This window comes from Somniosus microcephalus, chromosome 7, assembly GCF_052327205.1.
Source record: "Somniosus microcephalus isolate GS21.2 chromosome 7, FLI_Smic_1.0, whole genome shotgun sequence".
Taxonomy (NCBI): domain Eukaryota; kingdom Metazoa; phylum Chordata; class Chondrichthyes; order Squaliformes; family Somniosidae; genus Somniosus; species Somniosus microcephalus.
This window is the reverse complement of record NC_140993.1, coordinates 133391928-133496776: the sequence shown is the minus strand read 5'-3', so window position 1 is coordinate 133496776 and position 104849 is coordinate 133391928. Positions and strand designations below refer to the sequence as shown.

The 104849-nt window shown below is 43.1% G+C and overlaps 2 protein-coding genes across 4 annotated transcripts; one reads left to right on the top strand and one right to left on the bottom strand.

The window, feature by feature from the left end:
• Positions 1-35007: 35007 nt before the first annotated feature.
• chchd7 (coiled-coil-helix-coiled-coil-helix domain containing 7) lies at positions 35008-44271 on the bottom strand. 2 transcript variants are annotated; one of them, XM_085992974.1, is made up of 5 exons: positions 44183-44207; positions 37267-37311; positions 35838-35914; positions 35649-35747; positions 35008-35209 (listed from the first exon to the last, which is right to left on the bottom strand). In XM_085992974.1, the coding sequence occupies exons 3-5, from the start codon at positions 35889-35891 to the stop codon at positions 35105-35107; spliced, it is 258 nt and encodes an 85-aa protein (XP_085849100.1). In that variant the 5' UTR covers positions 35892-35914; positions 37267-37311; positions 44183-44207; the 3' UTR covers positions 35008-35104. The 2 variants fall into 2 exon arrangements, with proteins under 2 accessions (XP_085849100.1, XP_085849099.1); XM_085992973.1 differs by lacking the exon at positions 37267-37311 and having other exon boundaries at positions 44183-44271.
• A 12-nt stretch (positions 44272-44283) lies between these two features.
• Positions 44284-103753, top strand: LOC147114900 (zinc finger protein PLAG1-like). Of its 2 annotated transcripts, XM_085992972.1 has the most exons (5): positions 44284-44570; positions 81708-81839; positions 85033-85165; positions 88517-88879; positions 100047-103753. In XM_085992972.1, exons 4-5 carry the CDS (start codon positions 88638-88640, stop codon positions 101308-101310), a joined length of 1506 nt encoding a protein of 501 aa, XP_085849098.1. In that variant the 5' UTR covers positions 44284-44570; positions 81708-81839; positions 85033-85165; positions 88517-88637; the 3' UTR covers positions 101311-103753. The 2 variants fall into 2 exon arrangements, with proteins under 2 accessions (XP_085849098.1, XP_085849097.1); XM_085992971.1 differs by lacking the exon at positions 81708-81839.
• Positions 103754-104849: the final 1096 nt, after the last annotated feature.

Genomic DNA, 104849 nt, shown 5'->3' with positions numbered 1-104849 from the left:
GATATTCATTTTCAAACCTGAACTCAAGTTTACATAATCTACATTTTGATTTCTGAATCTGAATCAGAAGGTCAAATGGAAATTAGGTTATCTGGGCTATCCTTCCTGGCACAGCACTGATGTCTTTGTAAGGTTCAGGTCCTGTTAATTGTTTATTTTGTTTTAATATTTAAATATTTCAGAAGCTTTCTCTATGGCAGTACACCCTATGTTCTTGTTCATTTGGCAAATAAATGGTGATTTGGAGTCAGAATATGATCTCAAAAATGTATATGAGACTATTGCATGAGATGCTGAAACATGGATCATAAAAATAAAAATAATGCAGTCAATGAGAGGAAAGAGTCAGTAATTTTTGCGTGTAGTTTACTGAATATATGATATATTAGGAACCATGGTTTTAATGTCTCTTGCTATGTACTTGGAGAACTACAGTAATGTATACTGTAAGAAAATGAAAGCTTAAAGGCAGGTAACCCTAATTTAGAAAAATAGTGGCAGCCCTCATCAAAGGAAAACGAAAGGAAGTTAATGATAACTTTTTACCTTTCATTTCTAAAATGAATAATAATGATATATACTTTTCATGCTTAAGTTAACTAAAATTCTGACATTAGTATTAAAATTTTTATTTGTTTTATGGGATGTGGGTGTCGCTGGCAAGGCCAGCATTTATTGACAATCCCTAATTGCTCTTGAGAAGGTGGTGGTGAGCCGCCTTCTTGAACCGCTGCAGTCCGTGTGGTGAAGGTACTCCCACAGTGCAGTTAGGGATGGAGTTCCAGGATTTTGACCCAGCGACGATGAAGGATCGGCGATATACTTCTAAGTCAGGATGGTGTGTGACTTGGAGGGGAACTTGGAGGTGATGGTGTTCCCATGCGCCTGCTGCCCTTGTCCTTCTAGGTGGTAGAGTTTGCAGTTTTGCGGGGAGCTGCCGAAGAAGCCTTGGTGAGTTCCTGCAGTGCATCTTGTAGATGGTACACACTGCAGCCACGGTACGCTGGTGGTGAAGGGAGTGAATGTTTAAGGTGGTGGATGGAGTGCCAATCAAGTGGGCTGCTTTGTCCTGGATAGTGTCGAGCTTCTTGAGTGTTGTTGGAGCTGCACTCATCCAGGTAAGTGGAGAGAATTCCATCACACTCCTTGTTATAAATCTCATCATTCATCAAGAAACTACTCATGAAATAACGCTGGATGGCCAGCTGGTGGCGCCGTCCAAGGCGTATAAATACTCGAGCGTCGGCCCCAGCTTGCCAGGGACATTTTGTAAGACAAGGAACTAGTGAAGTACAACTAGACCTCCAACTAGACTTCTGAAACAAGTTGATTAAAGCCTTGCTTTATGCTCAAACCAAGTGCGTAGTGAGTTTTATTACGTCAATTTAATCAACTTGATATCGGACTCCACGCTTTGGGTGATTCGGGAACAGCCAGCTATGACTCGAACCATAGAAGGGAACTCGATCCATCATGGAGAAACTACTCAGACCCGCCCATCTCGACCTGGACCTGAATTCACTTACAGCCGCTAAGGTATGGAAACACTGGTATCGTACCTTTAGCAACTTCCTTGAGGAGTGTGGTGAGAATGTTCCTAACAAGTTACGAATGCTTGCTAATTATGTATCCCCTCATGTGTTTGATTATATCGAAGACTGTGTAGATTATGACGCCGCTATCCAAATACTACAGCAGCTATATGTCAAGTCCCCAAATGAAATTTTTGCTCGGCATCTACTGGCCACAATTCGACAACAACCCAGGGAATCACTTGATGAATTCCTTCAGAAACTTCGCAGGCTCAGCAAGGATTGTAATTTTAAAGCTGTTACAGCTGAGCAGTACCAAGAGGAGTTAATTTGTGATTTCTTTATTAATGGATTGCGTCTCCCTTCATACGTCAGCGTCTGTTGGAGAATAAAACACTCAAGTTACAGGCTGCCTATGACCAGGCATGTTCTCTGAACTTAGCAAAGAGGAATGCAGACACCTATCTTTTACCACGTGCACGGGCTGCTGCTATCACTTTTAGTGACTCTTTCGATAGGCCTCGGGCGGAAGCCCTCACGGATGATGACTCCAACCCAGCTGATGACAACCCTACCCTAGAAACCTACACTGATGATGACCCCACCCTAGCGGCATTTTGGCAATCTGGAAGGAAGTGTTTCTTCTGTGGAGGTGCGTTCCATTATAGGAAATTTTGTCCTGCTCGTAATGCGACCTGCAATCATTGCAGCAAGAAAGGTCACTTTTCTAAGGTATGCCAATCAAGAGCCGCTGTTAGTAAGAAAGGCCACCTTTCTAAGGTATACCAGTCGAGAGCTCCAGTTAGTTTTGCAGCTGCAATCTATAAAGCTGCTCCTCCCCCAAGAACCACTACTAAGGTTACAGCTGTCAGGGGTAAAACTGCCCCTCCTCCCATCACAGCTGTTTTTCCCCAAAGTCTGTCCCATGCAGCCACGAAGGTTTCGGTAAATGGACACATTTTGAGTGCACTAATCGAATCATGCAACTCTGACAGCTTCATTAGTGAGCGGGCGTCAGTAAGTTAAAACTGCGTATTTACCCCTCGGACAGGGAAATTGCAATGGCTCTGACGACACTGACCACCAATTCTTCCGGCTTTTGTCTTGTCGACCTTATTCTCAATGGCCGCACTTATTTCTCCACCTGGCTCGGGGTGTTCAAGAACCTATGCAGTGATGTGCTCCTGGGACAGGATTTCCAGAAACAACACAAAAGACTCACTTTCGAGTTTGGAGGGTCAAAGCCAGAGCTTACTATTTCCAAAGTGCCATTTTGTGCGCTTTCGGCGGCTTCACTCGACAAGCCCTCCTAGTTTGCCAATCTTTCCCCCCGATGTAAGCCCATTGTCACTAAATCACGACGTTTCAGCCAAGATGATCAATCCTTTATCGAGATAGAAATCTCTCGCCTTCTAGCTGATGGTATCATTGAGCCATGTTCATCTTCCTGGTGGGCTCAAGTCGTCGTTGTTAAAAATCCACTGAAGCAACACAAGAAACGTCTTTGCATCGATTACTCGCAAACTATTAACCAGTATACCAACCTGGATGCCTACCCACTTCCATGCATCGATGACATGGTCAATAACCTTGCCAACTACAAGGTATTTTCAACTTTTGATTTAAAGAGCGCATATCATCAAGTGCCATTAAAGGACTCTGACAAGAAGTATACAGCCTTTGAGGCCAATGGTCGGCTTTACCAGTTTTGTCGCCTTCCATTGGGGTCACCAATGGGGTGGCCCTCTTTCAACAGGCAATGGATAGCCTAGTCAAACAGGAGAACTTAACGGACACTTTTCCATATCTGGATAATATCACCATTGCTGGTCATGACCAGAAGGAGCATGATGCCAACCTCCAGAAATTTTTTGACATTCTCTGTCGTCGCAACGTAACCATAAATGAGTCCAAATCTGTGAAATCAGTACCATCAGTCAACATCCTTGGCTACTGGGTGGGCAACGGTGTCATCAAACCGGATCCGGAGCGACTTCATCCACTTCAGGAGCTCCCTCCCCCTACGAATCTCAGCTCTCTTCGTCGGGCACTCGGCATGTTCGCCTATTATGCGAAATGGATACCCCACTTCTCTGACAAGACCCAGCCCCTGCTTCACGCAAAGTCATTTCCATTGGAGGCAACGGCTATTTCAGCTTTCAACCTCCTCAAGCGACAACTGGAAAAAGCCACGCTTCGTTCCATTGATGAAAATCTTCCTTTCGTGGTCGAGTGCGATGCATCGGATGTGGCGATCTCTGCTACGTTAAATCAAGGTGGTCGACCCGTTGCATTTCTGTCCAGAACTTTGCAGGGTAGCGAGCTCCATTATCTTCCTGTCGAGAAGGAGGCTACAGCCATCATCGAAGTGGTACGTAAATGGAGTCATTTTCTCACTCGTCGCCATTTCACACTTATAACCGATCAGCGCTCCGTGGCCTTTATGCTGGATAACCAGAAATGCACTAAGATCAAGAATAACAAAATACAACTCTGGAAGATGGAATTGGCCGCCTTTGGATACACCATACATTATCGACCCGGCAAAGAGAATGTGGCCCCGGATACCCTCACGTGGGCATTCTGCTCTTCTATGTCAACTTCGACTCTGGCGGATCTTCATACTGACTTATGCCATCCTGGCGTTACCAGTACGTTGCACTTTGTGCGATCTAAAAATTTCCCATTTTCTACGGAAGATGTGAAAAGAATATGCTCCTCCTGTAGAATTTGTGCGGAATTAAAACCACAATTCTTCCGTCCATTGGATGGCTCGCTCATACACACTATGCAGCCTATGCAGTGACTCAGCATTGACTTTAAAGGGCTATTGCACTCCTCAACGCGAAACACCTACTTACTGACTATGGTGGACGAATATTCACGCTTTCCCTTTGCTTTCCCCTGTCCCAATATGCTTACTTCCACAGTGATCAAATGCCTTGATCAAGACTTTTCTCTTTGCGGTACGGCCAATTTAATCCACTCTGATCGGGGTTCCTCCTTCATGTCAAGCGAACTCAAAAGTTATCTCTCCCAACGGGGAATCGCTGCAAGTAAAACGACACCGTACCATCCCATCGGTAACGGACAGGTTGAGAGATACAACGCTATCATTTGGAACGCTGTTCATCTTCCGCTGAGGTCACGCAATCTACCAGACCAGCAGTGGGAAACTATGCTCCCTGATGTGTTGCATTCCATCAGGTCTCTCCTTTCTACGTCTACCAATGTCACACTTCACGAGCGATTCTTCAGCTTCCAGCATTGCTCCACCCACGGGACGTCTCCACCGTCATGCTTGGCAGCTCCCAGCCCCATGCTGCTCCGAAGATTCATCCGATCATCTAAAACCGATCCTCTCGTCGACGAGGTAGAACTCACGGATGTCAACCCCAGGTACGCGCACGTGCGGTACCCTGAAGGCCGGGAGTCCACCGTTTCGCTCTGGGACCTGGCTGCCTGTCCAGCCAGTTCCACGGACTCAACCGATAGAGGGACCCACGGGGATGATGCTGACACTCTGCACTCCCCCGAAGATGACGCCCTACCTGGGGCATTGAGAGATCTGCCAACTGCCCCACCGGATCCACTCGGGGAGCCGAGCGCTCCTCGTGGGATGGCCACCCGAGGCCAGGACGCCGGTCAATCCCTGGCTATCCAACAGGATGAAGCCAGTTCTGCGCCTTTTGGGACCCGCACCCAGAGTCACGATCTCCCCAGCCTCCCTCGGGTCGATCAGAGCAACACGGGCCCTGTCGATCCACCAGTACGGATCAAGCGGCCCAGGGACCAAGACACAGGGAAATGTGCCTTCTGGCCATAAACAAAAATCTAAAAGACTGCGGCTATTCGTGGTCCACCTGATCCGCTAAGAGGAAGTCGTCGGACTTCCAAATCTTTTAGGCAGGAAGAATGTTATAAATCTCATCATTCATCAAGAAACTACTCGTGAAATAACATTGGACAGCCAGCTGGTGGCGCCGTCCAAGGAGTATAAATACTCAGGCGTCGGCCCCAGCTTGCCGGGAAATTTTGTAAGACAAGGAACTAGTGAAGTACAACTAGACCTCCATGTTCTGAAACAAGTTGATTAAAGCTTGCTTTATGCTCAAACCAAGTGCATAGTGAGTTTTATTACATCACTCCTTGTGCCTTGTAAATGGTGAAATGGCTTTGGGAGTCAGGAGGTGAGACACTCACCACAGAATACCCAGCCTCTGACCTTTATTAAATACCAATGGTGAAATTCAGCTCTGAAAATAAAAATGATAGTTTCATTTAAAAGCTGGAAGCCCTTGGCCTCAGTAAAATGTTGATAACATTGTATATAAACTCTCCTGAGTTATTTAATTCCAAAATTAGTCAAACCACAGATTAACTCAATTGCTACAAAATACAATGGCCGGAATTTTCCCTACCTGGGCATGTCCAGTGCGGGCGGTTGCCATGGCGGGTCGTGACCCCGTTGCTGGCTCCATCCCATTGCACAAAATGACTTTGTGTCAATAGGGCCTATTAAGCCCACGCTGCGCATTACCCGGCCCAATTAAATGGTGCCAGTCTGCTGACATCATCCATGACGCATTTTCAGCTGGGATATTTAAAGGGGTCACGGCCACATTACATTTGAAGGTTAATCTAAAATAGTGCAGTCAGTGCACTACAGCATTGGCGTGCTGCAAACACTGACAATCACTGCACAGAGGCAGAGGGATGCACCCAGATTCTCCGATGACTCCCTCCATATGCTTGTGGAGGGAGTCAGAGCATGCAGGGAGGTCCTCTTCCCTTCCAATGGGCAGAAGAGACCTCCCCAGGAGCCCGAAACAGCCTGGTTGGTGATTGCAGAGGAGGTCAGCAGCGGGAATGTGTTCAGGAGGACCTGGGTGCAGTGCCACAAACGTTTCAATGATTTCATTAGATCGGGAAACATGAGTGCAAAGCCACACTCACCTTCATCCTGCTGTGCCTCTCATCATATCCCCATCAGTCTGCCTTCCCAACCTGCTCCTGCACAGCCTTACTCACACCAACATAACTTGCATGTCCACCCATCTCTCTCTCTCCATCTACATTATCACATCCCCATCTGACTAACCACCCCTCACACTCACCCTCATCCTAGTGCAATCATACTAACTAACAACACACAAGAAGGCCACTTGGCTTTGGCACCCCACTCCATCATAGTCTCCCTCTAAAGATCTAACCCATCCATTCCTTGCACTCATTCCATCACTCTCACTCAACCTTCTCTTCTTTCCCTCCTTGCAGGAAGAGAGAGCCCACAATAAGAGGGTGAGAACTGGTGGTGGCCCTCCATCATTTGCAAACCTTACAACTGCAGAGGAGGCTGCGTTAGAAATATCTGGAGTCACTGAGCGGCTGGAGGTGGGAAACTGAGAGAATTGGACATCTCAGCAACCTGGTGACAAAATTATATATCATACAGCTACAAGGTATACGTCAGCCACTCATATGGGGACTGATGTCAGACTAATGGTCATCGTGTACATAATGGTATCTGTACCCATTCTTCATATGGCATATCTAACTCATCTCTTTACTCTCCCACAGGTCCATCAAGAGCCCCGCCCTCCCCCCCCCACCCACTGTCCAGGAGGAAGAGGAAGATGTCTCCTCAGAGGAGCCTCCAGTGTCTGAGGGCACACCAACACCAGACCTAAATGAACCCAACACCAGCGCAGATATGCACACCTGGGTGGGTCCCACGTGACATATAGTGTTGTTACCTGGTGTCTCACAAGTCACAAGTGAAAAAGAGCATATGGTGAAGACAGGGACAGCAGTGGAGAGTCCTCGCCGGAGGGTGCAGAACACTTCCAGCTCTGCTCAGGTGCATGCAGACGCTGAGCCTCAGGGGCCATCCAGAAAGAGGGCGATCCAGGAGGTGCAGGAAGAAGTGCTGAGTCATAGCCATAGAGTCATAATGGCACAGAAGGAGGCCATGTGGCCCATCGAGTCCATGCCAGCTCTCTGTAGAGCAATCCAGTCAGTCCCATTTCCCTGCTCTATCCCCATTGCCCTGCAAGTTTATTTCCCTCAAGTGCCTATCCAGTCTCCCCTTGAAAAAATTGAGTGTTTCCGCTTCCACCACTTCCGTCGGCAGCGAGTTCCAGATCTCACACTCGCTGTGTAAAATTTTTTTCCTCACATCCCCCCTGTATCCCTGGCCCAAAACCTTAAATCTGTGTCCCCTAGTCCTTGTACCATCAACTAGTGGGAACAACCTTTCCCTGTCTAGCCGTCTTTATTTTCAACACTTTATGGTCTTGGACAGTTCGTGTGCACCTTTGGAAGTGGCTTAGTGAGTTGCAGTGAATGGTGAGACATAATGATACCTCCAGCAATGGTGGTGAGTGTGAAAGGAATGGCTTGGTCATTGTAGGGATGTTTTATGCTGTTGATGTGGGATGGTGCCAACTTGGCGCATCATCTGGCAACCATATGGGTGTACAGTGTAAAGTTAAGTAAATCTGGCCATGATGAGGCCATCCCTGGCCTCCCGGGCAGCAATGTGCTCGGGTGCTGATGCCCTCTGTTCTGTGCAGCATCAGATGATTGCGGGGAAGATTAGTGTTGTTGTTGGTGCTGCAGGTGTTGGGCTCATCGTGGTCAGATTCTGAGGACTAAGGTGAGACAGTATAAAAGGCACTCATGTTGATGGAATACATGGCAGGTGAAGTAGAGATGACAGAAGCAATCTGTCAATGGTGAGAGAGGTTCTTCCCATGAGGTGACACTGGATGGAGACTTTGCTGGAAAGACTTGCAGCCTGCAGAAAGCTCAATCTGTGCTGGCAATGCAGTGAGCAACAGCTTCTGCCTGTGGAAAGTGGTCAACTGTCAGGTGGGAGCTTTTATACAACATTTGATGCTGTAATCTAATCAGCTGGCCATTCAACTCCCACCTCAGGTTGACAGACATGGCCCCCGAGCAGCGTGAGTCCCGTGGGCATCCAGTGAAATTGGAAAGGTAAGGTTAAAAACTCTTAAGGGTCTGACAACAAGCTAATAATCCTTTAAATTGGATTGCCTGCCTCTGCCAGTTGGGTCACCACCGCACTGATAGACGCGCCCGAGGGAAAGGCACGTGGGGGTGGGATGACGGTGGGTTCACAATCCACCGCAAGAAATTTCAACTCTCCTACCCAACCCGCCTTCGATCGCGCCCGCATGGACCCATGGAAAATTCCAGCCAATTTGTTCAATAGCTCTTTTCACTTAACACAGTGCAACACATTTTATTTTGATTATGTATTTGTTTCACTTGAGACATACTCATTTTGAATTGTATTGGGTTTTCTAATTGAACTACTTCAAGTTCCATGGCATTGCTCATGGGTCGAAAGAATAGGACTACATAACCACACATGTATGAAAGGTGGTAAAGATGCATAATTGGGCTGAATTTCAACAGAAGTATTAGAAAAGTCAGAAATTTCTATGGAAAAGGGAAAGTATGGCAAAAGAATAGAGAAAGAAAGCAAGAAAAAAAGTCATAGTACACTTTGAAATGCTAGAAAATGCACCAACATATGTCAAGAAATCAAAATATCGTGGGGACAGGTCTCCTGACCACCCAAACCACCAACAGCCCCCCACCCCCCGCCCTATAAAATTAATGTAGTACCATCTGGACTATTCTTGTTTCAAAATCTTCTAAATCCAACACAGAAATTAGTTTTTTTTCCCATAATACAACTGATGGAATATTGAGTATAGCTGCAACTTTGGTCACTACAAGCTCATGTCCCACTGCACTGTCATTGTAACTATTACTTTTGGTATGTCATATGTGAAGCCATTGGGTTTCAGTTATCACAGGCAAATGAACTCAATTGCAGAATATGATTCCAAAACACCAGTAAGAATCCTGAAATACAATATAAATGCCCAGAATTTGTGGTCGGGATGACAGCGAACTGGCAGCGTTTGCTGTCATTCCGCCTTTGAAACTGTGCACCCGCCCCCTCCGCTCCACCCCCCCCCCCACAGCAATCAGAGAAATGACGAAAATGCATTTGTTTCACTTGAGACGTATGCTGTTAAATTCCCCACTAAAAGTTAGACCCAAAGGGATTAGGTGCAACTAGGTTTTAACAGTGTCATCATTGCTAAGCAAATGTTAAGGGCCTGGAAAACTAATTTTAATTTTGTGCAGTGTGAAATTTGTCCATTTTAATAAAAATTAAGATTTTTAAGAAACTTTTCTTTAAATGTAATTTTTTTTACATTTGTCCATCTTTATTTCAGGTTTGCCTTTTCCCCATGTGAGAGCCCCCATCTTAGTTTTGCTCTCTCTAACATTTTTAAAAAGTTAAAATTTTAAGAGCTTACTCGCTTTCTTCTTCACTATCTATGAGAAGTCTACGCTTTGATTGGCTGCTTAGGCAGAATGTTGACGTCACAGCAGTTCACACAAGGGAATCTCCACTAAACTCCATTGATTTGAATTAAAGGTCGGAAAACCCTAAGTTCTCGACACAGAGCCCGCAAGATCCTTGTGCAAAGAGTACTTCGAGACCAGCGGCATACGCCTTTGCTTCGCCACTGACTGCAAATTCCGGGCAAATTAAAAGAAATTTAACTTACTTAGTCATAGAAACATAGAAGATAGGAGCAGGAGTAGGCCATTCAGCCCCTCGAGCCTGTTCCACCATGTAAGGGGTTTTCTCTCCGAGGTCGCAGAGGTTTCTCTCGCCAGAGGCCTCTCTCTCTCTTTTGCACAGTAAAACCTTGAGTGGTTCGACCCACTCACCCCTTAGATTCTCGACACTGGACTTAGGTGCAGGAACTACAATGCAGAGAAGACTCTTGTAGACCAAGTTTAATGAATCAAAAATGGAATTTTATTGCATAAGGAAAAACAAATCAAATGCAAGCAAATAAGAGGATACATGGGAGGGAAAAACAAATCATAACAATGCAATACTAGCTAAAATAGATACAGGCATAATATACTTTACAAAAGTCATCATGAAATGGGGAAACACACCGAACATCGAGGGACAACAACTCATGTTAATTATACCCAAAATGACCACCCCCTTTTACCTATCTAGATCCGATTATGAAGGGCCAGAAACATGCTCACCAATCCAATGGGAAGAGTATAGAGTTTTGAAACAGGTCTGCGTTTTGATCCTTTCAGGCGTCCTGTCTCCACGTGGTTAGTGGAGCCCCAGCGAGCTGCGCCACACCTCTCTCCTGAGGTGGGGGTCGGGGATGGCTGGACACCGGCTGGCCTGGATGTCGGCGGAGTTGGGGATCGTCTGCTCAACCCCGGTTGGAAGCCCCTAGCCGGTTTTCATATAGGTTTCTTCAGTATTTCTTTTATTACCTCCCGTTTCGTCAACAGCCCGGGGTTGGTCGATGATCTCCCGATGTTTTACCCCGGGGCGGGATGCCGGCTCGAACCAACTTCTTCTTCCTCTTCAAGCGATGGTGCCACCCATACGGTGGTAGCACCACGATGACTGTCCTTTCTGCTACCCCCGGGGTCCCCAGATATACTTCTCATCAGAAGCCCTTATCTCGCGCCAAATCAGGTTAGTCTTTTGTTTTAATTTTGGCGGGCTGGGAGCACAACGGGGTAGTTATTATATTTTAAAATACTTTGGGATGGCCGGTTAAGGGCCATCTCTGGTCTGGAATGACCTTCATTGTTTTTAATGTCCTGGTGATGTCCTTACCGGGTCCTTGATGCTCTTCTCATGAATATGAAACTGTTCCCTTTTGTCTGGGTAAACATTTAGATGGCCTTTATCTACAGGCCGATCTTGACTGGATCTGCATCCAATCTCTATATGTATAAGTTAAAGTCTGGTTTCGTTTTCTCGGAAACGGCTTCCAGAACCTACTGTGGGTTGAATCCACAAAGCTGTCTGAGGACTGCAGGAACCATTTTAAAGTGTCCCAATAAGTTGGTCACGGGGTCTGGTGGCCATTTTGAATGCCCCTTTTTCCTGGGCTTCTTTTAAAACAGTCTTTAAAATCATGGCCTCTTCTGCCATTCTACTCTTATTAATACAATATCAATTTTGTGAATCTTACAGTCCCCCCTGATGATACTATAACTTGCTTGAAGTATCATAATTCTGGGTGAGCAAAATTTTCTGACCTTCCACAATTAAACCATCCCCTGTAATTACCTGTCTATGACCCCACGATACATGTATTTCCCATTTCAGAAAACCTACAGTGTGCATAAAGCATCTGTAGATGGTAATACATTGGGTTTAAAATCTTGAAACACATTCTTCCAGGTGTGGAGGGGGGCCTAATACCCCTACACCACCTGGTTCATACACATTATCTTTTATTAATACCAACTCACTTAAGAAACTTCAATAGTAAAAATAAAGTACACTCAAAAATCACACATGATCAAACATTAAACAAAAAGGAGGGAGAATAGCAGCAAAAATCTAAACAGGTGTCTCTTCTTCTACCCGCACATAATGCTCTCCCCATTCTCCCCTGTTCTCATACTTCTGTGAATGTTTTAGCTTTTTACAGTGTACAGACAGTAAATAAATCACAATAAAAACCTGACACACTACAAGGATGTGGGAGGCTATCCTAATCCAAGAAGGGACTTCTACATTAGTGAACAGGTCCCACCACGGTGGGGTTACTATATCCAATATGTTTGCCCCTATCTCTAAAGTCTTCTGCTCCAGTGTGTAAAAATGTTTCTGTGAAACGACAACGGCTTTTAATATCTTGGTGAGGTGTTCAGGGAGAGGGGGAATGATATATCCAAAATGTGCAACGAATCGTTGCAGATCGGTGAAATTCTCTTTAACAGTGATGTGAACAGTGGAAGGTTCAGGAATGGGGACAATTCGCTCTTGGGCCACTTGAACTTCTGCCTTGGGCTTGAAACAGAAACTGCTATCACTCACCGGACACCAGCCGTGCTGTCCATGTTAGTAGTGGGGCACTGCAGTAGTGACACAGTATGTCCCACCTCCTATATATGCTACCTGCGGGGGCACATGGCCTTGTGCCATTGCCTCCATGGTGCAATTTATAGGCTTTGCGCCAGCAGTTCTGAACCCGCACTGTGGTTTCGAATAGGCATTCAAGTGCTGGGGACACAGGATGGTGTGTGCTCCCCGGCTCCAGCACCCTGAGAGGTCAGTACCCGTCATTGCATGCTCCCATCGAATGACGTAAGGTGGGACCGCTGTATAGCGAATGTGTGCACCCCCCTGAATGACTCCAATGTTCTCCACCCTGTATACCGGGGCGGGTTCAGCTGTCTTTCCCATCACCGGCATTCTTACCACTATACCCATAATGGTGTGATTAGACCGTCCACAGTCCACTGGGACTGGGTAGGCTTCTGAAGCTAGTCTGAGCTGGCACGGACTTAATGCATTTTCAAAAGGGTGGAGGGCTGCGAGGTGCTTGTTGCTGATCCAGGAGGGGACTAAACCTTGTTTTAAATCCTCCAGATTACTGCGGCCCTCGCCCAGTAACCACGCCCCGTATAGCACGCAAGCTTCATTCTGCGCAGCCTAATCGGACGCATTCCGATCTTCCCTGATGAGAGCATTGACCATTTTAGCGTGTTTCTCCAGCTCAGCAATAATTTCTTTTAAGTGTAGTGTCATGGCCTGGTCCTCATATAACTCAGAACCCACTACCTTGTTCTCGTCAGTCAGTATCTTTCGTAACTGTGTTTTCAAACCTTTAATCTGGGTCTGCAGCTCCACGTCATCCAGAGTGTTGATGACGGAAGTCCCTGTGTTAAAAGCTGTAAAAATATCATTTACTGTACCCCTTCGTTGTCTCCCTACCCTGTCCAAGACCTCATGTGGTGTGGTGTACAATTCGGTTCTGTCTACATCGGCAAAGTGGAATTCATAAAACTGTCTGAACATGTTTGTTAACAGGACCTGGTACAATTGCTCCATTTCCTTGGGGCACCACTCTGGCAATCGCACCTCGGTGAGGTTTAAAATCACCGAGGCCACCACATAGTGCACCCCTTGGTACAGCACCTGACCTGTGGGTACGAATACCAATCCATTCCCGGGTCCCTTGGTAGTGGTGGGGCACCCTTCCTTGCGGGCTTTGGCTACCAGAATCGTGGGCAGGGGCTTGCGGGGGCGGGTGATGAGCTCAGTGGCGTTTACTGGGATCTGAGAGTATGGGACTCTGCACGCCCGTGTGCTGACGTCCCATCTCATTCCTTTCCCAGCATCCTGCCACTGCCTTTGGAAAAAGATAGAGACGCCTGTGGGGCAGGCGCGTTCTGAACCCCACATACAGATGTAAATCCCCTCATCTGGTTCCCACCATTTGTCCCAACAGACACTCAACCCCCCTTGAGTCCCCGTAATAGTCCGATGGGTATTGTTACCCAGTCTTTCCCACTCGACCATGGAGTTCTGCATGGTTCTGCTCAACTTGCGCAGCCACCACCATCGGTCCAAAGGAACATGTCCAAAACACACAAGGCAAATCTTCTTCCCGACGGTAACACTGACTTTGGGTGCTATGACCCTCACTCGGGGGCACATCAAGGAAGTCTCTCGGTACGCAAACCCGGACTCGCTGGAGTATTCCGTAGAGTTCGACCCCAGCCATCCTGGCCACCTCCCTTCGTGGAAATAGATGGCTGGCTCCTCAACGTCCCGGGTGCCCGTCCCATCAGTCGCGATGGGGGCTGTGCTCCCTGAGCACCCGTAGATCGTGGAGTCCTTGGTGCGGCCCCGATAGGCCCAGCTCCACCCAATCACCGCGAACGCGACGAGAATCCCTCTCATCTCTCTGGGTCCTGTAACAAAATTAAACGATATAGCCAGGCTCCCGAGAGATTCTGGCTTAGGTGAAGGCATGATCGGGTCTTTCGGCCTCGATCTAAAACAACACACATACTGAGCAGATTCCAAAACTACTTAACACTAATAACTTAAACTTAACTTATGTACAGCGCCGCCCGTCCCCGGGCGGCTTGCCTAATCCCTGATTGGACTGCAGCTTGCCGCTCCTTGTGGCGGGGCTGCAGTGACCTGTGGCTTGGGTTCCCCGCAGCCTTTTGCTGTCAATCGGGGACTGCGTTTTGTCAGGGATTTCCCAAGTCGGCGTTTACTGAGAACGGGGGAATCGGGCCAAGGTTTTACCGGCTGAGGCATTCGAGTCGACCTGCGAAGAGGTACTTTGGGCGTGGCTCCCTTAGTGAGCGTACCCTCAGTTGGGACTTTAGCCCTCACAGCCCGTGGCCCTTCCACGGCTGCTGGCTTTGGCTCTCTTCCTTCAGGCTCCGCCCCTTTGGGATTTGGGCAGGCTCCACTAGCGAGTGGACCTTCGGGTGGGACTTCAGCGTTCACAGCCCGTGGCTCTTCCACGACTGTGGGCTTCGGCTCCCTCCCCTCAGGCTCCGCCCCTTTGGGATTTGGGTTTGTGGCAGACGGCTCCTCCTCACCTGTCCCTACAGGTGGAGAATCTCCGCCCCCAATTTCTACCTCCCCCACGCTTGAGTAGAGGGCGGGACCTCCGTCCTCCGACTCCACCTCCTCCAGAATCGTGTCGAGGACGGGGCCTAGCTGTTCGGGCTCCTCCTCGCCCGAGTCCCAGGCCAGTGGGGAAATCTCCCAGGTGGGCGGGACAGCTTCTCCCTCCAGGCAGGCTACAGTTCCAGCCTGTGGGGTCTGTGGCTTTTTGCACGCCTCAGGCTGAAGATTTTCACCCTCAGACCTTGCTTCAGTTGCTGGCTCTTTTGCACCCGGCTTAAACAGTTTGCACCGCTTGAAGTGAAACCACTTATTGCGTCGGGGTACCTTCACTACGCGACTGGCGGGGACCGGTGGATCTTGCACCGATTCCGGTTTATCCTGGTCTGTGTCTCTCTCGCCAGCGCGGAGGGTCAGACCCAAGAATTTTACTTTCCGCCGGCCGACCTGTGCTTTCGTTGGGTTGGCCTTGACATCCTCTATCCCTTTCATGCTCGCACCCGCTCCCCAGAGACAGTGATTTCTCAGGTCCACGAGGATCCCGTGGGCTACCAAGAAATCAGACCCAAGGACTCCCGTTCCACCCCCCACCTCCCACTTCATTAGTGTACACTTCCACGTGGTGCGGAGTGGTCCTGAATGAATGGAGAGGGGAATGGAATGTGCGCTAGCCTGTTCTTCACCCGTGAAGCCCGACAGAAGGTATGGGACCCCGGTGGACAGAGGCGAGGCGGTGGGGTTATCTGCATGGATCACGGTGCACGATGCCCCCGTATCCAACAAATAGATCCCTTTTACCTCCTCCACCTCCATCTCCACGAGGGGTCGCCTCCATACATCATATCGCAGCGCACACAGGTAGACGGGCTGCGCCGGCTCTAGTCATTTTGGCACAGGAGTCGGGGTTTCGGGAACGACAAGACCAGTGGTGACAGCTATCTTCCCCTGCGCGATCATAAGAGACCGCATTGTCTCTAAAATTGATTCTCTCGCAGCGGGATCCATAGCCGCACCGGCCCCCTTTGCTGGGACAGGAGCTGTGGCTTGTGTTTGGGCTGGTGCTGGGGCAGCGGTCTGGGCTTGGGTTTGGGCTGCGGGAAATTTTCCCTTACTATCCTTCCACGGATTTCTACAGTCCTTGCGCCAATGTCCATCCTTCCCACACCCGTAGCAATTGAGCTTGGCTTGGGCAGGGCGATTCCCCTCCTGACGCCACTCCTTCTTGCTTGGGGCTGCGGGTTTTGCCTCATGCACTTTTCCCTTAGAGGGAGGTGTCTCCTGACCTCTACAATTCTTGTATGCCACGGTGAGCTGGCGGAGCACCGCTTCCTCCGTGATACCAGGACCTTGGGGGTCAAACCAAGACCTGGCTAGGGCCTGTATCTGTGGCAAGCTGTTAGCAACCAAGCAACGGAGCCAATGAACCCGCTGATCGGTGCTCATTCCAACCCGTTCAGGCATGCCCGGACAACTGCGTCGATACACTGGCCACAGCCTTTCTGCAAAAACCCGCGGGGGTTCTCCAGCTAGCTGCACAGTCCCTTCCACCCATTGGAACGGATTACCATCGTCCACTCCCATAACTTCCAAGACCTCATCCCTGAGATCCGTATACCCTTTCCGTCCCCTCTTACTCTCATCTGAGAGGCACTGAAGGATTGTGCTATCCAGGGAGAAGAGCAGCATCTTTGCCTGTTCAAGATCATCACAATTATTGATGGCGGCTGTCTCCTCTATCTCCCTGAAATGAACTGACGGATCTCCCTTTACTGTGAGTCTTGGGAGGTGGCTCACCATGGATCTTAGTTGTGGGGCACCGTAGGGCACCACGAGCTGGTTCATGTGGGGTCCGGGATCCCCATTGTCCTCGTTGGGACCGAACCTCTGGTGCCGAGCAGGACACATTGGTGCCGGCTCCGGCTTTGCTACCAGGGGCTGTTTCTCCTCCTGTACCATCTCGGCTACCCTTTCTTCCACCACCCCCTTTTCGGGCCAAGCCTCACTATAGCTTGGCGGGGCTGAGGGTTCAGTGACTGGTGCCACAACTACTTCGCAAGGAACCGGATGTTTGGACTCCTGCAAAAAGTCAATCTGACTTGCTTTTGGGCTTACGAGGCATACCATGCCTTTTGCCTTAACCAGGGCCGTTCTCAGGTCCTCTATGGTCTTATGGCAGGGGTTATGGTCTGCACTCTCAAACCCATGTTCAAGGGATAGCTTGTAAGCTGCCTTGACTTCCACTACTCTCTCCTCCTGCGCTCTTAGCTGTTGTGCGAGGCGGGCGTTTTTCTCCCGTATTCTCGCTTCATGGATCTTTGCCTCAGTAACCTGGCATTCCAGATACTCTATTCTAGCCTGATGTTGGCTGGCTACAACTTGGCGTTCTTGATTCACCGCGTGAAGCGCTGTGATGAGTTTTTCCCCACCCATGGCCTTTTCCTCTATTTCTGCTGCCTGGGCAGTGATTTTGGCTGCCTATGCTGCAACGATCTGGTCCAAAATCTGGACCTGTTTCTTGTACCACGTCAGCCACACTGCCTTTTCCACTGACTTCTTATGCTCTTTGCTGTCTGTCCACCTGATGGCTGCGTCCACCGGATGCCCATCCAGTAAGAGATTGGAAATCCACTGCTTAGTGAGATTTACCTTACCAAAGACATAATCTGCTATCCTCTCATCCATTGCATTTCGACCATTCAAACTTGGGTCTAATACATTGCAATCCTGCTGCCAGTGTCCTGCCGCGGTCGCCATTTTCTGTAAGGGGTTTTCTTTCCGAGGTCGCATAGGTTTCTCTCGCCAGAGGCCTCTCTCTCTCTTTTGCACAGTAAAACCTTGAGTGGTTCGACCCACTCACCCCTTAGATTCTCGACACTGGACTTAGGTGCAGGAACTACAATGCAGAGAAGACTCTTGTAGACCAAGTTTAATGAATCAAAAATGGAATTTTATTGCATAAGGAAAAACAAATCAAATGCAAGCAAATAAGAGGATACATGGGAGGGAAAAACAAATCCAATACTAGCTAAAATAGATACAGGCATAATATACTTTACAAAAGTCATCATGAAATGGGGAAACACACCGAACATCGAGGGACAACAACTCATGTTAATTATACCCAAAATGACCACCCCCTTTTACCCTTTTACCTATCTAGATCCGATTATGAAGGGCCAGAAACATGCTCACCAATCCAATGGGAAGAGTATAGAGTTTTGAAACAAGTCTGCATTTTGATCCTTTCAGGCGTCCTGTCTCCACGTGGTTAGTGGAGCCCCAGCGAGCTGCGCCACACCTCTCTCCTGAGGTGGGGGTCGGGGATGGCTGGACACCGACTGGCCTGGATGTCGGCGGAGTTGGGGATCGTCTGCTCGACCCCGGTTGGAAGCCCCTAGCCGGCTTTCATATAGGTTTCTTCAGTATTTCTTTTATTACCTCCTGTTTCATCAACGGCCCGGGGTTGGGCGATGATCTCCCGATGTTTTACCCCGGGGCGGGACGCCGGCTCGAACCACCTTCTTCTTTTTCTTCAAGCGATGGTGCCACCCATACGATGGTAGCACCACGATGACTGCCATTTCTGCTACCCCTGGGGTCCCGAGATATACTTCTCATCAGAAGCCCTTATCTCGCGCCAAATCAGGTTAGTCTTTTGTTTTAATTTTGGCGGGTGGGAGCACAACAGGGTAGTTATTATATTTTAAAATACTTTGGGATGGCCGGTAAAGGGCCATCTCTGGTCTGGAATGACCCTCATTGTTTTTAATGTCCTGGTGATGTCCGTAACGGGTCCTTGATGCTCTTCTAATGAATATGACACTGTTCCCTTGTGTCTGGGTAAACATTTCGATGGCCTTTATCTACAGGCTGATCTTGACTGGATCTGCATCCAATCTATATGTATAAGTTAAAGTCTGGTTTCGTTTGCTCAGAAACGGCTTCCAGAACCTACTATGGGTTGAATCCACAAAGCTGTCTGAGGACTGCAGGAACCATTTTAAAGTGTCCCAATAAGTTGGTCACGGGGTCTGGTGGCCATTTTGAATGCCCCTTTTTCCTGGGCTTCTTTTAAAACAGTCTTTAAAATCATGGCCTCTTCTGCCATTCGACCCTTATTAATACAATATCAATTTTGCGAATCCTACAGCCAGTCAATGAGATCATGGTTGATCATCCAAATTCAGTACCCTATCCCTGCCTTCTCCCCATATCCCTTGATCCCTTTAGCCTTAAGAAATATATCTAACTCCTTCTTGAATATATTTAATGAATTGGCCTCAACTGCCTTCTGTGGTAGAGAATTCCATAGGTTCACCACTCTCTGGGTGAAGAAATTCCTCCTCATCTCCGTCCTAAATGGCTTACCCTTTATCCTTAGACTGTGACCCCTGGTTCTGGAATCGGGAACATCTTTCCTGCATTTAGTCTGTCTGCTCCTGATAGAATTTTAAAAGTTTCAATGAGATCCCCTCTCATTCTTCTAAACTCCAGCAAGTATAAGCCCAATCGACCCAATCTCTCCTCATACATCATTCCTTCCATCCCAGGTATCAGTCTGGTGAATCTTCGCTGCACTCCCTTCATGGCAAGAACATCCTTCCTCAGATAAGGCAACCAAAACTACACACAATACTCAAGATGTGGTCTCACCAAGGCCCTGTATAACTGCAGCAAGACATCCTTGTTCCTGTACTCGAGCCCTCTCGCTACGAAGGCCAACAGACCATTTGCCTTCTTAACCACCTGCTGCACCTGCATGCTTACCTTCAGCGACTGGTGCGCAAGGACACCCAGGTCTCGTTGCACTTCCCCTTCTCCCAATCTATTGCCGTTCAGATAATAATCTGCCTTCCTGTTTTTGCCACCAAAGTGGATAACCTCGCATTTATCCACATTATAATGCATCTGCCCAATCACCCAATCTGTCCAAATCATATTGGAGTTTCTCGGCATCCTCCTCACAGCACACACGCCCACCCAGCTTTGTGTCGTCTGCAAACTTGGAGATATTACATCTAGTTCCCTCGTCCAGATCATTAATATATATTGTGAATAGCTGGGGTCCTTTCACCGATCCGTGCGGTACCCCAATAGTTACTGCCTGCCACTCGGAAAAAGACCCATTTATTCCAACTCTTTGCTTTCTGTCTGCCAACCAGTTCTCTATCCAAGTCAGTACCTTGCCCCCAATCCCATGTGCCTTAACTTTACACGCTAATCTCTTATGCGGGACTTTATCGAAAGCCTACTGAAAGTCCAAATACACCACATCCACTGGTTCTCCTTTATCTATTTTACCAGTTACATCTTCAAAAAATTCCAGTAGATTAGTCAAGCATGATTTACCTTTTGTAAATCCATGTTGACTTTGACCGATCCGGTCACTGTTTTCCAAGTGCTCTGCTATTACAACTTTTATAATGGACTCTAGCATTTTCCCCACTACCGATGTCAGGCTTACCGGTCTATAATTCCCCGTTTTCCCTCTACCACCTTTTTTGAATAGTGGGGTAACATTAGCTACCCTCCAATCCATGGGAACTGTTCCAGAGTCTATAGAATTTTGGAAGATGACCAGCAATGCATCTACTATTTCTAGGGCCACTTCCTTAAGTACCCTGGGATGTAGATTATCAGGCCCTGGGGATTTATCGGCCTTCAATCCCATCAATTTCCCTATCACCATTTCCCTACAAATACTGATTTCTTTCAGTTCCTCCCTCTCATTCGACCCTATGTTCCCCGACATCTCTGGGAGGTTATTTGTGTCCTCCTTTGTGAAGACAGAACCAAAGTATGTATTTAATTGGTCTGCCATTTCTTTGTTCCCCATTATAAATTCCCCTGATTCTGACTGCAAGGGACCTAACACTTGACTTCACCAATCTTTTTCTCTTCACGTAGCTATAGAAGCTTTTACATTCAGTTTTTATGTTCCCCGCAAGCTTACTCTCATACTCTATTTTCCCCCTCTTAATTAATCCCTTTGTCCTCCGTTGTTGTATCCTAAACTGCTTCCAATCCTCAGGTTTACTGCTTTTTCTGGCCAATTTATATGTCCTCTCCTTGGATCTTATGCTATCCCTAATTTCCCTTGTTAGCCACGGTTGATTCACCTTTTTTGTTTTATTTTTATGCCAAACAGGGATGGACAAATTCTGTAGTTCATCCATGCGATCTTTAAATGTTTGCCATTGCTTAGCCACCATCAACCCTTTGAGTAACATTCCCCAATCAATCCTACCCAACTCGCACCTCATACCATCGTAGTTTCCTTTATTTAAATTCAGGACCCTAATCTCTGAGTCAAATACTTCACTCTCCATCTTAATGAGGAATTCTATCATATTATGATCGCTCCGCCCCAAGGAGCCTCGCACAAGATTGCTAATTAATCCTTTCTCATTAAATAATACCCAGTCTAAGAAGATGGCCTGATCTCTAGTTGGTTCCTCGACATATTGGTCCAGCAAACCATCCCGTATACACTCCAGGAATTCCTCCTCCACAGTATTGTTACTAATTTGGTTAGCCCAATCTATATGTAGATTAAAGTCGCCCATGATAACTGCTGTGCCCCTATTGCACGCATCTCTAATTTCCCATTTAATGCTATCCTCAACCTCCGCATTACTGTTTGGGGGTCTGTATACAACTCACACTAACGTTTTCTGTCCCTTGGTATTTCTCAGCTCTACCCATACAGATTCTACATCATCAGAGCTAATATCCTTCCTTACAATTGTGTTAATCTCCTCCTTAACCAGCAATGCTAGCCCACCTCCTTTTCCTTTTTGCCTGTCTTTCCTGAATATTGAATACCCCTGGATGTTGAGTTCCCAGTCCTGGTAACCCTGGAGCCATGTTTCCGTAATCCCAATCATATCATATCCGTTTACATCTATTTGCGCAGCTAATTCATCCACCTTATTACGAATGCTCCTCGCATTAAGACACAAAGCCTTCAGGCTTGTTTTTTTAACACTCTTAGACCTTTTAGAATTATTATTTACTGTGGCCATGTTAGATTTAAACCCTTGATTACTCTGACTGCCACTTTTGCTTTTCTCCTTCCTGTCTTTTGCTTCTATCCTTGTTTCCCTTTCCTCTGTCTCCCTGCACAGGTTCCCAACCCCCTGCCATTTTAGTTTAAACCCTCCCCACAGCACTAGCAAACACTCCCCCTAGGACATCGGTCCCAGTCCTGCCCAGGTGCAAACCATCAGTTTTGTACTGGTCCCACCTCCCCCAGAACCGATTCCAATGTCCCAGGAATTTGAATCCCTCCCCCTTGCACCATTCCTCTAGCCACGTATTCATCTGAAATATCCTTCCATTTCTACCCTGACTAGCACATGGCACTGGTAGCAATCCTGAAATTACTACCTTTGAGGTCCTATTTTTTAATTTACCTCCTAACTCCCTATATTCAGCTTTTAGGACCTCAACCCGGTTTTTACCTATATTGCTGGTACCTATATGCACCATGACAACTGGCTGTTCACCCTCCCCTTCCAAAATGCTCTGTAGCTGCCCCGAGACATCCTTGACCCTTGCACCAGGGGGGCAACATACCATCCTGGAGTCTTGTTTGCGGCCGCAGAAATGCCTATCTATTCCCCTTACAATAGAATCCCCTATCACTACAGCTCTCCCACTCTTTTTCCTCCCGTCCTGTGCAGCAGAACCATCCATGGTGCCAGGAAGTTGGCTGCTGCTGCCTTCCCTGATAAGCCATCTCCTCACCAATATCCAAAGCGGTATATCTGTTTGAGAGGTGTATGGTCACAGGGGACCCCTGCACTTCCTGCCTGCGCCTGCTACTCTGCCTGGTGGTCACCCATTCTCTTCCTGCCTGTGCAGCCTTTACCTGCGGTGTGACCAACTCCCTAAATGTGCTATCCACGACATCCTCAGCATCGCGAATTCTCCAGTATGTATCCACTCGCAGCTCCAGCGCCGCAATGCGGTCTGTCAGTAGCTGCAGCTGGATACACTTCCTGCACACATGGTTGTCAGGGACACAGGAAGTGTCCCTGATTTCCCACATAGTGTCATCTTAAACCAGTGGTCTTGGCCATAGGACTTTATTTTAGATTTCCACATTTCCTTTCATTTGTGTAAGCCTTTTCTTTTAGCTTGATATTGTAGCTTAACTCATTTGTTACCATACAAGTGGAGCATTTACCTTTTAGGGGTAATGTACTGGTTTTGTATTGTACCAAATAATTCCTTGAATACTTCCCATTGTTTGTTTGCAGATTTACCCAGTTCAGCACAGTTTACTGCAGACAATATATTTCTCATCCCTTCGATGTTTGTCTTACTTAAATTTAAAACCTTGCTTTGTGACTCTCCCTTCTTTCTCTCAAATCTAATATCACATTCAATCATATTATGGTCACTAATTGCAAAATGCTCCCTTACCGTCAGATTGTTAACTAATTCTGTCGTTACACATTACAAATGTAGCATGGCCTGTTCCCTTGTCGGTTCCAAAGCATATTGTCCTAGAAAACTGTCCCGAATACAATCTAGAAATTTGTTGCCTTTACTACTTGTTCTTCTTCTCCCAGTCAATGTGAAAATTAAAATCTCCCATTATAACCAAATTGTTTTTGCTACATGCTTCCCTGATCTCTGTATTTTTACATCCCCCACAAAATCAGTACTATCAGAAAATCTGTAGACAACTCCTACAAGAGTCTTGCAATCTTTGCAGTTTCTTAACTCTACCCATAATGTTTCCACTGCCCAAGCACACTGACTGGAATCCCTGCTTTCTACTCGGCAATTGTGTCTTTTATCAATATTGCCACTGCCGCTCCTTTCCCAATTTCCCTGTCCTTCCAAAATGTTCCTCTTTTTGTCATTACTTGGAATAGTTCTCTGTTATGCAAATGGTACAAGCTTACAAGATAACTAAAAAAATACAGAAAACAGAAGATGGTACTTAAAGCAAGATGCAGGTGTGCTCATAACTGATGATGAGCATAGGATACTAAATATTCTGAAAGGTTACTTCCTCAAAGTATTCATATGGGAAAACATTAACAACATGTCATCCCCACAAAAAGAGCACCAAGACAAATTTCAGGATTTCAATATAAATGAGATGGAAATCTAGACAAGCTGAAATGACTTAGAATAAAATACAAGTGTGAGATGATATTTATCCCAGAATTTTGACATCCGGCATTGCCTCAATTTAAAAATTCTCCTCCTTTTCAAATTCCTCCATGGCCTCATCATTCCCTGTCTCTGTAACCTCCTCCAGCCCTACAACCCTCCGTAATCTATAAGCTCCTCCAATTCTGGCCTCTTGCATATCCCCGATTTTCTTCACTCTGCCACTGGCAGCTGTGCCTTCAGCTACCTAAGCCCAAAGCTCTGGAATTCACTCCCAAAACCTCTCCGCCTCTCTATCCTTTTTCAAAAATTCATTCCTGGGATGTGGACGTTGCTGGCAAGGCCAGCATTTATTGCCCATCCCTAATTGCCCTTGAGAAGGTGGTGGTGAGCTACCTTCTTGAACCACTGCAGTCCCTATGGTGAAGGTACTCCCATAGTGCTGTTAGGGAGGGAGTTCCAGGATTTTGACCCAGCGACGATGAAGGAACAGCATTATTTCCAAGTCAGGATGGGTGTGTGACTTGGATGAGAACTTGCAGGTGATGGTGTTCCCATGTGCCTGCTGCCCTTGTCCTTCTAGGTGGAAGAGGTTGCGGGGTTGGGGGGAGCTGTCGAAGAAGCCTTGGCGAGTTGCTGCAGTGCATCTTGTAGATGGTACACATTGCAGCCACGGTACGCTGGTGGTGGAGGGAGTGAATGTTTAAGGTGGTGGATGGGATCTTCTCTTCTTCTTAGGCAGTCCCTCAGAACCGAGGATGACTTGCTTCCACATTAAAAATGAGTTCGCAGGTGACTGATGAGTCCAATGCAGGACCTATAGTCTCTGTCACAGGTGGGGCAGACGGTGGTTGAAGGGGTGGGTGGGTGGGGTGCTTGGGTTGATGTGCGCTCCTTGCGCTGCCTGCGCTTGGCTTCCGCTTGCTCCCGGCGAAGAGACTTGAGCTGTTCGGCGCCTTCCCGGATGCTTCTCCTCCACTTTGTGCGGTCTTGGGCCAGGGATTCCCAGGTGTCGGTGGGGATGTTACACTTTTTCAAGCAGGCTTTGAGGGTGTCCTTGAAGCGTTTCCTCTGCCCACCTGGGGCTCTCTTGCTGTGCTGGAGCTCCGAGTAGAGCGCTTGTTTTGGGAGTCTCGTATCGGGCATGCGGACAATGTGACCCATCCATCGGAGCTGATTGAGCGTGGTCAGAGCTTCGATGCTGGGGATGTTGGCCTGAGCAAGAACACTGATGTTGGTGCGCCTATCCTGCCAATGGATTTGCAGGATCTTGCGGAGGCAGCGTTGGTGGTACCTCTCCAGTGCTTTGAGGTGCCTGCTGTACATGGTCCATGTCTCTGAGGCATACAGCAGGGCAGGTATCACTGCTGCCCTGTAGACCATGAGCTTAGTGCTGGGTTTGAGGTCCTGGTCTTCAAACACTCTCTTCCTCAGGCGACCGAAGGCTGCACTGGCACACTGAAGGCGGTGTTGGACTTCGTCATCGACATCTGCCCTTGTTGACAGTAGGCTCCCGAGGTATGGAAAGTGGTCCACGTTGTCCAAGGCCTTGTCGTGGATTTTGATAATCGGGGGGCAGCACTGTGTGGTGGGGGCAGGTTGGTAGAGGACCTTTGTCTTACAGATGTTTAGTGGAAGGCCTATGCTCTCATATGCTTCGGTGAAGGTGTTCACGATGGTTTGGAGTTCGACCTCTGAGTGAGCGGAGACGCAAGCATCGTCTGCATACTGTAATTCGATGACAGAGGATGGGACGACCTTGGATCTGGACTGGAGGCGACGGAGGTTGAACAATTTCCCATTTGTTCTGTAAATTAGCTCCACTCCAGTGGGGAGCTTACTGAGGATGAGATGGAGCATTGCAGCAAGGAAGATTGAGAAGAGCGTTGGTGCAATGACACAGCCTTGCTTGACCCCAGTTCGTATGTGAATTGGGTCTGTGGTGGAACAGTTGGTCAGGATCACGGCTTGCATGTCGTCGTGAAGCAGGCGGAGGATAGTGACAAACTTTTGAGGGAAGCCGAATTTGAGGAGGACACTCCATAATCCCTCACGGTTGACAGTGTCGAAGGCCTTTGTGAGATCAAAGAAGGCCATGTACAGTGGTTGGTGCTGTTCCCTGCATTTCTCTTGTAATTGACGTGCGGTGAAGATCATGTCCATTGTGCCCCTTAGTGGGCGGAATCCACATTGCGACTCTGGGAGGAGCTCTTCGGCTACTGGGAGAAGGCGATTGAGGAGGATTCTTGCGATGACTTTCCATGTGGCAGATAGCAGGGAAACTCCTCTGTAATTACCGCAATCGGACTTGTCACCTTTCTTGAAGATGGTTACAATTACGGCGTCTCTGAGATCCCCTGGCATGCTCTCCTCCTTCCCAATAAGAGAAACGAGTTCATGAATTCGCGCCAGTAGTGCTTCTCTGCCATGCTTTAGTGCCTCGGCGGGGATTCCATCTGCTCCTGAGGCCTTGTTGTTCTTCAGTTGTCGGATGGCCTTTTCAACCTCATGCCGGGCTGGGGTTGTGCTGAGATGGTGGTGGGTAGCATGCTGTGGGATGGAGTTGAGGACACTCGTGTCGAAGGATGGGATGCCAATCAAGTGGGCTACTTTGTCCTGGATGGTGTCAAGCTTCTTGAGTGTTGTTGGAGCTGCACTCATCCTGGCAAGTGGAGAGGATTCCATCACACTCACCACAGAATACACAGCCTCTGACCTGCTCTTGTAGCCACAGTATTTATGTGGCTGGTCCAGTTTAGTTTCTGGGCAATGGTGACCCCAGGATGTTGATGGTGGGGATTCGGTGATGGTAATGCCGTTGAATGTCAACGGGCTGTGGTTAGACTCTCACTTGTTGGAGATTGTCATTGCCTGGCATTTGCTCCTTTAAGATGCTCCTTAAAACCTACCTCTTTGACCAAGCTTTTGGTCACCTGTCCTTATGTGGCTCAGTATCAAATTTGCTTGATAATCGCTCCTGTGAAGCACGTGAAATGTTTTACTACACTAAAGATGTTAGATAAATATGAGTTGCTGTTGAGACCAGTGTGGAGATTTGTGAGGCATTGGCAATTATGAGGAGGAAGTCAATGGACAGTGGGGAGGTACCAGTAGATTGGAAACAGGGTAATGTGGTACGCATTTTCAAAAATTATAACAAAACAGGGACAGGCAACTGCAGACTCATTAGTCTTACTTCAATTTGGTGCAAAATAATGGAATCAATTATCAGGAGTAAACTTGAGGACTATCTGTACAAAAACTAAGTAAACAGCAGTCAACACAGCTTTAGTTGGTTGTTGCAAACTGTATGATCTTGTGTGTTTATACTTCCAAAGGGCATTTGGTAAAAATTTTGTTCCCCGCCACATCACCCACTTCCATCCTTTATTCTATCCCTCTGAAACCTCAATCCATGCATTTATTATCGCATAGTTGTTCTTTTCCAACACGTTTTACTGGCTTCCATACTTTTACTATTTATAAACAAATCAGCCAGAATGTCACAGCCCATGTCCTCACTCGCACTAAGGTCCACATTTCCATCCCCATACCCTCGCCATGTTCCATTGGCTTCCTCTGTTCAATAGAATCAACTTTTAAAATTCTTATCCTCACCTCCAAATCCCTTCACAGCCTCATTCTTTGCTACTTCTATGAGCTCCTCCAGCCCTACGTCCCTGTATGCACCATTTGGTCCTCCAACACCAGCCTACTTCTCATTTTCCGTTCTATCATTGATGACCTGCCTTCCTCACCTCAGCCCAACTCTCTGGAACTCCTTCGCCCAGAAGTTCCATCTTCCTATCTCGCTCCCTGCCTTCCCAAACATTCCTACAGAAATGCAAGTTGTTGTTAAAATTAATTGCACAAAACTTCAGATTACTGATCTAACCGTTTAGCCTCTTTTATCCAGCCCTGGCCAGTAACTTTTCTCATATCACATTCCTATGATGCTCCATGGAGTATTCCATCATCTACATGAATTGTCACAATCTTCAGTCCTTTTCCTAACAATAATTTGTGTTTCTTTTAAAAGGTAAGTTTTTGGGGACGATTTTCCCACTGGAGGCGAGATGGAGGCGGATTTCAGTTTGGGTGGGTTTGAAACTTGCCTCCACTGATGGGAAAATTGCAAAATTTTGAAACCTATGATTGTCCACTTGATTTCAGAGGTGTGGGATACCCTTGCTCAATTAGTGTTTTGGGACTGAAACTCGCATCTGTTGGCAGCACTTTTCCAGTCTGATTTTATGGCTTCTTGCTCCCTTGGCTCACTCCACAGCATTGCTGCTTCTCCTGCACCACCTCCAACATCTTTTGAGAAACCTATGTCCAATTCCAAGGCAAGGGCCTACCCGAGGTTCTCAGATGAGGCGCTGCAAATGTTGTGTGAGGGAATGAGAGCTAGCATGGAGGTGCTCTTCCACTCATCTCGGAGGAAGAGGCCTGCCAAAGAAACCAAGGCTGTGAGGGTACAGCTGGCAAGGGATATAACCTCCAGATCTGTGTGCAGATTGGGAGACTGCTTCTGTGTATTGATGAAATGCCATCCCTGTTGGAAAGCATTAAAATGATTTGAAGCCAAAACATTGGCGTTATGCCATCTGTTCTTTCGCCTTAGGAAGCTCCACATTGCGGACACCGCCACACTTGCGTTGTCTGGTTGGTGGCTTGAGTGAAAGGAGGCCAGAGAGTCATGTCCATTGTCAATGAAGTCCTAGGATGAAGCCAAGGACATGTGCCAACTTGGGCAACCTATGCAAATCTGGCCATGATAAGTTCATCCCTGGCAGCCATGTGCTCGCATGCTGCCACTGCCGCTGGTCGATACACCAGCGCTCTGACCTCCTCCTGCTCCTCCTCCAGATCCTCCTCCTCCTCTTCATCTGAGGAGGGCTGGAACTGAGCCGCTTACTCATCAGGAAGCTGCAAGCCACGATGCTGTGCGATGTTGTGCAGTGCACAGCAGACCATGACCATTCTGGAGACCCTGTACGGTTATACTGCAGGGCTCCACCTGATCGGTCAAGGCAACGGAAGCGCATCTTCAACAACCCAATGGTCTGCTCTATGATGGACCTGGTCGAAGTGTGGCTGGCGTTGTAGCGCTCTTGAGCCTCGTTAGCTGGCCTCCTGATCTGCATCATTAGCCACTTCTTCAAGGGATTGCCTTTGTCACCAAGGAGCCATCCATTAATTTGGTTTGCTGGATTGAAAAGCGGAGGAACATTAGAGTGCCGCAGGATGAAAGAGCCATGGCAACTTCCACAGAACTTGGCGCAAACATGCAAGAACTCCTCCTTGTGGTTACACACCAGCTGAACGTTGAGGGAGTGGAAGCCCTTTCGGTTGACAAAGATAGCTGGGTTGTGATGGGGTGCCCTAAGGGCCACATGTGTGCAGTCTATGATGCCCTGCACCATTGGCATGCCTGCCATATTTGCGAATCCAACCGAACGGGCAGTTATACTTGCTTCATCCCTTGTGAACTGGATGTAATTGTGGGCCTTAGCAAAAAGGGCATCGGTAACCTGGGTGATGCAACTGTGGGCGGTTGACTGGGAGATGCCGCTGATGTCTGCTGATGATCCCTGGAAGGAGCCTGAGGCAAAAAAGTGAGTGTGGTGGTGACTTTGACAGCCACTGGTAAGGGGTGTCCACCCGTTCCTCTGGGCACCAGGTCTTGCTGCAGCAGGCCACAGATCTCTCGGACCTCTCGCAAAAGTCTCAGCCTCCTTTGGCACTGCTGCTCACTCATGTTGAGTCGCCCTTTGTCTGTAAACCCTCTGTGGGGGGTATCTCCTGCGGTGAGGTGCCTCGATGCGCTGGTGCCTTCTGCCCTGTGCAGCATCAGGTGGCTGAGCAGGAGGTTGGGGCTCCTGCTGATGTTGCTGCTGCCCTGGATGGTCCTCATCCTCATCTGAGGTTCATGGTGAAAGAAAATGAATGGTTCCCATGCTGCTTGTAGATGCCTCCTTTGGGGAAGCGCTCATTGCAAGCGGGGAGAGGGTCTTCCAAGGAGGTCCCACAGTTGATGGAGTCAAGCTGCAGCACCTCCGACTTTTGAAGGCCTTCTAAAAGTGCTGAGACCTTTTAAAGCCAAGGTCTGGCACCTGCAAGTAATCCTTGCTGCAATAAACAATGTCTTGTTAGGCCTGCAGCAGTGAAGAGGCCACTCACGAGTCAACCCGCCAGGTTTACCTGGCATGGTTCAGGAGTTGCGTGGAGCACGCCGAAAGGCTGGGAAATTCACGAGAGCCTCTCAAAATAGGCTTAGAGAGGCCCTCAACAAGTATTTAAGGAAGTTAATTAGCGCAATGGCCAGCTGGAGGTGGGAGCGTTTCCCGACCTCCAAAACCGGCAAAATCCCACAGAAGCGGGTTCCGAACCCGACCTCTTTGAATCTAATTTTCCTGCCTTTCCCACCTCCAAATCCGCCTCCTCCAACCTCATTGCTTGCAGTCTGTTCCACCTTGTCACATTTTTGGGGGTTTTTTTGGGCTAGATATTGTCTCAGGTTCAGTGTCACCAGCCCCCCTGCATAAGCGGACATTGTTATTCCTACAATCCGAGTATATTTTATTCATCCAATATCTAGATAAACGATAGGGAAACCCCGGGATTGGCTGTACACCAGCTAATGCAAAGTATCATGTGCTGCCACGTGATTTTCTTCAAAAGACGGACTGAATATACACCATCTGCCAAAGGCTCAGCTTCTAAACCAACAGATGGTTTTATTTTGTTTGATAACGCTCCCATGAAGCATCTTGGGATGTTTTACTATGTTAAAGGCGCTATATAAATGCAAGTTGTTTTTAAAAAAAATAAAACCGGTAAATAAACAGTATACAGTTTAAAACAGTGAATCATGCATTTCATAATTGTCATCCATACATAAAATAGAGACCTCTTACACTCTATATATAATTTTAAAACAGGAAATTTTTTACACTGAAAAACATGCTGCAGCTTCAATAACTAGTTTCTCTACTGACTGACACAATTGGAAATATACAACTCTTCTCCTGGCTGGAAAGCTGAAACTGACTCATGGGTAAAATAGGCATCCAATAGGAATACAATCTAAACACCTTTGAAGTTATGCTGGAACAAAAGGCTGCATTTCTCCAATCAATATTAAATGTATAGCCAATTTTTGACAATAGCATGCTGCAATGAAATTTGCAGCCATTTAATACACATCGCACCTTAAATTTGCTCTTGTGACACCTACCACAGCTAGCCTGTCTCATCTCTCGAGTTCATGGCTTTTTCTTTGAGAAATGCCTCATCTGACCTTGGGTTTTAATCCCTCACATATTGTTTACAGCAAGGAAGAATCCAAATCAAAAAAAGTGAATGCAGATGTAACATATATTTTTGCTCCACACATATATCAAGTGGATTGTCTAGGGTCCATAAATTGAACTATATTGTCTGAAAGGGATGAATGCCTTTTCTCATTCTACATTTTTATACTCATCGATCACATTAATTCAACAACTTGCATTTATAATAGCACCTTTAGAGTAGAAAATGTTTCACTGTGTAGGTGTAGGGAAACAGACATCCAGCCAAGAGCGATTAGGAGTGATCAAAAGCTCAGTCAGAGGTGGGTTTCAAGAAGGGTCTTACAGGAAGAGGGAGGTGCAAGAAATTTTGAAAAGTGGGATCAAGGTAGCTGAAATTACAATTTTACTTATATTTTTTTCTACCCCTTTGTTTTGGGTCTTCCCTTCCCCCCCCCCTTTCCTTTTTTTCCCCTCTCTCCCACATGGCAGCTGTGTCTCATCCTGCCAGTACACTTCACACCTAATCCTAGCCGTCTTTTGTCTCCACTTGTCCTATTACCATCTCGTCTGGTTTTGAATACCTCTTAATGTCTCTGTTACTTCTTTTGTTCGATCACAGCCCTGCCTTCGATCTATTTTATTTCCTTTCCAGTTTTGAAAAAGGGTTTCGACCCGAAACGTCAACTCTAATTTCTCTCCACGGATGTTGCCTGGCCTGCTGAGTTTTTCCAGCATTTTCTGTTGTTATTTCGGATTACCAGCATCTGCAGTATTTTGCTATCGTAGCTGAAAGCTTAGCTGCCAAAAGTGGTGTAAAGGGAGAGGGAACAGAGAGTTTGTAAAAGTTTATAGAGATAGAAAGGGATGAGACAAGAATTTTAAATATGAGGTGTTGGGAGGACTGGAAGCTGAAAATGGTCAGTGAGGAACATAGAACCAGGAGTAAGTACTTCAGCCCCTCAAGCCTGTTCTGCCATTCAATTAGATTATGGCTGATCTGTACAACTTCATTTACCCACCTTTGATCTACATCCTTTGATACTCTTAGCCAATAAAAATCTATCAATCCCACTTTTGAAAATGTCAATTGACCCAGCATCCACAACATTTGGGGGGGAAAGAGTTCCAGATTTCCACTATATTTTGTGTGAAAAATGTTTCCTGATTCCAATCCTAAATGGCTTCGCTCTAATTTTATGATTCTGGCCCATTGTTCTAGATTCCAGCACCAGAGGAAATAGTTTCCCTGTACTTACATTATTATCGCATCCCTTTATCATTTAAAGACCTCGATTACATCATCCCTCAACCTTTTAAACTCAAGGGAATACAAACCAAGTTTATGCAACCTGTCATAATTTAAGACAGGGATGGGGTTTGATAGGCGAGCTGAATATAAGCAGCAGAGTTTGGATGAGCTGTAGTTTATGGAGGGGGCGAGGTTAGACTGTGACAAAAAGATGCATTAAGGTTTCAGTGACAGTGAGCAGAGGCAGGCAATTTTCCCAAGGTGGAAATGGGAAGTCTTTGTGATGGAGAGGATATGAGGATATGGAAACTCGAGACGATAACACTTTCACAGACCTTAGAGAAGAAAAGATGGTTGGAGAATGGGCAGTAGTCAATGTCATGCATAATGTGAACTACTTTCAGTTCAAAGTCTGCTTTCAGATAGTTTCCATTGCTGCATCCCTTTCCCCCACCCCCCAGATTAGTACACTGTGAATACAAAAATCCCAGTACACCCGTATGTACCGTACTAAATAAAAATCCAACACAATCACCTTTGCAAACATCTCAATCAGAAATGGCCTTTTTTTTAAAATATTTTACTAAAAAATCTTTTTTCCTGTTTTTGAATTCCCATAGTTCTTTAAGTCCAAGTATATACTTTTGAATCCTTCAAACCTAAAGTGGCCAAAGCTTCCATGGAAAATAATGAGAATTCAACAAATATCCAAACAGAACAGGGATGGGCAATAAATGCTGGCCATACCAGCGACGCCCAGATCCCATAAGCGAATTTAAAAAAAAACCACCCTTTAGTCACAGGGCAGGTTTTTGTATTTACCTAGTATCAAAAAGTACACATCCTTTGTTTTATAAAATTAAACTTTACTAAATCTCAATGTAATGAATCAGTCCGTGCCAGCATGCAGCAAGACCTGGACAACATTTAGATTTGGGTAGTGGAAAGTAACATTCATGCCACACAAGTGCCAGGCAATGATTATCTCCAAAAAAAAGTCTAACCACCTTCCTTTGACATTCAACGGCATTACCATCGTCAAATCTCCCACCATCAGCATCCTGGGGGTCACCATTGACCAGAAATTTAACTGGACCAGCAATATAAATACTGTGGCTGCAAGAGCAGGTCTGAGGCTGGGTATTCTGCGGCAAGTGACTCACCTCCTGACTCCCCATGGTCTTTCCACCATCTACAAGGCACAATCAGGAGTGTGATGGAATACCTGGATGAGTGCAGCTCCAACACCACTCAAGAAGCTCAACACCATCCAGTACAAAGCAGCCCGCATGATTGGCACCCCATCCACCACCTTCAACTCTCCAACTAAATATTGGGAAGAACAAAGCCATTGTCTTCGGGCCCCAGCACAAACTCCGTTCCCTAGCCACCTCTCCCTAGCATCTATCTGAGGCTGAACCACACTGTTCCCAACCTTGGTGTTATATTTGACCCTGAAATGAGCTTCCGACCACATATCCGTGGCATAACCAAGACCGCCTATTTCCACCTCCGTAACATTGCCTGTCTCCGCCCGTCTCAGCTAATCTGCTGCTGAAACCCTCATCCATGCCTTAGTTACCTCTAGGCTTGACTATTCCAACGCACTCCTGGCTGGCCTCCCACATTCTACCCTACATAAACTTGAGATCATCCAAAACTCTGCTGCCCGTGTCCTAACTTGCACCAAGTCCCATTCACCCATCACCCCTGTGCTCGCTGACCTACATTGGCTCCCGGTTAAGCAATGCATTGTTTTCAAAATTCTCAACCTAGTTTTCAAATTCCTCCATGGCCTCGCCCCTCCTTGTCTCTGTAACCTTTAAAAATGTCACAGACCACTATAAATGGACTAGTTAAAACTTTGTGTTCACCCATTAAACTCATAAATAACATTTTGGGAACTTAAAAATTTTACATTTACAGAAAAAATGTCTGCCTAAAGTCACAAGCAAGATATTAAATACTCCATCATAAGTTATATAAAAATTAGCAAATGCAAATTAGTAGTGGTCTATACTGACAAAATTAGCACACATATTATACCTTAGCCCAAAGTAGAATTCCTCGCCTAAACCACCTTTCCTGGCAGTTCATAAAATTAATCCTCTTAGATTGAAAATTGATCTTTTAAGTTATTATAATATGTATATTTTTAAAAGTAGTTTGTTTCAACAATTCTTTTGCTCCCATTATACAAGTCTGAAGACAGTGGTTTTAGGCACTTATTTTCTGAGAATTGCATAAATACAGTGTGAAATCCTTTGGCTCTTTTATTGTAAGATATCCGATGCTCTATTTGCATTCATTTTATAAAGCTTTATTCAGATTTAAAATTATATATTCAAAATTATTCAAGTGGATTTATTCACATTGATCAGTTTTTCCAGAATCAGGATCATCAGTAGGGCTTCTCTTTGTATTCTTCCAAAATTTCTTTTCTATCCTTGGCCGTTGGCATACCAGGGTTAATACCATTTTTTCGTCTTTGAATCATTACGTTGTTCTTCAAAAGGAAAAAAAAGTTTCAAAGTAAATAATTTCCACAAAACTTGATTCAAGATACTACTGTTCATGAACTAACTGTTATGCTAGGAGATGCACAATAAATTTACCATGGTTGCATCCTTGGTCAATGGTTATTGGTGAGAGTTAAACAAATCATAATTCAGGGATTGAAACTGACTGTGGCAATATATTGCAAGTCCTGCATCACCTCCGACAGAAGATCCTGGAAATGGCAGTGTTACGAGAAGGCTCCTGAAGAAGTTTCCACCTACATCTGTGCCGAGGGGTGGGCAGATTAGCTTGATTAGAGAATCCAGGCTGATGTGTCATGCAATACTACACTGAGACCAGCCAACTTATGAGCTGCATCTGAAAGAACATCAGCTACAAAGAGTCTTCTGATAAATTCTATGAGTCAAATCTTCAGTCACACTTACCCAGAATTTCCTACACATTTTATACCTCAGAAAATAATGGCTGCACATATCTTTGTTGTAACTGTTTGCTTCTAGGCACTTCCTGGAGGCATCAGTTTCCTTTAAATAAAAGTGAAGTATTTGTCACATCAGTTAACAAACTTGGTACAGTATAATAAAATGACTGCTGGAGTTTAACAACGCTCCTACCTCAAGACATGGATTAATGTCTTCATCTCTTAACTTTCGCACATTTCCAGGCATTCTGAGTTATCTTTTTACAGCGCCTGGCATCAATAAAAGTTGTAATAATATTAACCAATCTTACCAATAATGTGACAGTTAGTTAGTGCTCCTCACAAATTGTGGAAAACTGGTTAATTTACTGAAAAGTTAATCAGTAAATTTCATGAAAAGTACACTGCGTTTAAAAATATTTCATTTTTGTATCTGTTCTTGAACCAGACCTGCCCAACGTGTTGGTACAGTAAACCTAAACCAAACAAAAGCTAGACTAATAAATGGAGCAGGTTATACGGTTGCTCCATTAGCGAGTGGGCCACACATAATGGGTGCAATAGGGTACTGCTGTTATTACAACTGTGCTCTCAGAAAAATATATAACCTATTCTACTCAGTAAAATATAGCAGGTAGAGGGAACTGAACATTAGTCCGTCGGTTTTTGGGAATTTTATTTAAAATAAAATCCTCCCCTTTGTCAAGTACACTTGAAATAAAACATTCAAATTACATAATCACTTTTCAAAATGGGTCATTTGGATGAAAAGGAGAGTAATCCAGTGTCTTAATCTGTGCTGATCAAGATGGGGGTTGATGGTAGCAGTTAATGCAACATTTCACCAACAACTACTTACATTTATATAAAACCATTAATGCAGTAAAACTTCCCAAGGCACTTCAGAGGCCTGAGCTGGAGATGCCCAAAAGCTTGGGCAAAGACATGGGTTTTATGGTGAGTCTTAAGGAAGAGAGGGAGGTGGAGCAGCAGAGGTTTAGGGAAGGAATTCCACAGCATGGGACCTAAGCAGCTGACGGCACAGCTGTCAATGGAGGATACGAAGAGAGGAGTATGCACAAGAGGTTAGTTAGAGGAAGAGAGAGGTGGATGCAAGATGTAGGTGTATGTGAGGAGGTTACAGAGATAGGGGTGAGCAAGGCCATGATGGGATTTAAATATGTAGATGAGGATTTTAAATTGGAGGCATTGGAAACCAATATAGGTCAGCAAGGACAGAGCAGATGGGTGAGCTGGACTTAATGCGGGTCAACAGGGGCTGAATTCCTCATTAAGTTGGTTCACCACAACAATGACAGTATCACATTAAAAAAGTGTTTTGCTGACTTTACGTCATATTGTATGTGTCCAAAATCAGCTATTGCCATTTTATTAACATCCTAGGAAGTTCACACTAGTGTGTAACATGAACTAAATTAATAACATGTGCCATAAACAACACGTGTATGCGTAGAACCAGGAAAAGTTATTGTTCCTGCCACAACCATGCACAATCTATCAGACCACTCAATTCATTAAATCCCTGAAGAAAGGTTCGGCAATGCCTTTTCCATCCCCCAAAAGTAAATCAACCAGAATCAACTTCAGAATACGTGGCTAACCTTGCATCCTTACAAGTTCACTCAATACTACTTTCCAAGATCAACCTTAAAAAGTAAAAGTAAAAAAATTAAAATTAAAAATAAATCGGAACCCACAAAGTACAATGTCAACTGAATGTTCTCCCAAATAACAACAGAAAATGCTGGAAAAACTCAGCAGGCCAGGCGACATCCGTGGAGAGAAATTAGAGTCAACGTTTTGGGTCAAAACCCTTTATCAAGACTAAAGAGGCACAGGGAATGAAATAGATTAAGAGGCCGGGCTGGGAGAGAACAAAAGAGAAGAGACATTAAGAGGTATTCAAAACGAGACGAGATGGTGATAGGACTAGTGGAGACAAAAGACAGCTCTAGATTAGAATGTTCTCCCAGCTTCCTTTCATTATTTGGTCCACAGAGAGGATCATAAAGTTAGATTAGAGGACAAAAAGGGTGTTCCCGAGACCCCCTTCCCAGGATATATCTTATCCAATGGTGATCCTGCTGCAGTGAGAAACCCTGGTATAGATTTCAACAACAACTTGTATTTATATAGCGCCTTCAACGTAGTAAAACATCCCAAAGCGCTTTATAGGAGCGTCAAACAAAATTTGACACCGAGCTACATAAGGAGATATTAGGGCAGATAAAGATTTGGGTTTTAAGGAGCGTCTTAAAGGAGCAGAGAGAGGTAGAGAGACGGAGAGGTTTAGGAAGGGAATTACAGAGCTTAGGCCTTTGGCACCTGAAGCCACGGCCACCAATGGTGGAATGATTAAAATCAGAGGTGCTCAAGAGTCCAGAATTGGAGGAGCGCAGTTATCTCGGCGGGTTGTAGGGCTGGAGATTACAGAGCTAGGGAGGGGCAAGGCCATGGAGGTATTTGAAAACAATGCTGAGAATTTTAAAATCGCAGCATTGCTTAACCAGGAGCCAATGTAGATCAACGAGCACAGGGGTGATGGGTCAACGGGACTTGGTGCAAGTTAGGACACAAGCAACAGAGTTTTGGATGATCTCAAGTTTACGCAGGGTAGAACATGGGAGGCCGGCCAGGAGAGCATTGGAATAGTCAAGTGGAGAGATAACAAAGGCATAGATGAGGGTTTCAGCAGCAGATGAGCTGAGGCAGGGACAGATTCGGGCAATGTTATGGAGAGAGAAATAGGTGGTCTTAGTGATAGCACGGATATGTGGTCGGAAGCTCTCTCGGGGTCAAATATGACACCAAGGTTGCGAACAGTCTGGTGCAGCCTTAGACTGATGCTAGGGAGGGGGATGGAGTCCGTGGCTAGAGAACAGAGTTTGTGGCGGCGACCGAAGACAATGGGGGGAATTTTCCCAGCCCTGAGGAGGCGGGTTTGGGGGCGGGACTGCTGGGAAAATGGCAGAAACTGGGAGCGACTACCAACCCCGCTCCCAACCCGCCTCTGTGCCATCTTCCCGGGAGGCGGGTCCCCGAGTCGCGCAGGGACCCGTCTCCTCGAGGCAGGAAGGGGATTAGAGCCAATTAACTGCCTGTTAACAGGCAGTTTTGAGGCCTTTCCCCATTTTACGCCTGCAATTGAGGGCTTCCCGACGGCTGTGAACCTCGCCTGGGTCAGCGAGGCGAGCAGTGGGTCTGCGGGGGTGAGGGGGGTCGACCTGTCAGATGTAGAGGTGAGTGATGGGTGCAAGTGTGGACAGGTAAGTATGAGAGTTGAGTGAACACTTTTGATGGGGGTGGATAAACAAATCAACTGTAACTTAATAAAACTTTAAATAAAACTTAACAAATTAAATTAAAATTTGGTTCCCGGTGGTGATAATGCACTCCAGTCCCTGCGGTGCCCACCGGTCGCAGAAGGCCTCAAGCGTGCCGGTGGACACCGCATGCTCCATCTCCAGGGCCACCCGGGCGCGAACATGGCCGCGGAACAGAGGCAAGCAATCGGGCCGAACGACCCCCTCGACCGCCCGCTGCCTGGAACAGTTGATGGATTTTTTGGCCAGGCCCAGGAGCAGTCCTATGAGGAGGTCCTCCGATCTGCCCGCTCCCCTCCGCACCGGGTGACCAAAGATCAGGAGCGTGGGACTGAAGTGCAGCCAAAAATCGAGGAGCAGCCCCCTCAAGTAGTGAAAGAGGGGCTGCAACCTCTCACACTCCATGAAACATGAGAGTTGAATGTACTCTTTTGATGCATACTTAAACATACTGGGGGAGAAATTGGGTGAGTAGCGCCACTTGTTAGCGCCTTAAGAGGCAGGCAGTGGCTGTAGCGCCACAGGCTGCGCCTCCCGCGATATTGAGTCGGGGCGATAATGGTGGCGTTAGCCTTTTGCGCTGCGCCGCCACCGATGACGTCATCGGTGTGCGCAGCGCCCCATTCGCGCCCCGTTCACGATATTTGGTTGCAAACGCCGCAGTTGCACCTTTCGCTACCCGCGCCCGGTTCACGGGGCCTTACTGTGCCGGCAGCGGCGCAAGTTAAGGTGGAGGTGCGGGGCGGCTGCCTTTTTCGGCGGCCGCCTGCCAGCACCTTCGTCCCCGGCCTCCTGACCCCCCCACCCCCGTGGCATTGCCGGCTGTTTCCCGAGAGCCCGGCACTTCTCCTTGGTGCCGGGCTCTTTTGCCGGCATTCGCGATCGGGGATCGCGCTGTTGCAGGCCCCTCCCCCTTAACAATGGGAGGAAGGCCTGCAGTACCGCAGCGTGCCATGCCGCAGCGTGTGGCGCTGCGGCACGTTGCGCTGCGATATTCAGTTTCAGCGCCCTAAGAGGGACGCGGAGCGCCTTGAGCCTCGCCCCATCTCCCTCATGGGGCAATGAAACTGAATATCTGACGATCGCTGAAGACTTGAACGCTGCGCTCAATCCTGCGCTCAGGCAAACTTGGCGCCTCAACCCAATTTCTAGGCCCTTGTCTGTAAATTAATCAAACTTCAAATAAAACTTAAACAAATCAAATTAAAATTTGGTTCCCGGTGGTGATAACACACTCCAGTCCCCGCGGCGCCCACCGGTCGCGAAAGTACTCAAGCGTGCCGGCGGACACCGCGTGCTCCATCTCCAGGGCCACCCGGGCGCGAACATGGCCGCGGAACAGAGGCAGGCAATCGGGCTGAACGACCCCCTCGACCGCCCGCTGCCTGGACCAATTGATGGGTTTTTTAGCCAGGCCCAGGAGCAGGCCTACAAGGAGGTCCTCCAACCTGCCCGCTCCCCTCCGCACCAGGTGACCGTAGATCAAGAGCATGGGACTGAAGTGCAGCCAAAAATCGGGGAGCAGCCCCTTCAAGTAGTGAAAGAGGGGCTGCAACCTCTCTCACTCCATGAAACATGAAAGAGAGTTGAGTGTAAAGTTTTTTTTTAAAGTTTCCTTATGTTTGTTTCTTTCTGCAGGCTTCAATCTCAATGGCAGAGATGACAGAATGGCTGCTGCAGTCTCAGATTCAGCAACCATCTGCTTTAGGGAAAATAGCGTGGGTTCGTCATACGTCGCTGGGGGCGGGTCTAGAACCCGGAAGGCAGCAGTCCTGCCCCCAACTCGTCTCAGCTGGCAAAATCCAGCCCAATGGCTTCGGTCTTCCCAATATTTAGTTGGAGGAAATCCGTCTGTCTCTACCTCTCCCAGTATCCATTGAACCTTCCCTTCTCTCCTGATGCCCGGTCTCTGGTTTACCTTCTCTCCCATTCCCTTATTGGTCTAGTCTTGCCTTCTGTCCCTCTATCCTATTCCCTCTTTTTCTCCTACTCAATCTCCCTCCCATTCCCCCTTATTCTGTCTCCATTTCTCCCCTATCTGTTTGCCCTAATAATTCCCCTGCGTCCCTATTTGCTCTAATTTTCCCTATTCCCCATCACCTCTCCTCTCGATACGCATTTCCTTTCTTGCTCCCTTATTCTCTCTCCCTGTCCCCATTACCTTCATGCCCTCTCTTCCCATATCCTGTCTCTCATCTTCTCTCCCACCAATTTTTCCTACCCCTCTCTCCCCTGTTCCCATGCTCGCTCTCTTATATATCCCTTCTTCCTCCTCTGATAGCCCTCTCCATTATGCTAACAGGAGGAGAGGGAGGCGAGAGGTATGGGGTCTAGTAAAAGTTAGCAAAAAAGAGAGGGATACCCCAAACCATTCATCCAGCCCTCACCTCTAACTCCATCTCCCTCCCTGCTTCCATCTCCACCCCTCAGCTCCCTCTCTCCTTTCTCCACCCTCCCTCCTCTGATCTCCTTCTCCGTTCTTCTTCGCTACCCCAATAGCCCTTTCTTCCTTATGCCTAGTTTCTATATTCCCAATACCTCCTTCCTTCTCACCCTCCCTCCTCCTGCCCTGCTCTTCTCTACTCCCTCCTCCCCTTCAGCACTCCTCCTTCTTTCTTCCTCAGCCATGGCTCAGTTGGTAGCACTCTCGCCTCAGTCTGTAGGTTGCGAGTTCAAGTCCCACCCCAGAGGCTTGAGGTACTGAAGGAGTGCTGCACTGTTGGAGGTGCCGTCATTCAGATGAGACATGAAACTGATTATCTGGTCATTATCACATTGCTGTTTGTGGGAGCTTGCTGTGTGCAAATTGGCTGCCGCATTTCCTACATTACACAGTGACTACACTTCAAAAAGTTCTTAATTGGCTGTAAAGTGCTTTTGGACGTCCGGTGGTCATGAAAGGCGCTATATAAATGCAAGTCTTTTTCTTCCTTGCCCTGCCTCTCCTCTACCTCCTCCTGCCCACATCTACCTCCCACCTCCTTGTCCTTCACCTCTCCTCTACCTTCACCCCACTCCCTTCTGCCCTCTTCCTATTGCCTGCTGCCTCTCTTCTACCTCCTTCCCTCATCTACTTTCCACCTTCAGCCTCCACCTCTCCTCTACCTCCACCTCCACCCTCCTGCCCACCTCCTCACCCTCCGCCCCATCTCCTCTACCTCCTGCCAATTTCCTCATCCTCCGCCTCTCCTCTACCTCCACCTCACACCCGCCTCCTATTGCCCGCTACCTCTCTTCTACCTCCTCCTGCTCTTATCTGCTCTTATCTAACTCCCACCTCCTTACCCTTCACCTCTTCTCTACTTACACCCACACCCTCCTGCCCTCCTCCTATTGCCCATGCCTCCCCTCTACCTCCCACATCCTTTTGCCCTCTACCTCCACTGCCTCCTGCCCTCCTCCTAATGCCCTCTACCTCCAGTTTCTCTTGGCATTTACTTCTCCTCTGCCCCCACTCCATCCGGCCCTCCTCCTCCACCTCTCCCTCCACTTCCTCTTGCACTCTCCCTCTCCTCTACCTACTGCCCTCCTCTTGCCCTCTACCTCACCTCTACCTTCACCCATCCTATTTATTGCCCTCGCCCTCCTCCTATTGGCCTCTGCCTCTCTACCTCCTGCCTTCTACATCTAGCCTTCCACCTGTCCTCCCGCTATTGTCTCTGCCCTCCCTATTTTCGCTGCCCTCCCCGCTCCCTCCCTATTGCCGCTGCCCTCTACTCTCTCCTACTTCCACTGCTCTCTATTGCCAGTCCTCTCCACTCTCTATTGCCGCTGTCCTCTCTCCGATTGCCGCTGTCCTCTCCACTCTCTATTGCCACTGTCCTCTCCACTCTCTCCGATTGCCGCTGTCCTCTCCACTCTCTCCGATTGCCACTGTCCTCTCTCCGATTGCCGCTGTCCTCTCTCCGATTGCCGCTGTCCTCTCCACTCTCTCCGATTGCCACTGTCCTCTCTCCGATTGCCGCTGTCCTCTCCACTCTCCGATTGCCACTGTCCTCTCTCCGATTGCCTCTGTCCTCTCCACTCTCTCCGATTGCCACTGTCCTCTCCACTATTGCCACTGTCCTCTCTCCGATTGCCGCTGTCCTCTCTCCTATTGCCGCTGTCCTCTCCACTCTCTCCTGTTGCCGCTGTCCTCTCCACTCTCTCCTGTTGCCGCTGTCCTCTCCACTCTCTCCTGTTGCCACTGTCCTCTCTCCTGTTGCCGCTGTCCTCTCCACTCTCTCCTGTTGCCACTGTCCTCTCTCCTGTTGCCGCTGTCCTCTCCACTCTCTCCTGTTGCCACTGTCCTCTCTCCTGTTGCCGCTGTCCTCTCCACTCTCTCCGATTGCCGCTGTCCTCTCCACTCTCTCCTGTTGCCGCTGTCCTCTCCACTCTCTCCGATTGCCGCTGTCCTCTCCACTCTCTCCGATTGCCGCTGTCCTCTCCACTCTCTCCTGTTGCCGCTGTCCTCTCCACTCTCTCCGATTGCCGCTGTCCTCTCCACTCTCTCCTGTTGCCACTGTCCTCTCTCCGATTGCCGCTGTCCTCTCCACTCTCTCCGATTGCCGCTGTCCTCTCCACTCTCTCCTGTTGCCGCTGTCCTCTCCACTCTCTCCGATTGCCGCTGTCCTCTCCACTCTCTCCTGTTGCCGCTGTCCTCTCCACTCTCTCCGATTGCCACTGTCCTCTCTCCTGTTGCCTGTCCTCTCTCCTATTGCCGCTGTCCTCTCCACTCTCTCCGATTGCCGCTGTCCTCTCCACTCTCTCCGATTGCCACTGTCCTCTCTCCTGTTGCCTGTCCTCTCTCCTATTGCCGCTGTCCTCTCCACTCTCTCCGATTGCCACTGTCCTCTCTCCTGTTGCCTGTCCTCTCCTATTGCCGCTGTCCTCTCCACTCTCTCCTGTTGCCGCTGTCCTCTCTCCTGTTGCCGCTGTTCTCTCCACTCTCTCCGATTGCCACTGTCCTCTCTCCTGTTGCCTGTCCTCTCTCCTATTGCCGCTGTCCTCTCCACTCTCTCCTGTTGCCGCTGTCCTCTCCACTCTCTCCTATTGCCGCTGCCCTCTCCCTATTGCCGCTGCCCTCTCCGATTGCCACCGTCGCCGCCGCTCTCTCTCTCTCCCCGGTCTCTCCGATTGCCGCTGCCCTCGCCCTGGTGCCGGTGCTCCCTCTCTCTCGCCTCCACCCCTCTCTCTCGCCTCTTTCTCTCCTTACCTCCGACATAAGGACACATCAACGAGCGACGTCACCGCCAGCCGCGCGCTCTAATATGAGCGGAACCTAACCTGCTGGCGGGAACCCGCCATTGACATTGACAGACAGCAGGGATCAAGCAATGAGGCGCCAGAGCCGCTGCGCACTCTCAGGACAAGCCCCGCCCTTCGCCTCTCTGGCCCAATAGCAGCGGGACGGAGGAGGCGGGATGTCCGCCATTAAGCTCGGTGGAGGCGCAGCGCGTATACAATGGCCGCTGGAAGGAGGCTAAAGCAAACAATTTTTAGGCCCGCCGTGAAACAAAAATATGAGAAAAAAAATTTTAAAAATTCGGAAAATTGTTTAAAGCCTGAAAAAAATACGGGAAAGTGATGTTGAGTGTCCCGCGGTAAGTTCCAGTTAAATTTTGCCAGGTGTTGTCCCCTTTTTGAAATAGTTTATCAGGGTTATTTAAATCATGTTGTGAGGGGAAAAAGTTTGTGCCCCCGTTTGTACCTCAGACTCTGTGAGAGACGGAGGGAACGGCAGCAGAAAAAGAGGAAACAACTTCTCCAAAACTGATCCCAACTCATCACCAAGGCTGGGGATAGATAACCTCACCACCTTCTTAGGATTTGGAGTTTAACCACTTTATTCACTTTCTTATTTGAGCTCCGTTTGGAATTAGAGTTTATTTTATTATTTTTTTTGTTGCATGTTTAACGACAGCGTTGAAGAGGGAAAAAGAAACTTGGAGCAACTTCTTCTGTCAAAGCTGCAACGAGACTTGAAAGAATTTAAAGATTTTTAATGAACTTTTTACAAAAAATGAGTGTTAAAAACACTTTTTTCCCCTAAGTTTGTTTTTGTTTCAAATATGATTTTGGAAGAAACAGAAGCAAAAATCAATTTTTCCCTCATCTAAATAAGTTTCAACCAGGTCTTGAAGTCCAAATGCTTTTAAAGAAACTCTGAAATGCTTAAAACGTTTTAAAATTGAAATTTCTCAGTATTTGATTTTGAACGATCGAGTGAAGCTTTACACAAACATGCAACCATGGTGTTGAGGAGGGGGAGGGTAGGGGAGGATTTGTAGGAGTTGCATATTACTTTTTATTGACTTTTTAAAAATATATCATTAAGACGTTTAGGAAGAGAACCAAAAAAGGGGAAAAAATATCATTTTATTTTGTCTGTTCTATAGCCCTAGGAATAATGTAAATATAGATTTCCTCTTAAACGTTTAGTGGAGTGTTAATAGAAATAAGTTATGTAATGATGTATAAAAATTGCAGGAAGTTACTTTAGAAGAAACAGAAAATACTTTGATTAAACTGATCATGTACAATTTCGATTTGATATATATGTTTGAAATAGGAGATTAAATTTGAGAGTACAATGAAGTTTGTTTTCTGCTATTTAATTGCGAAGTACCGAAAATAATTTGACACTTTTAGTGATAAGAGCAGGGATTAATATTGTGGAGAATGTTTGAGAGAAAAACATTAGAAGTGAAATTTGTAAATTAACATCTTTACCTCAACATATTGATAAACATTTCCAAGTCAGTCTGATTGGTTCTCCTGTCCAGAAAGAAAGACTAATGTTTATTTCTGTTAAATCATAGCTTTTCATGCTTTTTGTTTTTATTTCACTGATGCAAATTGTGTATGTGTGTTTTCTGCACATGTGAATAAGTATTGCATTTCTGACATGTTACGTGGGGAGTGTGCTGGTTCAAGAAGTCAACATTTATTAATGGAAGTGATTGAAGTTGAAAATACGGATACCCATTTTTGTTCATTTCTTTTTTAATACTGCGAACTAAGGAACTACAGCACTTTAGATTTGTTGGTTGTCTGATTGCATTGTGATTAATATTCTAATTGCTTATGTTGGACGTACAGCACATCAGTGCCATAGGAAAACTGCTGCTCCTGCTGCTTGTGCAGCTATTGGTATAGTGACATGGGAGATGGGCTTATACGTTGAAAACTAAAATTAATACTAATTGCACAAATAGACATGCCTCTTTCAGCTCACCTTGGGCTTTTGGATTGTTTGTCAATGCATAATCGTGTGACGTTTCTGAAGTGTTAACGCATTATTATGCAGTTTTCTTTTATATCCCAGTCATTTCTGACAAGTAAATTTTTTTTAAAAGAAGGGTTTGCACATGATGAACTAAAAACTTTTAATTAATTCTACCATAAATAAACTTGCAGAATGGGCATGTAAATGACAAATGAATTTCAATATAGATAAGTGTGAGGTGGTACATTGTGGTAGGAGGAATAAGGAGGCTACCTTCTACTTGGAAAATAAGAGTCTAAATGGGGTGGAGGTGCAAAGGGATCTAGGGCTATAGATTCACAAATCATTAAACGTAGCAACACCGGTTAACAAAACCATAAAGCGCTGGGGTTCACTTCTAGGGGAATAGAATTCAAAAAACAGTGAAGTTGTGTTAAACTTCTATAGAACCTTGGTTATACCATATTTGGAGTACTGTGAACAGTTCTGGTCTCCAGATTACAAAAAGGATATAGAGACACTGGACAGTGCAAAAAAGATTTACTGGGATGATATCCAAACTGAGAGGGTACAACTATCAGGAAAGACTAAACAGGCTGGGGCTCTAGAAAAAAGAAGACTGACAGGTGACCATGATGGAGGTCTTTAAAATTATGAAGGGGCTTGATAGGGTAGACATAGAGAAGATATTTCCACTTGTGGGGGAGCCCAGAACTAGGGGCCATAAGAGATGGTTACTAATAAATCCAATAAGGAATTCAGGAGAAACTTCTTTACTTGGAGAGTGGTGAGAATCTGGAACTCGCTACCACATGGAGTGGTTGAGGCGACTAGCATAGATGCATTTAAGGGGAAGCTATATAAGTACACTAGAGAAAGGAATAGAAGGATATGTTGATAAGATGAGATGAAATAACGTGGCAGGAGGCTCTTGTGGAGCGTAAACACCAGCGTAGACTTGTTGGGCTGAATGATTTGTTTCTGTGCTGTAAATTCTATGTAATTCTTTTTGTATCTGAGATGCATAGGAAACATTTCAGCAGTTGTATTGCGCATACATTTTTTGTATTTATATAGTAGAAATTGCACTTCTTTATCTTAAATGGCACAATGCTTACTGTTTTTAAACAATTTTAGTTTTCTAAAGTCTGTTGTTGGACTGTGACAGTTAGGTCTATCATTCAATATTCTTATATCAGTTTAACAATGAATACTTAATGACACTAAAATTATTGACACTATGCTTAGTGTAGATTTTATGAAACATATAACTAAACTTTCAACCATCTGGTAAGTGTTTCTAATGAGATAAGAACTTTTGAAATACAGTAAATATCAATGTTACTGAAATCAGGTAAACTTTATTTCTCAGAAATTATATATAACTTGGAATATTTTTTAGATTGTATGCATTAGATATTTAAGAAACCTTTAACTTTGGGATAAAGGTTGGTTCACGAGATTAAATACAAGTCTTTCAAAAAGGAAAATCTTAAACTCACTATATGAAATTGCTTCATTCTGGCTTTTGTGAGCAGTGTTTTCCAATTTCATGAGAAATGCTGTTTAGATATTAATTAAATTTATAAAAGTCATTTTTGGGAGGGGGTTTAATTTTAGTTTAATCAGTTTAAAAATACAAAAAAAATTGGTTTAATTTTTCAAAAATAGAGGATGGTGGTAAGAAAGAACAAAGTTTAGGGCATTCAGGAATAAAAGTTGTTTTGTGTTTAGCATCATGTTCCTTACTAGTTTTTATTGAATCTGAATAATTATGGCTTGTACTTTTTCTGTTCTATTTGTTGATGTCTAATAACTGTTATAACAATGGTTTGAGTTCACAGTCTGTTTTAAACAAAAGTTGAACTTTTAAAGTGATTCTTTGAAAAGAACACAAACTGAAATGATGTTTGTTTTTATAATTTGTTTACTTATTAGAGTTGAATCTAGAAGTACGTTATAGTCCCAAACCCTGAAAATGTATTTTAGAAATCTATTTTATTCAAGGTTTTTAAACTAAAATGAAAAAATCTGTTTTATTAAACAGATTTTGTCATGTTAAGGTATGGTTTCATTTATTACAAAAAATGTTTCATATCCTTGTGAACTATTGGGGAAATATACATAAACACATTGTCACTTGAATTTCTTAAACTTTGTTGTAATAGCATAATACAGATCCACCCAGGTACACAAATAATTTCTTATTTATCTCTGTTATGCTGACATTGAAACATTGTTAGCTAAATTACATTGCAGCTTTAAGAAGTGACTCAAGGACAGGAATAGTATTTATATTTGTCATCAAAAGGTGTTTTATTATTTTAGTGTATGATTGGGACTAATTTACTTTTGTTAGTACAAAACTTTAGCATTTGCTAGTAACAATATTTGTAAAATTTCTTAAATTCAACTATATCTTTATTGTCAATTCAATTCCCCCCCCCCCCCCCCCCCATTTGTATCAAACTATTTCGGCAGGCATTGGTGTGTGATTGCAGTATTTAAAAGTGGTGTAATTAAGAGACTGAGAAAGGAAGGCTAAATAAAAGTGATTACCTTTTTTTTTATTTAGGTGGGAGCCTTTGCAAGTAATTTTAATAATCTAGAAATTATCTGTATACAAGTACAATAAAGTCTAACTCATTAAATTCACTCCGAGTTTAAAACATGTTCATGTGAACATGTTCCACAGCTGAAATAATTTTACTTAGTGATTACAGTGCATTACATTTTAAGTGCAAAACTCACAATAAACTTGTTACTTTGAAGAATGATAGTGTCGTTTTCTAAACACCGGGTTAACATGCATCTAAAACAAGCTGAAAATTTACACATTACTTGTTAGAAAATTTAGGTATTTGAAATTGTAGCAGCCACCCCAGAATACCTTAAAGTCCTGTTTAAATATCCAGGATTTTTTGTTCCCAAGTGTGAAATTTGTTACTCAAGATAAAATGTTGCAAGCAGGTTTCAAAGTTAAACTTTTGATTTTTCATTCTATATAATTCTTCACTTAACTTGCATCTTCTTTCTTAATTTTATACTTTCCTATCGTGACTTTTTAACAAGGACAATAATTTAACGTTAATCTAGAATAATGTTTCTCCAAAAAGACCCAGAATTTAGATGTGCAAGAAAAGTCACGATAAAACTTAAAACAATCACTGTTGAACACAATGTTGACCTATTGTTAACCTATAACTGATGGCATATGTTGATGAATAAGAACGCAAAATCAGGAAAAATATTTCTATTTTTTCAGATTGTATACCCGGGTGTTAGAGGGTTACAAATTGCTTCTTCTGAGTCATCTAAGTGCAAGTGATTGAAGTATTTTCTAAAATGTCTAGTGTTACTTATATAAAACAACTTTTGCAAAAGTTGAAAATCATTGCATTTAAATTACAGAAACAAATGAAAATGGGATACAGACAGACATGGTTTAAAATTGGTGGAAAAAGTTTTTCGAACAGCATCTTACTGATGGTTTTTTTAGTTAAGAGATTATAGTGAAATTTTACCTAAAAGATACATGGATAAGGTTTACATTTTCAGAAGTTTTGAAGTGCAACTTGGAAAAATTAAATAAGAAAATGCTTCCTTTATTATTTTGTGTTAAACTGTTTTATTTAAAATGCTGTCACAAAACATGACCACAATTTGTAAAACATTTTAGAATATATTTTTTTTAAATGTTTGTTATTTAGATCCAAACTTTGTGCTGGAAATGTCGTCTTGGTATGTGTTTTTTGTTTTTCCGAATGCTCACTGTACCATATTTCACCACATGAATTGCGTTTCTAAACAAGATTTATAAGCATTTTAGAAAGTTTTTGTAAATCAAATGGAATATTACCCAAACAGAATAGCAGCATTCATCTAGAGAAACCTTTTTTAAAGTGAAATTCTAAATGAACACATTGTTGGAGTGCATATTGTATTGCTTTATAATAACATAGTTTAATAAACGCAATTGATTAGTTGGAATTATTTTAGTTTCAGAAATTTTATATTGGATTGTAGTTCCACTATTATGCCTTTACTATTGGTGCAGAAATACCTTTTTATTACTTTCAGATCCTTTCTCTTGTCAGAATGCAAGCTGAGTAGCTCAGACACTAGCTGTATGCATAAGTTTAGGTGTATGGATTTACAATTTAAAAAAAATGAAAGCAATACAAGGAGTAATGAACTTATGTGTTTTTATTTAAAAGGCTGTTATGAATCTGATAACTTTAGTAGGTAAAATTAATTCATTTTAATATCAAGATCCATTTTCAATCTAAATAAAACTTGAAAAATGTTCCATTAACTCCTCGGTTTTAATAGGTGTTCAGTGTATTTAATACCAAGTATTATTATAGGGCGCTCTCTGACTATTTTGATCTCCCTCTTTTTTCATGATACATTGATTTAAATAAATAATGTTTCTTTAGACACGTGCGTACAATGTTTATGAAGGTTCACTAATTAACTCAACAACACACAATACCAATTATGTTTTATTTAATGGAATTTAGATACTACTAGCACAAAACAAATTGAGCATTAATAAACAATTTAAGCAAACATTCTTTCTGTACAGATATTCAGATCTAATGTAATGTTCTTACTTGCCATATTAGTACCAGTATGTTACAGGAAAATACAGTTAATTAATCCACTTTAATGTGCCAGTACTTTTCTTGTTGATAGCTATGAATTGTTCCTACCATTACCACCAACAGTGTTTCATCCTAATGTAATGTAGCTGAAGGTATTCTCCCCAGATACATCTCTAGTTTGAAAGAACAAAATCTATAATACTATTGTAATACTCAGTGTTTTCTAGTTTGTGACCATGATATCAAAATTTCACATGCAACCATTATAGTTTACTAAAAGTCTACTGGCAACACTACAATGTTGTCCAGTTTTTTTCTTGCACAGCAATTGGAAAAAAAATAAAAACAATGTCTAATGAATTGTATTCAACATTGAGTTTTAAAAGATTAGTTAAGCCAAAAATAATCCATCTCTTAAAAGCTTTGTTGCAATTTTGTACCATTCTAATTTCTCTAAATTACTGTACATCGCACTGTAACAAATCAGCTGTTAACATTCACAACTAGTATCTTTTCTTATAGAAGTTCCTTCTGGAGAAACTGGCTTGTGAATAGTGACACCAATAAAATTATATTACTGCATTATGAACTGATAGTTATGTATCAGTACAATTGCAGAATATGGTTAAACCCTGATGAGTTCACTTTAGTTTTGTTGTGATTGTTTTTTTTTCCCTAATTTATTTTAGTTTTATGTCAAAACATCTATTTTTGGTTAATCAGCACAAACCAACTGTTGGTTTCTATGGTGTTGTGCTAACATAGAAACAAAACGAATATAAAACTTGTTAAAAGAAACCTTGGTTAAAATAGTTACATAATATCAAAAAATAACCAAGTGCTTTTGTCTGTAGGTCTTAATATTGTAAAATGATATGGATTTAAAATCAAAGGGATCTGATCACAATTAACTTTGCAGAACAGGAATGGTCTGAAGTGCCAATTACATATTTTAATTCATTAAAAACATGAGAAAATTCAAGTGACCAGCTTTAAAGGACTACATTTGTTCTTCAGTATATCGTTGTAAAATGTTGTGGCATCATTAGGTGTTGACAAATTAAAAAGCAGTCAGCTAAACATGCCTTATGTTCACATCAATTGATGTGAACATATCATCTGTGAAACTGTAGTCTACAATAAATTATATCGGGTCTTTACAAAAGAGTTGGGCAAGAATATCTAGTTAATTTTTTAAGAAAGCACAATGAGGCAGAATTATTTTGAATTCATATCTGTTAATTGCAACTTTAAACACAAAATTCATAACCTTTATTTTAAATGTTCTAGATGTATTGCCCTGCAGTCCTATAAAAGGATATGAAATGCATAAAACATTCCAGAATTCAAAACAAGCCTTTCAAATATTTTTTTTTCATTCCCTGACATTAGTTCCTAGCTCTCATTATATGTACTTTGATTATTCTGGACTGTATTCCATGCAACATGTACTGATTTGTAAACACTGTCCTATTAAACAAAGCCATGATATACAAGAATAAAAAGGTTGCTAACGGTCAGAATAGCTCCTATTGGTGCTCCTACTGGATATCAAAGAAAAAATTGCTCAAAGAGCAAAGCTCATATACAGTAAATAACCACTACATACTGTTTAGAATTATTGTGTGTGTGTGTGTTGAAACTAATAGTTATTCAATACAGGATTTTATTTCAGAAACCCTATCTATAAAGGTCTAAAAAATAATCTAAAATGATACAAGATGAGTTATAAAAGATGTGGATACCTTCTACTCCAGAGGCAGTGTGCTTATTTAAAAATATAGAAAGAATATATTAAGTATATAACTAAGTTAAGAATATGGGTAGTAACTGACAAATAAGTTAGAATCTGAATTATCTTTAGGATTCCTTGGAACATACTGAAGGAACTAAGAAACGTGATTAGTACACTTCTGCTTATTTTGTTTAAACTTGTTTAACAATGCTAATTAATAGCTACAGTCTTATCCTATATATTATCTATAAAGAACTTTTATACCAGAAATATTGCATTGAAACCAAAATATTCCAGAAACACACAATAAAATTGAAATGTCAGTTGATCATTTATCACAGTAAAAATGACTGAGTTAGAATTGATGTATTTTTCAAGAAAAGTTGGCCATTTAACCAGTTCCCAATGATCCATGGGTATACACAATTAATTAAGGAAGCCATTTGCCCTCTTATTCTCCTAACAACAGAATTTCAGCAGTAAGGAGTAGGGTTGCAAAATTCTGGGAATTTTTAAGAGGAAACTTTCCATGGGAATTTTTGGGAATTTTGAGTTTTTTTGCACACTGATGGTTTTTGTCTCTGACCCTTATATTATCTTTGTCGTCAAAATAGACATACTGTTCCATACAAATAAAAACAGGCTTTCAAAACTTTATTTAGGTTATAATTTTGAACTTTATTGAACCCCCACAAAAAAGACCCATCTAAAATAAAATAAAAAGAGCGTCAGCTTATTTAGCCTGTAATTTGTCCTTATTTTGTCCCTTTGAGTCTTCTACTCATGAGTCTTCTGAGTCTTCTACTCCTCATTGCTCCTCCTGATTCTCTGGCTCTGACGTGTCCATTTCCTCCTCTGTGTCAGTGTCTAGCTGTGTGGTGGACACTTCTGTATCTGGCTCAATAAATTGTAGGTTCGCCCGGATAGCCACCAGTTTCTCCACTCTCTTGTTAGTCAGCCTGTTGCGCACCTTTGTATGCGTATTCCCAAAAAGTGACCAGTTTCGTTCAGAGGCCGCTGATGAAGGTGGGATTTGGAGTATCACCGATGCAATAGGTGACAGGGCCTCAGATGCACAAAGTCCCTTCCACCAGGTATGTGCACTGATATGCTTGCATGATTCCCATATCCCATCCCCATTCCAAAGACCTTGCTTGGTAGAGAACTTTGCCAGACTTCCCAGAACTTTGCCCACATCCAGATTGAGATGGTGTGAGAGGGTAGAAATCACACTGTAAGCGCTGTTGATCTGTTCTCCAGAAAGTATTGGTCTCCCAACATGCTTTGGGTCCAGCATGTATGCTGCAGTATGAATCGGCTTGACACAAAATTCTTGACGCGTCTATGAATTGAACAATTGCCTTCTCCTCTGCTTTGAGCAGCAGGGATGTGGGTAGGGCAATGCTGATTTGTTCTTTTAAATCAGTAAAAAGCCTGAGAACATCTGACAAGACAGCGTCATCTCCTTCAATCTGAGCAATTGCAGATGCTACTGGTGAGAGTAGTTTAAGGCTGCTAACCACTCTCTCCCAAAACACATCATCCAGCAGTATTTTCTTGATGGTGGTTTCCATATCCCCAGACTGGGATATTGCCATTTCTTGCAGCGACTCCTTACCCTCCAGAAGGCTGTTGTACATTATGACAACACCACCCCATCTAGTGTTGTTGGGCAGCTTCAGTGTGGTGTTCTTGTTCTTTGTCATTTGCTTGGAGTTGTAGGTTGCTGCAACTACCTGTTTTCCCCTGACACACTTAACAACTTGCTTGGCTCTCTTGTACAGTGCTTCCATGGTTCTCAAACCCATGATGTCCTTGAGGAGCAGGTTAAGCCCATGAGCTGCGCACCCAATAGACGTAATATGAGGGTAGGCCTCCTCCACTTGAGCCCAAGCAGCCTTCATATTCGCAGCATTGTCAGTAACTACTGCAAAGACCTTTTGTGATCCAAGATCGTTGATGACCGCTTTCAGCTCATCAGCAATGTATGTACCTTCGTGTCTGTGCTCTTGAAGAACACTGGGAGAGGAGTGGAGACGATGTAGTTTGTGATGCCCTCCCCTCGTACATTTGACCACCCATCTGAGATAACTGCACCACAGTCTGCCATCGCTATCGTTTCTTTGAGCTTTCCTTGGACTCTGTTATACTCAGCCTCCAGCAAATAAGTAGACAAAGCATGTCTGGTGGGAGGACAGTATGCAGGGTGAATAACATTGAAAAATCTCTTCCAGTACACATTGGCTGTGAGCATGAGGGGTGAGCCTGTTGCATATACAGCTCGAGCAAGGCACTCATCTGCATTCTTCTGGCTATGGTTATCCATTGTATCAAAGAACCTTCCAAGTGGGCCAGGAGTTGCTGATGATAAGGAGCCTGATGCTGAATGAGAACCATCATCTTCTTGAATGGAAGCAGAGGAACTCTGGGCTGACTGCTGTGAGCTTTGAGTGAAGTTGTTGCATTTGGATAAATGCTGCTGCATCTTTGTGGCATTCTTTACATATGGCTTTCTACAGTGTTTGCACATGTACACAGTCTTTCCATCTTTAATACCTGGGGTAAAATGCTTCCACACATCCGACGGTAAACGTGGCATTGTTCTATGCAGAGAAATAAAGGGCATTCATCTCTGTGTCGAACTGCGGTCGATCAGCACGATTGCAACAGGGTGAGTACATTTTTGCTGATGCTCCATGTGATGGAAGCATGACCTGTACACACACGACGCTACATCACCAATAGTGTATTATTTTGTATATTTTAAATTGAAGGACAACAGAGTTCAACAAGTAACTGGTTTATTTGGTATAAAGTCTGATTTACTTACTGCATCATCACAACATCAGCAGAAAACAAAATGACTTCCCTCAGGACCCCTAACCTGGATCTTAAAAAAAACTATAGCAGTCTTACAGATACCTGCAGGCCAATCACAATTCGATATGCAAATATTACAACTAGAGGGAGTTAATCGCTCATCCACTCATCCAACCAATCAGGACACATTTGTTCACAGTCACACACAAAACTTGTAATTATTAAAACAAGCCAAGTAAGAAGATAAACATATATTGATTAAGAAATTCCTTAATAATTAAGATTCCATCTCTGTTAGTAATTTTAAGAGAGGACCTGTGGGGGAAAAAAAGAAAGAAATACAAAAAAAACAATATTCTAGCATGTGCTTTTTTGGGCAAAATTCCCAAGCTAAACTTCCCGTGGAAAATTTCCGGAAATTTACCGGAAACTTTCCACCCCTTTGCAACCCTAGTAAGGAGTAAATTTTAAAACATAAATTAGAAATTGAAAAATTGCACTTTAAAGAATGTAACTTTCTTATGTATAAGTGTAACTTCAGAGACTTGCCCCCTGTATAATATGACCAGATGACACCAAATTGGGGGTTACAGTTACTGTTGAGGAAGACTGCGACAAAATACAGGAGGACATTAATAAATTTGCAGAATGGGTGTGTAATTGGCAATTTTAAAGAATATAAAAGTCATGTTTATGTTGTGCTTTAATAATAAACCTCAATTGACCTGTCAGTGTGTTATCACACCTAATAGCAATTGCATAAAATTAACTAGGTGCTTTATTAATAAACTAGGTGCTTTATTAATCTATCTACTGTGGATTTCTTTTTCTTTTTGATACTGTTTTAACTTTAGGTAATGCAAACATTTTTTAAATTGGCTTTTTTTCTCTTAATATCTGTTCCTTTCCATTTGAGTCTAATAAGCTTGTTTTACCTAATAGGCATTACAACACACCATAATACTGAACCAAAGTTAATATATTTGGAACTAATCCATATTGGTTAAAAGCTAGGCACATATTTTATTTTTAATTCAGGAGAAATGTGTTGATCACTAGTACGAGGGCGGAGGTCAGATATGAGCATTTAAAATAACCAAAACATGCTGAAATCTGTGGGTTCCAGATTTGTTTCCAATACATTTGGATTTTTCAGAAAGAGTTTTCCTGTGTTATCCCCTGTACCCTTTTTTCTTTGTTTAAAAAAATTCAACTTGCTGAATATGATTTTCTAATGTGATCCTTTGATTTTGAATCCATTTCATTCATATAAAGTTTGTCTATTGCTATGCAAGTAGAAATACTAAAAGTAGAAATTCACCTTTTTCAAATTATGAGTCCAGATTTATTTATACAAAGTACAGTATGTAGCTTCCATCTTGTACAGGAATTATTCAATAGTCCAGTCCAATTTGCAATGGTTCTTGTATTTCCAAAGGCAGTAGCAGTTGCCTTGTGGTTAAAAAAATGTTATCTATTTAAATACATTTTTGCTTCATTAAGATTAGGGAATACCTTGACTAGGTGAAATCTCTGCTTGGTAAAATGTTTGAAAATTAGTTGCCTGCTTTATAGAATCAGTGAATCATACAGCACAGAAGGAGGCCAATTGGCCCATCATGTCTGTGCCGCTCTCTGAAAGAGCTACCAATTAGTCCCACTCCCCTGCTCTTTCCCCATTACCCTGCAATTTTTTTATTTTTAAGTAGAATAACTTACCTCCTGTATAATATGACCAAATGACACCAAATTGGGGTTATAGTTAATACTGAGGAAGACTGAGACAAAATACAAGCAGATATTAATAAGTTTGCAGAATGGGTGTGTAATTGGCAAATTCATTTCAATATAGGTAATTGTGAGGTGATGCATTTTGGTAGGAAGAATAAGGAGGCCACATACTCCTTTGAAAATAAGTCTAAATGGGGTCAAGGAGCAAGGGGATCTAGGGGTACAGATACACAAATCACAAAGTAAGGACACAGGTTAATATGGCAATTAAAAAAAAAACAAAGCACTGGGGTTAATTTCTAGAGGAATAGAATTGAAATTTACGTTAAACTTGTATAGAACCTTGATTAGATCACATTTGGAGTACTGTGCATAATTCTGGTCTCCATGTTGTAAAAAGGATAGAGGCACTGGAGAAGGTGCAAAATAGATTTACAAGGATATCATAACTGAGAGGTTGTACCGATTCGGAAAGATTGAACAGGCTGGGGTTCTTTTCTCTAGAAAAGAGAAGGCTGAGGGTTGACCTGATAGAGGATTTAAGATTATGAAAGGGTTTGATAGGGTAGATGTAGAGAAGATGTTTCCACTTGTGGGGGAGACCAGAAATAGGGGCCATAAATATAAGACAGTCATTAATACATCCAGTAGGGAATTCAGGAAAAACGTCTTTACTCCGAGAGGGGTTAGAGTGTGGAAGTTGCTACCACAGGGAGTAGTTGAAATGAATAGCATCGATGCATTTAAGGGAAAGCTAGACAAACACATGAGGGAGAAAGGAATAGAAGGATATGTTGATGGGGTTAGATGAAGTAGGATGGGAGAAGGCTTGTGTGGAGCATAAACATCAGCATGGACCAGTTGGGCTGAATGGCCTGTTTCTATGCTGTATATTCAATGTAATTCTATGTATTTTTGTTGAGGTATTTCTTGAATGATTAAGACATACTATTAGATTAATTCATAATTTTACATGTACTTATGAATACTAAATGTTCTCTTGCAGTATCCAAATATTATTAGCCTTCAACATTCTCAAACTTCCTGTGATGATTTTTTTAACTGTTAAAATACAAAACTAAAATGATAAAATATAAAATTCCAGAATGTTCTTTAATTTATTGCATTGTGATCAAACTAGAGCCCTTGTGATATTACTGTATGAAAGTTTAATTGGCTTGCATTAACATTCTCTGCCCACCTTTTTAACAGAACATTACCCTGTTTATTTTTAACCTGTCTAAAGCCTTCGTTAAATTAGTTGATAGTGAAGCTTGATATTAAAGTTTAGTGTTCATGCAATAATATCACCTACCATAATTTTCAGATGCCACAGATTAATAATGCAGATATTTTCTTCTCTGCATTAGTTTTAACGAATCTGTAAATATGTTTACAAATTACATTTTATTAAAACTAATGCATAGAGGAAAATAAATAGATTATAGTTTTTTTTTAAATCCCCATATATCCAGACAGTGATGGCCATATTCATGTTCCTGTGTTCATTGGCATTCCAAATCATGTGGGTGGCGCACTCCCTGATTCTGCTGCTGAGCTGAGGGGCTGGCTCACAATAACATTTTATGTTGAAAGTATACCACCTTTTAAGTGGACAGCACTTTTACACTTACCATGTGCTTCATTTTGGATTTTGCAGCTATTTCAACAACTTGTTACCTGATTCTGTATTCTTTGGAGGTAATAAAACTGGTGGTTAGTCATATTCCTGTTAGTTGTGTGACTCGGACTTTGATGCACTCAACCTTAAATTTTACTACTTTGAGCTATTCATAAACTTGCATCATATTTGTTTAAAAACCATACACTTTTTTGTTTCTTGCAAATATGTTTAAATAGTTTTGTTGTTTGACTTGCAGAATTAGACATTGAAGTAATGTTCTGTCGATGCACAGTACATAATTTATATTCAAAGGCAATTAGAGTGCTCATTAAAATTTATTTAATGCACATTTTCAATAAATCTTGTATTTGTAATAAACTCTCTTATCCCTAATAGCTTATTGTTCTCTTTTTTTCAGAATGTCCAGTTGTTTGTTTTGTAGCCTTGTAGAGCGTTTGCAAAGTCCATCAAAATATATTTGTTTCAGAGCAGGGACTAGAAAGCTTTGTTCATATTTCCAGTCACCATACATTCTGGAAGTTTCTAATACAAGAGTCATAAAATTCAATGTTTAAACTGTGAACAAGTTTTTTTTTGTCTTTTTAAGTATTGTCATAACAAACATTTTAGTGAGTGTAAAGAAGTTAGCTGTGGTTGACTGTTGTCCACATGAAGTCAACAGTTCTATTTTAATTAATTGAATCCCAGCACAAGCTCTGAATTTAAAGACTAAACATTTTATGAATATGTTAACATGGAAACAAAAACATTTACTAATAAAAATCATTTGAGGAATGCAAAGCATCCTATTTTTGCTAAATTACCTTTTCATTCCTTAAAAGCTCAGGTAGGACTTTAAAAAAAAGAAAATGCAACAAGTGTTTCATTTAATGGGTGTACAGCATCCCATTTTACAACTTTCTCTACGACCTGTATCGCCTTTCTGCACACTGATTAGCTGGCTCTATTTCAAAGTGTATTGACTTATACAGACTTTCCTCACAAGGAAAGTAAAATCCTGTGTCCGAGCCAATTATGTCTATTTGTCCCAGATCTCTTACAACATTTGGCTCAGTTTGACGATAGAATTTGTGTTTAACTCCTGCAGTGGGGTCATTGCTAGCTGGCTCTTAGTATGATGATCTGTTTTTTTGAAGAGCTTGGAGCTTCCCTTCTTCCCCACCCCCATCCACCCCATTCAGTTTTGCAGAATTAATTGCATGAAATTTATCAATTGCATTTACATGCAGAATTCATATTCCTAATTGGCAAAAAAAAAGTTTGTTGAACCGTTCTATCGGACTGATTTTCTATCTTTTACAGGATGATGCAAAATTGCTTGGCAATGAACTTGCTGTTGACCATAATTTTTTTTTTTTTATTTCAAAAGTAAAGGAGCACTCCTACTCTTACACCAAGTCTATCAATTTGGTTCTTCAGCTGCCCGTTCATGCCTGCCTGAAACCAGTTACTAATACCAACATGATCAGTCTGTCCATTTCCATCACTACAACTAGTTTTGGATAAGCCCATGAATAACTTGATCTGCTAAATTAGTATTTGTGTTTCAATTTTTCAAAAAGTTTTAAGTTTAAATAGCAATAATAGCTGTTTAAACTTTATATTAGATTAAATAAAACATTAAAAAAATTCTAATCATGCTTAGGATGGTCCATGTTTAACCGGGAAAATATGACAACCCTAAACTTGGGGTGCATAACAGAACACCTGCACCTTTTTTTTAAGATCTGTCTTTCTTTCTTGTTCGTTCTTTCTTTCTATCTGTCTCTCTCAACCAAAAACTGATGGGGGTTGCCTTTCTTGTCTTGACATAGTAAGGAGAGAAGCACCTGTATTTATATAGGCCTAGAAATTTGTGGGTTTAGTACCAGCCGTTAAGGCCCGTTTTGAAGAAAAATGGCGGTTGACTCGATTCCGGCGGGTCCCCCGGCGGCCGCCATTTTCGGCAGGTCAGCTGCGCTGCCGTTGCCTGCGCTCACTGCAGAAATGGAAATGAGGCAAACTTGGCACACGATCTGCCATTTTCACCATCGCTGCTCAACTTACCGCCCTCTCTAAATCACGACCAGCTGACCAAGCGTTCAGCAGCAGGAAGGAGCCTCCAGCAGTGCTATTTAAAGGGAATCATCAACAACAGCTTGCAGCGGACATGGTTTCTCAGTTTGACTGGCTCTTTGTAACTTTCTGAAACTCTTGCAGCTTTCTATACTTGTTTCAAGTTCCTGAGGTGACGGGGAGTGTTGGTGCAAGTGGAGAATGCCTTCATTCTCATTTAAAGGCTTCTGCTCACACCACTTGCTCACAGTCATGGGAGCTCTACTGGCAGCCCCCCTTGCACTCGAGTATCTTCGGGAGAGGGAGCAGAGGCAGCGAAGAAGAGAAGGTGCTCGCACAGGGAGGAGGAAGGGGGCCAGGAGGGTTCTCAACAGGAAGCCTTACCCACCTTGGGTCTTCGTGGAGCACTTCTCTCATCTCCACTTAAGCGAGGAGCAGTGTATTAGGAGGCTCCGCTTCATCAAGGAGGTGGTCACAGAACTCTGCCACCTCCTGCAGCCTCAGAGTTGGGTGACCACAGCTCTCCCGGTGACCCTCAATTTCTTTGTCAGCGGATCCTGCCAGTCTGCAGCAGGAGACATAGTTAACATCTCGCAGTTCGCCGTCCATCGCTACGTCCAGGAGGGTCACGGAGGCTCTCTACTCCAGAAGAGACTACATTATCTTCTCTCTGAACAGAGAGAAGCAGGACAAGCACTCGTGTGGCTTTTGCCAGGATAGCAGGCTCCCCATGGTGCAGGGCACCATCAACAGCACACACGTGGCTTTGCAGGCACCGTATACCAATCCTGAGATGTTCCGTAACAGCAAAGGCTACCACTCACTTAATGTGCATCATGATGGTGACTGTCCACTATCCTGGCAGCAGTCATGATGCCTTCATCCTGCGCCAGTATGGTGTGCCGGCAATCTTCCAGTCACCACATCAAACGAGAGGGTGGTTGCTCGGAGACTAGGGCTATCTGCTCTACACCTGGCCGATGACTCCCCTGACTCCCCTCCGCAACCCTATCACTTGTACCCAGCACTCATAATGACAGACATGCTGCCATCAGGAACATCATCAAGTAGACCATCGGGTTGCTAAAGCAATGGTTCTGCTGTCTTGACCGCTCTGGAGGAGCCCTCCAGTACTCGGTGGTGAGGGTGTATCATTTCATGGTGGTCTGCTGCATGCTTCATAACTTGGCCATCATCAGGGCGCAGCCCTTGCCAGCAGGGATTGCAGGACCACCTCTGGAGGAGGAGGAGGGAGGAGACAGGCAGCAAATACCCGTTCTGGACGGGCTGTCCGTGAACGCCTCCTCGGACTCCGATTCCAGTGAATTAAACCCCAGATCCCCGTTGCTCACCACTTCCCCATCATACCATCCCTCTGTCACGAACATCACAGTGTCCTGCTGGACACAAAGCTGAAATGAGCCACCACAAGACACACATTCCAAACAAAAATCATAGATGTATTCAAATCCAATCAACGTTATAAAAATCACCCTTGTGCATTCCCTTTGAGCCTGTTGTTTGTGTGCCTTTACCTATTCCAGTGCTCCCCCAGTGGCTGCAGCATGGCTGGAGGAAGGCTGCTGACTTTTAGTGGCGGGGATTACAGTTGGCCTTGCAGGAAGACCTCGACCCGCTGTAGACCTAGAAGGCATGGCTGTAGACTGCATCACCTCGGCATGGCGGGGGCTGGCTGGCTGATAGGCAGCAGCAAGGGCAATAGTGGAGTGGCGGTGGTGGGAGTAGGAATGCTGTCATCCTGAGACAGGACAGCAAGTTCTTGCTCCACAGACCCACTGCCACTACCCTGGGGCGGCGCCTCAGTATTCCTAGTAATCTGTTGGAGGACAGATTGCTGACCTGCGACACTCTGCAAGCCCCTTTCGACACTCCTAAACTCCACAACGATGGCAGCCGTCTGAGCTTGCGTGGCAATAAGCTGAGCCTGCAGGAGAGCAGTCTGCGTTTCCACTGCAGCACTGAGATGTTGGGTCACTTCTGCCTGTGCTGCAGTGGAAGCAGCGACATCGCCCACCACATGCAGCATCATGTCCATTTCCATCCTGGAAATCATGGGCTCCAAGCTCTGCGCAAAGTCCTATGCAATGTTGCACCCGGAATCCTCCATGCTCCTTGACATCGACAAGAGGCTCTCTGGCAGGCTTGCCATTGCACCTAGCATTTGTGTGTGCATGCCCATCATCTTTCTTCTGAAGGCCGCCCCATTGAGGTCATCATCTGAGTCGTGTGCAGCAGAACTCGTGCACAACCTCCCCCTCTGGAGCTGGCACCCGAGCTAACTTTTCCCTCTGGCCTTGCTGCAGCCCAATCATGCCCTCTGCCTCACCTTGTGCAGATCCCGCCGCTATACAACCCTCTGAATTCCGCGCATTTTCTGAGCTGATGTCTGCGAGAGTCAGATGCAGTGATGGTGTATCTTTTTCTTCTCCTCCATCACTCTCCTCCACAACTTCAAGGACCGGCTGGCCTGCTGGCAGTTCTTGGGTATCTGAAAGCAGAAAGGCACGGGTTGTGGTGAGGGGAGGCGGGGCGAGAACAAGATATCCATGCATACACCATCAGCAGCTTGTCAGTGAGAAGAGATTTTGGGATGTGAGAAGATGGCTTAGGTATCAGCAATGGCTTCAACTTCTCCCATGGCCACGGTCTCCATCACTGCCCCTCCAATTATGTCGAGGATGGATTCCTCCAGGTCGCTGGGGTTCTGTATAGCGGCTTGGCTGTCTAGTGCTGCTCCCTCCTGTTCTGTGCCACTTTTGCCTGCAAGAGAAAGGGCAGTGTGTCAGTGAGTTCAGTGCAATGTGTTTGGATGATATGCCTGCCATAGTTGAATAGCTGTCAGTGTGTGCAAGGTGTGAGATGTGGGTGTGAGTGTTGCAGCAGTGGTTAGATTGTGAGGGTGAAGTGAAGCCATGATTGTGAGGTCTGAGTGGTGATACGTAGAGATTGTTGGTAGGTGAGTGATGGGGGCGTTGTGCATTGAGCAGTGTGTGAGGCTTGTGGTGCAGATGGTGGGATATGGCATTTGCTGAAGCCTTCACTCACCTTGACCTGCCGTGTGAGGTTATTAAACTTTTTTCGGCACTAGATCTACGTCCTTGGAACCACACTGGTGGCCATGACAGAGTTAGCGGTCTCCTCCCAGAGCCTTCTGAAGTGGCCTGGGATGGCCTCCTGCTACCCTGCGGGAAAAGGGCAGCCCACCTTCATTGTACGGCCATGACAAAGGCCCCCAGTGCAGCATCCAAAAACCTTCGGACTCGCTCCCTTGGTTGCTCAGCCATGTCTTCATCCAGACTGACGATGAGGTGCTGCTGCGACAAAGCACCTCCCCTTTAAGTAGTGCAGAGAGCCTTGGCCAAACATTACTGGCCATTAGACTGCACCTGATGCCCCCCCGCCCCCAGGTTGAGCGCTAAGCCAATCAGCAACGCGTTTAACGCTGACAGCAGCGCTCCAATCATTATAATGAGCAGGCAGCATGAATTGTATGTGCTGCCTGGACCACTTTCAGCATATGCATGCAAATAGCGCTGGCATGACACCGCACGTTGTCTGGCCTTATCCAGTTTCTAGGCCAACATGTCTTATCACACCTCGGATGTCCCAAAGCGCATTATATATAATGAGTTACTTTGGAGTGCAGTCAGTACGTAAGCAAACACAGCAGCCACTTTGCACACCGCAAGATCCCACAAATAGCAACTTGCATTAATAGCTAATTAGTCTATTACTAATTGGTGCTGATACTTGACAGAAGAATGCTTGCCAGCACACTGGTAGAACATAGAAAAATAGGAGCAGGAGTAGGCCATTTGGCCCTTCGAGCCTGCTCTGCCATTCAATATGATCATGGCTGATCCTCTATCTCAATACCATATTCCTGCTCTCTCCCCATACCCTTTGATGCCTTTTGTGTCTAGAAATTTAACTATCTCCTAAATATATTCAGTGACTTGGCCTCCACAGCCTTCTGTGGTAGAGAATTTCACAGGTTCACCACCCTCTGAAGAAATTTCTCCTCATCTCAGTTCTAAATGTCCTACCCCTTATCCTGAGTCTGTGACCCCTCGCTCTAGACCCCCCAGCCAGGGGAAACATCCTCCCTGCATCCAGTCTGTCGAGCCCTGTCAGAATTTTATACGTTTCAATGAGATCCCCTCTCATTCTTCTAAACTCTAGTGAATACAGGCCTAGTCGACCCAATCTCTCCTCATACGACAGTCCTGCCATCCCAGGAATCAGTCTGGTGAACCTTCGCTGTACTCCCTCTATGGCAAGTATATCATTTCTTAGGTAAGGAGACCAAAACTGCACACAGTACCCCAGATGTGGTCTCACCAAGGCCCTGTATAACTGTAGTAAGACATCCTTGCTCCTGTACTCAAATCCTCTTGCAATGAAGGCCAACATACCATTTGCCTCCCTAACTGCTTGCTGCACCTGCATGTTTGTTTTCAGTGACTGGTGTACAAGGACACCCAAGTCCCTCTGTACATCAACATTTCCCAATCTATCACCATTTAAATAATACTCTGCCTTTCTGTTTTTCCTGCCGAAGTGGATAACTTCACATTTATCCACATTATACTGCATCTGCCATGTATTTGTCCACTCACTCAACTTGTCTAAATCGCCTTGAAGCCTCTTTGCATTCTCCTCACAACTCACAATCCCACCTAATTTCATGTCGTCAGCAAACTTGGAAATATTACATTTGGTTCCCTCATCCAAATCCTTGATATATATTGTGAATAGCTGGGGCCCAAGCACTGATCCCTGTGGTACCCCACTAGTCACCGCCTGCCACCCCGAAAAAGACCCATTTATTCCTACTCTCTGTTAACCAATTTTCAATCCATGCCAGTATATTACCCCCAATCCCATGTGCTTTAATTTTGCACACTAACCTCTTATGTGGGACTTTATCAAAGGCCTTCTGAAAATCAAAATACACCACATCCACTGGTTCTCCCTTATCTATTCTACCAGTTACATCCTCAAAAAAACTCCAGTAGGTTTGTCAAACACGATTTCCCTTTCATAAATCCATGTTGACTGTCTAATCCCATTGATATTTTCTAAGTGTCCTGTTATCACATCCTTTATAATAGACTCTAGCATTTTCCCTACTACTGATGTTAGGCTAACCGGTCTGTAGTTCCCTGGTTTCTCTCTCCCTCCTTTTTTAAATAGTAGGGTTACATTTGCCACCCTCCACTCTGCAGGAACTGTTCCAGAATCTATAGAATTTTGGAAGATGACAACCAATGCATCCACTATTTCCATGGCTACCTCTTTCAGTACGCTGGGATGCAGATTATCGGGCCCTGGGGATTTATTGGCTTTCAGTCCCATTAATTTCTCCAGCACTCTTTTTTTTACTAATACTAATTTCCTTTAATTCCTCCTTCTTACTAGACCCTTGGTTCCCTAGCATTTCTGGGAAGTTATTTGTGTCCTCTTCCGTGAAGACAGAACCAAAGTACAGGAAACTCTCGTTTAAACGGCACCTTAATATCCGGAATTCTCTATTAACCGGCAAAATTCTCACTCTGAAAACAACACCTCAATAACCAGCAATGTTGCCGAGTCCAAGTCTCCTGCGGTGGCCGAGTTAGTCAGTGGGGGTAGTTCTCCAAACTGCCACTACTCGGCTTCTTGGCGCTGTTGGAAGTCAGAACACCACAATACCCCTGTAACAGGAATCTGACTCTCCCGCGCTGCCGGTAGCCTCTTCTGAGCCGCCATTTTACAGGGGTACTGTGTGTCTCCCATGCTGCTGGTAGTCATTGCATTGCACTACCCTCAACTGGCAGTACTGTACTTAATCAAGCATCTTCCACCATCCATTTAACACAACATTCTGTAGGTGAGTACCCAATTACTGTATACTGCACATTTCTTGATTTTTTTATTTTTCTTTGTTTAAAAATAGCCTCGGTAGATAACCCTCTCCGTCATCTGGAATTTTTTATCAACCGGCAACACGCCGGTCCCATCGGTGCCGGATACCAAAGAGTTTCCTGTATTTGTTTAATTGCTCTGCCATTTCCTTGTTCCCCATTATAAATTCTCCCGTTTGTGACTGTAAGGGACCTACATTTGTCTTCACTAATCTTTTTCTTTTTACATACTTGTAGAAGTTTTTACAGTCCGCTTTTATGTTCCTTGCAAGTTTACTCTCGTACTCTATTTTTCCCCTCCTAATCAATCTCTTGGTCCTTTTTTGCTGAACTCTAAACTGCTCCCAATCCTCAGGATTGCTACTTTTTCTGGCAACTTTATATGACTCCTCTTTGGATCTAGTACTATCCTTAATTTCTTTTGTTAGCCATGGTTGGGCTGCTTTTCCTTTTGTGTTTTTACGCCACAAAGGAATGTATAACTGTTGCAATTCATGCATTTGTTCCTTAAATGTTAGCCATTGCCTATCCACCGTCATGCCTTTTTAATGAAGCTCCCCAATCTATCATAGCCAACTCACTCCTCATACCTTCGTAGTTTCCTTTGTTTAGATTTAAGACCCTAGTTTCAGAATGGACTTCTTTCTTTCCATCTTAATGAAGAATTCTTCATCATGTTACGGTCACTCTTCCCTAAAGGACCCAGTACAACAAGATTATTAATTAACCCCTTCTCATTGCACAATACCCAATCTAGGATAGCCTGTTCCCTAGTTGGCTCCTCAATGTACTGGTCTAAAAAAAAATCTCGTACACACTCCAGGAATTCATCCTCCACAGTATTATTGCTAATTTGGTTTGGCCAGTCTATATGTAGATTAAAGTCACCCATGATTACTGTAGTACCCTTGTTACATGCATCTCTAATTTCCTGTTTGATGCCATCCCCTACATTACCACTACTGTTTGGAGGCCTATAGACAACTCCTACCAACGTTTTCTGCCCCTTGGTGCTTGTTAGCTCCACCCAGACTGATTCTACATCTTGATTTTCTGAGCCAATATCCTTTCTCGCTATTGCTCTGATTTCATCCTTTACTAACAACGCCATCCTTTTCCCTTTTGCCTGTCCTTCCTAAATATCGAATATCCTTGGATATTCAGCTCCCAGCCTTGGTCACCCTGCAGCCTCGTCTCCGTAATCGCAGTTATATCGTATCCGTTTACATCTATTTGCGCTGTTAATTCGTCTACCTTATTACGAATGCTTCGTGCATTCAGATACAGTGCCTTTAAATTTGTCTTTGTAACATTTTTAGACATCTTAACGTTTTTTTGTACTATGGCCCTATTTGTCTTATTACCATTTTTTCTTACCCGGACCCTATTTGTTAGTGCACTCCTTTGTTTGTACACTCTGTCCCTTCCTGACACAATCTGGTTATCCTTACCCCAATCACTTTCCTGCACTGCTTCCTTGTCTTTTCACTTTAGCATTCAGGAACAACCTGATCCTCTTCGAATAATGTCATGGAATCATCCAACTAGGTCGTTAGGGCATTGGTTTAACATCAAATCAAAAATATTGCTGCACATTAGCTTTTGTCCTGTAGACGTGACTACTTTTAAAAATAACTTTAAATAAAAATTGGGGGAAATGTCTATATATGGTTTCAAGTTCTGCAGTAAGACGATGTCTGCTCAGGTCAGCTATCTAGATTGAGATGGTGAACAACTACTAGATCCAACAGGACAAGAATAATAAAAATGCCACAGTTCTTCAAGGTGTTTCACACTCCATGGACGACACTAAAAGGCCTCTGAGGATCGACCTTCTACAGAAATAAAAACAGAAAATGCTGGAATTACTCAGCAGGTCAGGTAGCATCTGTGGAGAGAGAAACAAAGTTAACGTTTCTGTTCGATGACCTCTCATCAGAACTGGAAAAAGTTAGAGATGTAACAGATTTTAAGCAAGTGCAGGGACAGGGAAAGGGGGAGGGAAGGTCTGCGATAGGATGGCAGGCAGGAGAGATTAAAAGACAAAAGGGATGATTGTATAAGGCAAAAGGAGATGGTAATGGGGCAAATAAAGAAACAAAAGATGAGTCTAGAAGAGGTTTAAATGGGAATGGCAGAATTATCAAGAGCTGACGTGAAAAAATAGGGGCAGAAGTTATGGTCTGAAATTGTTGAACTTGATGTTGAGTCCAGAAGGCTGTAAAGTGCCTAATCGAAAGATGAGGTGCTGTTCTTCGAGCTTATGTTGAGCTTCATTGAAACAGTGTAAGAGGCCGAGGACCGAGAGGTCAGCGTGGGAATGGAGCAGAGAATTAAAGTGACAGGCAATCGGAAGCTTGGGGTCACGCTTATGGACTGAACGGAGGTGTTCCGCAAAGCGATTACCCAATCTGCGTTTAATCTCCCCATTGTAGAGGAGACCGCATCATGAGCAGCGAATACAGTGTACTAAATTGCAAGAAGTACAAGTAAATCGCCGTTTCACCTGCAAGGAGTGTTTGGGGCCCTGGAAAGTGGGGAGGGAGGAGGTAAAAGGGCTGGCGTTACATCTCCTACACTTGCACGGAAGGTGCCGTGGGAAGGGGAAGGGGTGTTGGGGTGATTTGAGGAGCAAACCAGGGTGTCGCAGAGGGAGCGGTCCCTTCGGAATACTGGGAGGGGAGGGGAAGATGTGTTTGATGGTGGGATCGTACTGGAGGTGGCGGAAATGAGATGATTGTTGACTGGAAGCTGGTGGGTGAAAGGTGAGGATAAGGAGAACCCTATCGTGGTTCTGGAAGGGAGGGGAAGGGGTGAGAGCAGAAGTGCGGGAAATAGAGTGGACACGGTCGAGGGCCATGTCAACCACTGTAAAGGGGAATCCTCGGTTGAGGAAAAAGGAAGACATATCGGAAGCACTAGTATAGAAGGTGGCATCATCCAAGCAGAAGCGACGGAGACTGAGAAATTGGGAGAATGGAATAGAGTCCTTACAGGAAGCGAGGTGGGAGGAAGTGTAGCCCAGGTAGCTGTGAGAGTCAGTGGGCTTATAGTGGATGTTTGTCGATCACCTATCCCCAGAAATGGAGACCGAGAAGTCGAGGAAGGGAAGGGTGGAAATTGGAAGCAAAGTTAATTAAATTTTCTAGTTCAGGGCGAGAGCAGGAAATGGCACCGATTAAGGTCATCAATGTACCACATATCCCACAAAAAGGCAGGCATGGCTAAAACCCATGCAGGTTCCTATAGCAACACCTTTAATTTGGAACTGGTGAGTGGAGTCAAAGGAGAAGTTGTTCAATGTGAGAACAAGTTCAACCAGGTGGCGGAGGGTGGTGGTGGATGAGGACTGGTTGGGCCTCTGTTCAAGGAAGAAGCGGAGGGCACTCAGGCCGCCATGGCGGTGTAGAGGGCTTGGGCGGCCATAGTGAAAAGGAGAAAGTTGGGGCCAGGAAACTGTTAGTGGCGGAGGGCGTCAGAAGAGTCACGGATGTAGGTGGGAAGAGACTGGACAAGGGAAGAAAAAATAGTCAAGATAGGAAGAAATCTGTTCCGTGGAGCAAGAACAGGCTGAAACGATGGGTCTACCAGCGCAGTCCTGTTAGTGGATCTTGGGAAGGAGGTGGAGGTAGAAGTGGGATGTGCAGGGTTGTGGAGCTATGAGGTTGGCGGCCGTGGATGGAAGATCAAAGAGGGTAAGAGACCAGAGGGAGGGGTCCAGACAGAACGAGAATTCTGAAAACTGGAGAAAGTTTGGTTTTGCTGAATTCCTCCTCATTTTTGGTTCCACGTTGTTAAAGAGGTGAAGGATACTCAGAAATTTTCTCCTACAACCTCCAGCTAAGGTTCTACACCACTACATAGGATTGGATTAAGTTACTTAAGGGTGAGTTTCTTGTCAAATATCAACAAAATTGCAAGCTGCTAACTCATTTGTGCAGGGTCTAACCATTATTTTTACTTTTATCCTTCATAGTAATGGGGGCCCTTGATCTCATAGAAACCATTATTGGTGTATTTCTGATTTGACCTGCCCCGCTGCCACCCCGGGCTTAACCTGGAGTTGCAAAAATCTTGCATACTGCTCAACCCAAATCCAGCTTTGTGTCTCATAAATAACAACAGAAAATGCTGGAAAAACTCAGCAGGCCAGGCAACATCTGTGGAGAGAGAGAAATTTTGCTATCGTTTGTGTGTCTCATGTTCATTCCATTACCAAGTCTGCTTTCTTCTTTCTCAGCAGCTCTACTCGCCTATGCCTTTACCTATTCCCCCAATGTTGCTGGATAAAAATACTTCCATCACCTGTCTCCAATATCTATCAAATCCTTGTTTAAATATTTCCCTTTTTTTTCCAACCCCCCATGAACAGTTTTTGGAATTCTAAGTTCCCTCTTAAATAATATCTTCACAGTTATCTAGGCATAACTGATATGGTTCACCTTTTATATTTAATAACCAGCTTTGAAGATATGTTCTTCAAAAAGCATATTTGGCAGGTAGTTCTTACAGGAAACTTTTGGTTTATCCGGAAGTTGTATGTCCAGAAACCTCGCTCTAACGGCAGAAATCAGCAGCTGTTTTGTTAGTTTTTTTTTCTTTTTTTTTCCTTCTAGCATTTTTTTTTAAACAGTCAGTCTCTGGAAAGCCTCTCTGAAGCTGTTGCTAAGCTACAGAGACACTTCCAAGGTACGGGCCGACTGTTTACAAGCTGTTGCTAAGCAACAGTGTTTGTTGTCAGATACGGAGATGAAAACCTCCATATCCTTCAACATTAGCGCTGGTCTGTCCGGAAGTTTTCATAGATCGGCATCACGTCGGTGCCGGATATCGCGAAGTTTCCTGTATTTATTTTAATGTACTGATAGCATTATGGAATGACTTTTGTAGCTGTTAAAATTATGTGCATGATTAGTTGCAAAGGACTTGCAAGTATAATTTTTCCCCATCCCCCCTCAATAACTGATATTTTGTGAATAAAAAAAATTTGATAAGATCTTATTCTTGCACCAATTATGGAATACCCACTAATTTTAATATTACTGGATAGGATAAAGGTGCAAGTCCTGCTAATAGTTGGTGCAGTGCACCTGGGAGGACTAGAAAATTCATGGCAGGAGAGAGGTGGCTGAGGAAGTTGTTGTGAGAGTGCAACTGCAAGAATTAAAGTTGGACTGCATGTAAAGCAGAACCATCAGTAGTAAGTTGAGGAAATTGCTCCAAATGGGAACTAGTAAAAGAATAGCAGCAAACATCAGAGTGATATAAATATTCTTCTTCTGGCTGAAATAGTGGGTGTGGATGGTAAGAGACCTGCCACCACAGCCAGAACCATGTGGAAGGGCATGGCACAGGTAGTGAGTGGCAATTCCCCTCTGGGCATCCCTCCAGTGCAGGAATTACCTCACCAGGTCATAGAAACATAGAAGATAGGAGCAGGAGTAGGCCATTCGGCCCCTCGAGCCTACTCCACCATTCAATGAGATCATGGCTGATCATCCAAATTCAGTACCCTGTTCCTGCCTTCTCCCCATATCCCTTGAGCCTTAAGAAATATATCTAACTCCTTCTTGAATATATTTAATGAATTGGCCTCAACGGCCTTCTGTGGTAGAGAATTCCACAGGTTCACCACTCTCTGGGTGAAGAAATTCCTCCTCATCTCTGTCCTAAATGGCTTACCCCTTATCCTTAGACTGTGACCCCTGGCTCTGGACTCCCCGACCATCGGGAACATCCTTCCTGCATCTAATCTGTCTAGTCCTGTTAGAATTTTATAAGCTTCGATGAGATCCCCTCTCATTCTTCTAAACTCCAGCGAGTATAAGCCCAATCGACCCAATCTCTCCTCATACGTCATTCCTGCCATCCCAGGTATCAGTCTGGTGAATCTTCGCTGCACTCCCTCCATGGCAAGAACATCCTTCCTCAGATAAGGCGACCAAACTTGCACACAATACTCAAGGTGTGGTCTCACCAAGGCCCTGTACAACTGCAGCAAGACATCCTTGTTCCTGTACTCAAATCCTCTCGCTATGAAGGCCAACAGACCATTTGCCTTCTTAACCGCCTGTTGCACCTGCATGCTTACCTTCAGCGACTGGTGCACAAGGACACCCAGGTCTCGTTGCACTTCCCCTTCTCCCAATCTATTGCCATTCAGATAATAATCTGCCTTCCTGTTTTTGCCACCAAAGTGGATAACCTCGCATTTATCCACATTATACTGCACCTGCCCAATCACCCAACCTGTCCAAATCATACTGGAAGTTTCTCGGCATCCTCCTCCCAGCACACACGCCCACCCAGCTTTGTGTCGTCTGCAAACTTGGAGATATTACATCTAGTTCCCTCGTCCAGATCATTTATATTGTGAATAGCTGGGGTCCAAGGACCGATCCCTGCGGTACCCCACTAGTCACTGCCTGCCACTCGGAAAAAGACCCGTTTATTCCAACTCTTTGCTTCCTGTCTGCCAACCAGTTCTCTATCCAAGTCAGTACCTTGCCCCCAATCCCACGTGCCTTAACTTTACCTGCTAATCTCTTATGAGGTCAACAAAGGTTAAGTGTGATGGTAGCAAGCTACCATGCATCTATATTTTAAAATGTTCAGACTACAAACCAATATTAATCTTAAAAGTACAGTAACAAACTTAAGAGCATAATCTGTCAACTAAATGAGCTGTACACACTCCTTCATATTGAACAATTAAGTTAAATCACTGGAGAATTCTGTAATGCATGCACACCTTTTGAAGAATCACTTTCTTTATGGGAACTCCCTAAGAGGATTGATACAAGTTCTCCAATAATTGTCAAATAAACTAGTCTGTACCTAACAAGCATTCTGTGCTTGTGCAGGAAAAAAAAGATACATAATTCATGGAAGCGATAGCTACATGAGGAGAAACAGCAGATATTGCCCATTAACCCAGCAGTGAAGGAGGAGGTAATTGAGATACTGGGATCCCACTCAGCTGAGGCAATAGGGGAATGAGACATGAGAGGTGCCACACCCACAGTTGGTTTGTGCAGGGCAAGTGCTAATGCTCAAAGATATTTTTAAAAATCTATTTTATGACTCATACTTTTACGTGACCCTTAATGAGCAGAACAGCAAGCTAAAGGTAAATAGCAGGCAACTCATTGTATTTCTCTGTGTTTCTCTATGCATATGATCTGGAAACAAAAAAGAAGAAGCGGAGAGAGAGTGGCTGAATAGCAGAACACTCTACAGCTGGGACAGCCAGCAGAAATTCACTCACATTGTCATTCATCCTCTCACTCATCAGCCCAGATAGATTTACTCAGGGATATAGAAACTTTAGATGAGGAGTGGATACTCAGTGCTACATGACACAAGGGAGCCAAAAGAAAAGTTGTGGAAGTGGAGGAGGATATTTCTGAGCAGAGGCTAAGGTCTTATCATTAAAATTAAGATACTAGCAGAGAATCAAACCCATGAAGGCTCTGAAAATGTGCAGCAGATGCCAGGTTCGTAGTAAAGTACAGTGTCATTCTTTGCAACATCTGAGTGGGCTTCTCAATAATGCAGAGCAGCCTGGAAAAAGTGGTGGCTGGAGGAATCTGCTTGCATCCCACAGAACACAGGACTGGAGGCAAATCATCACCTCCATGTGCAGGCTTTAAGTGGTTGCATTCAGGCCTTGGGTGACAGAATGGAGAAAGCTAGAGCACCACTTAAGAATGTTTGCATGGTATTTGGTATACTGCAGGCCAGAGATTAAGGTACATTAGTAATTCCATAAGATTTATTTTCCCACGGATCAGTGGCAATCAATATCCTCATACCATGCCTAGAGGGAGAGCAAGAGATGGATCCAAGGATTCTGCTTCCCAGGCAGCGCCAGAGAGTGCTCTGCTCAGTTCCTTCAAACACCTTCACGGGTAGAAGAAAGTCAGTAGGCCAAGGCTGTGGATTCAAAGTCTTGAGAAGCAATCTGTTACAGTTCCGTCCCCACAACCCAACAGCCTTGAGGAGGGCTATCTCTGTCCTAAGAAGCTTTTATCATATGAAACAGCTGCCCACATCTCAGACCCCAGGCCCTCAGGTAGCACTTGGGAGTGTTAGAATAAGACTCCGGAAAAATCAAAGTCACAATGACACTGCACTGTGGTGAATCTAATTAACCTCTTGATTATAAAGTTCCAGTTATTTTTGTTGTCAGAAATAGTTATGATCATTTTTTTTTTGTTGAAAACATGAAGTTGCATTGGAGCTGAAAAAACATGTTTGCTGACTTATGACCATCATGGGACATGCTTTTCATAGAATGGGTACAGCACCCAAGCACCCCACCCACCCGCCTCTTCAACCACCATCTGCCCCACCTATGACACAAACTGTAGGTCCTGCATTGGACTCATCAGTCACCTGAGAACTCATTTTTAGTGTGGAAGCAAGTCATCCTCGATTCCGAGGGACTGCCTAAGAAGATAGCACAGAAGGAGGCCATTCGGCCCGTCAAGCCTGTGTCGGCTCTCTGCAAGAGCACTTCAACTAGTCCCACTCCCCTGCCCTTTCCCCATAGCCCTGCAAATTTTTTCTGCTCAGATACTTAGCCAATTCCCTTTTGAAAGCCACAATTGAGTCTGCTTCCACCACCCTTTCAGGCAGTGCATTCCAGATCCTAACCACTCGCTGCGTAAAAAAGGTTTTTCCTCATGTCGCCTTTGGTTCTGCTTCCAATCACCTTGACTCTGTGTCCTCTGATTCTCGACCCTTCCGCCAATGGGAACAGTTTCTCTCTACTCTGTCTCGACCCCTCATGATTTTGAACACCTCTATCAAATCTCCTTTCAACCTTCTCTGCTCAAACATAAGGAGAACAACCCCAGCTTCTCTAGTCTATCCAAATAACTGGAATCATTCTCGTAAATCATTTCTGCATCCTCTCTAAGGCCTTCACATCCTTGCTAAAGTGCCCAGAATTGGACACAATACTCCAGTTGAGGCCAAACCAGTTCATCATAACTTCCTTGCTTTTGTACTCTATGCCTCTATTTATGAAGCCCAGTATCCCGTATGCATTTTTTAACCGCTTTCTCAACCTGCCCTGCCACCTTCAATGATTTGTGCACATATACCCCCAGGTCTCTCTGTTCATGCACCCACTTTAGGATTGTACCCTTTAGTTTATATTGCCTCTCCTCATTCTTCCTACCAAAATGTATCACTTCGCACTTTTCTGTGTTAAATTTCATCTGCCACGTGTCTGCCCATTTCACCAGCCTGTCTATATGTTTTCTTGAAGTCTATCACTATCCTCCTCACTGTTCACTATACCTCCAAATTTTAAGTCATTAATATATATCAAGAAAAGCAGTGGTCCTAGTGCTGACCCCTGGGGAACACCACTGTATACCTTCCTCCAGTCCAAAAAACAACCGTTCACCACTCCTCTCTGTTTCCTGTCACTTAACCAATTTCGTATCCACGCTGCCACTATCCCTTTTATTCCATGGGCTTCAACTTTGCTGGTAAACCTAATATGTGGCACCTTATCAAATGCCTTTTGGAAGTCCATATACACCACGTCCACCGCATTGCCCTCATCAGCCCTCTCTGTTACCTCATCAAAAAACAAATCCGTGCTGGCTTTCCTTAATTAATCCACACTTGTTCAAGTGACTGTTAATTTTGTCCCTGATTATCGTTTCTAAAAGCTTCCCCACTACCGAGGTTAAACTGACTGGCCTGTAGTTGCTGGGTTTATCCTTGCACCCTTATTTTGAACAAGGATATAACATTTGCAATTCTTCAGTCCTCTGGCACCACCTCCATGTCTAAGGATTGGAAGATTATGGCGAGTACCTCCGTGATTTCCTCCTTAACCCATCCCATCCGGTCTTGGTGACTTATCAACTTTAAGTTCAGAAAGCCTTTCTAGTACCTCCTTTATCAATTTTTATCTCACCCAGTATCTCCACTACCTCCTCTTTCACTATGACTTTGGCAGCATCTTCTTCCTTGGTGAAGACCGATGCAAAGTAATCATTTAGTACCTCAGCTATGCCCTCTGCCTCCATGCGTAGGTCTCTCTTGGTCCCTAATCGGCCTCACCTCCTCTTCCTACCCATTTGTCATTTGTATGCCCATAGAAGACTTCTGGATTCCCTTTTATGTTAGCTGCCGATCTATTCTCATACTTTCTCTTGCCCCTCTTATTTCCTTTTTCATTTCCCCTCTGAACTTTCTATATTAGCCTGATTCTCACTTGTATTCTCAACCTTACATCTGTCATACACGCCCTTTTAATAATGAATGGAATGTTCTAAGGATTGTACATTTGAATTATGTGGCACATCTTTGTTGTTAAAAAGAATATTGTATAACTATAATATGATCAAATATTACTGAACATCTCTGATTAATTTGTCTCTTAGCTTTCTCCCAACATCTGTCTGTGACCCTGCTGTGTCCTCCTCCTGTCTTTTCCTCTGTTAGAAACTATAGCAGTATTGATACCCTTAGACAGCCAACACCTTGCCCTTAATTCTGAAAGGGTGTAGGGACACTGGACTGCTGAAAGATGAATGAATGATAATAGGGCACTGACATGCAGAAATCCATGCCTGTAGTCTCACACTAATTGAACATTAAGGAAGTGAAATCTCTTGATTCGCAATGTTATGGGTTAGCAATAGAAGTTCATATGGCCACTTGAATACAAACTATAGCTCTAATCACTCATGGAAACCCTACAGCCCATTGAAACTTAATGGGCTGTTCACCCATTTGTCCTGATCCTGCATCAGACGATGTGAATTGGGGCTGCTCTGGCAAACAGAGCATTAATTATTTATGCAAGAATAATCGGGTGGTAAAGAAATTAAGCGATGTAGTGACTTTGAGCTGAAGTAAATGCTGTCCTGGCCTCCCTGGTTTGCAGATCTCCCTGTATGTTCTTGGCTTCTCTGTTGTTCTTTCTCTTGCCACTCCAGAAGGGAATCCACATTAGGAAACCCATACTGCAAACTAACTACATTTTAAGAAAATTTCTCAAACGTAAACATAATAATCCTGACCCATTCCACTATTTAAATGGACTGCTCCTCAAGTTTTGGCTAAACTTCAATCCGCCGCTCCTGATCTTGGGTCACCTGGGATTGTACGGAGGCAAGCAAGTTGGATGTCCTTCTCGTGTGTTTGCTCCTGGGCCTGGCCAAAACTGCCATTCATAGCTCCAGGATGCATAAGATCCACAGGGTAGGTCACTCCAACTGCTTGCCTCTCTTCCGCTGTCCTGTGCATGCCTGTGTAGTCCTCGAGAGGGATCATGCAGTCTCTGCCAGTATGTTTGAGACCTTCCCTGACTAGTGGGCACCGCAGGATGTTAATTGTATCATTAATGGGACAAACTAGATTATTTCATTTTTACTTGTATTCTGCATGTATCAGTTGGTTGGACCATTTGTGTATTAGCGGTAACCTAGAAGGGAGTTACTTGTAGGAATGTTTTTGTTCTGGCAGGACTGGGTTAAGTATTTGACTGGTCTAGCAATATCAATACCGTGGCTACAAGAGCAGGGCAGAGGCTACGTCGTGTGGCTCGCCTCCTGACCTCTCCGTGCCTCTCCAGTATCTACAAGACACAAAGTCCAGAATGTGACGGAATACTTGTTACTCGGCTGGTTGGCTGCAACTGCAACAACAGTCAAGGACTTCACCACCACCCAAGACAAAGCGATCTGCTTAATCAGCATCCCTGCTATTGAGCTGAATATCCACCACTGGTGTACAGCGGCTGCAATATGTACTATCTACAGGATGCACTGCAGCAACTTACCAAGCTTTCTTTGACAGCACCTCCCAGTTCCGCAACCTCTACTACCAAGAGGGAGAAGAGCAACAAACTCATGGGAATACTATACCATTCCTTCTTGTTGCTGGGTCAAAATGTTGTAATGTCCTACCTAACACCACAAAGACTGTAGCAGTTCAGGAGAAGGCTTACCAACATCCTTGCAAGGCAGCTGGGGATGGAAAATAAATGTGGCTTTGTTAGCATCATTCATCCCTGCAACAAGGTTTTTTAAATTCACTTTTAATGAAGATTAAACCTGTTTTTAAGATGTGTGCCATTGACCAATTCCTTGTTCTTCTTTTCTCAGTGTGGCTTTGGCAGTTGCAGACTAACTTGTAGAAATGCATGAAGTTGTACATTTTTACAATTTGAGTTGCACAATGTGACTTTTCACAGACAGGGGAAATAGGAAGTGAGGAAGTGCATCTGATGCAATCCCATAGGATTGTTTCTATATGACCTAAATATCAGGAATAAGTTCATTTTAAAAAACAATAGTCTTTAAAATTGCAGCACAGTGATTTTTTTTAAAGCTATCAAAGCATTACTTGGATAAAAGCAAATCTGCTTCAATTTAAAGAGAATTTAACCACACTTTTTAAATGGCATTGTATAGTAGTATGACCTTAAAAATGCAGTACTGATTGGTATGTGTGACAAAATAAAGATATTTGTCTAGTTTGATTTGGTGGCTGTTCCTTTTAAATCCAGTCACAATGCATAGCAGTTTAACTACCTACAATTCAGATTCCTGTACCAAGCCTATATTGATATGATATTGCAAGTTCTGTTGGCTAGAGTAATAATTCAAACTTAAACAATGCTGTGTGATTAGTTCAGCTTTAATGTGACTGACTGCTACTTTTTAAAATTTGAGTGGCAAGATATTCAAAATCCAGGGCATCCTGGTAACACTTTCCTGGGATATAAAAAGGAACGGTTTTGTTCAAATCAGAGTCTGAAAATTTCAGAAGAATCAGTTTGAAGTGAACCAATTTGTGTGAAACTCCTGGGGAAAAAAAAAATCACTGAATTTTGAAGAAACAGTGACAAGAAATTCAAGAAAAATGCTGTATTATCACAGTTATTTTTAAAGTATTAGCTTAGTTCTTAGAGTTGCAGTTGTTAATTGTTTAGTTCGCTCGAGTTAGGCAGAAGGATGCCTAAAGTAAATATACTATATTATATTACTGTTACTTATGTACATGTTAATAGTTTTTTATAAACTGAAAACAAGGTTTGATCTTAAGATACGCCAAGTAGCTAAAAGCAATTCCCAAGACAGGATTTGCTGTTTGTTTCTTGGGCACATTACAAAATGTTTACCTTCATCTCAAGGCAAGAATAAAAACTCTAGAAGATATGAGGCGTTGGGAATCACCCGCAGATGTGACCTAAGATACTAGAGGCCAAATAATCCAGGGTAAGGTGGTTAGAAAAGACCCAAAAACGCAACCGTGTGGTTAGAAATATATTAATGTTGTAGTACAAAGGCTGTATTCATTTTATTCTTGGACTGAGTGCTTGTTAAGTTAACATTACATTATGAACTGGCATAGAGTATTCTGGAGCTATGCTATATTATGATTTAGCTCATGAAGAAATATTTTTAAGGATAGCTAATATAAGACTTCAATGTACTTTTCAAAATGTGAAAAGTTTGTATTTTTTCAGGGTGAGGTAGATTTCCTCCTAGTTCATTCCTTTTTCTTTGAGTTGTGGTTCAACTAACTGTTCCAAATGTACCTTTTCTATTCTGGACACATGGGTATAAACTGGCTGTTCAAGACTTGTGCTGGGAAGCACTTCATGATCAGTAGCTGGAATGCCTTGGGATAGTGGAGACAAAACCTGCAATAATTTAAGAGGCAATTAAATGATGTACATGGGGGATCATGGGTTTCTAAGAAAGGATGAACTAGTGGGTCCAATTTACCTCCCTCATTAATACTTTGAGATGTGATTCAGGGTATTGTAGCACCTTCAAATTACAATTGAGATTTTCTTTTTGACTTAAATTTGCAGGTCGGGTTATTAGCCAAAGTAATTTGTTCAGTGGTATGGTTTTTTCCGGTTGCAGTATTTAGCATCTAAACACATTCATAATACTCTGCCGTTAACTGTAAAAAAAAAAAAGTATTTAAAGAGAAAGCAAGCCAATCATTTCCACATAACTGAGAAACTTCCCTAGCAACAGAAAATGCTTTTTAACTCCCCTCAGAATATTCCTAAGAACAGTTAGCTTCTAATTGACCTCGAGGATGTTACAGCAATTAAATCTTGTGGCCTTAAATGTTATACAAAGTTGCTTTTTAGAAACAGAATAGTTCACTGTTTTAATACGGGCCAGATTTAGCAAAGAGCACTCACCGTTATTAACGTGTAAATCGGACAGCAACTTCCAGCGACTGCATAAATCAGGAAGTTGCTGTCTGAGATGCCCTGCTCCTCCAAAAGCTGAGCGATAATGGTATCTTGCCGAGAGACTTCACGCTGCTGTACTTTATGATATATATGGTGTGGTAAGTCTTAATTACTGCCAAACAACCTCTCTGGCACCAAAAATTAACTAAAGTGTGGAGTCTCATTCCTTCAAATTTTAATTATTGTTGGAGATTTTTACAAAAATTTAAAATAAATCTGTCTCTTATCTCTCTCTCCTAATCCAATCTTTCTTTTCCCCCTCATTATTTTGCTTTCTGTACCTGATTTGACATTAAATTCACTACTCTAACTGACACTTCCTGCTTCAGACTCTGTTTTGCTCATTAACAATTCTTCAATCTGATTGGTTAAAGAGATACACAGTTGCTTGTCCTGTTCACACAGGTCCCAGATGCTCTGTAGAAGGCGCCACTCTCTCGATAGTTGGCTGACAGGAACTTCCAGTGCAAACTTCCATAAAGTCTATTGGCAAGTGCAAGTGTAACAGTTCATTCGCCGCTGGCTGCAATATCCAGCCCATTATCATGCTTCTCTCTTCATAAAACAGCATATTTCTTGTGAATATAAACAATGTCATGGGAGATTCAGTAGTTTTTATTTAGGGTTAAACTCACTTTAAAATGTTTATTGCAGTGCTTGCTCACTAATTTCAATTAATCCAAAATTTTAGGTATAAGTCTTATCTGAAGACCCTAAGTTCACATTATACCTTTTTAGATCATCAAAAATGGGACATAGTACATTCTGGTCACCACCAGGAAGAATTAGCGGGACTGGTTGAGACCACTGTACATGAAGCTGGAAGTATAGCCCATTGGTTTTACAACAGAACAGTGAAGTACAGAAAAGGTAACTGCCCTTTTATGTTCTGGACATTTTTGTCAACACAGGCACTGTATGCTACAGGTAATTTCATAGTATGTAAATCCAAATATGCATGGGATGGGAAAAGGGTCATGATTTCAAAATAACTTCAAGCTATAAGAGGTGGGAGGTACCAAGTGGCAAGTGAAGCATGTTTTAGTGGGAGAGCATTTGGGGACCAGTGATCATAATATCACCAGGTTTAGAATAATTATACAAAGGGACAAGGGTCAAATAAAGTGTAAACATACTTAACTGGAGGAGGGCTAACTTCAGTGTGTTGAAAAGGGATCTGGCCCAGGTGGATTGGAATAAAAAATTGGTAAGCAAAACTGTATGTGAACAATGGGAGGCCTTCAAAGAAGAGATGGTTCAGGTACAGAGTAGACACATTCCCATGAGGGAGAAAGATAGGATATCCAAAGCTAGAGCGCCCTGGATGACTAAAGTTAAAATGAGAGAAAGCGGAGGCTTCTGATGATTTTCAGGTTCATCATGTAGTAGAGAACCAAGCTGAATATAGAAAATATAGAGGAGGTCTAAAAAAGGGAATAAGAGGGGCAAAGTGAGAGTATGAAAATAGATTAGCGGCCAACATCAGAGAACCCAAAAGACTTTTATAAACATATAAATAGTAAAAGGGTAGTCAAAGGGAGGGTGGGGCCGATTAGGGACCAAAAAGGAGATATTCTTGTGGTGGCAGAATGCATGGCTGAGGTACTAAATGAGTACTTTGCATCAGTCTTCACGAGAGAAGAGGATGCTGCCCAATGTAGCAGTAAAGGAGAAGGCAGTAGCAATATTGGATAGGATTAAAAATAGATAGAGGAGGTACTTAAAAAGTTGGCAGTCCTCAAAGTAGAAAAGTTACCTGGTCCGGATAGGATGCATCCTAGGTTACTGAGGGAAGTAAGGGTGGAAATTGCAGTGGCTCGGACCACAATCTTCCAATCCTCCTTGGATGTGGGGGTGGTGCCAGAGGACTGGAGGATTGCAAATGTTCACCCCTGTTTAAAAAAGGTAGAGGGATAAACCCGGCAACTACAGGCCAGTCAGTCTAATGTCAGTGGTAAACATTTGAGAGACAATAATCCAGGACAAAATGAATTGGCATTTGGAAAACTATGGGGTAATCAATGAAAAGCAACATTGATTTGTTAAAGACAAATGGCGTTTGACTAACTTGATCGAGTTCTTTAATGAAATAAAGGAGGGTAGTGCTGCTGATGTTGTGTATATGGACTTTCAAAAGGTGTTTAACAAAGTACCACATAATAGACTTGTTAGCAAAAGTAAAGCCCATGAGATTAAAGGGACAGTGGCAGCATTGATACAAAATTGGCTAAGCTACAGAAAGCAAAGAGTAGTAGTGAACGGTTGTTTTTTAGCCTGGAGGGAGGTATGCAGTAGTGCTCCCCAGGGGTCGGTATTCAAGCCGCTGCTCTTCTTGATATATTAAGGACCTGGACTTGGGTATACAGGGCATAATTTCAAAGTTTGCAGATGATATGAAACTCAGAAATGTAGTAAACAATGAGGAGGATAGTAACACAGGAAGACATAGACAGACTGGTGAAATGGGAAGACACATGGCAGATGAAATTTAATGCAAGAACCCTCTACCCCAGAGGGCGGTGGATGCTTAGTCATTGAGTATATTCAAGACTGAGATCGATAGATTTTTGGGCACTAAGGGAATCAATGGCTATGAGGATAGGGCAGGAAAGTGGAGTTGATGTAGAAAATCCACATGATCTTATTGAATGGCGGAGCAGGCTAGAGGGACCATATGGCCTACTCCTGTAAGCTCTTACAAGTGTGAAGTGATACATTTTGGTAGGAAGAATGAGGAGAGGCCTGCAATATGAACTAAACGGTACAATTTTAAAGGGGTTGCAGGAAGAGCGAGACCTGGGGGTGTATGTACACAAATCATTGAAGGTGGCAGGACAAGTTGAGAAGGCTGTTAAATAAGCAGATGGGATCCTTGGCATTATTAATAGAGGAATAGACTACAAAAGCCAAGAACTTATGCTAAACCTTTATAAAACACTGGTTAGGCCTCAGCTGAAGTATTGTGTTCAACTATGGACACTGCACTTTAGGAAAGATGCCAAGGCCTTGGAGAGGGTACAGAAGAGATTTACTAGAATGGTACCAGGGATGAGGGACTTCAGTTATCTGGAGAGCTGGGGTTGTTCTCCTTGGAGCAGAGAAGTTTAAGAGAGACTTGGCAGAGGTGTTCAAAATCATGAATGATTTTGATAGAGTAAATAAGGAGAAACTGTTTCCAGTGGTAGAAGGGTCGGTAATCGGAGGACACGGATTTAAGGTGAGTGGCAAAAGAACCAGAGACGACATGAGGAAACTTTTTTTTTTACACATCGAGTTGTTGTGATCTGGAATGCACTGCCTGAAAGGGTGGTGGAAACAGATTCCGTCATAATATTCAAAAGAGAATTGGATAAATACTTGAATGAAAAAAAATGAGGGGAAAGAGTAGGGGAATGGGATTCATTGGATAGCTCTACCACAGACACGATGGGCGGAATTGCAGCCTTCTGTGCTGTATCATTCTATGATTCTAGGTAAAGACTTGTTATGATGCTAATGTCAAATTCTGTCTGCTAACGCTCCTGTGAAGCACCTTAGGATGTTTTTACTATGTTAAAGATGCTATATAAATGCAAGTTGTTGCTATATCTGCTTTTGAATAAAGAATTACCACACCAGTAACTTTAAAAATACTGCATCATTTTTAAATTACACATTTTCAAACAGTAGATTATTTTAGAAAATCTTGTTTAACATATCACAAAAGCCAATATAAAGCCCTAATTTACCAACAACAGTAATTGCACAATATAATACATTCTATGTAAATCACTTTGGGTTTTTGAGAAACGTGATGAGGTCCTATTTTACATTCAAGTTCTTGCTTTCTAATTAGCAGTGTTATTTTTTATGTAGTTTTCAAAATTCTACAGTGCTCTTCATTGCCACTTGGTTCATTTTTTTCCTGACTTGTAAGAGCCAAAGAAACTAACCTGCAAAAACTTTTTCTCCCCAGTCCTATTCTAAAATTATCCAAATTTTATTTATTTTCTTTAGTATAGGTAAATTTCAAGAATACTTGGTTTGTGCACTTGTGACACCAATTTCTGATTTTTGCCCCTAGGTTCTAGATTCGTGATTTGCAGAAACTGGGGCAAAGAGTGACTGCACAAACTTAATGAGCCTGAACCTGAGTCCTACTGTGGAAAGTGATATTTTCACAATGAGTAGAACTCGGAAGAAAAACGTTTGAGCAGGTAAACTTCTCTCCCCCGCCCCGTAATCTAATTACAGAAAAAGCAAACTCGCATTATCTTTTGTTACATTTTTGACTTCATTTGCATGTCCATATAGTTAATTGTAATTTAGCCAACCTCTGTTAATAATGGGGAATCTTTGTGAATATTACTCCAGTTTTTGGGTAACATTATATTGAAAACTCAATCATTCTTGGAATGTGTTTGAAAACAGTACAGCCGATTTTCACTTTCAGTAAACTGACATATTGGTTACATGTTATACACCCCACCCAATTTTTCAGTTCCATTGAAATCGGAGAGAAAGAAAATTGGGCAAGGCATATACTGTGCGGTTCATCCACAACTGCCAGTTTACCACCCACACCAAAAGTGACAGTGTTTCAAATAAAATAATTTTCCTTGTACATGGTTAACCTTTCATAAATAATCTTAAAGAAAAACCTTTAAGGGAATCTAGTACATGGAGTGAACAAATATAAACAGTAATAGGGTTGGCATTTACATGTAGACGATTTGGACTTGGGTGTAAGAAACACAATCTCAATTTTCTGATGACACAAAAGTAGGAGGCTTGGCAAATAGTGAAGGGGACTGTAAAAGCCTTCAGTTAGCAGAATGGGCAGACAGGTGGAAGATGCAATTTAATGAGGATACATATGAGGTACGACATTCTAGGAGAAAAAATGAGGAATAGAATATACAATTAAACAATGACATTGAAGGGTGTGGCTAAATAGAGTGAACAGATGATCAAGAGTTCAAATACATAATTGCCTGAAAATGCAAGTAGATAAAGCTACAAAAAGGCCATAGAATTTTGAGTTTTATAAATAAGATCATAGAGTACAAGAACAAGGAAGTAATAATGAATTTATGCAAAACATAGAAACATAGAAGATAGGAGCAGGAGTAGGCCATTCGGCCCCTCGAACCTGTTCCGCCATTCAATGAAATCATGGCTGATCATCCAAACTCAGTAACCCTGTCCCTGCTTTCTCCCCATATCCCTTGATCCCTCCTTTAGCCTTAAGAAATATATCTAACTCCTTCTTGAATATATTTAATGAATTGGCCTCAACTGCCTTCTGTGGTAGCGAATTCCACAGGTTCACCACTCTCTGGGTGAAGAAATTCCTCCTCATCTCTGTCCTAAATGGCTTACCCCTTATCTTTAGACTGTGACCCCTGGTTCTGGACTCCCCCGCCATCGGGAACATCCTTCCTGCATCTAGTCTGTCTAGTCCTGTTAGAATTTTATAAGTTTCAATGAGATCCCCTCTCATTCTTCTAAACTCCAGCGAGTATAAGCCCAATCAACCCAATCTCTCCTCGTACGTCATTCCTGCCATCCCAGTTATCAGTCTGGTGAATCTTCGCTGCACTCCCTCCATGGCAAGAACATCCTTCCTCAGATAAGGTGACCAAAACTGCACACAATACTCAAGGTGTGGTCTCACCAAGGCCCTGTACAACTGCAGCAAGACATCCTTGTTCCTGTACTCAAACCCTCTCGCTATAAAGGCCAACATACCATTTGCCTTCTTAACCGCCTGCTGCACCTGCATGCTTACCTTCAGCGACTGGTGCACAAGGACACCCAGGTCTCGTTGCACTTCCCCTTCTCCCAATCTATTGCCGTTCACTAAACTTTGATTAGGCAACAGTTAAGAGTATTGTGTGCAGCTTTGAATGTCCCATTATAAAAAGGACATTAAAGCCATAGAGAGCATACATTGTAGATTCACTAGGATGATATCTGGGATGAGAACTATAGTTATGAGGAGAGACTTGAGATACTGGGACTATTTACGGAGAAGGCTAACAGATTTAATAGAGGTTTTTAAATCTATGAAGGGTTTATGCACTATGGTAGAGTGAATAGAGAAAGACAAATCTTCAGATTGGGGAGTTAGTGATGAGGGTCATCAATTTAAATCGGTCAGAGTGAGGAGAGCGGTTTGGAAAAGTATGCAGAGGGTTTTTAGAGAATGGATGCTTTGCCACAGAAAGTGAGGCAGAGACCATTGCATCTTTTAATGGAACTTTCAATAAATATTTTGAAGCAGAGGAAGATATAAAGCGGGGCAGTGGGATTAGTTTTGGATTGCTCTTGCAGAGGCACAATAGATCGAATGGCCTCCTTCTGTGCTATAAACATCCATGGTTTAAATGATACACTGATTATGTACAAATGCTGTTGATATTGGAGCAAGATGCTGCAGCATATTAAGATCTCTTCTCTTAGGCAGTCCCTCGGAACCGAGGACGACTTGCTTCCACACTAAAAATGAGTTCTCAGGTAACTGATGAATCCAATGCGGGCCCTACAGTCTCTGTCACGGGTGGGGCAGACGGTGGTTGAAGGGGCGGGTGGGTGGGTGGGGTGCTTGGGTTGACGCTTGCTCCCGGCAAAGAGACTCAAGGTGTTCGGCGCCTTCCCGGATGCTTCTCCTCCATTTTGTGCAGTCTTGGGCCAGGGATTCCCAGGTGTCGGTGGGGATGTTGCACTTTTTCAAGGAGGCTTTGAGGGTGTCCTTGAAGCATTTCCTCTGCCCACCTGGGGCTCTCTTGCCGTGCCGGAGCTCCGAGTAGAGCGCTTGTTTTGGGAGTCCCCTATCGGGCATGCGGACGATGTGCCCCGTCCATCGGAGCTGGTCAGGTGTGGTCAAAGCTTCGATGCTGGGGATGTTGGCCTGAGCGAGAACACTGACGTTGGTGCGCCCATCCTGCCAATGGATTTACAGGATCTTGCAGCGGCAGCGTTGGTGGTACCTCTCCAGTGCTTTGAGGTGCCTGCTGTAAATGGTCCATGTCTCTGAGGCATACAGCAGGGCTGGTATCACTACTGCTCTGTAGACCATGAGCTTGGTGCTGGGTTTGAGGTCCTGGTCTTCAAACACTCTCTTCCTCAGGCGACCGAAGGCTGCATTGGCACACTGAAGGTGGTGTTGGACTTCGTCATCGACGTCTGCCCTTGTTGACAGTAGGCTCCTGAGGTATGGAAAGTGGTCCACGTTGTCCAAGGTCTTGTCGTGGATTTTGATAATCGGACCTTCATATCTGGAGACAAAAGTGCACAGGAGAAAGAGGATTAGGTCTCCTTTCAAAGACTACCCATAAACAATTATAAGTGCATTATGTTCTACTAATTTTAGTTAATTCTACAATAAGCTATGAGTCTATAATTAGAAAACAGTTCCAGATGTGGTGCCTTAGCTCTGAGAATTAGGGCCGAGTTAGTAATATAGAGATAGTATTGTTGTAGTAAGGAATGCTCTTAAGCTCAGTCACACCATTATCTTGCCTGAAATGAATTATGAAACTTTCAACAACTTTTATTGTTTATAGGTTCTAAATGCCAAATGTGTTGAATACATGAAACATCAGAAAGAAGAAACAGAAGTCAATTTATATCAGTACAACTGGGCAAAACCCAAGTGTCCAGAGATTAGGCCTACTGTAGACTGCGATGGCCACTGTCATCCCTGGTGATCTTTTAGAAGTAAAGGATACTCGGAAGGCTCTAGCAGGAAAACGTAAACGTAGTGAAACCAAATCCAGAAAATCCTTTCCTTGTCAGTTGTGTGGAAAGATCTTCACTAGTGTTGAGAAATTGAAAGTGCATTCATATTCACACACCGGAGAAAGACCCTACAAGTGTTCACACGAGGACTGTACCAAGGCGTTTGTGTCTAAATATAAACTACTGAGGTATGGAAAACCCTATACAGAATAGAAAGTATTTCTATTTTACAGCTACATTGGGGATATTTGCCTCTAATGTTTTGTTAATTCAGCATCCTTGATAATTTACAGCAATTCTAAATTTCAGATTTGGGCTCATTCTAAACTAAACAATTGCCTGCAACTAATGCACCTAAATTATCATTTCACAGCAGACATTGAAGGAGTCTGCAGCAAATTGGATTGAGGAAAGAAATACATTTTTGACAAAGTTCATCAAAGTGGTGATGACCAAATATTCAGGCTGAAACTGGTGCATTGGTTCCACTTATGGATTTAGGGGCACACTTTGATACAAGAAACAATGGGACATTTGATTAAAAGTTGCTGTCAGATTTTGAATGACTCTAAGGTACTGTTATTTTTCTAATTGCTGTTTTTATTGTGTTTTAGATGTATAAAATGTGTAGAGGTTCTGCAAAAGAAAACAAAACCATTGTAATTGAATTTATTAGTGAATATATTCAAACCACTAAGATTTTGCTGGATTTTTTGGTGCAATTCACTCAAAATCAGCTAAACCAACACAAATCGAGTTTCCGCGATTTTTCACGCTAGTTTTATTTAAAAAATCTTGCTAGAAGCCGCTCATGCTCCCCAATTGAATTAATCACCATTGCGAGTTTCTGCTAATTGCGCCCATTTGGAGGCCTTCGAGGAGACTCTAAAAAGAAATTAAGTTTTTTTAGGCGCAAGGACACTAAGGCATGTTTCAAAAGCTTTTGAATATAATTGTTATTTACAAAAACTGACTACTGTACACCAATATAACTAGTAAATGTTTCTTTTTTTGTCATTTTCAATTATTTAAAATAGTGTTACTCACAGGTGGTGGACTAGACACTGATTAAAATGCTCATTTTTTTTGAGAGAAACCTATTTTCAGCTGTATTATTCAAACTGCACCAAGTTACCACTCTTAAATATATCAGAATTTTTTTTAAGTTCTAAAATGCCCGATTGCGCTGGTTCATGGAAGATTTTACATTTGGTGATATGCTAATGAGCTTGAGCGGCAACTTGAGGAAAGAAACTTCGCCAAACTAGCACAATTTGCGCCCGGATCACCAATTGTGCCTAAAGCAGAAACTCTACCCCAAGATTTTCATTGAATGATTTCAGCATTTGTATCTTGTTATTTTACCCATGTTTCTTACTTTTTCAATGCTTTTCAAAACATATGCATTTTTGAGTGTATCCAAAAAATAGTATTTGAAAGGATAGGAATGGTATGACTAATGAATCTGTTCTAATTTGCATGTAGTCATGTGCGCATGCACACTCCCACACACCCTTCAACACTGTGACACCACACTTTCAACACCAACCCATGTAACAACCCTAATTGTGCAAGTGTAAAATTTTGTAGCATTTACAGCTGATAAAAAAGCAATACACTCTGTGATTGAATTTTACACTAACTCTAATCTATTACTTCAGTTAAATTTTAACAGTATTCTTTAGCTATCTTTTAAATATTCTGTTTGCTCCGAGAGTAAAATAAACACATCAGTAATTTCTTAGTGTTTAGAACTGTTGGTCATGTAAATGCTTGACAGATATCATAAACAGGAAAGAGCCATTTGTATTTACCCACATTGAGATTAGAAAATATTGAAATTTGTGTAGAAAATCATAGTGAACAGAGGAGGCTGAGGGGAGATTTAATTGAGGTGTATAAAATTATAAGGGGCCTAGATAGAGTGGATAGGAAGGACCTATTTCCCTCAGCAGAGAGGTCAATAACCAGGGGGCATAGATTTAAAGTAATTGGTAGCAGGATTAGAATGGAATTGAGGAGAAATTGTTTCGCCCAGAAGGCAGTGGGAGTCGGAACTCATTGCCTGAAAGGGTGGTAGAGGCAGAAACACTTGCCACATTTAAGAAGTACTTGGATATGCACTTGAAGTGCCGTTACCTACAAGAGCTGGAAAGTGGGATTAGGCTGGATAGCACTTTTCAGCCAGCACAGACATGATGAGCTGAATATCCTCCTCCTGTGCCATTAATGTCTATGATTCTATAAATTTTTCTATTCAGCTTAAGGCTATTAATTTATATCCACAATAGCTTACAAGTTGATCAATTTTCAATATAAAATCCTAATTTTATATATGTGTTAATCATATAGATGCTTAATACTTTTGTAACAAATTCCTCTCTGCTATTTTAACATGGGGTGATAACTCAAAACAGGTTAATGCCACCATTTGATACTGGTGAGAGGAATTTAGTATAAATGCATTAAGCATTCTTATGATAATGTTCACTAACAGGAATTTGAAGGCTATAATGTTTTGTTCCATTTATCCATTTTTATAAACTAATCAAAATTTCCCCATAGATGCTTTGTATCATTTTCAACGGCTTTCTCAATATTTAAAGAAAACATGATTGTTAACATGCCAAATGTTTCACAATGTTTAAATATCTTTAGAAGATTCCTTATTATTTGAAAAATATCTATCTGCCCTTCTGAATCCAAACAATCAAATCTAAGGGTGTTTGTTTTCAAAACATTCTGCTAACATTTTAGCAATACTGTGTTAAATAACTTTTCTCCTCTGGTTCACAACAACACATTTCGACTAAGCACAAGATTTCGTAGTGGAATATATGGAACAGACTTTATTGATGCACATTAAAAGGTGATTGGCCTTTAACTGTATACAGAGAGTAACTTTACTGGGTTTTGTATCTTTCGAGCACACTATGACAAACTCTTGAAAACCATGCTCCTTTATACACCATATTTTGATTACATCAAAGGAAAATGGCAAAATGATGTATCTATTTCCCAAATCCTTTGAAAACAGACCATCTATGTAAACAGTTTGCAATTGTTTACCTCAGAACCACTTCCTTTAAACGAGACTTCCTTTACCTATTGTTATCTTTAGCAAAAGGACTCACTGCCCCTGTTTATTACCCTAAAACTAAACCACTCATGGGTAATGTCATTACAGGTCCACAATCCCTTATCCGCAATTCCAAAATTCGAAAAGCTCTGAAAACCGAAAGTTTTTTCGTGGAGCGTCACTCGTGTGCACGACATGACCCGAGTGGCGCCAAACATGACCCGACGCAGCCGATGCTTGACCCACGCAGGTGTGAGGCATCAGTTGTGTCTCAGCGCTGCTACCAGTCACACATGCGTCTGCTGCTCTCTCATTTTTTGTTATTTTGTGATTTTGAGTTTAATTTCACTGTGAAAATGTCAAAAAGAGCTGCAGATACCCCTACCGTTCTGAAATCCGAAAAATTCCGAAACACATCTGGCCCCAAGGGTTTCGGATAAGGGATTAATAACCTGTACTAACACTCATTCTCTTACACAAGCACTTTACAGATCAGAAAACAAGCCATACTTTCTCCTCACGACACTTCAAAGTCATCCTGATTATATCTTGGAAAGCCTGTTGCTTTAAGATGCAAAGATGTTCAACTGTTGACCCTTAACTCCCCAAGATGTCTAACATATCACCATTTTTTATTTCTTGTTCTAATGCATGCTCATATAATGAGGTAGACTGCTGATACAGTATAACTCTATTCCATAGGTGCTGAATTGTGTTTTAAACTTTCACCCATGATTCATGATTTCCTTTTTTAATGTAAGCATTACGTCATATAAATACTATCGGTCAGTTAATGTTGGGGTTTTAAACTATAGAACTCTTGTCAAAGTTTAACTTGGGTAATAGTACACATCATGATACACACACAGAATATCATAAAACATTGTACAGAACATTACAGTATACCATATGATCAAGTACTCATGGCTTTAATAGATTCTCCAACTCTCCTTGTACCATTAGCTTTCAGTTATTCCAATTTCATTGTTAATTCGAAGGAATTCAGCCCTGAAATTTAGAAATCCAAATCCTGTGTCCCTCTTTACTTTAATTTTAGTTCTTCTGCTAAGTACCAGTGCGTTTAACTCTATATTGTTTCATTAAAAGGTCCGTTCCGCCATGGAGTATACATGTCTTGATTAAAGGTGGTCTCTCACTCCTGAGCCACATTAACCATTTCATGTCGTGCTGTTGTCAAATAACTGAGCATATCTGAGACCCGTTCTTCAGTGCATCGTCACCATACATTTCCACGTGCTCGTTGCTTCATGCACAACATATCACATTTGCACACACAATATTGTACCACAATTGACATCAGATACAAGTCATTCCTGGGCTTTTTAAATTAAGATTGGAGGTCTTTTCTCATCTCTCCCTGCATGGTCCCACTGACTAGGGTAGTGGCCAGGCTATCAAATACATTTTCTCATTGTTCAGTATAGGCAAAGGCACAAACATCTCCGAGAAACCTTTCAACTAATGATTCTCATCTACACTTTCTTGACTTTCAGTAGAATATACCTTGATACCAAATTGAAATCTTTTCAGGTATCACGTTACTCAGGGATGCATTCGCACATCTTTTCCTAACTCTGTTTGAATTCCTGAAATTCACCCGTAATCACCCAGGAAAATGATTTTAGGAAAATTCCCATTATATTACCATTTCATCTTATTCATGAGTCCTGGAGAAACTTTACCATCCAATACGATATGATCATTACCATTTAACACAGTTCCCAAATCAATCCAAGTTATAATCACATTTTTGTTCATTCTACTTAAACTCTTATTGGACTTTCATTCCTCAAAATATTCCAGGGAGCAATTCAGTCTGCAAGATGAGATGTTAGTTACCTTTTTACACAAGTCTCCCCCAAAAAACCTCTTCCTTAACACACAGTTTGGACAGAACCACGTAGACTAGGGGGGGTGATTTTGCCAATGGGGGCGCATTGGAGGCGGGACTGCTGCTTGTCGGGTTTCAGTCCTACCTCCATCAACGTCTGGCCAACCCACGCTATTTTCCCTCGATAGACCTTGTTAAGCCCGCCGGGTGGGCTTAGCAGGCCAATTAAGGGAAAGCCGTTGACTGAGAACTTCAGCGTATGACGTTTCATCTGTCAAAAATGTTTGACAGATGTAATTGTCATCATTTGACAGCTTTGAGAAGCTGTCAAACACTGACATTCTCTGTTGTTTGGTGAGTTCTTGTACTCAAGGCTCACCAAACCTATTTCCTGAGCAGAAAGCAGATGACTGTTGCATCGGAGAATGCAGCAGCCATTCTGTCATCTCCGACGTGGAGATGCCGGATCCCCAACGATTGAAGCCTGCAGGAAGAAACAAAAGGTAAGTAAACTTTTTTTTTAACACTTTTCACTCACCACACTTGCACCAATCACTCACCTCCACAGCGCACTTTTGGACCCATCTCACCCCCGCAGACCCTGGCGGGGTTTCCCGACATCAGGAAGCCCGCAGCTCTGTTGGAAAAATGGGGATAATCCTCTTAACTACCTGTTAACAGGCAGTTAAGTGGCTGTAATCCCCTTCCAGCCTCCAGGAGACGGGACCCAGCGCGGGTCGGGTACCCGCCTCCTGGGAAGATGGCACAGAGGCAGGTTGGGGGCGGGATGGTTACCCACTCCCAGTTTCTACCATTTTCCCGGCAGTCCCGCCTCCAAACCCACCTCCGCAGGGCTGGCAAAATCGCCCCCTGGACCTTTTCAAAAATAAAATTTGATGATTCTTTAGATTTCAGATAAATTTCCCTTCCCAAGTGCTTCAACAGCAACATATCAATTTATCTAATCAGTTTTAATTTCACAAACAAATTATGTCCAGGCTTCATGGTTTACAAAAAAAACAAAAACAGTTGTAATTGCATTGAGATGTTTTATCTTCTTTCCCCCTCACCCGAGCAATGTGTCTTGGAAGATACCAAACGATCCCAATAGGCTAAAGTCTTACGTCCAATTTTGTCACCACACTGCAATATTCAAAATCCATCGGTGTCTGTAGATAAGAGCTTAAATTCTGAACAGTACTGGAGCTCCCACTGCACTTTTCCAGCAAAGTTCAAGCTCTAACACCTTGAAGTCATTTTATATCAATGAACCACTCTTGCACCATCACTCGTACGGCCCTCTGCTTAAAAGAAAAAACAGAAAATCCATTGTGGCTTTCCTGCGAGCCCAATGGGTTAATTTGTCATTTGTCAATTTCTGATTCCCTTCTGTCCGTGTGGGGAAACATCTACTCAAATTTTAAAAAGCTTAAAATTTAAAAATGTCCAAAATGTTTAGTCAGTAATGCAAAAGTTGTTGCTTAGTGAATTAAAACCGAGTTAGTCTGACACCAGAAAGTAACAAAAAAACAAATGGCTGCTTGTGAAGAGAGTTGACTTCTTTTCATTTCAAAAGACAAACCCAGACATCATCAGTCAACGTCAGCTTGTGTCACAGCTTTCAAGTAAATTTTAAAAACTATTGCCCAATAAAAAAAACTATTACTTTTGCAAAGTCTTTGTACCTTTAAAACTTGCAAAGATTCTGATCAATTCAATTCAGCAAGTAAAAACATCAGACTTAATTATCATACACAGAGCATTGCCCCTTTTTCCCCTGGGTCACACATTCCAGTACCATTAAGATGAATAACAGTCACCTCAAAGCATTGGTCAGAAATGTTAAAAAAGCAATTATTGATGTGATTTGCCTCATGTCCGGAACTAGAGGCGTTCACACAATTTACAACAATCAGAATTTCACCGTGGCCACAATAAAAATCTGGTTTTCATAATTGAACAGTTAAGTTAACCTCATTAACTCAGATTTAATTCAGACCAATATCTTAAACTCAACACACATTCCAGCTTGAAAAAGAGGGAGGAGCCACAGTAACATTCACACATGCTTTGTAAAAAGACATTAACATTCACACTGAAAACAAGAAACTTCTGTAGAAAAGAGACATCAGCTCCCCTTTTCTTCTGTATTCCATCACAACTATTTATCCTTTTTCCCTTAAACCAATTTTTAATTTCTGATGTTTTCTACTGAATTCCATTCTGTACTGATTTCAGCTCACAGTCCATATCCTCACCCAAGCCTGTTGCCTCCTGCACAGTTCTTAACACTTTTCTCTGGTATGTGGGAGGGGGTGTAACAACATCGATTAAAGGGTGACGGGAACACTGAATATTCAGTCGAGAGTCCTAATCCTTTTCTCAGTTCACCCTTCGGAACTGCTATATACCTGCCTTTCTCAACGTTCCAACTTCCATTCCACATTCCTTTAGACCATACTTATAACCCTCACATTTTATCTTTTCACTGAACATCTCATCAGTTCTGAGACAGCCCATTCCTACAGAAACTTTAAGTGCTTCTGAGCAAGCTTCTCCCATTCCTTTCATCTCTAACTGTTTCTGTATCAGTTTCACATCCACGGCTTCCTTCACCGAATTAATGAGCAACACCTCGGACTGTTCTTTCATTAGCCCAAGGCCGCTGTCTTTTTGTTTCTGCTTCTGTTCCAGTTTCTGTATTTGTTTGTGTTTCTGTAGGCACACTTTTTCCAGCGCCTTTTCTAACTAGTCTGTCCACCTCAATTTCCAAGCTGTGTACTTTATCTTCCAATTCCTCCCTCTCATCACGCATTGGCACCACAGCATCGTGACTAGCCAGGAAGGAATTAGTAGCATGTACAGCGTGGACCCTGACTGCATCAAACTCCTCTAAGTTTCTCTTTCTGTCTTCAAGACCCTATTTTCAGCCTGTGTCTGAGCATGCTTTCTCCACAAAGTGCCTATTCCCAGACAAAGCTCTTGCAATAGGTATGTTCTGTCTCATTTCATTTTGTTTCTGCTGAAACAGGAATTTTTTTTGTCTACTGTCATTTTGTTTCGGCAGGCACATATTCTCCAGTATAACAGAAAATGCTGGAAAAACTCAGCAGGCCAGGCAACATCCGTGGAGAGAAATTAGAGTCGACGTTTCGGGTCTAACCCTTTTTCAAAACTTTTTCATATTCTCCAGTGCCTGCTCAATCTCATCCCGGCACCTGTTTAAAATTTCCTTGGAAAAATTGTATGGTCCCCCTTACTTTTAATCCAGTCAGAAATGTTCAAAGGGACCAACTTGGTCGAGAAATCATCTGATTCCAATCTATTCCCTAGATCGCAATTCCAAGGAGCTAGTTATACCCACTATCGATATTAATTCATACTCGCCATCCACGTATTCGTTGGACGAGTTCACGGCACCAAATATTAAGCAACCTCCTTTCTCCCCTGGTTCACAACAACAAATTTCGAGTAAGCACGAGACATCGTAGTGGAGTATACGGAGCAGACTTTATTGATGCACAGTAAAGGTGATTGGCCTTTAACTGTATACAGAGAGTGACTTTACTGGCTTCTGTATCTTTCAAGCACACTGACAAACTGTTGAAAACCAGCTTCCAATTTCCACCTTTCCCTCACCTTCACATGGTCCATCTCTGACTCTTCCCTTCCCCGACTTCTCTGTCTCCATCTCTGGGGATAGGCTATTGACAAACATTCACTATAAGCCCATTGACTCCCACAGCTACCTGGACTACACTTCCTCCCACCCCACTTCCTGGTAAGGAATCTATTCCATTCTCCCAGTTTCTCCGTCTCCGCCACATTTGCTCTGATGATACCAGTGCTTCCGACATGTCTTCCTTTTTCTCAACCGAGGATTCCCCTCTACTGTGGTTGACATGGCCCTTGACCGTGTCCGTTCTATTTCCTGCACCTCTGCTCTTACCCCTTCCCCTCCCTCCTGGAACCACGATAGGGTTCCCCTTGTCCTCACCTTTCACCCCACCAGCCTCCACATGCAACGGATCATCCTCCACCATTTCCGCCACCTCCAGCGTGATCCCACCACCAAACATATCTTCTCCTCGCCTCCCCTTTCAGCATTCCAAAGGGACTGCTCCCTCCACGACACCCTGGTCCACTCCTCTGTCACCCCCAACACCCCTTCCCCTGGCACCTTCACGTAGAAGCGCAGGAGATGCAACACATGCCCTTTTACCTCCTCCCTTCCCACTGTCCAGGGCCCCAAACACTCCTTCCAGATGAAACAGCGATTTACTTGTACTTCTTGCAATCTAGTATACTGTATTCGCTGCTCACGATGTGGTCTCCTCTACATTGGGGAGACCAAACGCAGATTGGGTGACCGCTTTGCGGAACACCTCCGTTCAGTCCATAAGGGTGACCCCGAGCTTCTGGTTGCCTGTCACTTTTAATTCTCCACTCCACTCCCACTCTGACCTCTTGGTCCTCGGTCTCTTGCACTGTTCCAATGAAGCTCAACTTAAGCTCGAGGAACAGCACCTCATCTTTCAATTAGGCACTTTACAGCCTTCTGGACTCAACATAGACTTCAACAATTTCAGACCATAACCTCTGCCCCATCTTGTTTTTCTCTCTCTTTCACATGGCAGCTGTCAATCATTCTGCCATTTACACTTCATCTAGAGTCATCTTTTGTTTCTTAACTTGTCCCATTACCATCTCCTTTTGCCTGCACCATCATCCCTTTTGTCTCTTAATCTCTCCTGCCTTCCATCCTATCACAGACCTTCCCTTTTGTTCTTTCCTCCCCTCCCCCCTGCTCCTACACTTGCTTAAAAACCTGTTCCATCTCCAACATTTTCCAGTTCTGACGAAGGGTCATCGACCTGAAACGTTAACTCTGTTTCTCTCTCCACAGATGCTGTCTGACCTGCTGAGTATTTCCAGCATTTTCTGTTTTTATTGTTGAAAACCATGCTCCTTTATACACCATAAAATATTTTGATTACATTAAAGGAAAATGTCAAAATGATGCATCTATTTCCCAAATCCTTTGAAAACAGACCATCTACGTAAACAGTTTGCAATTGTTTACCTCAGAACCACTTCCCTTAAATAAGACATCCTTTACCTACTGAGAAGTTTGACTGCATCTCTCCAGGATGTCCAACACTCTGAAGATTCAACATTTCAGTATTTTAGTCTAAAACTTGCGAGCATTTTTTTCTGAGCACTGAAACCACAGCTGTAACAATTAATTTAATGCATCATTACACTTACCGGAAAGTAAAACTATCTGTTTTGTAATTAGTACATAAAATACTGATGATAAAACCAATTTCTTTGTCCATATTGTGATTGCTTTGATAAATATTGCCAATGTGAATCACAACACCAGAAATTCTTTTTGAAAGGTATCTAAAGATGCAAGGTTTAAAAGTTCTTGAAAGCTATTTTTTTTTTTGCTGGGAAACTATTAAAAATTATACACACACTTTCAATTTTTTGATCATTTCATTTTTATTATTTTCTTCCCTAATGGCACAGATGCTTCCATTTTCAGTTTCTTAATTTGGTGACTACCTTTATCTCCAACAAAATGTATAGTCCATTCTTAAAAGAATCTTTTTTTCCAAATGCGAATTTGTTAATTCAACTTCTGTCTTTCTCTGAGGGTGTTATTTTAGATGCAAATCACACAATGTGATCATTAAATATTGTTTCAGCAGTTTCCTTCAATAATGTAGGGGTGCCTTTTTAGAAACATTTTTGAGCTATTTCTCTATCTCATTTATAAACCAAAGTTCTTTACCCTGCACTAATAATATTTTAATGGTCCATGTTTTATAATTTCCTCTTAAATTTGAAATGATTGGCTTTGGGTATAGTCAGAATTATCAGAAATACTATTTCTATCAACAAATTTTGGTTAAGTAATTGAATACATACATTTTATTAAAGTAAACTAAGTTTAAGAAATATATAAACTTACTTCATGACATTTCTGTCCATCTTGGGGATATATTTCATGTGCATAGTATAATCCTCACAAAGCCTACAATTATATGTGCTGCTACATATAATTCAATATTCATAAATTATCTTGCTGTCCAAAACCTTGTTTATACTTTTTCTAATTTTTAGTATTGAAATAACTTTTATATCAGTTATGTTTTGATCTATAATTTAGTTTATACATTGTTAAATTTAAGTTGAAGCTATGTCACTTATAGATTTATAAACTGTGAAGCAAGGTTACAAAATTATAGAGTCATTTATAATCCAGATTTTATTTTGAAAGATCAATTTAATTATATTTCTTGGGTATACTGTAATGTGTATTGCCTACGTGCAAACAAGGAGGCCCAGTACACTACTTTTGTGCAGATCTTTAAACGAGTTTTCCAGTATGAATAACAACTTGTATTTATTCAAGGCATATGGCCACCCATTCACCTCAGAAGACCCACAAGTGTACTTACTGTGAGAAAATGTTCCATCGTAAAGATCATCTAAAGAACCATCTTCAGACTCATGATCCAAACAAGGAAGCCTTCAAGTGTGAGGAATGTGGGAAAAACTACAATACAAAGCTTGGTTATAAGCGTCATCTGGCTCTGCATGCTGCAACTAGTGGTGACCTTACCTGTAAAGTGTGCTTACAAACATTTGAAAGCACAGGAGTGTTACTGGAGCACCTGAAGACACATGCTGGCAAGTCATCAAGCGGCACAAAGGAAAAAAAACACCAGTGTGACCACTGTGACCGTTGTTTCTATACTCGTAAGGATGTACGGAGACATATGGTAGTACACACTGGAAGGAAAGACTTCCTTTGTCAGTACTGTGCTCAGAGATTTGGTCGGAAGGACCATTTAACCCGCCACATGAAGAAAAGTCATTCACAGGAGCTGCTAAAGGTGAAAACTGAACCACCAGACTTTATGGATCTATTTAGCTCGAATCCATCATTGTCATTAAAAGATGAGCTAAGTCCAGTGATGTCAATGGTTTCCAGTGAACTGACAACTAGGCCATTTACAAATACTTTGCAAATGAATATCTACAGTGCCCATATTCAGACCATGCAAACATTAGGGTCAACAAACCAAATGGTCTCTACTCCATTACCTTTAGGAATGGGTTGCCCACTAGAAATTGAGTCTTCAATTCGCTCTCCTCAAGAACTCTCGTCAAAATATTTTCTTGGTTCTACCTCATATGCCATTGCAATGCCTGAAAAAGGACAACCATTAAAGAGTGAGATAGACAGTTACTTATTGGATTTACAAAGTGATTTGCTTCCCTCCGCCCATGACACTCAATCATCCTCATCAAAACTAGGCTTAGAGTCCCAGGCAGGGTCTCTGGGTGATGGAACTGGGGATATTTTGCTTTCAAAAAGTCCAACAGTCCTCAGTGAACCTTTGAATACATCATCCTTGGACTTTTCTCAGTTGTTAAGTTTCTTGCCGCTAAATGGCCCTCCATACAATCAACCAGTTTCTTTGGGCAATCCTGGAATGTGTTATACACAGGAGGAACCTCACGCATCCCCAATTCCTCTCCCACCACAGTGCCAGGATTCACATGAAACTGGCAACAGTATTGGTCTCAATGCTCTGCATCCCTTATCTACAGTCTTTACAACTAGCTTAAGCACAACGACCCTACCACGTTTTCATCAGGCTTTTCAGTAGACAGTAAGAATTTCTTTCTTACCCACTTCCTTTTACAAATATTTTCCTATGTGATGCCAGTTGTCCAGATGGAACGTTAAGGAATTGGACTGTAGACTCCTTAATGGCTTCTAATGTCTGTGCTGCTTTGTGACTAGCCACAGGAGGCAAGCAAACCAGGGAAAGATGGACAGCACCGGACTGTCTTACTTTTGTTCATGATGGGAACATCCTATTGAGCAGTTAATCTATAATGTTTCATTACACGTTAGTAAGCAGATTTGAGCCTAAGCCACCACTAATAGACTCAAGCTGACAAGTCAAGGTTTACAGTAAGAATCATACACCGTAGCACTGCACCCAACTCCAGGACCGTAATGGTTCTTTATAGTTCTCATTTTGAGGCTGTGCTGACATTAAAAGGCAATCTTTCAGATTTAGTTATCAGAGTGACTACAACATTCACAGTGCTTTATATATATTTTTTAAGTTATAAGCAACCTGGATTCAATTTTTAAAATAATTTTATTGCTGCTTTGTTTAATGATTTTGCAGAGTTCCATTTCTTAGATTTTTGGGGGTCTTATATGGAATGGTGGTCCATATTTGCATTTTTTTTTAAGTTTGAACATCAAGTACCTTTTGAACTTTGGGCATATCTGTGCACCAAGGACCTACAATTATTTTATTTTTTTAATTGTGACTAAAAAATTGAGTATTAATGAACAAATTAGATTACCTTGAAACTGAAACTAATTGATGATAAACTTGTAAAGGTTAAACATGCCATCAAATTCAATACAGTTCCTTTAAAAACTCTGGAGATAATTATGTTTTTAATTCCTTTGCAATGGTGTGGCAATACAAATCCTGCACGAGTTCTGCTTTCCAACTTGAAAAGTGATTGTGTTGGTTTTCTTTTAAATTCTCAGTGAGCAGCATTAATAAAGATTATGGATTATATTAACAAAAAACTTTTGAATATCAGACACATCTGAATAAAATCCACAAAAGTAGCTTATAATGCATATTCATCTTCTAAGATGGTACAAATTCATCTTCATTAGATTACTGGTTTTGGCTAACAAATTTGGAACATATCCTCAACACAAATTATAATTAATTTTTGTTTTAAAGCAATACAAGTGAAAGAGCTACATTTCCAAAATAAAGCACAGCCTTAAGAGAGGCAGAGAATCAACTTGTAGAAACTAATGGTAAATAAATGAAGTTTTCGTAGAATCTTTATTCGCTTATAATAAATTATGCAAATTCTCCTTGATTTATTTTGAATTTTAATAATTATAACATAATTTAGCCAATATATTTAGCTAAATATTTTAGGCTATTTAGTGTATTTTACTTTTTGATACTTGCTGCTTTGAAAAACAATTTGCCATTATAAGAGAGCCATTTCCTCCATCATTCTTCCAGAATTGGTCTACTCCAAATTTGAAATGTTGACAACTGCTTTGGATCGATTCCCCAGAGGTTTCAGTTGCTTTGGATCGATTCCCCAGAGGTTTCAGTTGCTTTGGATCGATTCCCCAGAGGTTTCAGTTGCTTTGGATCGATTCCCCAGAGGTTTCAGTTGCTTTGGATCGATTCCCCAGAGGTTTCAGTTGCTTTGGATCGATTCCCCAGAGGTTTCAGTTGCCTTGGATCGATTTCCTCAGAGGTTTCAGTTGATCTTTGCTTTTCTGCATCGTATTACTGATGTTCACTTTCATGCCTCCATTATTGTAGTGTGCTTGAATTTATTGCTTCATTGATAAATGCAGACTGTATGAAGTTGCTATCTTTTGCTAGACTAAACCTCAAATATTAAAAAAATTGAAACCCCAAAGATCTATTTTGCAACTGATAGCAATTGTACTTAGTTTCCTTTTGAAAAATGTACCTCCGAGGTATATTCGTACTTAAGAAAAACGGTCTAACATGCCTATCTGAATTTAATTTGGATATTTCTTACAATTTCATTCCTGCCAGTGAGTGAACTATATTTTGGGGTAATGAATGCTGCTTGTCTTCTTGTACTACACACAGCAAATGAGTGTTGTAATTTGTTTAGACAAGATTTTAACATATTACTTCAGTGGCAGACATTCAGCAGTCATACAATAGTTTGTACAGTCTTAAGTGATCATGATTTAGTTAGCTGGTCAAACCCTGCGAACCATTTGACAAGAGGAGCTTTAAATTTAGTAAACTATATTCTAATGAAGTAGCTAGCAAGATGTGTTACACAAGATGTGTTACAATCTATTTTATTGGTTAGCTATTAGCAACCTTGTAATGCGATACAATGGCTTTACATTGAAATTCAAACGGGCTAAATTAATTGAATACAAAGCAAAAACTGAAAATGTTGGAAATTAAGCAAAAACAAAAATTACTGGAAACACTCAATAGGTCTGTTGCCATCTGTGGAGAGAACAGACAAGGTAACATTTCAGGTGTAACCCTTCAGAAGTGATGAAGAGTGACATCTGAAATGTTAACTTGTCTGTTCTCTCCACAAATTCTGACTGACCTGCTGAGTGTTTATAAATTAGTCGTGCTTTTGTCTCATGGGCTTCTTGAGTATATTAGCTTGGTGGAATATTGCTAAACCAAAATAACCTGTAGCCCAAAAAGATGGAATGTAGGGAAGGCCAAAGGAACTGTCTAGCTTTGATTTACATGTTACTTAGTAGTAGATCTATGTGATCTCTGTATTCTTCATAACTGCTAATAGTAAATTGTTAATGCAATACTGTACTACTTCAGTTATGTAGTATTAGTTCTTTATGCACAAAATTCTGATTCCCTGCCCAGTAAATCTGATTAGCAGTTATCCACAATTTAGCAGTTAGCTACCACTTGTTGTCCCAATAGATCCTAACTACAGGTAGACTACCTTTTATCCGAACTTCCGAAAACCGAAACCCTCTAAAAACCAAAGGTTTTTTCGTTCAGCATAAGTCGTGCGCACGACATGACCAGAGTGGCGCACGACCCCGACCCCCGCCGACGACCTCCGCCGACCCCGACTCCCGCCGAGACCCCCGCCGACCCGACCCCCCGACGAGCCCCCCCCCCCCGACAAATTTCCCAGTCTTATAAAATACCTTCCGAAATCCAAAATTTTCCGAAAACCGAAACACGGCTGGTCCCGAGGTTTTCGGATAAAGGATAGTCTACCTGTATTCATCAACCAGAAAAAAATCTTTACCCCACTACAAGAAATATAAAATGGTTTTTAATGCTTGAAACTCTTAAGTATGTGGATCATTTTTTCCCTATTCTGTAAATCACACTTGCTACTCTTGAGACTATTACAGATATTGGCCAGTCCCCATTAGTTTGAATGCATAAACCCTTGCTTGCTCACTTTGAATGAAAGTCCTCCTGTCAATTTTGCCAAAAAGGTGACTAGAGTACAGTCAGAAACCTCACTCTACCCAAGCTAACTATCAATGAGGAATTTTACCTCCTTTGTCAGCCAGTGATTAGGAAGTACAGGATTATAATGGGGAATGTTAACACATTTCAGTAGGGTTATTTGTAGTTTAGTTTTT

Coding starts and splice junctions, on each gene's coding strand:
- LOC147114900 (XM_085992971.1), top strand. CDS start 88,638: ATGGCCACTGTCATCCCTGGTGATCTTTTAGAAGTAAAGGATACTCGG. Junction 88,880..100,046: donor TCTAAATATAAACTACTGAG/GTATGGAAAACC, acceptor TATTTATTCAAG/GCATATGGCCACCCATTCAC.
- chchd7 (XM_085992973.1), bottom strand. CDS start 35,891: ATGCCTGGAAATGTGCGAAAGTTAAGAGATGAAGACATTAATCCATGT. Junction 35,748..35,837: donor ACATTAATCCATGTCTTGAG/GTAGGAGCGTTG, acceptor TTTTATTTAAAG/GAAACTGATGCCTCCAGGAA. Junction 35,210..35,648: donor AAATGTGTAGGAAATTCTGG/GTAAGTGTGACT, acceptor TTCCTTTTGAAG/AACAACGTAATGATTCAAAG.